Below are 144,179 nucleotides of genomic sequence, written 5' to 3'. Positions count from 1 at the left end.
AGAGTGAAAGGGAGAGCAGAATCAGATCCAGCATCTTGAACTTGGTTACAAATTCAGTTGATTAATCTAGAAAAGAAAAGAATCTAGCTCTCTCTGAGATGTATTGGCTCTGCAATAGTAACAGGTATGAAAAGCAGAAGAAAAACTGGAACTAAAATGACACTGAATACACACAACAGAATGGTTGAGCAACAGTGTCCTTTTTATATTACTTTTCTGACTGTACTCAGTCATTTTTTTCCCAGTCTGCCTCAGCTGAGCAAAATTGCCATTGTTCATGTTGAAGTATCATTGGCACAGTCACTTGCCAGTCAGTTTGACCTAGAAAGCAAGAGTCTCTTCCCTCATTTTATCTGCACACCCTTAAAGGGCCAATTACACCATTTCCTAGAAGACTAAGTAAAATTACTTGGGCAGTATCAAATCTATTTTATTTTTTTAATATATACATATCTTCTGCTCCCTTGGTATGTATCTCTAACTTCTTATAATTAAATTTTAAAGTGTTAATTATCTCCAGAATCTTTAAGTGCCTCCATTAGCATGGTGCTATGGCATCCAGTTTTTAATTTCTGTGGGTAACATTTTTATGGTCTTACTTATGGGGTTTTTCAGTCATTTTTATTAACTCTGCTAGATATTTATATTTACACCCATATTTATGGTGGTTCGTTGGTAAGCCTACTTTAGGAGATGGGAGGGGGTTTAACAATGGGACACGGTGACCTAAATTTTCTAGATTGATTTTGGAGGCCCAACTTGAAATCCCTTAAAGGGAACTAATTGCCAAAGTGCTGAGCACTTGGCCTCCTGAAAAATAGGGCTTCTTTAAAATGTCTCAGGTTGAGCGGCCCCCAAATGTGTAGTTTGTTTTGAAAAAGTGGCCCTCTCTGTACAAATTTCAAATTGCTAGCTATAACCCTACCATTAAGTTATAATGAGGAAACACAGGTTTATTAGCACAGGTGCATTTCATCTGTTAGAAGCCAGGCTAATAAGTATTTCCTCATTATAATTGGTGGTCCTTTCTGGCCTTAAACTCTGAGTGTAAATCTCAGAAAAGAAAAGCGATGCTTGACAATTCCAGGTCACAAAACCTGGTTTGCCAATGCAATTGCTTGCCTAATTTTTGCATGGAGTTACTGTGATTGCATGTGTCAAAGGGCAGGTAGACCCATAAAGGTTGAACTGTACATGCAAATATCTGATTTATGCATGTAGTTTGAGGAATTCACATTTTGTGTGCACAACTGTGCTTCTGATGGTTTGAGAAATCAGAGTTAAACTAAATCATGTGGAGAGTTCTTGGACTTGTACAGAAAACACAATCAACCATTTTACAGACCAGTTTTATTGGGATTACCTAGCAGTACAGAGATTTGAGGACCAACTAGTTGTATGATGGTTGTTTACAGTACCCTTCCAAGAAGGCCTGTGCAGATAGCCACAGAGAGTGCTATTTAACAAAGAAATACAGAGAGTATGTCAGAATTCTTGCTAGGGCCAAATTCAATTCACATAATTTTAATAGGGGATTAGTTTTTTCTTGAGGTGGAGCAATGCTGGTTTTATTACTCTTGTGTTAGAGTAGCGCCTAGAGGCTCTGATCATGACCTCGTTTGCTGGATACTCTATAGAGATGGAGTAAAAAGAGCATCTCAGCCTCAAGGAGCTTGTGCTAGAGAGTTAAGTCTCCAGTAAATCTAGCAATGCCACACTTCTTGTACACTGTAGATGCTGTCTTGTGTTTCCTGGGGCACACTTCCTCATGGAGCAGAAACACAGAAGCCCAGAACATGGCAGTTGTAGGCTGTAGCTATACAAATTAGTAGGTTCATTGTACATAGCTCTGTTCATAATAAAGGGTTTATCTTGCTACTGGTCTCTGGTCATCATAAAGATACTACATGGTACCAGGAGTGGGGGACACAGCGTGCTAAAAGACCCTGTGAGAGAAGGAGTATTGGAGTTGCACAGATTCTGCAGCAGCCACTACAAGTAACTCCCACAAACCCTGAGAGTCAAGGGAAATGCTAAATATGCCTGGAAAGATTTCAGACAGCGATTTGAGCTGTATGAGTGTCATGGAGGCAAATAAACTGGAAGAAGAGCAAAAGATTGCTCTTAAGTGGCAGAACAAATAAATAGCGTAGAAAAAGGCGCAGAGTGCACAGATGTGCTAAACGAACAAGGGAACATGCACCAAAATGAAATAGGCCAAGGACAGAAACCTAGGAAGTAAGAAACAATGCCAGCAATGTGGCAACCAACATGAGTATAGGAAATGCCTTGCATACAGGTCAATAAGTAGAAATGGTAATAAACCCAACCATTATGCTAGAGGAAGCAGGAAAGTGCATTAAGTGCAGAATGGAATTCCTCAGGTGAAGAAAAGCTCCTTCTTAACCACAATAATGAAAGAGGCTGAAAACTCAAGATTGGTTAATTAAAATGTGCACCAGTGGCACTTGTGTGACATGAGACAGGGGGGCAAGTGAACATAGTAACGTAAATTGAAAGAGATACAAGGAACACAATTGAAAGAGTGAAAAGTCTGTGAAAGACTATAATGGAGGAACAATTCTAGCGCTGAGAGTGCACATTGACACGCAAATACAAAGGGAAATGATAAAACAGGAGTTAATGGTGGTACAAAAAGGCAAACCACCAGACTTATCTCTACACATGTGAGGTGCTTGGACTTGTTAAGAAGATGTATACCAAAGAGACAACATGGAACTGGATATGAAGCATTAATAGCATCATATGAAGGTGTATTTACAGGAAATGGGTGCCTCCCACTAGCATACAAGATATGGTTAAGAGAATTTGGAGAACTTGTGGTACATCCTACATTTAAAAAAAAAACAAAACTTTTCAAGGCTTGTGGAAGATGCTAGAATAAGAGCTGCAAAACATCAAGTGGTATCATTCAGAGCAGGGGTGGCCAACCTGTGGCTCCGGAACCATATGCAGCTCTTCAGAAGTTTATATGCGGCTCCTTGTATAGGCACAGACTCAGAGGCCGGAGCTACAGGTGCCAAATTTCCAGTGTGCCGGGGGGGGGAGAGGCGGTGCTCACTGCTCAACTCCTGGTTCTGTCACAGGTCCTGCCCCCACTCCACCCTCACCCAAGCCTGCCATGCCCTTACTCCTCCCCCTCCTCCAGGCCACAAAACAGCTGATCGGGAGGTGTAGGGAGGGAGGTGCTGACCGGGGGGACTGCTGGGGTGTGCAGGAAGAGCTGATGTCGGGGCTGCTGACTTATTAATGTGGCTCTTTGGCAATTTACATTGGTAAATTCTGGCTCCTTCTCAGGCTCAGGTTGGCCACCCCTGATTTAGAGAATAGAAGAACCAACAGATTGGTTTCATTCCTGAGTAATTTTAGAAAGAAAAAAGGAGGGGGATTACAGCTGTTTATAGAGTTGGGCAAAAATATGAGAAGAGAAACTTCCACTTCATCCCAAGAAGTCTTGTATGGCAGGAGCCAGATACTTCAATAAATTAGATGCATCAGCTGGATAGTTGTGGGTTGCATTGGACAGTATCTTCACTTTGAACACACCATTTGACAGGTATCACTTCCCAAGTCTACTTTTCAGAATGTTTGGCTCCAGAAGCAGTCACCTGACAATGAGTCAGATGCTAGAGGCGTGAAAATGTACAGTGCTGACATAATTTTGGGCAGCATTGCCATTGAACATCAGGAATAACTGAGGAGAGTTCTGGAAACTGAGGGCTAATATTCTTAAACTGAATAAAGTCAAATGTCAATTTCAAATGACAGAAATAACATATTTGAGAGGGAGACTGACCTTCAAAGGAATCTTCCTCAATGAATGAAAGATTCAAGGAATACTGAACATGCTGAGACCTAAAGGGAGTTGACAGGCTGCTAGACATATTGAATTCTCAAATTCATACTGAACTCTCGCACAACTCATCTTAAGACATCACTACCACAGGTCACTGAATAGGCATGGATGCCAGAGAATGAAAAAGTTTTTAATATGTTAAAGCACATCCTGACATCAGCTACAGTGATAGTTTTTTGACCCATTGAAAGATATCAAACTCTCCACAGAGGACTGGGAACAGTGCTACACAGTGTCCTGGAACTGAATGGTTGCCAGTCTCCGATGCATTGAGGGCTACGGCAGCTACAGAGGTGATGTATGCACAAACTGAAAAATAGACACTAGGTCTAGACTACAGTTGTGTGGAATTTCATGTTTTTCTCTATGGCCATAGCTTCAGAGCAGAAACTGATCAGAAATGGAACTTAGAGAATCACCCTCCAATGGTACAGCAACTACTTTGGAAAATAGGGAAGTATGGGTTTACCCTTGAGTTCCTTCCTGGCTACCGCTTAGGAATACACATTCTGATAAATCTGAAATAAACCATAAGCATACTTTTGTTCACATGTATCTCCAGGCATATGAGGTAAATGGAAGACAAACAGCTAAAAATGAAATGCTGCAAGCAGGTACAAGTGATAATTAAAAGAGGAAAGAGCAACACTTCCTGCCTGTGTATTCTAATTATCAGAAGAGCTTTCAGTGATCTCAGGAGTGCTCTTGAAGGAAACACAGATTGTGGTTCCCACTATGATGAGAAGAAAAATACTGGAATGAATACATGAAGGGCATCTAGGAATGACCATACCAAAAAAAAAAAAAAAATACTGGGGAAGTTGCATTCTGGCCACAGATAAACAGTGACATCAAAGTAATGGTGAGCAAGTGTGGAACATGTCAGAAGTACAGTGATTCCCAGCAGAAAGAATCAGTGATACCACACAAACAACTCGCATTTCCATGGGACAAAGATGGAATTGACATGTTCAACTTGAAGACTTGAGGACCTAGTTAAAATGAAAAGGAGTACTTGTGGCACCTTAGAGACTAACCAATTTATTTGAGCATGAGCTTTCGTGAGCTAAAGCTCACTTCATCGGATGCATTCGATGAAGTGAGCTGTAGCTCACGAAAGCTCATGCTCAAATAAATTGGTTAGTCTCTAAGGTGCCACAAGTACTCCTTTTCTTTTTGCGAATACAGACTAACACGGCTGTTACTCTGAAACCTAGTTAAAATGGACTATTTTACCAATTTCCCAGAAATAGCCCTGCTTGAAGACAGCACAGCAGCAATAGTTGTTAGGCATATTAAATCTGTATTTGCACATCATGGAATTCCAAGCACAGTAATAACTAAGGCTACATTTTAGGTATTTTTAGTAAAAGTTATGGACAGGTCACGGGCAGTAAACAAAAATTAACAGCCTGTGACCTGTTCATAACATGTACTATATACCCCTGACTAAATCTTGGGGGTTGGAGGATTGGCGGCCTGGGGGCACCAGGGGAGGGGGGGTGGGGCTGGCCCAGGGGAGTGCCATGGATGCTGGGGGAGGAGGGTTGGCGGGGCTGGCAGGCTCCCCGGAAGTGGCAACATGTCCCTCCCTCAACTCCTAGCTCTGTGCACTGACCCTGCCCAAAGCGCTGGCTCCGCAGCTGTCATTGGCCAGGAACCGTGGTGCCTGTGGGCGGAGGCAGTACATGGAGCTAGGAGCTGAGAGGGAGGGACATGGCTCCCCGGAAGCGGTGACTCCCAAGATAAGCACCGCCCAGAACCCTCACCCACTCCCATGCTCCAACTCTCAGCCCTGAGCCCCCTCCCACATGCACCGAAACTCCTGCTGCTGCTGAGGGGGGTGGTGGCCCGTGCGGCTGGCCCAGCGGTGGCCTCCTGAGCAGAAATCCCAGAAAATCACAGAATCTGTGATCTCTGTGACAAACTCGCAGTCGTCGTAATAACTGACAGTGGACCACAGTTGAAGAAGAGGGAGTTCTGGGACTTTGCTAAAATGTACCATTTTCTTTGTGAGACCACTATATATCCTTAGGTCAATGGATTAGCTGAATGTAGAGTATATTTAGTGAAGAACTTGCTCAAAAAAGCAATGGATGGAAGAGAAGATACATATTTAGCACAGCTCAACTATAGAGCTATAATGCTGCAATGTGGAAAAATCACCTGCTGAGCTGCTCTACAACAGACTTATAAATATCCAGGTATGGGACAAAAACAAAAGATGCCTAAAGTCTGATTGTAATTTCCCAATAATTTCCTTACTATCAGACGTTATATTACAATAAGAGCAAGACCTATTCCACAGTTCAAAAAACTTAAGACTCAATGAGAATTTGGCAAGATTGGGCACTGGCCAGTCAAAGCTACAGTAATCAGAATTACCTCACTCACACTTGGTGACCATAGATGAAAGCAAAATCTCACAAAGGAATTGTAAGCATCTGCTCAAGATGCCCGACAATTTGGCATATACAAGTGAAGTGAGAGCAGACATGTAAGTTGAAAATAATTCACAAACTGACCCCAGTAATGACCGTGAGAGAGAGAAGTTGTTACAGTTAAGGATTTGCCTAAAGATGGTTTGGAGTATAGCAGATCGAGAAGATTGCTGAAATGTTCTATAAGCAACCTGAGGAGTTGTTGTTTGTTGTATTTGTAATAGTTTGATAGTGTGTTAGATCAGTCAGGAAATTTTACAAAGGAGTTCAAAAAGTGTAAGATGCACTATAGATTAAATCCTCCAGGAAGTATAGAGATGTCCTACTTCCTGTACACTGTAGATGCAATCTTTGGTTTTCTGGGACATGCTTTCTCCTTGGGTGGAAACAAAGAAGCCCAGGGCAGTCACAGGCTGCAGCTACACAGAATAGTAGAAAATGTTGTTACTTAGTCTCTATATCATTTCTTCAGGTTTCAGAGCAGCAGCCATGTTAGTCTGTATCCGCAAAAAGAACAGGAGTACTTGGGGCACCTTAGAGACTAACAAATTTATTTGAGCATAAGCATTTCTGTTCATAATAAAGGGTTTATCTTGAACCCGGTCTCTCCTCACTGGCATATTACTATAGAGCTAACAATTCTGGTTATTGCAAGATGTGACATGTGGATGAAACAATGATTGGTGCAGCAGTGAGACAACGTCCCACAGTAGGCAGTACTTACCTACAAAAATATGGCTAAGCAGATGGTGAGCTATTGTAGCAGAGGTGATCTTTAAAAAGGGATTTGAAGGACATAAAGTGGCCTTGCAGAATTGTGGAGGGAGCTTTCCTTCCACCTTTATGAAGGACAGCATAAGAGAAGGCACAAAAGTATCTGAGGGGAAAAGCTGATAGTTGGGTAATAAAGGCTGGGAACATTGGAGTGAAAGTGATGGTTGATGTTTCAATGGGTGGGTAGAATAACTAGTCATTGTTGGATTAGGTCATAGAGGGCTTTAAAGCTGAAGACCAAGAAGCTTGTGTTTGTGCTAGAGAAGATGGAAACTAGTGGAGTGACAGGGTGAAATGGTCAAAATGGTGAGCTAGAAAAATGATTGGAGCATTTTGAATGGACTTGATATTGAGGCAGAATTGCAAATGTCAAGACCAAAGAGGAAGAGGTAGCAGTTGTAGAGTCTGGCTTTCCTGCTTTTCAGCTACTAAATTTCATTAAGAAATCTTAAACTATACTACTACTATTCTTACAAGTATGCAACCCTTGTGGTCCACAGATGCTCTATTAAAGATTGTTCATGGTGTGAGAAAGTTTGAGAACCCCTGCAATGTAGAATAGACTTTTACACGAACCCACAGATTTGTATGCCTACCTGCACCTTACTTTAATATCTGATAATCTCTCCTACTAGAGTTAGCAATCTAGAAGGATAAGAGCTCTGTACTTATGTGAATTTTCCCTCACACATTTTTCAACTAGGCCAATTCTGATAGTGAAAAGAGATTTTTTTATCAGATACTTCAATTATTCAAGAGAATCTTTCAGAAAAATGTTCTGTTCACCAAATGTAGAGATTCCAGTTTCATAAGATTCCCCTTCTGAAAAAAATGATGTTGTGGGGTGAAGCAGAGAAAGTTAGGAAGGATTAGAATTCATAAAACTCTTCCTATTCAGTGTCATTAACTTTAATTTCAGAGTGTAAAAATATGTATCCAAAGCTCTTGGTGCTGAAAAGACACAAAACATCAAGCTTAAAGATACGACTTTTTAATCTATGAAGTATCTTCAGATTCAGTGTTGCATGGGGAATGAGGGTGACTCAGGTGGACAAGATCAAAACTGTTCAGGGATTTTTATGTCAAAACGTACTCTTAACCGTCACATGGAAAATTTAACTCTTTGCTAGTGTGGCTAGCAGGTGTAATGTTCTACGAGCAAAAACCCACACTTAATAAATGGGCAGCACTATTCCTCAGTAGCCACAATTTTCAAGATGTCCTCTACTAAAATTATTACAATGTACTTTCTACTCTGGTGAAGTGTGCTTCTGAAAGACAAAGTTCACAACCTTCTTGCTAAGTAGAAATGATTGTGTGCATAAAGACAGCTGCCACCCAGACATCCAGAAGCACATTAGTGTTCAAGATAAACCCAGTTTGTGAACCTGAGTAACAAATCCCAATGAAAACTGCCGTTATCACTGTGTTATGTCTTAGCTGAATGGGTCTCCTTAACTCATTTGTAGCCCTAATCTCTTCTAGCAGTGAAGTTTGTCACTGAACCACACCATACAAGCTGGGTAAGCTGGAAACAGCGTCAGCTATAAAGTGAAGTCCTCCTGATGGCACTGGTTACACAGTGAATAATAGTGAGGATGGAATATTGTAGAACCCTACAAGGTAGCTCCTTGGGGCAGATGAGCATTTTCCCAGTGTTACTGTGGTGGTTTCTTGGCAAGAAAAAAACTGGAGCCATTTAGGTAAGTATCTTCCACTTCTAGGGTCTGAAACCTATTATTGCCTCATGGCCAAGAATACAGAAGGCAACTGAACATAATCAAATAATCACATTAACTCTCTTATATGGACACTGTATCTATGTCTGTCCATTACCAGGTCAACCAGTTAAGTCTCAGTACCATAACAAAACCTAAAATAAAACGCAGTGAGGTCAGACTTTTTTTGAAGATTTCAGATTCTACTGGAGTTGGCTTACTGTAACTTTCTTTATGATCTCCTCTATCCTTTCACCAAAAAAGAAAGATCAGACAGACAGACAGATCAAGAGTGCAAGCTGTCCAACAGGGAGGAGGAGCTTCTGATGGCTGTTTAGCTTCAGGGGATATATATTTCCTTGAGGCAGTCTAGCCTTCACTTCATAAAGTTATCTGTGAAAGTGGTGTATTTCCATTATATGCCACTATGTTTTGGATTGGCATCATTTTGAGTCTTACAAATACTTTTCTCTAATGGCTCACGTCCACTGTCAAGCAGAGCATATTAAATCTTCTGATAATTCTAGGCTAGCCATAATACTAAAACATTAGTACAGTAAAATCTTGCACATGAGTAGAGTGACTTGCAATAAGTCCCTCAGCCTGTCCAGATGGATGATGTATCTGGGAGATCTGTTTGATGCATATAAAGAGTCAAGGACAGTGACGGGTAAAAGATTTAACTAGATAGAGCAGGTAGTGGGCCATCTGTGTTTACCATGGGTTGGGATGATAATAAACAGTGTGCTTTATGGTGTAACATGGATTTGATCCCCTGTTTTAAAGTTACAGATGTTCGTTGCAAAGAATGATACAGGCAGCATGAAATAAGTGACCATATGTCTGGCACCCACCAATATATTTATGCACAAAATAAATATTACACTGGCAATAACAGTGTGATGGGGAGAGCCATGAGATCGTTGTAGTAGCTAAATACGGTAGGCCTGACAAGTTGGGGATTTCGCTACGTAATACAATGGTGCAAAGCAAATGATATTTTTTCAGGACTGCGTCTGGAGACAATAGTAGTATACCTCCACTTATTACCTCTATGAAATCAACTGGAAGAGGCTTCTCATATCTGCTGTGATTCCTTGGCAGTTTTGTAAATAAACCACATGAGATTCAGTAAGGCTTTTTTGAAGAAATCCATACCAGGTGCTGTGCTAAGCTGAAAAGTACCTAAAAACTAGATACCATCCTACTTGGCGGTATGCTTAAACATTTAAAGCAGGAGTGACTCAGTTGTCTACCATCTATATCCAAGGCATAAAAAGCTCTTCGCAGAACACTTTGGTTGCAGAAGAGCACTGCCTCACTTACTCTGCTAGATTTGAGCCTGAATTCTTAGGTGAATGAACGGGTACGCTCTTCCTTGGACCTACATCTTGTCTTTCCTTCTGCTGCTATTCCATGATTATCATTTAGATATTATGGCCAGTCAGTGCCCTAGAAATATTTGTGGCATGGATTTCAAGAGTATTGTGGGTGGGGTGGGGGGGGAATGGTGCCACTTGATTTCACTCTAGGACTTTTAGTGCACTGTAGCAGTGACAACCTGGTGTGCTGTAGTAGATTCACGCCCTAGCTTGCCACACATTATCTTGCCATATAGACAAGCCCTAGTACTAAATTATATCCTAACTTTATAGTAGTCCTCAGGCTGTGTAACTTAAACTGTCTACCATTATCCTCAGTGGGTCAGTGTGCCTACTGAAGCACAGAAGAGTCAGCCATATCCCCTTTTCTCCACCCAGGCTCTATAAGCCAAGTTCAGGGACAAGTGAGGTGGTAGAGGAGGAATTGTGCTGTACATCACAGGAGGATCCTCCTCTACTGGAATGATGAAAAAATCCTTGTTGCAATAAGGAGGACACAATAACAGTTTTGGAGTTAAACTTAGAGTAAAACCACACTTAATAGACTCCCCCTTTTATTTTTATCCCCACCCTGTACCATACATGGTTACTACATTCTAGACAAACCTTAATTTTATTTACACAGGACAAAGTCTTTGAAAGCCTGAAACTTCTTGTGGTATTGCGGAGCTAAATAGGATCTTCCTGCCTCTAACTTTGCAATAGTTTAATTTCCTCTTGTGTTTGTGAACCCTAAGTTAAGAAATAAATTTTTAGTTGCTCAGGTTTGTGTTGTGACTCTTGGCTGCTTCCTGGACCTTGAAAGCAGAATTCAGGCTAAGAAATGGGTAAAGCAGTGGACTTGGAAAGAAGTCATTTCATTTACCCCTTATTATAAGGTAGAATGATGCCAGATTTGACCAAAAGAGACCTGCATGCTATAATTTCTTAGTTTTATCATAACTCAGTTTGGATTGCTTATTAGTTTTCAGTCCTAGCCTGGCATAAAGAATATTACAGATTATTTTTCTTTCTGCAGAATTGTATTCTTATGTTTCTTTGTATCAGCCTAGGAACCCACATTAATTTAGGATTTTTTGACTCTCTGACTGATCACGATCTCAATAAGTGGAGTGAGTAGCCACCAATGTCTGCCCATGGCATCAACTGATTTGTAGCCGAGAATGCATTGCTTGCATTAAATGTTTTTTTAAAGCAAATCTTTTCTTTACAATAGGCTTAGTGTTTAGATGGTGACTAACACTTAAACTTACTATTTAAAAATGGACAGGATGTCTGGACAAAGACTTAACAATTCTTTACATGGTTTTCCCTCCAAGATAATAGATTAAAACCTGTGAGGCCATTTATTTCAAGAAGACCTAGTGCCAGGAAGGTACAGCAGAGCTGCAAAGTGGCAGATCACATTTACCTTTGATGCATTTTGAAATAATTACTGTGGTTCATTACATGATTATCATACACAATTGTTTTGTAATCTGTTAAATAGTTCACATTTTATTATAAGATAAATTACTTATTACATTTCTTAATATGCTTTGTAAATATCGATATGACATACTTAAGTTGCAAGACAAATGTTAAGTTTATTGGTGCCAAGAACTTTTGCCCAACTCTGAAAAGTAAATAAAAACCTAAATGCCAGAAGCAATATAAGTAATCTCCCTACATGTAAGCAGCACAAATGAAGTTACCATTTTATTTCACACAAATAAAATGTGTGTTCTGATGAGTCCCATGAAAACTCAAGCTGGCTTTTCAGTTGTAACGTATGAGGTGTCTTTATCTTCTCAAAAATGAGTGTAGATATGTGGTTCCTGTACAAATGCTGACTGTAATCTGCCAGTATTTATGAAGAACACATGTACAGGAAAATAATTTTCAACTACAGAAGTCATAAATTGAAGTAACAGAATATATAGGGGAAAATATACCATGTGTGGTGGTATTAGACTGTAATTTCATCAACTGATTTCTCCGGCTTCATAAACTCTAAATGAAACAAGATTGTATTAGCCTTATATAGCAGATAAGGTAAATAACAAGTTCTGGCTTCCTCAAAATGGTCAGAATGCTATAGCCAGCAATAGGCATTTCAGGAGTGTTTAAATCTTTAAGAAACTGATAAGCTTCCTGTCCAGGATACTGAAAGAAATAATGATACTCTAATAGTAATCAAATGTTTAAAAACATGGAAAATTGAGAATTGTAAAATTCCTGAAAGCTGTTTTCAACAATTTGGTTTAGTTTTTGCTGTTCTTTTGTAGCTTAAATGTTCTATTATGTGTCCTCTCTATCTCTGATATTTTATAGGCTTCAGCATTTTGTCAATTATTTTTTAGTTCATGTTTAGGATGTGTTTCCTTCATAGGATAAACTTGAAACGCTCTTGCCTAACGTTTGTTTTGCATGCCAAAAAATGAATGAAGCAGCCATGCATTAACAGCCACAGCCCTGCGCAATCCCTCCAGCTTACTGTTGTGACCTCTACCCTTTTGTATCCTGTGACACTCAGCCTGTCTTTGTGCTCAAGTTTATTCATGATGGATACGTTTCCCTCCCAATCACATATGCTGTGCTCTTGCAGAGAGATTCAGCTGCAGCCCTTCCGAGCTTGGAAAAAAGAATTTTGGTAGTGTGCATAAGAGGAGCCTGTTTGAACAGAGGCCCCTCCATAACATGATCAGGACAGGGTGCAGTCTTAAACTTCTCCTAGAATATGAAAGGGGATGACTTTCAGCCTCTCAGATCCTTTTTAAATGCAAAAGAATGTAGGAAATTGCCAGATCAGTTAGTTAATCAGTGACAACTGCAGTAAGTATACAAAAAGCATGGCCCTTAACGAGAGTAATCAGTTGTGCTTGGTGTTTTTTCAGTGCCTCAGCATGTCGCCATTGGCCCCACCTCTTGAATCCTCCATTGGTTTAGTGTCAGCTTTATAGGAGAATGTAATTACTAGGAGATCTTTTGATAGCTGATGGCAACAATATAACACTTCCCTTCTGACTCTCTCCCTGCTCCCTCCCAATCTTACGCCATCTTTTTTGTGTACTGAAATTAGTGAAATGTACAGTTTATACTAGGGATTATTAATAAGAATTGTGCTGTCAAAGTTTTCTTGATTTAGTGGGTATATTTGGCCTTTAATTTATATAAGGCTCAAAAGTATGTATTACACAATTATATGCAAAAATTTCATTACTTCCCTTCAAAAAATTTTTCAAAATATTCCTATCAGATACTTTGAAAATAATTCCTGAAATATTTGAAAATTATCTTGTTTGTTTTCCCCTTATCTTGAAGTATTTTTAGACAAACCTTCTCCTTCACTTTTTGTTTTGAACTTCTGTAGGGGGTAAGGTGTGGTCATATGACCAAACAAGGCAATTTAAGATCAGACTAAATCACACTGAAACTGTAGTGTTTTTACCCTAAAATATGTAAGTATGTTGTGTTTAAATATAGTTAAATATACTTAAACTTAGAAATAGTGTTACGTTTTCAATGCTGCACCACTTAACATCCCAAATTTGTAGTGGCAATAGATGGCTAGAAATTCTAGTGGTTCTGGTTTCTTTCTAGATTGGGAAGAAAAGACCATGCCTGATTTCCTATTTTGTGTCATAACTGTCCATTTAAAACTGGCAGAGTCCCATGTTAGGACCATAGCTTGGACATTCTGTACTGGGAAGCCCTCAATGTATTTGCATCATAGCAGTATTCTGCATATGTTGCTACTATTGTAGCTTTGTATCAAAGCTTCCATGAATTTGAATGACGTAGGATATTGTTTCCAAATATGTGGCACTGACTGAACTACTAGCTGGTCATTCTCGCATCAGCTGCTTGACAGCAACAAGCTGCCAGATATTCTGAAAACTCTTGTGCCCTCAATTGCCTCTGTAAAAGCAAGTTCTGTGCCAAGGTACTTGATGATGTAATAAGGAAATAAAGAACAATCTGACTGCTGCCTAATATTACATGAAAACTAACTAACAAGTTATTTTTTATGCAAGAAATCTGAGAAATAGAGAGATGTATATAGCCTAGCCTTAGTATTTTGCAATGAACCGTTTCGTATAGATATTTTTACTTTTGCAAGGTGTCTGAGGGAAGGGAGATAGGATTCTTTCTCAGTGAAGATTAACATGAGATTTCAGTATTTTAAGACAATTGACTGATTTGCCACTAAGAGATCCTATTTAAAAATAAAAGAATGGCTCTTTTAGTGAAGAACTAACTAATTGCACTGAGATGTATACAAAATTAATTTTTGCTCTGAGTACTTAAACTGTAGACACTTAAGCTGTGTCTATACTGCCACTTTCAGCGCTAAAAGGTTAGTCGTTCAGGGGTGTGAAGAAACTCCCTCCGGAACGACACAAGTTTTAGCGCTGAAAAGCTTCCGGCGAGAAAGGTACCACCACTTGCTCAGGGTGTTTTTTAATCGCCGGGAGAGCTCTCCCGCAGTGATAAAGCGTGACTCTGCTGCCCATGTCACAGTGCTGCTCCAGTCGTGCTGTCGTGTGAGCAGTGTAGATATAGCCTTAGGGTATGTCTACACTATGGACCTTAAAGCGGCACAGCTACAACTGTGCCACTATGAGGTCTCCCATATAGCTGCTGCATGCCTACAGGAGAGCTCTCTCCTGTCGGCATAATTAACGCACTCCCAGTGAGCGGTGGTAGCTGTGTCGGCAGGAGAGCATCTCCTGCCAACATAGTGCTGTCCACACTGGCACATTTGGCGATCAGGGATATGTGTTTTTTCACACCCCTGACTGACACAAATTTTGCCAACAAAAGTGGTAGCGTAGACTTAGCCTAAGCCTCACTCCAGGATTTTCACTGCACTGTAGCACTGGCCACATAGTGAGTTTATTGTGTGGCATGCCAGTGCACCTCTACAAGTAAAGAAAAACCCGCAGCTGGCCCATGCCTGCTGACTCGGGTTTGCAGGACTCCAGCTGTGGGGCTGTTTCATTGCTGTGTAGGCTGGAGCCCAGGCTCTAGGACCGTGTGCGGTGGGTGGATGGGTCCTAGAGCCTGACCATCTCCGCAGCAATGAAACAGTCCTGTAGCCTGAGTCAGCTGGCACAGATCAGCTATGGGTTTTTCTGTGCATTGTAGACATACTCAGTTACACAAAGTGGAGGTGAACCTTAAGTTTCAGTGCAAGTCAATGAGACTCAGACTCCTAAGTGTCTAAGTCACTTTTGAAAAGGGGACTTCAGCTTCTAAGTCAGTTAGGCCTTAAAATACTGAGTGGAGCCTATTGAGGCATATGGGGTTGCTAAGCAATAAACTATTTTGAAGGTGGAGGAAATAACCAACAGTGATACCTCTAGGCAATGTTAACAAGCCTGCATGCATAGGCTCTTACAGACAGTGTTTTTCCCCAGGAATTGAAATTAGAGGGGGTGTTACAATTTATAGGGGGGGGATTGGAAAATGACTAAATTGGCAACACTGCACCATTCATGGGGGTTGTAGAGAAATCCCTGAGGACCAGAAGGATTGTAACAGTAATGCCAGGTTAAGTGGAATTATAGAAGACATTGGTCACCTGTGGCTTAGTGAAGACAACAAAATTTCTGTTAACACTACTTCCATTTTCCCATGCTTCTAAACCTGTGAAACATCTGCTTTTTGGGCAGAATTTTCTTATGCTTAGTCTCTTTTGGAAAGTCTCAAAAACAGCAGAAAGGATTTTGAGATTGTAGGAGAGAGAAGAGAACTTACTACTTTCTGAAATTATGTTTTTAAATACTTTTTTGTGGTACAAATGGCTGATGTTTGAAACAGGACATAGTCCTCATTAAGATTAGCACATTTGCTTTATGTGAGAATATCACTTCTGAGCATGTGCAGTGGATATCTGAATTTTATAAGATCCTAAAGAAATTCCACCCTCTTTGATGTTAAAAAGCATCTTCTTTCTGACTGGCTCAAGCAGAAACAAGTTGATGCTTGGACATTTTGTAACAGAAAGACTGCCTGTGCTAGAAAATTTTAGTTTGTTTGACGTAGAGTGTTTAAGTTTGTCCCTGCCTCTCCAGCCCCACAACTCCCCCAACTATTGCTAAAAACTGCTATCCTGTTGGTTTCAGAGTAATAGCCGTGTTAGTCTGTATTCGCAAAAAGAAAAGGAGTACTTGTGGCACCTTAGAGATTAACCAATTTATTTGAGCATAAGCTTTTGTGAGCTACAGCTCACTTCATCGGATGCATACTGTGGAAACTGCAGAAGACATTATATCCTGTTGGTGTAGACAGGTTCATTGTTCAACATCTGTTGTAAGTTCCTTGGTTGACCATTCTCTCTCAACGAGGGTGCTGAGCTATTTGGAATCTGTTCAGTGCAGTGTAGTCACCACTCCCGTCTATCCCTACCTGGACTAAAATTCAGGGATCTCTTTTATGGGAATACTAGGTAGCACAATCTGTGTCTAGGCTAGGAGTTAGCACGCCAGGAAGAATAATCTGTCTGTGTCCAGTGACCTAAATAAATAACCCCATTTTATATTACAGTGGAGTTCTTTTCTTCTCTATCATGAGGGGGATAGACGGGAGGGGCAAAGATTTTAAATACCCATTTGGGATTGAGAGAAGATGGAGAAAGCTGTTTGACACCAATTCAAATATGACAATTTTTAAAATTTTTGAACCCCTACTTGCCAGAGGGTAAAAGATGGAGCTCCGAGACAAAATCTAGAGACACCTTTGTGGTGGCTTGGGCTAGCCTTCTCATTATGTCATTGCCTTGGGAGAGTGACACTTCCAAATCAATCTCATTCATAGACCGAATAAATTATTTTTCAAACAGTTCATTAATACTGTGTACTGGCTGCACAGTTAAAACCCAATCGTGTATTGTTGACTTTGTTGCTCTTGGAAGCTTAAATTCTCATTGTCATCGGATATATTTTTTATGCTTGTGTTAATGCATATAGCGTACTACAGAGTTCTAAAATGTATACCCTGCAACATTTAGGATATACAGTTCAACCGATTTAAAGGATAATCTGCCACCAAAAAAAAATTCTTTTTATTCTCTAAGATGTATAAAGACTGGCTGAATGGTGTAATAATGATGGCTCTTTTCAATTAGAAATGCAGCTCTGGAGAACAAGATTCTGATGTCACAAATAACAGTTAAAATCTGAGAGGAGAGAATTTTGTAGTAGGACTGCATAAAGATTTTTGTTTGCAATGATTTAATTCAAATGCCAGACAAACAGTTAAGATGTTTGTGAATGTTCAGTCTGAGCCTTAACGGCTACACCATAATTTTACAGCTCTGCAAGCAGAGTCTCCTGACTCGGGTTGAACTTCAGTGTCCGCATACTGTCAGCAAATCTGTGTCTTTAACTGAGGGCTTCAAAAGCTCTCACCTCCATTTCCATGGTATTCCAGAAAAACAGGGAAGATGAGTATATATAGCTGATATTTCTGTAATGAGTGGGGGGCAAAAAACCTTTTCTCTCCCCCAGCACAAAAATAAGAGATCAGGCCTTATTTATATGTGAAAGCTTAAAAAAAATGCATAGATTGATCTTATTTTGCTTTGGATGCTACCTTAACATTGTTTTTGGATTTTTAATTTGCATTACTTTAGCTATGCAGTCTTAATATTGCATTAACATAATTGTTTTATTTCTTAAATGCAAACAACCCTGTTAGCCTGATCTTCAAAGGTGCTCGGAGCATCCCTTTATTGAAGACCATAGATCTCTCATGCCCAAACTTATTTATACCTTCTCAGGAGAAAGATGGGCTAGCCTGTTTGTCTGCTCTATGGAAACAGAACTCTCAATTTTAAGATATTTTGGAAATTATGGCAGTGATGAGGATGCAGTACACACAAACACTGAACTTTTTATAATGCCGAGAACTTTTCACACCACTTCCATAGTCCTTAAACCTACTACATAACTTTTTTTAATAGCCAAGTCGAATGCTTAAATGTTAATCTTCACCAACAAACTACTGTTTGAGTACATTTTGTACTGATCATTAGGCACTGTTAAAGGCATAACATTTAGTAGAGCAAGTTGTTTGCTCTACTGAGCTGAGCTGATGAACTTGCTCACTTAAGCTCTTTGCTCTACCAAATATGGGACCTTCAGAATCTTTCATATTTGAAACTGTTTTATTTGAAATTAAGACCTAAACACAACTAAGATTACATGCAATTTTTTTTTTTTTGGTAAGACACCCTACTTAGGAAATCTGGAAATGACAATTGCAGAGTTAATGTATGCATTTTGATTTGATTTTTCTCTAGCTGATCATCTTAATTATATATTCTAATAGCTTTTTTGGTAACTACACACTTTGTATATTGCTGCTTAAACTCCTGAGATACGAATATTTCATAGAAGATCTATCTTCCTGACAGAAGTACAGATATCTGGGATAACCACATTTCTTGATTGTGGTTTTCTAACAGTTATCCTTTTTTTTTTTTTTTTTTTTTTAAAGAGTGTAAGGACAGCTAAATTATTGCTTCCCATTTAAATGGCCACAATCAACTTATATTTGATACCAAATTTAAATATAAAACCCCCTTAAATAAGACTAGAAGAAATGTTCCTGAAATTGAAACTAATGCAAACATTTGTCTCTAAACAAATATTTTTTATTCATTCTTTGAATCCCAAGCATTGGAGCACTAACAACCTGAAAGAGAGAAACTCTTTTCATTGTGCAAGATGAGAAATGCAGAACATAAGCAAAAAGCATAAATAGTAACAATTAAATTGTATTTTCACTTCTAGTAATCAAAGATGTCAGTAATGTAGCCAAAGAAACAAGTTTCTGTACACTGCATCTTAAGTTTATGGCTTAGAAGTACTACATACCTGAAAATACACAGTGGTCCTGGCCTCTAGCTTCCATCAGAGAGCCTGTAGTCTAAGTGACTGTAACTTAGTTCAACTACAGCAGGGGTGGGCAAACTTTTTGGCCCGAAGGCCACATCTGGGTGGTGAAATCGCTTGTAGGGTTGGAGCAGGGGGTTGGGGTGCGGAAGGGAGTGCGGGGTGTGGAAGGGGGTGCGGTGTGCAAGAAGGGGCTCAGGGCAAGGGGTTGGGGCAGAGGAAGGGTGTGAGGTGTACAGGGGGGCTCAGGGAAGGGGGTTGGGGTGCAGGAGGGGATGCACAGTGCCGGAGGGGGATCAGTGCAGGAGGGGGCTCAGAGCAGGGGTTTGGGCTGCAGCAGGGATGTGGGGTGCAGCAAGGGGTTGTGGTGCAGGCAGGAGGCTTAGGGCAGGGAGTTGGGGGTACAGGAGGGGTGCAGCAGGGGGCTCAGAGCAGGGGTGCGTGGTGCAGCAGGGGGCTTAGGGAAGGGGGTTAGGGTGCAGGTGGGGTTCGGGCTCTGTCCCAGTGCTGCTTAGCTGGAGTGGCTCCGGGGTGGCAGCGGCGCACACTGGGGCCAGAGCAGGCTTCCTGCCTGCCTGCCCTGGCCCCGCTCCGCTCCGGGTAGTGGCCAGCACCATGTCCCTGCGGCCCCTGGGGAGGAGGGGCAGAGGGCTCCACGCGCTGCCCTTGCCTGTGGGTACCTCCCCCGAAGCTTCCCGGCCAATGGGTACTTGCAGGCAATGGCAATGCACAGAGCCCTCTTCCCCTCCTCCCCCAGGGGCGCAGGGACGTGGTGCCGGCCACTTCCGGGAGCGGCATGAGGCCCGCGTGGCCCCAGGGGTGGCAATCCTGAGGGCCGGATCCAAAGCTCGGGCTGTAGTTTGCCCACCCCTGAACTACAGACAACCAGCTCTAAAGTGCAGCCTTTCCAATCTACTTTCTGCAGAAATTGGGGTCAGATGGGCAGAAATAAAGTGAATTGTTAAACAAAACCTATTACCTTATTTTCACCAGTTTCCATGGAAATACTAGCAGGCACTGACCACCACCATCTGAAATTGACTCTGCTACTGGTGGCTCCCACTGCAGTTTTCTTGGAAGCCTGTCAGCTCATGGAAAATAAACTAAGCATTCAGATATAACAGTTTAATCTTTCATGCATTTGAACCTAATTTCTGGAGAAACTGGATTGGAAAGGCCATAACACTTAGCAGAGTGAGAATTGTTACTTGTAGATTTCAGTTACTGAATCCCAAAGCCTATGTAATTGGCAGCAAGGGACTTTTTTTTTATTTCTGTCCTAAACCCTTGTTTTTTTTTTCTCCCTAAGACACTGGAAGGATTCCTCTATGCCAGTGGTTCTCAACCTATTTACCGTTGTGGCCAACACCCACACAATAAATATACTACCTGTATGGCCCTGAGGATGTCACATGGGCTGCAGCTGTGTGCTGATTGGGCTGCAAGTGGGCCATGGGTTAAGAACCACTGCTCTATGCAAAGAAAGTTCACAGTAACAGTTTAGTCTAGATTATGGCAGCTTTGTGAAACAGGCCTTACCATTGATATGTTCGATTTTTCTGACTTGAAGTTTAGTGTTAATACTTAAATATTTAAGCACCTCTAAAATTACGTCCTTTGTAACTGATTTTTTTAATGAGTTTGTACTTCTAAGGATATTTGAGAATCAAGAAATTTACCTAAATGATCTAGATCTTATTGGATCAATCGTCACTTAAAGGTGGTGATCAATGGATATTTTTTAAAAACAGGAAGGGGAGCTTGTATTTCTTTTTGTATAGAGCTCTCTAAAAAGTGGTTAAATAAACGCACAGCCAAAAATCTATTGATATTTTCCCCTTTGAAATATCTCTCTTGGTTTTGCTGGAGGATACAGAATGTATCATGTTAGCTCACATCTCTAATTGAAGGAATGATGGTTGAAACTTCAAAAAGATGGCCTTTCTCCAAGATGTTGGCTAGTACATTACATAGGTATTAATAAAATTAATTAATAAAAATTCATAAGTTTTAAGCAATAACTCAGAAATAAGTGTTCTCAAACAGAATTGTACTGAAATAATAGTTTACAATGTGAGTTACAATGGAGTTAATTATTTTAGTTCCAATTGCCATGTGGACAAGCCCTTACTTACCATGTTGAGATGTCCTCCAGCCATAGATCACAGAATCTGATTTTCTAATATAAAAAAATAGTTTAGGTCCTCTTTTTAATAAACACAAAAGAACATAATCCCACTTGCAAATGACTTTTAAGACAATGTCATTCACTCCATCCTAAACTTAATTTAGTCTTGTGTGGAAAAAGCTAGAACTTTCTTGGAACCATTCTGTTTGGAAAGTAACCTGTCACTATAAATGTAAAGTTTTTAACGGAACATCATGTGCTGTAATACTTAACTGAGAGAGACAAGTTTTTGAACTACAGATTTCTTCGTTAGGTCTGGGCCTGAGGAAGAATTCTGTAGTTCAAAAGTTTCTCTTTCACTAAGGGAAGTTGGTTCAATAAAAGATATTATGATACGCACCTTGTGTTTCTCATATCCAGGGACCAGCACAGCTATAACAATACTGCAAACAGTAATAATTACCTGACATAAGTATTTAAATGAATAAAATACTACAGCTCTGACCAGTTCTTTGTAGTTGGAGTTTTGTTTTCAGGAGGAATACCACCTTTATACAAAGCAGATTGTGTGTCTTCCTCTGAAGCATTTTAGTATGTAGTCACAAATGGGTATTATGTCATTAGTAATGAGTTTGCCTGAAGGTGAATAGTGAACCTCAGTGATTGAACTTCCTCTATCTACAGACAAATTCTGGCATGGATTTGATCTGCAGTGGGTTTGGAGCCATGGGTATTAGTTTGAACACGGCATTTAGAAATCTGCCCTCTTGCAGAAAGAAAACTTTTCATTTTCATTTCAGTTTTGAAGCTAATAACTGCATAGTTTTGCTATGGGGGAAACAATATTGTATAGTTCCATTTTTAATTTAGCAAATGAGCCATGTGACCTATATCACTGTTGTGCATGTGTGCAAAATAACCTTACTTTTTATATAAATGTACAGTTGTAAAACCTTTAGTTTTTAAAAGGGTCACTACTGGTGTTTGCACAATCCTGTTGTCCATTTAACTAACTTTAGCTTATCATAGCCCTTGATGCTGCTGCCTGCTCATCTGATTACACTGCTCAGGGGAATAAGGTTAAGGACATGCTGTTGGTAACTAGAGCATTTTCAGGGCTTTAGTTCAGCAGATGGGCTGCTTGGCTATATTCATACATCTGCCTGCCTGCTGTGGCAGCTGCTGCTGCTGCATGTTGTGTTCTTTTGTTCTGTTCTATCCAAGAATGGAACACTAGGAAGTGTAGTGAATGGATTAATTTAAGGTTAAGGTTAGTGTTTTGCTTGCTCTCTGGCGCCCTATCATAATAAAGCTTCTGATAGAAGCTAATGAGTTTTTCTTAAAGTGAAATAGATTTAAAAAATACACTTCAGAGTCTGAAACAATCTAGTGTCATCTGACACAGTCAGGTGTGTTATGATATTGTATGACTATTTTATTATTTGTTTCCAATTTTGTTTTTCCTCTTTTTTTCTAGGATCGGTAACTAGACTTTGGCTGACACTACGTGGTCCGAAAGAATTAAGGAAATATGGAATGACATGAAGGAGATTAGTTGAGGATTAAAGGCTTTGAGGACAAACACCTCAGTGAGGTGAAGCACAGACTAGCTTTCTACTTGTAGCTCTGAGGAGCTGTGTGCTGAAAAAAGATGGCAGATCCAGGAATGATGAGTCTATTTGGAGAAGATGGGAATATTTTCAGTGAAGGGCTGGAAAGTCTTGGAGAATGTGGATATCCTGAAAATACAGTAAATCCTATGGGGCAGCAAATGCCCATTGATCAAGGATTCCCCTCCTTACAGTCTTCTCTTCATCATCCTCCCACCAATCAAAACCAAGCAAAGTTGACCCACTTTGATCACTATAATCAATATGAACAGCAAAAAATACATCTGATGGATCAGCCTAACAGAATGATGAGTAATGCTCCTGGGAATGGTATAGCATCTCCTCACTCACAGTATCACAACCCTCCAGTTCCTCAGGTTCCTCATGGTAGTGGCACTGGTGGTCAGATGGGAGTCTATCCTAGTATGCAGAATGAAAGGCACGGGCAACCCTTTGTAGACAGTGGCTCCATGTGGGGACCACGGGCTGTTCAGGTGCCCGACCAAATAAGAGCACCATACCAGCAGCAGCAGCAACCGACGCAGCCTCCACAGACACCGTCAGGACCCCCTGGGCAGGGCCATTCTCAGCACATGCAGCAGATGGGAAACTACATGGCTCGTGGTGATTTTTCAATGCAACAGCATGGTCAGCCACAACAGCAGAGGATGAACCAGTTTTCTCAAGGTCAAGAAGGCCTTAATCAGGGAAATCCTTTCATTGCCACCTCAGGACCTGGCCACTTGTCTCATGTGCCCCAACAGAATCCCAGTATGGCACCTTCTTTGCGACACTCAGTCCAACAATTTCACCACCATCCCCCCACTGCGCTCCATGGAGAATCAGTAGCCCACAGTCCCAGATTCTCCCCTAATCCTCCTCAGCAGGGTGCTGTTAGGCCACAAACACTTAATTTTAGTTCTCGGAGCCAGACAGTACCCTCACCTACTATAAACAACTCAGGGCAGTATTCTCGATATCCTTACAGTAACCTAAATCAGGGATTAGTTAACAATACAGGGATAAATCAGAATTTAGGCCTTACAAATAACACTCCAATGAATCAATCTGTACCAAGATACACAAATGCTGTAGGATTTCCATCAAACAGCAGTCAAGGACTAATGCACCAGCAGCCCATTCACCCTAGTGGCTCACTCAACCAAATGAACACACAAACTATGCACCCTTCACAGCCTCAGGGAACTTATGCCTCTCCACCTCCCATGTCACCTATGAAAGCAATGAGTAATCCAGCAGGTACCCCTCCTCCACAGGTTAGGCCTGGTAGTGCTGGAATACCAATGGAAGTTGGTAGTTATCCAAATATACCCCATCCTCAACCGTCACACCAGCCCCCTGGTGCCATGGGAATTGGACAGAGGAATATGGGCCCCCGAAACATGCAACAGAGTCGTCCATTTATGGGTATGTCTTCAACTCCACGGGAGATGGGTGGGCACATGAGACCAAATGGTTGTCCAGGTGTTGGCCTTTCAGATCCACAAGCAATACAAGAACGACTGATATCTGGCCAGCAGCATCCCAGCCAACAGCCGTCTTTTCAACAGCAAATGCCAACTTGTCCTCCCATGCCACCTCATCCAGGGATACATCATCAGTCTTCACCACCACCACATCCCCACCACCAGCCTTGGGCACAGCTTCACCAGTCACCACAGAATACACCACAAAAAGTGCCTGTCCTTCAGGTAAGTTACATCCAGCTGAAAGAGAATGTTTTTGAGTTATATACCTATTCAGACCCTGGGATACAGGTTTACTGCTCTGAAACCATTGTTCTGCCTTGACTATTATGTGTACTGGTGGTTGTGTCTTTCCTATTTTACTTAGTTTTACTGAGTAGCAAGCTATCAGAACTTCATTCTTTGTCTATGGTCTTGTGATGGTTTTTACAGGTTTACACTGTAGTATGTTTAAATGTGAAGCAACATCAAACTTATCCTGAATGCAACAATTTTATTATTGTGGTGAATCTTTTGAGAAAAAGCTGAAAGTTTGTGTCTAAATTTTCACAATATCACTAAACCAACACTTAAGCATTTGCAAACTTGCAGAGTGTTAATATAGATCTACATCTTGATTAAAGTAAATTTAGGCTTGGGATGCAGATTAGAAATGTTCTAATTTACGATAAAGTTGAAAGTTCTTCAAGGAAAAGTTCCACAATATTTTTTCATATGAAACTTTCCAGCACTAAATAATACACCTGATAATGAGAGGTGGGCAAAGTGGTTTAGATAAAATAAGAGCAGATGTGAATCTTAGCCTAAAACCAAATTTCTTGAGGCTTGAATGAGTCACACTTGTACACACAACTTTGGTTTTACTGAGTCTCTGAACTTCCTGCTTCCACTTAAAATAGTACTGCTGTGACAGTGTTTCCCACTCAGAAGCTGGAAGTACTGGAACTCTTGAGAGCTTTTTCAAGCCTAACTTAGCAGGTTTGACTAAGCATCTGTACTCTTTGTTCTTGATCAAATCAGATCTCTAGTTTTTTTCAAGTTTGCCATCACTATATCTTGATTGATATGCCCAATCAGGCACGAGCTTTTTGCTGTATGTATAGGTGGCAGACACACCACGGTAGTGTGTATTCCATTTTTCAATCCCTCATTATATCAGAAATCAATCCCAAGTAGCACTACCCATAAATATTTGGAGACAATTGTTGGAATGCAGTCATAAGGTCTGATACAATAAGTCTAATAAATCATATGAGCAGTTGTCCCAGCCCTGCATGGAAAGCAGCTGCTCAGCAGCCCCCTTGACTGCTGCCTGCCGGCTGCTTCTGTTAGCTGCTCAGCACAGCATGTGATGGATCTGGGAATCAGATGCATGGGTGGAGAGAGGCAGCTGGTGGGGGGTGGAGGAGAGATGGTGACTCAGCAGGTGGGAGAGGCTTCTGCGCTTGCTGGACAAAATAAAATCCTGGGGAAATATGGGTCAAGCCATAGGATAGGTGAAGCAATGGGTGGAAATCAAGAGATGGAAGCTATGTGGGGATAAGGGGAGAGGCTGTGTGGGAGCAGGGGTAGAGAAATGGGGTTGAGAGGGGTGAATATTTTCAGATTTTTTTTTCAAATCAGCTGGTGAGTTGAAGGAGCCTTGTGCAGGCTGTGTGCATTCTAGTGAATTTTGAATGTTTTATTTGCATTTTTTTCCTCCTCTCAGTTTTATAAGGAGACTTTAAATTAAAGTTTACCAGAATGCCCAGAGAATTATCCATCATTTGCTAGTTGGCAGAATTGTTCCTGGAAATACATTCATCTTGCCAACTGTATCCCAAGGAAAGGGGAAGACAGAAAGGAGAGCAAAATCAAGTGTTTGTGTTCGAATGGGTAGGGATCTAGAAAAAGAGGAAGACAGGCTGGAGAAAGCGATAGATACAAGGAGGAGAAGGGGTGCTGTAAGACAGAAAAGAGGCGAGAACATCATAACAAGGTGAAGACAGGGACACAGATGAAGAGAAAAGGATGAGAACGTCAGAGCAGCAGGGAGGAAAAATCAGGAATCAAAAATGGAAAGCAAAATTGCAAAAACATGTTGAGACAGATGCACGAAGAAATAAGAACTGACATAGGCTGGGGAAAAAACAGGTGAAATGAAGCTCAGGTGAAGATCTGTCACAAAATGGTAGTGGGGATGGGCCCTAATCCCCAGAAGGCTTTCATTATTTAAATTCCCCTAAATAAATATTACTTATTAAAAATATATATAGCATTGTAAATTTACACCAGGGTTTCACTCAGTGGTACATTTGGTAGAGCTTCAATAACATTTTCAGCAGTCACACATTTTGCAGTATTAGAGGGTTTGGAAAAAATATTGTCTTTAACGTAGAACGGGGTGGGCAAACTACGGCCTGTGGGCCGCATTCAGCCTGCCACCCGTTTTAATCTGGCCCTTGAACTCCCACTGGGGAGCAGGGTCTGGGACTTGTCCCCACTCCGGCACTCCAGCCAGGAAGCAGGGGCATGGCTCCCCTCCAGCTCCTGTGCATAGTAGCAGTTAGGGGGCTCCACTTTGCATGTTGCCCCCACACCCAGTGCTGCCCCTGCAGCTCCCATTGGCCGGGAACCGTGGCCAATGGGAGCTGCAGGGGTGGTGCCTGCAGACGTGGCAGTGTGAAGAGCTGCCTGGCCACACCTCCGCTTAGGAGCCGGAGAAGGGACATGCTGCTGCTTCCGGGAGCTGCTTGAAGTAAGTGCTGCCTGGAGCCTGCACCCCTAAGCCTCCCCCGGTGCCCCTGCCCCAGCCCTGATCTCCCCCCCCCCCAAACCCCTCAGTCCCAGCTCAGAGCACCCTCTTACACCCCAAACTCCTCATCCCAAGCCCCACCGCAGAGCCTGCACCCCCATCTGGAGCCCTCGCACTCCACCCTCAAGCCTGGAGTCCCCTCCTGCACCCTGAACTCATTTCTGGCCCCACCCCTGAACCCTCACTCCCAACCAAAGCCCTCACCCCCTCCTGGACCCTAAGCCCAATTTTGTTAGTATTCATGGCCCGCCATACAATTTCTATTCCCAGATGTGGCCCTTGCACCAAAATGTTTGCCCACCCCTGATGTAGAAAGTTCTGTCTACCATTTCAGTAAAAAATCTTTGCAAATATACTTCTAACACTTATTAATTTTTAAATGAGTATTGTGGTGAAATATAAAATAAAAACAATTTGTGGGCTAAATAAGTAAAAGCTTGGATAGCTCATTAGTGATCCTGAACTCATAGATATAAATGAAAAAAGGTGAATGGTGATAGAGTAATTGACTAAAATATTAGAATGAAACCAGTCTTGATCATAAAGTATAAATCAAGTGTTTTGTGGCTAGAGATGTTACTCCTTCAGTGGAAAATCTAGATTCCTCTTGTTTGACCAAATTAAAATAGAAAAAACCATTTCCTAATGGGCAATTATGTTAAATGGATTAAATCACACTAAGTAATGCTGCAAGGTTGTGTGATACAGTATGCAACTTGGCTTGCCGTGTCTCACCTGCCTAATACTTGATATAGACACTTTGGTATCTCTTCCCCATAAAAACTATATGACTTGAATATGAAGTGCCCATTTTAGTGAAAACTTGCCTTTTTTAAATGAAGGTTACAATAGTGTTGAAATCCTTGTTGCTGTGCTTTTGTAACCTGGAAACCAATGGTACAGAATTGGTTTGCATCATGTGCATCAGATGCTTTATGGTCTCTCTGCTTTCTTCATTTGAGTTGGTGAGAGATTGAAATTCATGAAAAGCATGGTTCTTTCAAGTCACTTTGTATTAAACGAGAAGTGTAAGTCCATAGGCCAAGTTATCACTTACTCGGGATCACAGGTTGGTAGGATAAATCTCATGACTAGAATATTGGTATAGAGGGGTATAGCGTGTTCAGTAAGCACAGGAAGGAGGTATTGCATCATACACGAAGAATATATACACTTGTTTTGAGGTCCAGAAGGAAATGAGGCAGACTAGTTGAAAGTCTCTAGGTAAATATAAAAGGGGTAAGAAACAAAAATAGGGGTGATGTCATGGCAGGAGTCTACAACAGGCCATCAAATCAGGAAAAGGAGGTGGGTGAGGCATTTCTAGAACAAGTTGCAGAAATATCCAGAACACAAGCATTGCTAGTAATATGGGGGACTTTAACTATCCAGACATCTGTTAGAAAAGTAATATGGCAAAACAAAATTTACAATAAGTTCGTGGAATGTATTGGCGACAACTTCTTGTTTCAGAAAGTGAAGGAAGTAACCAGGGGGACAGTCACTTTAGACTTGATTCTAACAGTCAGGGAGGAATTGGTAGCACGTTTGAAGGTGGAAAACATTTTGCATGAAAGATCTTGAAATGATAGATTTCATGGTTCTAAAGAAAGGAAGGAGCGAGAGCCGCAGAATAAGAACAATGAACTTCAAAAAAAAAAAAAAAAAAAAAACTAACCAACTTAGAGAACTGGTAGATAAGGTTCCATGGGAATAAAATCTAAGGGAAAAAAGAGTTAAGGAGAGCTGGTAGTTTCTCAAGGGGACAGTAGTAAAGCCACAACAGCAAACTATCCCAAAGCAAAGGACATCTAGGAAGAATAGTAAGAGGCCAGTGCTGCTCCATTAGGAGCGCTTTAATGACCAGATAATCAAAAAGGAATTCTACCGAAAGTGGAAACGTGGACAGATTGTTAAGAAGTACAAAAGCATGTAGTGCAAGCATGTAGGGACAAAATCAGAAAGATTAAGGCTATGTCTACACTAGTGTCTATGTCGGCAAAACTTCGTTGCTCAAGGGTGTGAATATTCAACCCCCTGAGTGACATAAGTTACACTGATGTAAGTGCTAGTGTGCACAGTGCTTAGTCAGCAGGAGAGCTTCTGCCCCTGACATAGCTTATGCCGCTCTTAGGGGTGGTTTTTTTTATGCCAACGGCATAGTGTCTTCACCAGACACATTGCAGCAGCACAGCTGTATTGGTGCAGCTGCACCCTGCAGTGCTGTATGTGTAGACTTGGCTTAAGGCACAAAATGAGTTACACCTAGCAAGGAACATAAAAGAATAAGACGAGGCTCTTTAAATATATTAAGAGAAAGACAAAAGAAAATGTAGCTCATTTACTTAGCGAGAAAGGAGTGCTGCTAAGTAATGACGTAAAGGAGGCTGAGGTACTTAATGCTTGTTTTGCGTCAGTCTTCACTAAAAGGGCTAAGGGTGATCAGATACTTAATGCAATTAATATTAATAAGGAGGAAGGAACATAAACCAAAACAGGGAAAGAACAGGATAAAGAATATTTAGATAAGTTAGATGTATTCAAGTCAGCAGGGCCTGATGAAATTCATCCTACGGTGCTTAAGGAACTCGCTGAAGCAATCTCGGAGCCTCTAGCAATTATCTTTGAGAGCTCCTGGAGGACAGATGATGTCCCAGAGGACGGGAGAAGGGCAGATATAGTACCTGCCTTAAAAAGGGGAACAAAGAAGACCTAAGAAACTACAGACCGGTCAGCCTAACTTAGATATCTGGAAAGATATTAGAACAAATTATTAATCAATTTGTAAGATCCTAGAGGATAATAGGATTATAAGGATAGCCAGCATAGATTTGTCAAGAAATGCCAAACCCACCTCATTTCCTTCTTTGATGGGGTTATTGGCCTAGTGGATGGGGGGAAGCAGTAGATATAATATATCTTGATTTTAGTAAGACTTTTGGCACAGTTCCATATGATGTTTTCATGAGCAAAGCAGGGAAATGCGATCTCAGTGAATTCACTATAAGGTGGGTGTACAACTGTTTGAAGGACCATACTTCAAAGGTTTGCTGTCAAACTGAGAGGGCATATCAGTGGGGTCCCATGAGGGTAAGTCTGGGGTCTGGTACTGGTCAATATTTTCATTAATGACTTTGGATAATGGAGTGAAGAGTATGCTTATAAAATTTGCAGATGATACCAAGCTGAGAGGGGTTACAAGCACTCTGGAGGATAGGATTAAATTTCAAAAGGGCCTTGACAAATTGGAGAATTGGTCTGAATTAAATAAGATGAAATTCAGTAAAGATAAGTGCATAATACTTCACTTGGGAAGGAAAAATGAAATGGCAACTACAAAATGGGGAATAACTGGCTAGGTGATAGTATTGCAGAAAAGGATCTGAGGGTTCTAGTGGATCACAAATTGAATATGTATCAATGTAATGCAATTGTAAAAAAGAGCTAATACCATTCTGGAGTGTGTTAATAGGAGTGTTGTATGTAAGGTGGGGGAGATAATTGTCCTCTTCTACTTGCCATGGAGAAGGTCTCAGCTGGAGTACTGTGCGCAATTCTGGGTGCCACATTTTAGGAGATGTGTGGACAAATTGGAGAGAGTCCAGAGGAGAACAACAAAAATGATAAAAGGTTTAGAAAATGTGACCCATGAGGAAAAGTTTTTTAAAAAAACCTGGGTATGGCTAGTCTTGAGAAAAGAAGTTTGAGGGGGAATCTGATAAGTCTGCAAATATGTTAAGGGCTGTTGTAAAGAGGACTGTGGTCAATTGTTCTCCATGTGAACTGAAGGCAGGATAAGAAATAAAAATGGGCTTAATCTGCAGCCAGGAAAATTTAGGTTAAATATTAGGAAGAACTTTCTAATTATAAGGGTAGCTAAACTCTAGAATTGGCTGTCAATGGAGGTTGTGAAATCCCCATCATTGGAGGTTTTTAAGAACTGATCAGACAAATACTATCAGGGACGGTCTAGGTTTACTTGTTCCTGCCTCAGCGTAGGGGGCTGGACTTGATGACTTCTCAGGGTCCCTTCCAGCCCTAAATTATGATTCTGTAATTTTTATATAAAACTAAAACACAAAAATAACTTACTCAGAAAAATGAAAACCACTGCATAACTTTTCACACCAGTGGAGGCCATTTAAGTAATTGTTTCTCAGTTGTTCCAAGCTAGTCCCACCTTGGGCTATAATCCCCTATAATGATCATGGTTAAATGAGTAATTGTTTTGTATGTACAGGCATCCTGGAAGGAAAGTAAACATTCTTTTCCCTATCTATAAATTGGGAACGAAGTTAAAATATACAAAATTCTGCACACCCTATTTCATTTTGCTTAAAAAATGCCAACAACATGTATATGCTGGCTGGGAGTCACACGGACTAGATGGCAGAGGATTAGTAATGGGATAAGGATCTTTACAATTCTAGGTCACCAGCTGATATCTAGACCAGATCAGTAGAAAGTGGCATCCTTTACTATTTGGCCTGTTAGGAGTGAGTTGCAGGTTTCAGTTTGGTTCCTTGCAGACTGATGTTCATATCACGAGGATCACCACTGTAATTAGCACCCCTGTTGGCAGACGTGGCAAAGATGCCAAAAATAGAATGGGCACAGAGACTCCTTCCAGTCAGGATTCAGACATACTGAGGGAGGCACAATACAGAAATTTTTCAGTTAGCTGTGCATAAGTTGAAGTCTTCAGTCTCAAGTGCTGTCTGTCTATCATATTTCGCAAGCACTAAGTAATCTGCACTACTGTAGTTAAATATAGGAATAATTAAATAATGGGACATGGAAGCTTTTTTCCAATAATGTCTGGAAAGTAAAATGAGGAGCACTGCAATAGGTGCACTGTAACATTGCTGTGGAAGGGGGATACCAAGTGAAGTTCTTGATTCCTTGCTGAAATGGAGTTTCTGAGAAGTGCTGAGCCAATGCTCCTCGTTTGTGTGTGGTACTGAACACATTCATGGTGCCCTATTGATTAAAATGCACCAGTTTACCAGTGGATGGAACATTGCAACTGGCAAAGTAGTGAGACATTGCCTGACCTACTGGATTGCGGGGTGTGAGAAAACAAAGGGAGGGACCTTTCAGTAGATCCTTACCAGGGTAACTCTTGTGACCAGGTCCATTCGTTTTTCAAGATTCTTGGGATTCAGTCATTTTCCACTGCATGCATTTGATGAATTGAGCTGTAGCTCACGAAAGCTTATGCTCAAATAAATTTGCTAGTCTCTAAGGTGCCACAAGTACTCCTTTTCTTTCTTTAGTTCTATTAGTTTGTCTCTGAAAATGTGTAAATTAAGAAGAATATTACCTTTTTAAAAATCCGAATAGCCTAGATTCTAATAGCCAAATTCAGAGGCAGCTTAAATGATGCAGTAAGCTACACATCAGAAAGTGTGAATAAATTGGTGTACTTTGCATGCTTAAAGGGTGAACATTTCACCCTCCAATTGGCTTAATTTGCATACAAAGTGGGTGGGGTTGTAGCAAGAAAAGTGACCAAATCATGTTTTCTTACTGATCTGTAACTTACACTGCCAGTTATCTTTGCATTTGGCTACCAAACCTACATTAATACTATATGGCTAAACAAAATACTGATACCCTGAAATTGGCAAGTCAGGCCTTTGAGAGAGACAAGGTAGGTGAGGTAATACCCTTTCTTGGTCCAATTTCTGTTGCTGGAGGGAACAAGCTTTTGAGAGAGGGCTGTGAAGCTCAAGAGCTTGTCACCTCCAGCAACATAAGCTGGTCCAATAAATTATCTCACCTGCCTTGTGTGTGTCATATCCTAGGACCACCGTGGCTACAACACTGCAAACAAGTCAGTCTTTTGTCACTATTAAATATTGAATTTTAAGCAAAGACTAATTTTTACTTTTCTCATTCAGCTTGTTTGGCTTCTTTTTCATTAAACTCTTTTTTTATAAAAAGGAATGTCTTAACTTTTTGTATTAGAAATAGAAGTAGTAATCTTTCTCATACGATGCTGCTGTTATTGACAGATCTTCTGGAAGTGTACTGCTCTGCCATCTCAGACAGCATAAAACAGTGGTTGCTGCTGAAAATCTTAAATCTGTTTGAGGCATCTTTTAGGCCTGGAGCCAACAGTGAGAGGGTGCAAATTCTGGCAGTCCAAAAAACTCTTAGCCAGTTTCTATGGAGAGGATGACCGTGGAAAAATTGGTGTTTTTCTCCATCCAAGACAGCTGCATATTTTGTTGGGAGCCAATGATGGCCAAAACATGCATACATACCATACCCTCTCTTTGGCTGGCTGCAGGGTTCTTCAGCATGCCAGAGTAAAATGAAAACTTTCAAGCACTGATTGCTGTGGCAGTATCACTTGCAAGAAACTACAAGCCATCCCAATATTAGCAGCACTGGATGAAGATTATTCTACCAAAACTGAAAAGTAAAGAAGAAAATCTGTAGGAGTTGGGAGGGAGGTTAGTACAGAAAAAAGTATGGGGTAGTGGTAATTTGTTTTGCCAAGCTTTTGTGTCCCTCATTTGTATGAGGGATAGAACATTATTAAAATGTATCTGTATTTTTCTTTCAAGAAGCTGAACAATTATGAGACTGTTTAAACTCTTTTCAGTTAAGGTCAAGGAAGATATTTCATATCTATTCTTAAGTTATACTGACTAGCTGTCTTCTATTTATTATTATGGAAATGCTCCAACAGTGAGCTTGTCTGCATTCCATCTCTCTCATTCAAAGGGTGTAACATTTTAGTGCCAACTATTTTCTTTTATATTTTGCAGAGGAAATTCAAAGTGCAAACTACAAAACTCTAACATGTTTATGAATAATTAATAAAAATGTATGGCCTCTAAGAGAATTGTTTGCATTTTTTACTGCTGAGAGCATCTTGGGATTTAACTCTGGATGTATAGATTACCCTCTTCTTCCTCCATTTCTCCTCCCCCTGGTTCCCAAGAAAACAAAGGGACTATATACATTCTTCTAAATAAGAGATTAGAGACTAGCTCTTGAGTGTATATGCCCTTGGGCAAAAAGGTCTTAGTTAAAAAAAAAAAAATGGAGTTAAGGAGATACAAATGACTTTGGTGAGAAACATTGTTAGGAGCATTTTGCCACATCAGGTGACATAAGTTAACTGGAGGAAAGTAATTTGTGCCATTAAATTATCTGTTCATGAGGCTGGCTGAAGCCAGTTTGCAGTATTAGCATAAAAATACAAGTCCACAACAGCTTGTTGATTTGGTAGACTGTAGAGTCACCTGACTTGTTCTTAGAGGTTAATGTGTTGAATGTGGGCAGTTGGAAAAGCTGACCTGGAATTTTTTTTCCCCTGGAATAGTTGGGCAAAGAGTTTTCAGATACAGTTTCCAGAACAGTGAATTAAAAAAGCGTTTTTTTTATTAATGGTTACGCAGACAACTACATTTAGGATTTTTAAATATAATTTATTTGGTATTTTGGTATTTAAGTTGTCATTTCAGATCAGATCTCTTGGCATATTCTAGTCATGGAAAAGTGGCAACTGTATCGTACTTTGGCATGTATTTAAATCTTTCTTTTTAAAGTGTCTTTTTTTACAATTTAAAAATGGTTTTCTAAAGATAAATCTGGTATTTCAATGCATATCTGAATATCTGCATGATCAGCAGATGAACTAAATGTAAAATAATGGAAAATTGGTGCAAGGGAAAAGAGAGAATTGATCTTTGACTTGAAATACTCTGAAAATCCTGGTAACGTGGGAGCTTCAGATTAAAATTCAGTAACTCTGTCAACCTTCCCTCAAAAAAGGGGAAAAAAGCACATAAAATTTGCAGTACATCACTTTGTGAAATGAATGTTGGCAAAGAGGGTGGAGGGATAGCTCAATGGTTTGAGCATTGGCCTGCTAAACCCAGGGTTGTGAGTTCAATCCTTGAGGGGGCCATTTAGGGATCTGGGGCAAAAAATGGGGATTGGCCCTGCTTTGAGCAGGGGGTAGGACTAGATGACCTCCTGAGGTCCCTTCCAAACCTGATATTCTATGAGTCTGTGAACCTCCAGGACAGAGGACAGTGCTGCTGCTTACTACTTCTTGGGTGTGAGGTGCTGTGAACTTAGCTACTCTTCCTTCATATAGCTCACGAAAGCTTATGCTCAAATACATTGGTTAGTCTCTAAGGTGCCACAAGTACTCCTTTTCTTTTTGCAGATACAGACTAACACAGCTGCTACTCTGAAACCTTCCTTCCTTTTCTGATCCCTGGAAGCTGAATATATCTAAGGACTTGTCTTCACTGTAGACTTATCTGAGGCTCAACAACGAGTTTTCCGGATAACATGCTCTACATTCACACATCATCACACCTCTATCAGTGCTACACCACAAGGTAGCTATTGTTCCCTTGAACTTCAGGGTGGATCCTGAAGTAGTTGTTAATGCATATTGCTACCCTGAGGTAACTGCAGTGAAGACATGCAGCTATAGGCAGTCACAACATTCAAGACATGTTGGTCCTCCAGTCCATGCTGATAAGACTCCTGACTGGAAATGGACAATCAGTCTGCCTCTACTCAGCTTCCTGCTTATAGTTTGTAGTTTCACTGGCTTCATGCATAGCTTAGGGTTGCTATGGGTCAGATCCCTGCCAAAAGTGAGGAAAGGGAGGCAGTTAAGGAAGCCTACATAATGCGAGTCCTCCCAGGGGTGGGAAAAGCCCAAAATATGTGTGCAGCAGTCATGAGGTCACTGCCTGTAGTAGAAGACCCTTTTCAGAGAGTGGCTGTGGATTGGAGGACATTGAGTCCTCACAGCCTGCACAGAGATGTGGCAGAGAGCAGAATCTGTCCCTGGGGAAGGAACTCAGGGTTATCCCAAAGGCAGGATATGGCTTTCTCTGGGACAGAGACAGAAGCCTGGAGAGGGTGTGCCAAAAAATGAATTTCATGGACCTAGACCATTTCTTCCCATGATCTCCACAGTGGCAGACGAGTCTCACAACACCCTGCAAATATGAACACAGTGTAGCACAGTGAGTTGTGGCACTGTGAATCTTAGGATATATGCCCAGATAGCTATTGCTTACCTCCGCCAGATGCAGTACCAGTGTAGGTGCGGAGCGTGACCAGACAGTAATGTGGTCATGCTATCATGGGTTAAACTACCATTGGTTAAGTTACCCTGTGATTCTTACCCCATGCTTAGCATGCAGTGAAAACATAGCCTTAGCTTCCACCATTCTGGGATATGAAGCCTGCTTTTAACATCAGTCTTCCTCTTGGGGAAGCAACATGCAGATACTGAATTCAGTGGGCCAATGCAATGCTTGACCTTTGATGTTTTTAAAGCAGTATTATGGCTTTTAAAACAACAATAAAAGGGATACTTTAAAATAACTGTAAACAGCCATATAACTACTACTATATTAAAAAGGAACCTCACACTTGAATTAACTTTCAGGAAGAAATACACCAAACACAATTCAAATTTACACTTTTCAGTGTCTATCATGCTGTTGAAGATTTATTTGAAGATTAGTCTCTTTTACAAATCCACAGTTTTCTCCTGCAGAGATGCCACAATGCTGGGTTTTTGACATCAGTCTGGAGAAATGGAGTCTCAAATTTAGCATAATGCCTTCACTGTAAGAGAAAACAGTATGAGAAGATTGGCTATTAGGGAGAGAGTTATTTAATAATCCTAGGTAACTGGCAAAAATTCTATGGAACTATATCTAACAGATGATGATGGTGGCTTAATGTTTGGCATGGGATGAAATAGCTGCCAACAGCAAGGTTTTAAGATACTATCTACAAAGGTTTAGCATCTTTTTGGCTACAGAGGCCTAAAATTTTGGAGCCAAATGCAAACCTTGGTTTCTACATTCTGAAACTAGCTAAAATATTTAAAAATCAAAGTTTTGCTCACTGTTGGCTGTTGATGATACCATTACCCAGACTGCTGTCTTAGATGCCTCAATTAGTAATATTTGTTACAACTAATTTGTTATTTCAACTACCTATTTTACCTATTGCATTTCTAAATATACAATAAAATAAAGTAAAACTTGCCTTCATGTCTTTAAATAAACAAACAAACCCACTGTTTGTGCAATTTACTTTACCCCCTCTGTAAGCTTCATCATCATGCATAACATTTAGTCACTTTCCCTTATCTAGTCGCTAGGTAGACACATATCATATTGCAGTCCTGTTGCTTGCTGTTACTTGGCACCAAACAAACCAAAAAACACTGTAACAGTACCACCAATCTGATGAGTTCAAAAGTCTTCAGCCAAAAACTCATGAGCTTTGTTTTAGATAATATACTTTGGGTTCTTCTAATTTGGCTTCTGGTTTGAGCCTCTACTGTGCACGTGCTTTACAATTTCTCTGTGGCCAAGAGGGCTAGAAACTCTTTAAAATGAAACTGGAAATTCTCGTGCAATCTTGTTTTGTGTGACTACACCCTGCTCAGCTCAGATTTTTTTACAACATTTTTAAGTTTGCAATAAAAATTCTCATTCACTTCTACATTTTTTTGACTCGAAGATGTATGAAGGTTTATGAATAGAGGTCATGGTAGAATGGATCAGTGGTCTGACCAGACAACTGAGTCAGTTCTAACTCCTCCTCTGTAGCTGACTGACCTTAATGTATCATTTCACAAATGTTAGTTATGATTCTCCACTTCCCTTGGAGGTAGGTAAATAGTATTGCCACCCTTTATCAACTGAAATAAGTTGAGGGGAAGAGAGGTTGTGATTTTGCTCAAGTAGAATCCAAGTTGTTAAAACCATGGTCTTCAGATTCACTCTTGTATCTAATATACTAAATCACAGTGTGCCTGTCCATCTACGGGTAATTCTCTTAACTTCTCTGCCTGTTTCTCAAAGTGACTTTCTCTGTGTGGAGGGCACTGTGGTCTTAGGGGTGGATCTAAGGAAAAATGAGGTTGGCATTTGCTTACAAGACTTGCACCTGCTGTGTAATCCAAGGGCTGGAAGTACTCCAAAAGTTCTGCAGTCCTCTGGTCTGCCAGTTTGCTGGGGAGAAGTTTCTTCCTGCTGGTTCTGCAGCTTCTCCTCTTTCCTCAAATCATTGCCAAATTCTATTCTCTCGGGTAGCAGATGCTGCAAGGGAAGAAGAAGCTGATGCATTGTTTCCTCCAGTCAGGGCCGGTGCAACCACTAGGCAAACCAGGCAGCTGCCTAGGGCACCAAGAGGTTGGGTGCGGCCAAAAGTGTGCTCCGGGGAGGCGGTGGAGCGGAGGTGAGCTGGGGCAGAGGGGCGCGGGGAGGGCAGCCTGCAGCAAGTAGCGGGGGGGGGGTGGTGGCGGGGCGGCGTGCAGGGGAACCGCTCTCAGCCTGAGTTCACCTCTGCTCCGCCACCTCCCCTGAGCATGCTGCTTCTCTCCCTCCCCAGCTTGCGGTGCCAAACAGCTGATTGGCACCGCAAGCCTGGGAGGTGGGAGAAGTGGAGCGGCACCCTCCCCTACCCCCGTTACTTGCTGCAGGTGGCCCTCCCTGCACCCCCCCCGCCCCAGTTGCCACACGGCTCCCTGGGCCGAGGTGGGGGGGGGCGGTGGGGAGCTGCCGCAGGGGGCACGCCTCAGGGCGGACAGGGGTGGGAGCTGCCGCAGGGCTCCCAGGGGAGAGGGGGACAGGCGGGCGCAAGGTGGAAGTTTCGCCTAGGGCGCAAAACATCTTTGCACTAGCCCTGCCTCCAGTCCTCAGGGAAAAGTGCAAAAGGCATTAAAGGCTAAATGCAGCTGCCTCTGTATGACCAACCTCAGCTTCCCTCCATTTCAGCTACCTCCAGAAGGAAAGAGGAAAGAGAATCTTACCTATGTATTGATTTTTTTTTTTTTTTTTTTTTTGGTGTACATTTGTATGAAGCCACTTTCTTTAGTGGAAACTGCATCTCAAGAAACTTCAATATTCTAGAGTTTTTAGACTTGCATAGAATTGCTGGTAACTTCCTTTTTTTGCAAACCACAATTATTTAGCTTCAGAAGTGCAACAGCTATTGCATTTCAGTAGTGTATAAGGCATACAATGACTTTGCTGCATTGGTATAAAAATACTGTAATGAAGACTGAAGACATGGTAAGATAAGAACAGAACTGATTTATTTAACTTAACTATACTGAGCCTATTTGTTTTCACTATGAAGTGCTCTTTTCTCTAAAGTTTTGTTGTTTTTTTTTCCATTTGAAATATGGAAGAGTTTCAGGGGGAATGTGTAATAGACACTTTTCAAAGCAAGGAATTTAGTCATATGGTTAAAACCTGTGTACTAATTTGAAAAATCTCAACCAGTAAACTTTAATTATGCCTAAATATAGCTAAATTATTTCTAAACTGTATGTCAGCTATTGTAATCAAAAACATATTGACCACCATTGCTGAGCAGTTAGTACTTCCTACTGGCTTTAAGTCTAAATCGTGTTCTTGTAGGTCAAGAAAGATAAAGGGAAAATAGAGCTTCATAAAGAACTTCCTGGGATTTAGATGACAATGTGAACTTTGTTTTTCCACTTTCCTTTCCATCTCTCTCTCCAGATCGCCCTGTATCCACTTACAGCTCTGGTATCCCATATCTTTTGGCCCTGTTAGACTATGATAACACTGTAATTTTCCCTATATGGGCGGGCTGATTGATATGAAGTGCTTAGTTTTATTTTTGGAAGAAATCTTTCATCTGTATTAGTCGGTTGTTCCTGAATACAATGTACAGTTTATAAACACGACATATGGTTCTGAATTTGTGATATTTTTGAGTAAAAGTTAAACATACACACAGGTGTATAATATATATTGACACTAACCAGTAAATATGTTTTTAGATCAGGGCAACATACATTTTTAAATCTTTGACTTCACAGCTGTTAGAGACATACCTTTCATAGTCATTTTCACAATGGGGTATTGCAAATATTTATCAGTGGTAGGGGCCACGAACTGGAAGAAATAATGTCAATGGAATAAATACATAAAAAAAGGTTAGAAATTGGGTTTCATTTTTAAGAAATAAGCCCTTCTCTCTACTATTCTCCTGAAAAAATGTTTGGAAAGATGGTTTTGTGGTCAAGACATTGGACTGGTATTCAAGAGATCCTGTTTTTATTCTTACTTCTGGCACAGATTTCTTGAGTGACTTTGACCAAGTTATTTTAATTCTCTCTGTCTCAGTTCCATATCTGTAAAATGGGGATATTTCTGTACTCCGTGTTTGAAGTGCTCAGTACCACACTGGTAAGTCCCATAGAAAAACCTACAAATGAATGAATAAAATAAAATGCCCAAAATGCATGCATGCATATAAGATGAAACATAAGTTCTTGACCTACTAAATAGCCACCATGCTTGGCCACACTTCCTGGTCAGTGGTCTGCCATCTGTACTTGAGCAGAGGAGAAACAGGCACTAGCAGCCACAGGGTATCGTCTACCTTCTGCGGTTTTCAAGCTGTGGGTCGCAACCCTGTTTCAATGGGGTCTCCAGGGCTGGCATTAGACTTGCTGGGGCCTGGGGCTGAAGCCAAAGCCCAAGCCCCGCCCCACAGGGTCGTGGGGGTCAGGCTTCAGTCTCCCACTCCTGGGGGTGTGTAATAATTTTTGTTATCAAAAGGGGGTCGCAGTGCAGTGAAGTCTGAGAACCGCTGGAAGTGTAGCTGCAATTAGTGCTTGGGTTAGGAATCATACGGGCTATCAATTTGGTCCTATTAAACAACAAAGGGACTGTGGGGTGGTGCAAAAATTATAATATTGGCATGCCTTTAATTTTTTTATTTAAAAAAATGTGTAAAAGTTTTTTCCAGTGAGCACTTGAGACTTGTACTTTGGTAGCCCCTTTAGCTGTTAAATAAATTTGTTCATTCCACCCAGTGAATCTGGAGGGTTTGTACTTATGGAGAGTTACTGCAAGGAGGGAAAAGCCTTGGGTGCACATGATATTGGTTTGCACCAATGATTCTTTCACACCCTTTTTAAAATCCCTAATACAAAAACACAACTTTAACCAGAATTCCTACATAATAAAACACATGTGCTCTTCAAGGATGAAAATAAGGTTTCAGTTTTTAGGTGCATTTTATCATTGTGTATGCTTCTTTCCAGACATTTACTATGGTGTTCTAGGTATCTTGGCTTCATACTCTGCATGATCATGCTGCCTTCCTAGCGTCAAGTTCAGGACTGAGCTAAAGCTGATGAGCAGGGTATTTGAAGCACCATAAAATTATTCTATTGTTTTGTAGATTATGTAGATGTTGAGTAATCATTTTAAACAGCTTTCCTTTTCCATTTTCTTCTACCTTATTAGACTAGAAACTTCATTGTGTGGGTATTTGAGATCTGCACACGCCAAAATATCTTATTGAAATCTTGGGTAACAAGATTGTGACAAGTATATGAGCAATTCACAAAGCTCACCATGATAGTGTGTGTACCAGCTAATTAAGTAATGGTTACAAGTTGTTTATGGCTGGGGATGGGTGGGTATCCTTCCTATTTTTGCTAATTGTATCTTCTCTCTCCGCCCCCATTCTCCACCATGTTCATATTTAATTAGGACTACAGCATCTCTCTCTCAGCTTCTGGGAGGACAGAAAGGCTCTCTTTATTGCTGGCTTCTATCTCCATCCTTGAAACAACTTCTTTATCAGCATCCTTGATCAGAGGGGCTTAATATAGCTTTAATGGAAAATGAATCTCTACCTCCATCCCTTTCCCACAAGAGCTGTTTTAGAATTTAGAATGTTTCTCTCTGCTCAAAGGGAATGAGGGTTCTAGACAACTTTATCCCTACTCTTATGACCTTTTCCATTGAAGTATTTCTAGCTCAGCGTTTAACCATGTTTGATGCAAAAGTTAGACATTATTTTATAAGCTTAAAATAGGCAGGTTTTTTCTGATAACAGCTCTGCCACAGGGTTATGGGTGACCTATTTTGCGTAAAGAAGCAAAGTTATGCAATTCTGATTTTTTTTCTAGGAGCAAACAGCTCTGTATTCCATGCAGGAATCACTGTTGTCCAATGACGCCAAACTGATTTCTACCCCCTCCCACTCCTCCCTGTCAGGCTGTGCAACATACAGCAGCCAAATAATGGTTGCACCCAATTAGGTACTCTTATTAGGTTTTATGTTAATATTTGAGACACATGTTAATCAAATGGCATTTATTGTTACCTGGCTTGATGGTACTACTAAATGGAGTATTGGGGCTCATAAGTTGGAATCTTGTTTTAAAGAATTCTTTTAAAGAATCTAATTGTGTTCTAAGTATCTGTTTAGAATGCATATAATTCATGGCCCATGGTTCAATGACTTCAGAAGCTAGAAAGAGACCTTGCTTTGATGCCACCTTGTAAAGTGATCAGACAACAAATATTCTAAGGATGGCATTATTATTTGATAGCTTGAGTAGTACTTTGATGCTCAGTTCTTTGCCAGCATATATAATGTAAAAGAACTGTAACAAGCTTACTATTTCAGGCCCACTTTGCTAATTTTCATGCTGAAGTTGATAAAATACTGGAAAAACCTTTTGGAAAGATAGTATCTTTCTTCCCCAATGGATATCTTCCTAGAATGGATCTTCAGCTGTGTTTATTTGACCAATTTTTTTAGTCTTGTATATCCATTGGGACCTCTTGTTCCTCTCAGCAGTGATGGAAGCTAGCGGAGTCTGTTCTAACTGTGGACTAAAAGAAGTTATTCGAAATGTGTCTAGTTGTACCTTGCTGTAAAATTAAATGTGCAGATGACTTGTTCAGGGACAAATCTCCCAGGTGACTGGCTGAACAAGTTAGTGTTCTATTGGTTACTCTTAAAGTAACATGCTATTTGTCACTTTCTAATTTATTTTTTATTTTTTGGCAGGCTCAGGAGCAACTTAATGGTAGAAATGCCTGCCTTATTTTAGGAAAGGAAACCATTAATGTACCTTTCCCTGAAGTTGCGAGATGAGCATGCTACACAAATTATGGAAGCTCAGATTTGTAGTCATTTGAATTACCAATGTTGGTTTTATCACATCAATAAGTTTACTGGGGAAAGACCATTTTAGTTTACTGAACACTGTATTTCTGTATCAGTTTCCATCATAGGATTCGAGTAGGTTACCCATCCAGTCTGGCAGAGATGGGAGCAGTCCTGTGCTTCAGCCACAAACCCATCCTTTCCCTCAGCGGCTGACTGCTTTATCTAGAGTTCCATTCAGGATCCATATCTTTTTCAGCAGGTCAAATTTCAGACTCTCTCTCTCCCTCTCCTTCTCCCTCAGCAGCAATCAGCTACTCTGTTGTCTTATAGTAAATTTCTCTAGTGCCATAAAATGATTTGTGCCATATATTTATGGGTACGCTACATTTTCAAATGTTATACTTTTGGTACAATGGGTTGAGCATTGCAATGTACTGAAAGCAGCCACTTTACCTTCAGACAGTAGTTCTGTCTAATCATTTAGAAGATTTTACAAACTTTTTTTCTGTCCCAGATATTTAGATATTTTCATGCAGCACTGTTGCATGGGCTTAAAAGGAATATCATCTGTGTATGTGGAAATGGCTATTTTAATCCTAGAAAAATGCCACTTAATTTCTGCAATACAAGAGTATTTGTGACTTTTGATGTATTATCTTGAAGATTATATTCCTTTAAGTGTACAAGCTCATTGTTTGAGTTACAACGACTGCCTAAATAAATTAAAAAAAGCTTGCATTATGCAGTTGTGTAAGGCAGCCACAAAATGTTTTGATTTTTCCCTCAAAAATGCTATTGATTAGACATCTGGACCCCAGAAAATACTTTTTACAAGATTGATTTACACTTTGCTATCTTCTCCTCGTGGTTAACTGTTTACAACTGAGATCCCTACTGGTAGGACTAACTGTGGAGAAGGGAAAACTTGTTCTCCTCTCTTAGTGGCCTTTATGTGATATCTCCGCATCAGTCTGGGCAAACTTACCTCACACCTGAGCAAATTGAGGTCATTGTTTAAAAGAAAGTGAGTTCTATGATGTTAGTGTTGTGAAAGAACATTGGTGGTAGGAATTACCTGGTGGTTTACAAGAAAGCTTCCTTGTGTCTTGTCCTTAGTTAAAAACAAAATAATAAAAGTTAAATCTTAAATCTTGACTGGTGTGGAGAACGTTCAAACTTCACAAGTGACTCTGAGGGAAGAAACTGAGTTTATCTAGCTCTGTTTGGGTAACTTGCATGGAATTGGTTTTCAGCATAACCTCGATTCTCCCCTTCCGCCTTTTAAAATGGACAATATAATCAAATACACTAACTTTTTTGAACTTTGGCGGTACTCAGTGATTCTCTCACCGTTTGTATTAATGACACTGGATGTGAACTCTTGGTAAGAGGCTAAATGGAAAATACACATTCTGTTGGGAACCCTTTTTTGTAGCTAGATTCGTCTTTGCCTTCTCTCATCCTGCTCAAAAACAGAAGTATTGAGGAAGATTCCCAAGAAAGCCAGTCTTTTTTTTTCTTTTGCAACTATACAAAGTTTAATTTTTATATTTGATATTTATAGTTTACAATTAAAAATCTAAAACTACAGCCCATGTGAAGATAAGGGGAAAATACTTTTTATTTGTTTTAAATGTAAAACAGTGGTTTGAATTTGAGAAGGAAACCAGAAGCTAGAAACTCATGAGTTTTAATCTAGGTTGTGTCTTTAATTAGCTGTAAAGCTTTGGTCAAGTCATTTACCTTTGTCTGTTTCCTCATATGTGGAAAAAAAGGAGTGATGATCCCTACCTTTATGAATGTTGTGAGGATTAATAGTATTGGTCAGTATTTTACATGCAAAGCAAGTTATAAATGCTTCTTATTAGTGATATTCTGTTTGAGGGTTAACTTTTTTGCATTGCTGAACCTATTTGTTATATAATTGCCAAGTAATCTGCAAGTCTTTAGCAATATTGTCAATTTAGTTTTGATTTTCAGAGATGTCACCTATCCTGTTTTCCAGAATGACTCTCATTTGTTAAAGAGCTTATTTTATAGTCATATATTAAAAACTGTCTGTTTTTGTATTTCTAAAGGTTAGTTTTTAAGAGGATTTTTTTAAAATGAATCTATTTGTTGATTGTAAAATTTTACAAATCTCCATGTACAGCTATTAGAAACATGCATCCTGGGCTCTAAATATTTACACAAAATCATTTCAAATATACCAGGGTAGCCTTTCCATATAGCTTTAATAATAATTAATCAATCAATACTTTAAAAAAAAAAATCCCTCAACTCTTCTGTACTCACAACCTATGTGGCCTTTTGCAATGTGTCTGGAAGGTTATCCAAACTGGGCTCAGGCAGACAATGGCAGGAAGAAATTTGTGGAGCTGAGGGTTCTTCAGTCAGAACACCTTGCCGGTAGCCCTTTCCATTTTAAACTGAGGGGACTACAGACGGTGTGCCTTTGTATATCCCAACTGTGGCATGAACCAACAGAATAACTGTAAATGTGCATGTTTGAAGCTACAAAGGTTTTCCTTCTAGTATTAAAGCCATAAATGGTGCATAGCATGCTGTAACTCAGTTCTAAATTTAAAAGTATAATAGTATTACAACTCAAGTTTATTTATTAAAATGAAAGTTCTGAAATCTACGGAAGAATCCTCTGATCCCTTTGCTGATTTCTTTGCTATTTAGTTCAGATTTTCATCACTAATACCTGTCTCAAAGTTCTTACAGGCAGATAAAGCTCTTTAGCTGAAGTGAAGAGTTTGTCTTCTGTTTTGTTTGACTATATGTGAGTACTAAAGTTTAAGGACAATAATGTAGCTATTGGAGGGCAGTTAGAGTTTGATAACTTCAAACTAAACACAGATGATGCATAAGAAATGATTGTTCAAATGGTGTTGGGTTTATATTGGCTTAATAGTTCATAGTGTTTGGAAAAATATTTTCAAGCTGTCAAGCTCTTTTTAAATCACTGTGCACCTTCTTAACTAATAGGATTCTGAACATCTAGCGAAATATCTACCAGTTAAGTCGCACTGCAATGTGAGCTGAAACTGCCCTGTGTGTAAAGGATACAACCTTATTTTACAACCACGTTTAAAAGTACTACTTCTCCTTCACCCACCTCCACTACTCCCAAATTGAGCTCAGGGCTATAATGGAACCCATTATGAGTGAAAGGTCTATGACTCAGCCACTGAGCCACTCAAACTCTTGGCTTTTTAAATTACCACCATTAAAGCTTTAGTAGTTTTATCTCATAAGATATCATTGATGTAAAATGCATCACTGTTGGAGATATATTGTATGTTTGTGCTTACATTTATATTAGTTAATATAACCATTTGAGTTTGAAAGGTGTTTAGGTATTCTGCACACTGAATAAAGTTTATTTTCCACAATTAGTCACTTGTCCTTTATATTTAAGAACTTGTTTAAAATCAAGGAAGATATGTGGTGACACCATCTCACAAGGAATTAATTTTCAGTTTGCGCTTTCATTACTGATTAATTGAAGAAAAGCTACTCTGCCCATCATATTTTGACCACCTTCTAAGGACTTGTATTTTACTCCAGGGAGCATATACCTTTGATGTGACTACGATAATTATTAAAAAGCCAGGAACTTAAAGGGAGAAATTATTTCTTGAACATCTTACCTGAGTAAGCATCCAAATGGTACAATTGATCTTGTTTCTGTATTCTTTGCTTGAGATTCTTTGCTTTGCTAGAAAAGGTGGACATTGAAACTATTGCAATAAAAAAAAAGAAAAATCAAAGTGGAGAGGAAATTCCAAGAACACAGTGAAGGTTAAATGTTCGAATGTTGAAAGCTACTTTGTTCTTGTTTTTTCAATACACCAGGGTGTCAAACTCCTTAATTATTCATATTGCTGTGAACAAACAAGATAAAATGTCTCTAGAAGAGATGTGTAATGAGGACATCTCAGGAAAGTATAACTGTGCTTAACCACAAGCAATGTATCTTATTTGTATGTATTGTAAAAATATATTAACAGATTGTTACCTGTTTCATTTATTATGATCATATATACTTCACCTCAAAAAACGAGAATCTTGGATGTCCACATGGCCACTAAAAATGTAGTTAAATGAATAACCCCTCCCCCTAAAAAAAATTCCCAAACAAACAAAAACTATAGAACAAGCAATATTAGTCCAACACCTCTAAAATCAATCCACACAAGGCTTTTATGAATACACACTCACTCAGATATATAACCACGTCTAAAGCATGTTATTAAGGTTGCAAAGCTAAGCATTCAGAGGTTAGGAAATGCAAAAGCAACCTTAATTCTGGCAACTTTTGTTAATGGGCATTATGATTCAATCTTCATTTACATGATCATGTGCTATTTTTCCGTAGGACCCCATCTCAGTCAGTGGACAGTTACTATTTAAATAGCTATTTAATGTCACTTTATTTTCATTGTTCCTTGTGTGGCCCTATGATTTATTTACCTTATTCTGTCCAAATCCTACACTGAATAAGGAATTAATTGCCTCCTGAGCTTTTCTGTGGCACTCATCACAGTGGTATATGAGACCCTTAAAACATTAATGAATTTATCTTTGGAACTCTGCAAGGTAAGAGTATTGTTATCCTCACTTTATGGATGGGGGAACAGGGACGGAAAGTCAGTGACTTGCTGAAAAGCACACAGTGAATCAGAGACAGAGCTAGGACTCTGGAGTACCAGATGCTCACCTTTGTGTACATTCTTTCAGACTGCACTGCCTGAATGTCAGAGATGCTGAGCTCCCATTGACTTCAGCTGCATTTGTGAGTGCTTGGCGCTTCTCAAAATCTTACTGCAGATAAGTTATGTACCCAGAAAATGAGTAATGGACACTTAGTGGTCATCTGCAAAATGTTTGATTTAAATGACTAGAAAAAAATCACATTAAGAGCCTGTGGCAGAGGCAAGATGGGTGACATTTACCTGCCTTAACCACACGATCATCTTCTGATGCAATCGCCTGTCTCTTTTTATGTACTCCTTCCAACTTCCAGAGCAAGTAAAGTAGGGGACCTATAGATTACAGCCTCTTTGATTCTCTGAGTGCTATCCATCCTGTGAACTGAATGAGGCAGGGGTCCAGTGGCTGGTGGAGAGAGTGTATATGATCATATAAATCAAGACTATATCTTAATGCATATACACAAAAGTAGAATTAGTTTGAAAGGTGACCTTAATTCTGGAACTTAACTTTCAAATGCTTGATATTAAAACCTAAATAACTTAGTTTTTTTCCTGTATGTTACTTTTGAGATTTGCTTTAAAAAGTCAAACAAGTTCTGTGCAATTGTAACAATCACCCATCTTCTATCATCAGGTTTTGAGCCCTCATTTTCCAGTGTACATTATTGACCTCAACTGCTTGAGCTACAAGGCTGACTCCATTAGCTGGTGGCTGGAGTGGGCTGTTATCATATGTGAACCTGCCACTAGAGGAGGATGAGAGAAAGCACTGAAAGGAGTGAATTCTTTTTTTTAGTCCTGTGTGTATTGCACTGTGGGTACGCATGCACTTCATGCACCTGAGACCGGAAGAATTAATGCTCAGGAAACATCTTGCAGAGTTAGGCGATGAGACTGCAGCCTGACCCAGGCCAGGCAGACCCATCTGTACATTGGACAGTGGCATTAAGTGCATCCCCTACTATGTAACTTCCAATATGGGGTGAGAAGGAATAGAACTAAGGACTCTTTTATTCAAGGGAGGCACTCTCCACGTTTCAGAGAAAAGTCCCCTTTCATATCCTCTAAGAGGAAGACCTTCTCCCCAATTTTGTCTATTGGCTGAATCGCTGCATGCTGGTCCTACAAAGACCCATGGCACTAACACTTAAGCTCAGAAGATTAAGAACATGGTGGTGGTGGTACCAGCTATTACTGCCTCAGTGGCAGTACTGTGAAAAGAGAAGTGCCATGAGCCCAGATGTCCACTAGCAAAGATAACCAGCTAAGAAGTCTCACAATGAGCCACAAACACAGGTACAGTATGCTCCCATTCAGAACCTAAAACTTGCTCCATCTGTACAGGGAGACACAAACCTTCATCCTTTGTCTGGGGAGGGATATACCACAACTGAGGATATCACTTTCCAGTCTGATCCACATTCTTTCAGAACTGCTCTTTGCCAGATACACTTTGGTGCAGGATTAATACAAGGAGAGACCCACTTCTCCACTGCCACTCATCAGTAAGACATCAGTGCCATCAGCGCTGCCATTAGAGACCGACCCTACCTTTCGATCAGAAGCATCTGACATTGAGGAAAGAGAATCTAGAATCTCTTATATTCTTTCACCGCACCCTCCTTAGGACTGCTGGGTACCATGTGCTTGGGGACCACCACAACCCATGAAGGATCCTTCTTACTGGCCATACTGGTATGGTCCCATAGAGTGGCACATCCCTCTCCTTTTCAGAGACCAGCTAGAACTCCCTCTGGAACCTGTGGAAGGGTGGGGGGAAAGAACCAGATCCAGCAGCATTTCCAGTTCAGTTGTGTATAACATCTTCCTGCCCTGAAGCGGATGCTCCGGTATCATCTACGCATATGACTGCAAACTGTTCCAGGAGCTATTAAGAAGTGTTGCTGAGGAGCTCCAGATCCCTCTAGAGGAAGTCCAGAAGTCATCCCATGAATACCTGGATATTCTGCAAAGTGCAGGTCTGAGTACAGTGGTTCTCACAGTAAACAAAGTGATCCTGGAGCTGGCTAAAGTGATGAGGCGTACTCCAGCAACATGTGCACCTACATCTAAAAGGACAGAGAAAAGATACTTTGTCCCAGCCAAGGGAGCTGAGTTCCTGTTTGTTCATCCCATGCCAAATTCCATGGTGGTGCAAGCCACATTGGAAAGGAGTAGTCAACAGCAAAGCAGACTGGCTTCTTTGGATAGGGAAACAAAATGCCTGAGCCTTCTGGGGAGGAAGATATTTGATAAACAAGCTTGCAATTCCGAATAGCTAACTATCAAACCCCACTTGACATGTATGACTTTAAATTTTGCAAACTTGGAATATTTGACAGAGACAAACTCCCCCAAGAGGACAGAGGGTAATCCCAGACCCTTATTCAAGAAGATAAGCTTGCAGCTAGATCATCCCTCCGCAGTGACAGGGTCCAATTAGTGAGCATTCTGATCAATCAGCTCCAAAAGAGTCCACAAACATTGGTTTGGACATGCCTCATGCTCCTGAGTCATATGGTGTCTTTCACATATGTAAGCCCATTTGCAAGACTCCTGACTTTGCTGCCTTCAAGCCTGGCTTCATAGTTTACGTACCAGACATGCATAGTTTGGACAGGTTAGTTAGGATCCCTCACAGAGTATGAGACTCTAGCTTGGTTACAGGAGAAACCGGAGTGTTTGGGAATTTGTTCAGTCTGCTACCTTCTCAGATATTTAATCACAGATGTGTCGCTGATAGAGTGGGAAGCGCATGTAAATGAACACATAGCCCAGACTATATGGAGCCCCATGTGAGTCAAGGATGCATATAAATTTCCTGGAACCGAGAGCAGAATATCAAACCACTTATCCACTCAGTGTATTCAGGTGATGTTGGACAATATGATAGTATTCTGCATCAACAAGCAAGGGTAAAGCAAGATGTATACTGATTTGCGTAAAGGTACCCTGTGTTAAATTGATCTATTGTCAGATTATACTATCAGCCGTACACCTCCCTGGAATCCACACCACACTGGCAGACCCTCAGCCATCTCTTCTTGACAGCAAGTATAAGAGGGGTAGCCGTATTAGTCTGTATCCACAAAAACAAGGAGTCTGGTGGCCCCTTAAAGACTAGCAGATTTATTTGGCCATAAGCTTTCGTGGGTAAACCCACTTCTTCAGATGCATGGAGTTAAAATTACAGATACAGGCATAAATATATATTGGCACATGAAGAGAGGGGAGTAACCTTACAAGTGGAGAACCAGTGTTGAAGGCCAATTTAGGCAAGGTGAATGTGGTCCACTCCCAATAATTGATGAGGAGGTGTCAATGCCCAGAGAGGGAAAATTGCTTTTGAAGTGAGCCAGCCACTTCTAGTCCCTATTCAAGCCCAAATTGATGGTGTTAAGTTTGCAAATGAATTGTAGTTCTGCAGTTTATCTTTGAAGTTTTTGGGTTGAAGAATGATTACTTTTAAATCTGTTGCGTGTCCAGGGAGATTGAAGTGTTCTCCTACGGGCTTTTGTATGTTACCATTCCTGATTTGTGTCCATTTATCCTTTTACATAGAGACTGTCCGGTTTGGCCAGCGTGCATGACAGAGGGGCATTGCTGGCATATTATGACACATATCACATTAATAGATGTGCAGGTGAATGAGCCCCTGATAGTGTGGTTGGGTCCTATGATGGTGTCGCTAGAATAGATATGGGGACAGAGAAGACAACGGGGTTTGTTACAGGGATTGGTTCCTGGGTTAGTGTTTCTGTGGTGTGGTGTGTAGTTGCTGGTGAGTATTTGCTTCAGGTTGGGGAGCTGTCTGTAAGCGAGGACTGCCTCCCAAGGCCTGTGAGAGCGGGGGATTGTTTTCCAGGATAGGTTGTAGATTGTTGTTGATGCGCTGGAGAGGTCTTAGCTGTGGGCTATACGTGATGGCCAGTGGTGTTCTGTTTTCCTTGTTAGGCCTGTCCAGTAGTAGGTGACTTCTGGGTACCCATCTCGCTCTGTCAGTCTGTTTCCTCACTTCCCCAGCTGGGTATTATAGTTTTAAGACAGACAGAAATGGGAGATTCAGAACCTCAGTGGTGAGACACATTCCAATGATGGGGATCCCTGTGTCTGGACCTGTTTGCATTGCAGGACAACAAGAAATGCACAAGGTATTGTTCCAGGGAGGCACAGGACCAGAACTCCAGAGAAGTTGCCCTTCTAATCCCATGGTCTGAAAATCTGGTGTATGCTTTCTGCGCATCCCAGTCTTACCTTGAGTTCTCAGAGATACACAATAGGCCATTGTTACTCCTGTGGGAATTCTGTGCCACTACGCAAAATGCAGAATTTTGTAGAAAGTAACATGTACGCAGAATTTCCTTTCCTGCACTGAAGTGGGCTGCGGTGCTGCTAGCTTGTATATAGAAGACACTGCTGAGGGTGGGAGAGGGAGCTAGAGGGTTCCTGGCAGCTGTAGTTACCAGAGGAGAGGGTGGGGCACAGGAAACTCTGTGCAAGCTTGGGACCTCCCTCTGGTTCCCTGGGCTCTAGGAGGAGAGGGGGTTAGATGGTCTGGGCAAGGGGGGGCCCCCACAGCTAGGCTCATAGGGGAGTGGGTGTGGGCATCTGGACTGGAGGGGCCACTGTGGTTTTGCTCTAGGGCATGGAGGGGGTTCAGATGTTTTGGGTGGGAGGGATCTGCAGGTTGGTTTGGGGAGGTGGTAGGGGTTATGGGTGTCTGCCCCACAGGCTAGGGCAAAGAAACAGGAACTACGTTGTCATAGGGGTTTCTTTAACTCTACTCCTGAGGGAAATTTTGTGTCTGTATTGTTAGACTTACTTGCTGACAGGTATTTTGAAATAAATTACCAAAATAATTGAAACTGGTGTGATTATGTAGTGTTATTTTGACAGATTTTGCAGAATTTTCAATTTTTGGCACAAAATGCCCAGGAGTACACTGTGGTGGATCATCCTCTTTGTTCTCAGATGTCTGCAACAATTTTGGTTCCCCATTCTTCTTTGACTGTCGTCCTGTCTGCCAATTAGCATTCAATCCTTCCCAGACCTCCTGGCACAGGTCAAGGGCAGGATCAGGTGTCTGAATTCAGTCACTTCACCTTGCAGTATGGCATTTGGAAGTGTTGAACCTGGATCAGAAATGTTCAGTAGCTGTTAAAACCATCCTTAGCAATAGTAGAAAAGAATTCACAAGAAAGTGTTTCTTAGCTAAATGAAAAAGATTCTATACTTGAACTCTACTTTACCATATGTCCCTAGAGGAAATGAACATCTCTACCATTTTGGACTTCCTACTTGCCTTGAAATCGCCAGGTCTTTCTCCTTGGCTCTCTTCAGTTTCATCTAGCAGCCATCAGCACCTGCTGCCCTCTGATTGACAGCAATTCCTTCTTCACACATTCAGTGACTATGGGGCTTCTGGATGGTTTACTCTAACCTACCCCCATCTTGGGATCTTACCTTGATGCTTGAGTACTCCTTCCTAGGAAGGCAGTCATTTCCCATTTTGTATGTGTGCAATTGATTGTTCCTTCCTAAGTGGAGTACTTTGCATTTGTCCTTATTGAATTTCATCCTATTTACTTCAGACCATTTCTCCAGTTTGTCCAGATGATTGGGAATTTTAATCCTATCCTCCAAAGCATTTTCAATCCCTTTCAGGTTGGTGGTATCTGCAAACTTTATAAGTGCACTTTCTATGTGATTATCTAAATAACTGATGAAGGTATTGAACTGAACTGGACCCAGAACTGATCCCTGCAGGACTCCACTTGATATGCCCTTCCAACTTGACTGTGAACCACTGATAATTACTCTCTGGAAACTGTTTTCCAAGCAGTTCTGCACCCACCTTTATAGTAGCTCCATCTAGGTTGTATTTCCCTAGTTTGTTTGTGAGAAGGTCATGCAAGACTGTATCAAAAGCCTTACTAAAGTAAAGATATACCACATCTACCACTCCTCCCCTCCCCCCAATCGACAAGGTTTGTTACCCCTTTAAAGAAAGCTGTTAGGTTGGTTTGACACAATTTGTTCTTAACAAATCCTTGCTGACTGTTACTTATCACCTTATTATCTTCTAGGTGTCTGCAAATTGATTATTTAATTATTTGCTCCATTATCTTTCTGGATACTTGAAGTTAAACTGACTGGTCTGTAATTCCTCATGTTGTCCTTGGTCTTCCTCTAGCTTCTAATGTATTTGCAGAATGTTTTCTTGTTACCTTTTATGTCTCTAGCTAGTTTAATCTCATTTTGTGCCTTGGCCTTTCTAATTTTATCCCATCATACCTCCTTGTTTATATGCATCATTTGTAATTTGAGCTAGTTTCCACTTATTGTAGGATTCTTCACTGAGTTTCAGATTATTGAAGATCTCGTGGTTAAGCCAGGGTGGTCTTTTGCCATATTTCCTATCTTTCCTGTGCAGGGGGATAGCTTGGTCTTGTGCCTTTAATGTCTGTCTGAAAAACTGCCAATTGTCTTCAATTGTTTTTTTTTCCCCCCTTAGACTTGTTTCCCAAGGGATCTTACTTACCATCTCTGTGCATTTGTTAAAGTCTGCCTTCTTGAAATACATCTTCTTTATTGTGCTGTTTTCCCTCCAATCATTCATTCGAATCATGAACTCATCATTTCATGATCACTGTCACCCAAGCTTCCTTCCACTTCCAAATTTTCAACCAATTCTTCCCTATTTGTCAAAATGAAATCATAAGTAGTGCGTGTCAGTCACTCACAATGGAATGCACCTGAAGAAGAAAGAGGGAGGTTACTTTGATGCAATCTAGTAAGGGGTCACTATCTGCCCTGGAATTTTTGGTGCCTTAAATGCTATGTTGCTGTGGTTCACAATCCTGACACCAACAGCCAGTATACAAGTATGTAGGTCACATCCTGGTTTCTACCACCCAGTAATACCCGCCCAATCCCAAGTTTCCCTGTAGTATCCAGCCCTCTCACTGAACACTTAAAAACTGTTGCCTGCTTCCTTAAAGAGACAGTAACCAGGCAGCAGGTTAACAAACACTATTTTAATAAAAGCACTGAACTGGCTTATAGTAAAAGTAAAACAAGTTTATTAAACAGTCTTAGGTTTAAGTGAAACAGAGTATAAGGAATAAAGATGATAAAGGGTTACAAGCAAACAAAGTAAAATATGCTTTTAAGGCTAAAAGCAGATTTAACAAACTGGACTCTCTTGTTCAAAGAAGTGTTTCTCAACAAGTCTCTTTTCCAGAATCGCTGACTAGACTCTTTGGCCAAGTCCCTTCATAGAGCTCAAAGTGTTTTTGGTTCCTTTGTCTCCTCTGAAGAAGGATGCCAAAATGGCTTTTTCTCTCTGCCTTTATCTTTCCAGAGTTCAATGACCTTGTTTCAAGAGGCAGGAAGGCTTCCTGAGGATGCAATCTCCATCCCTCACAGAAATTATAAGTGGTCAGCTTCCCCCACTTACTTTTCTCTGGCTTTGTTTACCTTTCATGTAAATGTGCATTTCTTTCTTTGGTCACCCCTTGTTTAATTTACATTGGAGACACATCCACACAGAGGAATGTCGTTCCACCTGTTTGAAACAGGTGTGGCTTAAGCACTGTTTGCCAGATACTTTTTAAGAACATATTTCCAGCACATGTCTGTAAAGATCTTTGTAGGTTTACTATACATAAATCATGAGTATTAATGATCAGTGAGTTATTAGTTTTCAAGTAATATATTTCATGTCACCTTTGGTAATATATCATGGCAGGTGTACTAACTGGCACCGGGGGTGTTCTGAGGGTCGCAGTCACTTACTTTCTTTAACCTTAGTTCTTTGAGATGTGTTGTCCCTATCCATATTCTGTTACCTACTTTGCTTTGTCTCTGCTTTGGCTCTTAACTGTGATTTGCAGCAGAGAAGGAACTGGAGAAGCCCACCCTTTATGCCCCTGGTTCAGAGCACAAGGGGAGAGTGTGCGCAGGCACATGCCAACAGACCTTACTAGCAAGAATCTTCCAGTCTTAGGTGCATGGAGCATATACGTATCTACAGTGGATTACAGATAGGGACCACAAATCTTGAAGAATTCCATTTATGGCAGGTAGGTAAACTCTCCATCTATGCATGAGTAACCTGAATTTATGGATGTCATAGCCCTGGACAAAGATATGGCATATTTATTCTTTTCAGAGGCTGTGGGCGAAGTTGATTGTATTGGGTAGTTTTGTGTTCAAGCTGTGAGTTCTCTTCCCAGTTTGTGCACTCCTTATAGGGTATAAAGGCCTTGAAGAGAATAATAATAATAATCGGTTAGGAAGGGTACAGTTACTAGCACCAGTCGAAAGAGCATGTTTAGAACTTGCGGTCTCCTGGTTTCTGCTGTGCTACAACTTCTCCTAAATCAGTGGTTCCCAAACTTTAACAACCTGTGAACCCCTTTCAATAAAATGTCAAGTCTCGCAAACCCCCTCCTAAAAATGAATATTTCCAGGTATTTTCTCCTTTACTGGAATATAAATTATATAAGTAGTGATCTTAAAAATATAAAATTTGTTTTTATGACATGCTTATTACACATTATTATTAATTATTTATAATTACAGTATTTTTATTACATTATGAACACAGCAACACTCTTCCAAGATCTCACTTTTGTAGCTTGTATCACTTTAAATAAGCCTGTTATAAGACAAGTCTGTTTCATCAAGGAGTATCAGATGTGAAACAGCATGAAGATATTAAGAAGCCAGCTCAGAGTTCCTCCTACATAAGCATTCAGGTCTTGAGTGGACCAGGCAAACAACGCATGTTACAACAAAGCTTAAACTTGTGCTTCATAATTTTAAAAACAATACTAGCTGCCTATTTAATTTTAAAAACAGGAAAAAATATCCACCTCCCTTTCCATTTCTTATAAGGAGTCTTGAAGTTTAAATCTCCTCAGTGTAATAGATCTGCTTAGCTCTTGGAAGTCCAGGGGCTCCAGGCTGCTGGGCCCATGCTGCCCGGGGTCCCTGGGGACAGCTCTGTCTGCCATTTGGGAATTTTCTCCCGAGAACCCCCTGTAACATTTCATGAACCCCAGTTTGGGAACCCCTGTCCTAAATCAATGAGAATTTTGAGGGAATAAAAGAGAAAGTGAAGAATATGTAAATATATTTTGTGTGTGTCACATCCAGGTTTGAGCTCCTTGTATGGAATTCTAAAGTTGAAAAACCAAGGTGGTACACATACAGTGTTCTAGAACGTTGCTGGGTTTTGGCCAAACCAAAAACAAACTAGGTTCTGTTAAATGGGTGGGAAATGGTGTTTTATTTTAGGAAAAAAACAAATGGTTTATAACTCAATCTCATCTGAATTGATTTTCATGAAGACAGCAAAAGGCACTTTCCTGACTGCGGAACTAGCCCTTTGTCAAATTTCAAAATCTTGCTGAAAACCATGAAAATATTAGAGCTGTTCAAAAAAAAACTATAAGAATTTGATGTAATGGAAGTGGTAGGCAACCTTAAATAGGGGTCACTCCTGTTCCTTCTATAAAAATTTATGTGTGCGCACATGAATAAAAACTAGAGGTTCTAAAACAGTGCCCTATCTGTAAAGAGTGTCATGTCAATTATCTCTTCAGCTACATAACACTGGCATTACTATATTTTTAGTTGGTAAACGACCCTCCCTTTTTTTTTTGACCCTTTCAGTGTTGGTAAAATGTTTAATTGCTTTAATAGCTTCAGTTTCATGTGTAGCTCCTACTGGAATGAGTCTTAAGGACATAATTATCCTCTTTAAATCTTAAACTGTCTTTGCCTAACCTCTAATAAAGTTTCATGAGTTGAGGGTAATTAAACTCTGCTGTCAGTAAAGTTAAGTATTTGATTCATTTTGGGAGAAAGGGGAAATTAATAGGCTGTTTCCCTGTTTCTTGGCTACTGTAACAGTGCTGCTATATGCTTACACCTCTGGGGGGGAAGGGTTTTGCTCTTTGTTCATGCAGTGGTTGGTAGGTATGCTTAGTGACAAACTTCATGAAACCTTCTTTGTAGACTGAGCACATTCTATTTTCCTTGGCCCAGTAAACCGGATCCCCATTTGTTACTGCACCAGTAGGTTAATGTATTATTCCTGTGCAGACTTTCTCAAAACCAATCAATTTAGTCGGTCAAAGAACTTAACTCTTAGGATGAAAAGCTAGCAGTGCCCTCCATAGCATGTGATGGCGTGTTCATCTCCCTTGATTCTTACTGGTATTGGGAGCCTCTTCTATAACACTAAAATGTAAAATCAGATAAGCTGAATCTTAACTCAAAATCCTAGAATAAATGATGATTCATTCCATAATATCATTAATACAAATTTTACAATATTCTAAAAATGAATTTTTTGAAACCATTTTATAGACATCCCCTTTATTCTATTGTCTCAACGTGTTGAGCTTCTAAAGTATCTTTTATCTAAGAGGTTCATTTTGTAAACAGTGCATTAATCTTCACAATGCACTGGTCAGGTTGGTGGTATTCCTGTTTTACAGGTGGGGAAACAGCTGTTCAAAAAGGATGACTTCCCCAAAGTGTCAGTCTATGGCAGAATTGGCAATAGAACCCAAATCTCCTGGCCTACCAGTTCTGAGCTTTAACCATTAGATGATGATGCTTTCATTAATGAGCTAGGCCCAAGTGTATACTGTTCTTTCTGAATTATAAGTTCACTAAACAAGCAGCAGTGGCATATCTTCTGACTTTATAATTTCATATGTAGGTATTAATTAAGCAGTTTGTCCCTAACTGTTTGTATGGGGTTGGGAGAAAAGACAGAACATTAGTATATTAAGGGATTTCTAATTTTCAGTGTGTATTAAGTTAATTTCGTTTCCCAATTTCATCCTGAAGTGGGAAGATAAATGGACCTTACTAGTTTATCTTTTTGGACCAACGTTAGTGGCTTGTCTGCTCTGTGTATTGGCATTTGGAGTACTGCTCTGCACTAAGCCTGGTGAAGTTTACAACATGCCACTTAAGATGTGAGTAGGAGAAGTGAACTTTACTGCTAGAGGAGAACCTAAATGAGCAAGGGCAATTCTAAAACACTTTTATAAGTGATCTGAAGCCTTGCTTGATTAAAAAAAATAATTCTTGGGGTATTTATTACTAAATTACCATAACCTGGCTATAAGAGGGTTGAACAAGTCAAGACTGCTAGTTCTTAAGAAGAAAACTAACCGAGGCCTGACTGTGTGGCTACAATGTCATGTCAAGATTATGAATGTGATGCTGAAACTGCCTGCTTCCAACTTAGGCTATACCTTACAGACTGGAACTTCAGTACCTAGCTTGAAAGAACATATTTTTAAGTTGGGGGGAGAAGTAGGAAGGTAGCAAGAAGAATATAATTCTCATCCTTCCAAAAGAGCTTTCTTGTTTCTAGACATAGCTGCAAAAGGGTTCTGATTTTGCTACAGCTACTGGGTTCAGTTTTATACTGAGAGAAATCTTTTGCAACTAAGAGAGAAGCACATGACTTAAGAATTCATCTTTTGTTTATAATATACCATTATTTACAGGAATTATATAGCAAAACAACTTACAGTAGTTCTCAAAACTTGCTTTAAGGTGAATGGGGGCGGGGGGGGGGGGCGGGTTGGGTTTTTTTCTTGTAGCAGCAGCCTAACTCTTGTGTTGAATTTCCCACAAAACTGTCTACTTCAACTCTGCAGTTTTATGTAACATTCCTTCAAAATATTTGTCTGGAGTAATCTCAGTTTGTTATGAGAATTCACCCAGGCAACTTGCATTAGGTTAGCAAAAGTTGCATAGCCAGCACCTGTTGTAAATAAAGTTGAGAGTAAACCTTGTGTTTATGGGTACTCTTGGAATAACCAGAGGATTTTTCTAGTGTTAGGCTCCTTTTTGATCTTGTGTTGGAGCAACTGAAAAGTCCAGCTTACACTATAAGAAAACGGATAACCAAAATCATTTAAAATCAGACCATTGGCTCAGGTCATACTTCAAAGACATGAGATCAAAAGTAATGGTGAGTTAGTTGAGTGTACGTCAGGCTTCCTTTAGTGTGCCCATCCTGTCCCCCGCCTTTTGCTTAATGTGTTTGAGTTCTTTGGGCACAAGTATTGAAAGTGCAGGGTGGAAATTTCATTAGTATGTTTCTTGCCTCTTGGACCATAGATAACTGAAGTACAACCTTTACCATTCTGCTGTAAATTGGTGTCAGGGACTTTCATAGAGGTGACTCTGGGTTAGCTAAGTGGAATCCATTTGAAATAGTACTCTGCTAGCAGGGTGGTGAAGATGTTGAGCTGGGGTCGTTACTGTGATGAATTCTATGCCCAGTTTGTCCCATCATGTGTGGATGGCAGTACAACTAGAGCTGGTAAAATCTGTTAACTTGAGAGGTTTTGACTACTCTGTTCATAGGAAAAACATGTCAAGTTAGTTAGGATGTGCGCATTGCTAGGTTTGTCATGTGTAGAATTCACCCTAAATTCTTTAGCAGTGATCTTACACTGCTATCTTAAGCCAGGAGTCCTCAACACTTTCATACTGTGGATCAGTTCATAATAGAGCTGTTGTTTTGTGGACCATCCCGCATCCCATTTGCAGCTGTATAAAATAGCTGTGGCAACTATAGCAATTGCTTATGTGAAAAAGCAGCTTGGAAAGTAGGTATGTATTCAGCTGTCTTTCGTGTCTGTTTTTGCTGTTCATGTCAATTTCCCCTCCTATCATTCTAATTCTTTCAGTGGCAAGCAAGGAGAGTCAATACAATGTGAGTCAGCTCTCAATCGCCACCACCAAATGCTCAGTGCTTCACAGACCACAATTTAGGAATTATAAAGCCCAGGGGAAAATGACTAATAACTGTTGTCATATGCTGCGGTGTTTAGCCATGTTGGTTCCAGGATATGAGACACAAAAAGTGGGGTGAGGTAATATCTTTTATTGGACGAACTCTGTTGGTGAGAGACACAAACTTTCAAGCTACACAGAGCTCTTCTTCAGGTCTGGGAAAGGTACTCAGTGTCACAGCTAAATACAAGATCGAATAGATAGTTTAGGGGACCATTCAAGGTGAAGTGGCCTGTTAACACTATTTCTTGTTCGAAAGGTGTTAATGAGACATGGCAATGTGTTTCCAGAGTTACAAAATTACAAGATTAATTATTACCCTATCCATTTGTAAAATAGTTTATAATACTATAGCCTTTTCTACAGTGTTTAAAGAAAACGTGGCAACTCTTCAGAATTGTTCTTAAAAAGTTTAACTGTTTTGGCTTTCCCTATATTGCAAAAGGGACCTCCTGAAAAAATTAGTTGAAGCAGATCAAATCAGCTGTCATCCTAGATCCTGAAATATTAACTGTGACAAGTATTTGAGGTCTTATTACTATTGTATCTTGAAAGTGAATGGCAGTGAATGATGCTGTTTTGCCTGAACACTTATATACTATCAAATCTACCCCTGCCCCCAAAAGATCTTGCAGTTAAATTTCGGATGGTGGTTTAGGAGCAGAAGAGCATGGGATGAGAATGAGGAAGGATTATTTGAAGAGATGGGGTGCACAGAGGGATTTAGAGAGGAGAGAATAGTCTTGATGGATGACAGTGAGGCTGTACCCATATTCCAGCACTGGTGCATCTGTACTAGTAGTTGATTAAGACTTTGACTATGGGTGTGTCTGTACTGAAATCAAAGGTGTGATTGCAGCTCATGTAAGCATTCCCATAGTAGGTTTAATCTAACTAGTGCAGATAAAATATGCATGGCATGGCATGCATGACATGGCAACACTGATCCCAGTGTGGGCTCTAGTAATGAGAGTACGTATCGAGGGTTCTGCTCGGGCTTGCGCAGCCTATACTGCTGGATCTACACCACTAATTTTAGCCTCGTTCACTGGATTATAGCTAACATGGGTATGCCTATACCAGCTCCAAGCACACCTTCAATTGCAGGGTTGACAAACATATTGTGGTGAGCCCTGTCTTCTGATTCTTCCAACTTTGCAGCTGGACTACTGCTGTTACTATTTTTCCTAGTGTCGACTAGGCCTGAGCATGTTCCAGATGCAGGGGGCAGCATGAAAGAGAGCCCGAAACCAAGAATGGTATAAGGCAAAGGAATCAGGAGGGTGAAAGTTTTAGGGAGAGCATATGGAGTGAGAGGGGAAGTAAAAGGAAAATGAGGGGATAGATATTTAGGGGAAAAGTCCTATGCGGCCTAGTACAGGTAGGTAAAGATTAGGAGCATGAATTTAATTCAGTAAAAGAGGAGACGCTAATGAAGGGATTCAAAGTGATAGGAATGGGGCATATATTGCATGTGTAGACTTCATCTCCCTGATGACCTTGTCATCGAGCTTGAACCTACTAATAACTAACCTCCATGGCTAGGGCCCTACCAGATTCACAGTCCATTTGGGTTAATTTCTTTAAAATAGTCAATGTCATGATTTCAGATATTTAAATCTGAAATTTCACAATGTTGTAACTGTAGGAGTCCTGATCCAAAAGAGGTTGGGGGAGCTGCAAAGCTATTGTCTTTGTGTGTGGGGGGGGGGGGGCGGGGCGGGGCGGGGGGTGTCATGGAATTGCCATCTTTGCTTCTATGCTGCCTTCAGAGCTGTGTGGATGGAGAGTGGCCGCTGCTGGCTGGGCGCCCAGCTGTTAAGGTAGTGCTGCCATCAGGAGCAGCGCAGAAGTAAGGTATGATATTCCCACCCATATTTCTGTGCTGCTGCCTTCAGAGTTGGGCCTTTTTACCACTCTTGCTTCTGCGCTGCTGCTGCTGGTGGGGCGCTGCCTTCAGATCTGAACACCTGGCACCGATGCTCTCCATCCACCCAGCTCTGAAGGCAGCACAGAAGTAAGGGTGCCAATGCCGCAACCCCCTTTTGGGTCGGGACCCCCAGTTTGAGAAACACTGGTCTACCCCGTGAATTTGTATAGTATAGGGTAAAAGTATACCAAAGACCAGATTTCACAGAGGAGACCAGATTTCACAGTCCGTGATGCATTTTTCACGGCCAAGAATTGGGTAGGGCCCTGGCATTACACAGCTCTATTTTCCAGATGTGTTGCTGCTGTCTCCTGTTGTCTAACCTCTTGCCCCTATCGCCACCTCTTTAAAAAGAGGTCTGAATTCAGTCACTGGATGCTGTCTGCACCTTTCTGAAGAGAATCAGCATATCTGTTTAGATCGGGGTTCTCAAACTGGGGTGTTGCAAGCTGTCAGCCTCCACCCCAAACCCTGCTTTGCTTGCAGCATTTATAATGGTGTTAAGTATATAAAAATGTGTTTTTAATTTATAAGTAGGGGTCACACCCAGAGGCTTGTTATATGAAAGGGGTCACCGGTACAAAAGTTTGAGAACCATGGTTTAGATGGAAGAGATAAAACTTACCAGAATTATACTTGTTATCGAGGAAAAGTTTGCTTAAACTGAAAAGTTTGGATCTGTATCCTATTGTCCCATAAGTTGGGGATGGTGTTGGGAGCAGTTCAGATTTTGGAGTCAGGAAACTAATTGGACATTTCTTCTCATGTTATATGCCATGATTAGCAGATGAGATTCCAAAAGCGTAAATAAAATGTGGTTATCCTAGATGTGCTTCATAGGGTCTGAACGGGTTCCTGGAGTCTAGAAGAGTGCCTGATGCAAATTCAAATGGCGTTTCTCAGCTGTCAAAGTAAATAGGGATTTTTTTAATGCTGGTGTTTATATCTGACAAAGTTAGCTGAGTCACGTCACATACTCTGTTGCTCTTACTGTAGAGCTGAAAATCTCAATATCTCAAGAGGCTCCTCTGCCAGGGAACTGACACCCATCTGCTATCACTTCTTAAGTATAGTTCACGTTGTTTCAATCCTTGTTCAAGCAACAGAAAGATAGTCTCCTTCTTAATTCCTCACCATTTCCTCCCCCTTTTCCCTCACACTAACCCTCATTGGATTAATTCTGCATCCTGTCCATCCTGCCACTTTACATAACAGGCCTCATTTGAGCCATCCATCTTTTCTGAGCAGTGGAAAATGAGTTTGGATTTAAATATGTAAACATCCTTATGCACAAGCTTCTTTACTTTTAATTTATTAAATCTTTTGAGCTTCTAATGTTTGTTTGCAAATTAAAAAATAAATGTGAAATCGGGTGAGATTGTACATATCTGAAGAATTTTCTCAAATGCCATATTTGTATGAAATTTATTCAAATATGGCTGGGCTTTAATTTTATGAAAACATTTTGTTATCAAAGGTAATTTGTTGAGCGTCAAGTTATTTTTTTTAAAAGTTGCATTTTTAAAATCTTTGGGAATCTCCACGTTTGCTCTAATAACAAGATTTTAGCAACGTCCTGCATGGTCATATTGCATGTTAATGACATTGATTAACTGTCAGGCAGTGGAAATTGATGAGAAAATGTCCATAGTAAAATTAAATGGCATTACTGAAGACAGTACTGCTGGTTAGGGAGGTGACTAGACCCAGTAGTCTGTTGTAGGAGTATTAATGTGAGCTCCAGGTTTTTTTCACATGATTAAAACGGGCCATCTGTTCTTTGTTAAATGTTTACAAAAACAGCTTTTCTCTAAAAGATTTAAGGAGATGTGGGTCTAGTAAACACTGCAATATTTCTGAGCACCTTTTTCACCTTATTTCAAAGAGCACCAAAAATAATTTTGCCTGCATATCAAACAGGATTAATACCTATTTGTATTTAATCTTTACTGGTTTCTTTCCTGTGGAAGATTAAATTCTGTACCAAGATGCTAAATTATGGCCTCATTTATTACTAAAAGCAGTTGGGGGGAAATGATTTGTGTTCTGAAGTGTGCAGGTAAGTTTTCAATCTTTTTGTAAATGTATGTAGTACATATCGTTTTGTAATTTTTTATAAACGGAAAACAGGATTCTGTCATTAGAAATTGTGACCCTGTAACTGTAGTTAATCCAATGTAGATTTAAAGATGAAGAACTATTTGAAATAAGTCCCTATGATAGGTTTAAGCCAATATTCACTGGTAATAACCTGTCCTACCTTCCTTCCCTTCTCAACCCTGTTTAAAAAAAAACAAACAATTCAGACAACTGTTCTAGGGTGGAGAAATGCCTCCTTCAAGCTGCCTCTGATCTCTCAGCCTCCTCCCAGATTTGTGCTGCTCCTACACAGCTTCACACTAGGGAGCAATGTGGGGCTGTCAGTCAGGGATATACAGTTTGGTGCAAAAATGTTAACACACAGTGCACAGAAAATTGGACTTAATCACACCCACTTTTGAAAAGTATAATGCTAAAAATTAAAGATCATATTGATATAAAATTTTAAACGAAAACATTTGCAAAGTAAAATGAGACAAAAGTAATACCAAATGAAAACTAATTAGAGCAGACAGGCTGTTTCACTAATGATGCTTTTGAGGTATGTGAATGAAAATTTCTAGCAATATAGAAATATTTGAATGTATAAGGTATTTATTTGGTTGAACTGGGATGCCTATTTTTAATTCTCAATAACCTAGTATTGTGAATAGGAGTTGGTATAACTTTTTTAGATTTTTGGCTTTCCAATTTCATACATAATTTGTGCATGTAATATATAAATTTAAATATTTTAAAGCACCACTTGAGTGAATGTTACATATACGCTTTTTTGAGGTAGTGAGTGGGACTGAAAGAATGTGAAAGTCTACAGGTTAACATTTTACAAAACTTAATTCACTAGTTTTGAGAAGCTCTTAAATGAATGAGATGGGGAACAGTATTTTAAACATTTTAATGTAAAGTCTTGACATGAGGCAGAGAAGTTAAAATTGTGACAGCAATATCCATCAATTTTACATCATAGTACATGGGGAAAGTTGGAGAGAATGTGAGCCTTAACTTCAAATATCCTGGTTTTTACTGGTCTGTTCTAAATAGTTTTTTAATCTTTTGAAAAAAGTCATTCAGGAGATGGAGAGGCAAGGTAAGGCACGGATATTTTTGGATTGCATTAAAAAATGTCATCAAAGCTTGTGTGCGTGCACATTCATTTTGAAATCAGTGGATCAATCCTGTGAACTTTGCTTCACAGGCACACTTCGAAAAGTGGCTAAAATTTAAACATCCTCAGTCTTGTAGTTCATTGAGCAGATACATTGAGAAGACTTTATTGAAACTGTTAATGTTAGTGGCTTGTCTGGCTGCTGGGCATTTTTTTTTTAAATCCTCGTGAATCATTTTTAAAAGAAAAACTTAACTTTGGCTCAAAAGTTAGATCTTTTAAATAAGCTTTTGCAAAACTTAAGATCAATAGAAATGTCTGTTTTTAAAATTCCAACACAGATAGCATTTTTAAACAAGTATTTCCCCTCAGCATTGGAACCAAAACCTGAAGATCTGAATATCTACCAACGAAACTGATTGAATAGAGTTTAATTGTCCAGACTAAGAGCCGTGCTAAAAGCAATCAAGTGGCTTAAACCTAAGCAAGGATATCCAGAAATCTACTATCTAAAGTGTGATTTAAAAGTCTTTGTGACGATATCCGAAGGCAGCAACCTGGAGGAAAGCCTAGGAGGAGTGTTCACCACCCCAGTCTCCTGGGAAAATGGAAAGTAATGGGATTCCTAGCAGATTGCAAAGTAAATGAACAATGGAGGGAAACATTTGAACTACTCATATACCTTACAGGGTTCTAAATTCACTGTATCATTCAGGAAAAGGATCTGAGTGCCATTGTGGGCAGCTGAGTGAAAACCTTGGCTCAAAGTGCAGTTGCAGTTAAACAAGATTTTAGGATGGGTATATAATGGAGAATAATATGGGGACTATTGTAATGCTTTTATGTAAGTTGATGGGGTGTAGCCTAACCTCGAATGCTGTGTGCAGAAATGGTCGCTTATCTTCCCTGCCCAACCCCCCCCCCCTTTGGTAAAATTAGAAGGTTCAAAGATTGATAAGTGAGATTATTCCTTCGTAAAACACTTTGAGAGCTATGGATGAAAAGCACTATATAAGACCTTGGTATTTTTATTATTTTTCAGAAAGGAGATGAATAAGATGAAATGATAAAAGTATATAAAATAATGAATGGTATAGGAAAGGTAGATCAAGGGCTTCTGCTTTTTGTCTCATAACACAAGTACAAGGGGACATTAAATTAAATTAAAAGGTGACAAATTCAAAACTAATAAAAGGAAATATTTTTCACATATGTAATTAAACTGTGGAAATCATTGCTACGTGGTGATACTGAGGCCAGAAATTTTGCAAAGTTTAAAAAAGAGAGATTGGACACTTGTATGGGTAATAACTTATAATAACTATTTGTATGGATAATAGTTATCACTAATGTGAACAGATTTTGGAAGAGATATTTAACCTCATGCTTCAGAGTGGAAGCCAATTTCTTATAGGGATTTAGGAGGAGACTAATGTGCAGGCACATCTGCCTAACTTCAGGTTGTTTGCACCTTCTTCTGAAGTATCTGTTTGTACTGTCAGATACAGGACTATATGGACCACATGAATGATCTGATTTGGTAATTTCCACGTGTCATCCTGGACTATGCTTAGGGAAGCCATGTTTTATATTGGCCTCTATCAGTAAGGTGTCTGATAAATTTGAAACAATCTCACTACTTACCTTCCCATGGCTCAGTGATCCCTGTCTTCCAAAAGGCTGGACCTCAGGAAAAGCCTGGTGTAGGGCTATCTTCCGTCTGGAATCAGGCCTGTCATCTCATTCCCTCATCTTGAGAGTGAACAAAATAAGAAAACAATTCAATGAAACAAAACTCAAAAAGAAATAAGAAAGGAAAACTACACAACGAAATATACAGTTGTAAAAGTAATACAAGGAAAAGCAGTAATATTGCTCCTTACATCCTCAATAGTGTCATAGCAAACTCTGGATCATCGGACTCTGAGCTGATCTAGTAGGAGATCCCATGGGTGTGGAGGGAAGCTAGTTGCATCTGCATTGATAGTGTGAAGGCATAGCAGGACATAACTCCTTGTCTTCACAGCATTTGTGTGGGTAGTTGTGTAGGGCAGAACTATCTAAAGCACTGAGTGGAACAAAGCAAAAACAAGAATAGGTGCAAACAGACATTCTATACTTGCTCCAGAGTTTTGTGCCAGGAACTGTGGGACACATACAGAGGTGGGCAAACTATGGCCCAGGGAACGCATCAGACCCTCCAGACACTTTAATCTGGCCCTTGAGCTCCCGCTGGGGAGTGGGGTCCGGGGCTTGCCCTGCTCTGGCACTCCAGCCGGGGAGCAGGGTCAGGGGCTTGTCCCACTCCACATGGTTTCCAGAAGCAGCAGCATGCCTCCCCTTCAGCTCCTATGTGTGGGGCAGACAGGAGGCTCTGCACACTGCCCCTGCCCCAAGCGCTGCCCCCACAGCTCCCATTGGCCAGGGACCGCAGCCAATGGGAGCTGCGGGGCAGCACCTGCGGACAGGGCAGCACCTAGAGCCGCCTGGCCGCACCTCTGCATAGGAGCCGGAGTGGGGACGTGCTGCTGCTTCTGGAAGCTACTTGAGGTAAGTGCTACCTGTAGCCTGCACCCCGATCCCCTCTCATGCCCCAACCCCCCTACCCCAGCCCTGATCCCCCTCCCACCCACCAAACCCCTCAGTCCTAGCCCGGAGCAGCCTCCTGCGCTCCCAACCCGTCATCCCCAGCCCCACCCCAGAGCCTGCACCCCCAGCCAGATCCCTTGCCTTCACCCCCCCACACACACATCCCAACCCCCTGCGCCAGCAGGAGCCCTCACCCCATCCTGCACCAACCCTCAATTTCATGAGCATTCATGTCCCGCCATACAATTTCCAAACCCAGATGTGACCCTTGGGCCAAAAAGTTTGCCCACCCCGGACATGTACAACACATAGGCAATGCTTTCAAGGAGTGCTGTGTGCGAGCATGGTACACTCAAAACACTGGTACACCCATGGAACATGGTACACTCAGAACAGCATGGATGTTTTTGTATTAGTCCTCCTTTTTGCCCGATCTGCAGAGGATAAGAGTCCATTACTACCCCACCTAGAGAACCATGGCTCTTCAGCGTACACTGTAAAAGATCATGCTCTTAGCTCTGGAGGTCCTCAGTTCAATCCTTGGGATGTTGGTCAAAATGTTGATGTCATGCATGCACTAGTGTGAATGGCACTGATGCAGTTCTCTTGTGTAAATGCACCCTATGATTGTGTCCTATTAATTTTCTAGCTGTATATATAGAAGCCAAAGTTAATACTTATTTTCAGATGACAAAAGTTCCATGTAAGTAACTTACTTTTCCCAGATTACTCATACAAAATAGCTGTTACCAGAATATAGGAAAGTCTTATATAAACAACTTTTTATTTCAGAGATGGACAACTTTAGGATAGCAGAGGGCCATAAAATCCACTAAAAACCCCTTTGGTGGGCGATAAAGAAAACAGCCTCCCTCCCCCAAAAATTAAATATTGAGCCAGGTTGCTGTGGTGCACAGTCTTTTAGTAAAATTGTTACTGCCTCATCAGCACAGTTTATCTGTCCCATGCCTCCCAGCTCGTTACTGCCTACCCATTAATGATTTGGGAGCTGAAAGCCAATGAGGTTTCAGCCAGGGTCTTCACTCTCCACCAAGCATAGGAAGTAACCAGAGCTTAGATGTCATGGGACGGAGTTGGAGCCTGTGTTGAAGGGGAGCAGAGTGGAGGCAGAGATTGGGGTCAGCAGGACCTCATGTTTCAAGTCGTAATGGCACTCAAATTTGGCCTAGCTGGCCCTCCATCATGCCACCATGGAAGGGGCTCTGCTGTTACGCCACCCAGCTTATGCCACTGCCAGCTCCCCTGCCCCCCTCAACTCCCAGCCCCCCAAAATACATTCACCAGCTTCATATGGTCAGGCTAAATAAAACAAGCTGGTTGGCTGGATGAGACCAATGTCTGCCTTATTTTTTCATTTTTAAGTATAAGTGAATTTTATTTGGTTTATGAAATTTTGTTTGTGGATTTATACCTTTTTATATGGCGTTTTTAAGAATAATTTTATACTTGCAATATTCAGTACTTTATAGCTGATCTGCAACAACCTTACCCTCAGCATAGCAATGCTTACAATTATTGTACAATATTTGTTTGAAATGTTACCAATTAACTTCACCTTCTGTTTTCTCTTGTCTCCCTCCTTGACCTCTCAGCCCTAAAATAGAGAGCTTTAAGTAAACAATTTTATGGACAACAAATGTGTGTTTTTATTATGCTATACTAATTTAATGCCTATTTGTATTTCTTAGCATTCTCCATCGGAGCCCTTTGTAGAGAAACCAGTGCCGGATATGACTCAGGTTAGTGGACTGAATACCCAGCTAGTGAAAAATGATGATTACCTGCCACCGATTGAACAGCAGCCTCAGCAAAAGAAGAAGAAAAAGAAAAACAATCACATTCTTGCAGAGGGTCCTAGTAAAGGTTTTGGTAAGGAAGATTTTCCTGGTGGTCTTGACAGCCAGGATCAAACCAGAAACTCATTGGATTGCTCCCAAGAAGAGAAAAAGAAAAAGAAAAAGCCCAAGTCAAAAAAGGAGCTGAAGGATCCTAAAGAACCCAAGGAAAAGAAGGAGCCTAAGGAACCCAAGCCTCCCAAAACCCCCAAGCCTCCCAAAGAGCCAAAGGAAAAGAAAGCAAAAAATACCACACCAAAACCCAAGACCAGCAAAAAGACAAGGTAGGTCAGGAAATACCTCTTTGGGTATTTGTACTGTATGTATTTGTGGGATTTAAAAAAAAAAAAATACAAAAAGAATGGCGGAAATCATGTTGGCTAGGGATTGTACCAATTTTAATTATTTTTCCCTTTTTTAAAAAAAAAAATGGGAGGGGCAAAAAACCCACACAGCCCTAAGTGAAATAGTTATGCTGATACAAAAATTGTAGCCTCTCTAACCCTGTTTCCTCGTAGTTGGAACAGGAGAATTATCTCCACTTGGCTTCGTGATCCCTTTTAGGATCAGGGTTAAAATCCTAGTAGGCCATATAAGAGAGATCAAATCGCAGTACTGTACAGTCATTCCAAAGCAAACCCTCCTTCCCTCCCCAAAAAAAAATCACGAGTACAAATGTTCACTGAGAAAACTGAGGGGAAAAATATTAAAACTGATTTTTTCATTTGTATCTAAAATTTCTTACAACTGTTCTGAACCTGTTCCAAACATCTGAATCTGTTTTTCAAGATGTGGCTAATGTTAGAAAATATATAACTTCCAGATGGAAGCACAGCCAGACCTGGTTAATCCAAATCAGTTTGCAGAATCCATTTGTATTAAGATTAAAAACAATTTTGATTAACAAATCTGATTTGCATGTATTCTGCAAGGTTGGTTACTGTTTAATTCTTTCTAATACAGATATATGGATAAATGAAGCTCAGATAGTATGGACTTCTAGTAAGAATGAAAGGTTAGTCGGGTAGATAGCAAAACTAGTGTTTATTGAAGAATCTGTGTAAATAGGCAGGGTGAAGTGTTTTGTAAAAGCTTTCGCAAAAAGAAAAGGAGGACTTGTGGCACCTTAGAGACTAACAAATTTATTTGAGCATAAGCTTTCGTGAGCTACAGCTCACTTCATCGGCATCCGAAAGCTCATGCTCAAATAAATTTGTTAGTCTCTAAGGTGCCACATGTCGTCCTTTTCTTTTTGTGAATACAGACTAACACGGTTGCTACTCTGAAACCTGTAAAAGCTTTATTAGCTTTTCAGTACAGTTGAACCTACTTATAATTTACAAAAAAAATTTATTACTGTAGTTTAATGTTCAGGTACATGTTACTGAATCTAGGTAGTGGACTGAACAGCTTTCCCACTGTAGTCTTTTGAAACTAGAGTACTGTATCAGCTAAATGAAAAGATTAGTTTGCCTGGGGACAGGATATTCATATTTTTGGGGTTTTGCGAAGTTTTTTTGCCTTTTTTTAAAGGCCACAAAGGGAAGGGACTATTTTATGATTATCTAATTCAGCCTCTCACCATAACACAGGTCTCACCCAGCCATTTCTACATCAAGAACTGAAAAACTTGAGATTTATTAAAAAAAAACAAAAAAAAAACAACTTCTCATTGCAAACCTTTTCAGCTAGGTTCTATGAATATAGTTTCTACAGACAGTCTTTCAGAATTTAATAATGTTTAACAAACCAAGGTTAGAAAGAACTTGGTTCCAAAATATATGTAGTTTCCTATGAATTGGGATTGACATCAGGCCTCAACATTTGAGATGCCACATAACCCAGGGTGATAAGTCTGTGCAGGGTCACACCAAGTGAAGTCATGGGACCACACTTTGCGGGCAGGGGAGTGGACTCTCCTTTCAGGAAACAGAGCTGCTCTCTTGCATGCCTGGGGGGGGGGGGGGGGGGGGAAGGAAAGGCTTTATTCTTTTTCCTCCTACCTTTGCAGTATCCCTTGCAATTGGATGGGTGAATTTTGTAATACTTCTCATAGTTGCAAAGTTATGTTCTTACCACTCTTTGGGAAACATGTACATGGGATCATGAACAACACTTGCAGCCTCTTACCCCAATAGGCAAGACTGTTTAAGAAAAGTGTACTTGCCCAGTCAGTCACAGCCTTGATTCATTATTGCCAAATGTACTTTTCAAGTCCAGATTCACTTCAGTCTATCTGCTTTGATAGCTTCAGTATCTGGGAGGTAAACATTGTCAAAGAACCTGCTGACTTAGGAAGGGTAACAGATTGCTAAGGAATATGACTTCTGTGAAAGATATTTGCCTGCTTTTGCCACGCAATGCCACCGACTGGGAAATCTGTCCAGTAACATTTGTAATTGAATCAAAGTTTTAAGTAAATCAACAGGCTAAACCAATAATCTGTTGAGCCACAGTGCTTCAGCTGGTCAGAGGAATCTTAAGTGATGCATCTTGATCTTGCTATAGTGCTTCCTCACTAGGAAGGCTATAACATCACAATAGCAGAGATGACTAAAATGGATGCACCTAGATGTAAATTGAGTGGCAAAGGATAATTACGTAAATCGAATATGTGGTGCTGAAGGTGATGGGGTGTTTTGGCTATGTTAGTGCTCGTTATATTATCATAGTAGCTTGCTTCTAGGCATTGGATTACAGTAGTGGCAATTTTGCGTTTGGAAAGTTCTGTGATACTGGTTACTTTCAATCTCTAATAAACTAACTTGAGTTTATGTAAAAAGCCATTTTCTTAGCGGATGGGATAAGTGTTTGAAATGAGAGAGAATTCAGAGACCATCAGAGGTGTCTCTCTACATACAACATATGAGGCATTTCCATTATTCAAATTCGGTTGGAAAAGGGTAACCCCTTTTACTGGATCGTTCAAAAAGTATTGCTACATAGATAGTACACAGACAGAGGCAGAAACTGCCACTGAAGTGAAAGGATGAAAAAATAAATTGAATTCAATTATAAAATGGGCAATATATACTAAAGTAGCAGATTATTCTAATCAATATGCATACTTTTATTAAAACAGCACATCAGAATTAACTAGCCATGTAATCCTCTTATCGACCATGAAAGTATAGAAAAATCTTGGAATCGTCCCTCCTCCTTTCTTTGGAGTAAACCTTGAAGAAATGTGTAAACTGCCGGGTAGAGATACACCTTAATCACATGGTGAACAAAACAGATGAATAACAGAAGAAGTTGACTTTTGTAGTGCTCATGTGAAATACATTTCCAGTGACATCCCAGAAATCTAGGAAACTTCAAAATACTTCAAAAGTGAATTTCATTGTACAGTTGGTACTTTTGGAAAGCAAATCCATGGACTAGGATGGCATGGTTTAACTTCCTGTGGCTGTTAGCGTGACCCTACAAGCAATAGTAAAAGGAGGCTGGAAGAAATGAAGGGAAAAAAAATCTTTCTCTCTATAAATCAGTTCAAGATCACTGTAGCCATATAATATTTTTGAGAGATTTCAAAATTTTGGGCCCTGAGTACAGATAAGATAGTATCCAAAAACATTCTTTCAGTATATTAACTACATGTGTGCCAAGGATTATGTGGGTCACTAAAGTCTGCCAATTTTCCTTTTAGTAACCTGGGCTACCAGACTGAAAGAAATTTGTTCTTCCCTGCTGCCATTGTTTCTATTAGTTATTTCAACTGAATATAAAACATCTAAAAAGCTTTTGGTTTTTCTAAAAGCTTTTAGAAAATGTTTCACTATATCCCTGGTTGTACAGAAATTTTGTCAGTGCCAGCATTTGGGGGAGAGGGAGTAGTAAGTTTTGTCTGTCTCTGTGTCTTCAGGAAAACGTCCATTAGTTTTGAGGAAGATGGGGAAATGTACACTTCTGAAATGCCCAGAATCTACTCCTAACGTCCATGCAGCTCTCCTTAAAGCTGTCACTTAAGGTGCAGTCTACATTATGTATGAGAGTCAGATTACTTGGTTATTACATGGTTGTTTGTGACCTAGTTACAATGTGGTTAACACTTCTAGTGTGGGGACTTTAACCTAAATGCAAGGTTTTAGTCCAGTTATGGGACACAGGCCCATTCATAACCAATATCTTGAGCCGGGCACAGGATAACCATGTTGTAACAAAGCCCCCGGCTCTTTATATTTGTATTGCAAAACAGCCCTCTGCAAGGGACACAATTAAGTTTGGCAAAAAGAAAAGGAGGACTTGTGGCACCTTAGAGACCAACAAATTTATTTGAGCATAAGCTTTCGTGAGCTACAGCTCACTTCATCGGATGCATTCAGTATGCATCCGATGAAGTGAGCTGTAGCTCACGAAAGCTTATGCTCAAATAAATTTGTTGGTCTCTAAGGTGCCACAAGTCCTCCTTTTCTTTTTGCGGATACAGACTAACACGGCTGCTACCTGAAACCTGTAATTAAGTTTGGGAGGATTTGTGTGTTAAAGCCTTCTCTCTACCTGTTATCAAGAGGACTAAACCTAAGCAAAACGCTATAACAAAGATGGAGTCTAGGGCAGCATCTCGCTTGGTGAATAAAAGGAACCATTGGCTTTTTTTCACCCTCAGAGCTCTTGGACCCTGCTGGGGGAACTCTTGTCTTTTGTATCACCTTGACTAGTGAGTGTTTACTAAATTCTGAATTACTGTGTATATCCAAGTAATTACCTTCTGGAATGAAGCTCCTCTCTCCTTCCTGCAGTCCAAAGCTACTGGAATGGGGTGGTGGTAATGCAACATTCTCGTCTACAGAGGATGGAAGCAGACTTCCATCTCCACCAGAAATGGGAGAGAGGATCATTCATCCCTGCAGGGCATTCTGATGTGTCTTCTGCTTGCAGCACATAAGCAGAGCACTAGTCGCGAGACTCATCCACTTTCCTTGAGTGCATGCCTGCAGTGCTCTGGGTTGGCATGGCGCTCCCCTACTCTGTTGTCAGGTGGACTGGGGAGCAGAACTCAACTGGGGAGCAGGGTTGTTTGCTGAATTCATTTTTGCAGGGCAAGTGCTTGCATATTAATTTTTTCAGGTTTTCCCTTTATTGCAGGGTTCATTTTAGAAATTTGTCTGTGGGCTAGTGTCCCACAAATGAAAAAAGAAAGATCTGAATCTTAACCATAGGATTTATTTATTTGGATTTTTGGACAACAATAAGAGTACCCATCCAATATTTTGGTCAACCTTGACACTCTTTTAAATTACACTAATGAATAAACAGACCAGTTAGTAATCCCTGAGTAGATTAAATAACCCAGCAACAGTACGTTTATAACAGAACTAGTTGACCTCCCTGCTCAATCCTTTGGAGCCTGCCACGCTGTTTTTTTGATACTTTCAAGTCGCATGATTCAGCAATCCCAGTTTGTGATGCATTGACCTGGCTCTTCTGGTGATGGTTTATTGTCTGACTTACAAAAAGCACTATTTTGTTGGGATACATATTGTCTCCAACTTCAGTTCTTTCTTCCTGTTGTCATGCTTTTCTTCTCTTGCTGTCATTCTTTTATTATTGTTGTCCCCCATTGCCATTCTGATGACTGTGCTGCTAGTGATTTTATTTGGGACAGTATGGTATGCTGCCTTAAGGAATAAGAACATTCAACACAAAGTTAGTATTGGATACTGGATTCCGAATCATGTAATCTGAAATGATGCCTGGTGGTATATAGGCTTTAAATAAAAAGGCTATTTTTAAGAGCAAATTCTGATGATTTATTTATTATTATTTTTTAAACTGTGCCAGGTTGATGCATTCTGTTTGGTGTCTGGAACCACTTGGCCTGTGAGGCCTTGTGCCTATGACCTAAATACTGTATGTACAAGTAGCCTATCTCATTATCTTGAATTTATTCCAAAAATTTAGGAAATACCATCCTGTACATACTGATATTTAATACAGGCACCTAAGGTATCAAAGTCAGTTTTTAGATGTCTAACATAGGTTTTAGATACCTAAATTTGTATTTAGGCACCTAACTTTATGTACCTACATCTAAAAATTGAGCCCTAAATACCTGAACTATCTAAACTCTGAATGGGGTGTTTTTTATTAGCAGGTGGATTTAACTAGTTAGGTAGAAAAGCAGGTTGTAAGGGATCCACTTAGCAGTTATGAACATTAGAGCTGATTTGTTAAACATGGAGAGGAAAGCAAGATTGTTGACAGCTTCAGGAAGTGTTTGTTTCAACCCACCAGGTGAAGTCACATCCCAGTGGGCCTACAGCATGACTATAGTATGGATGCAAATCCTCACCCAGTTTAGAGATTGAGCCTTGTTGCTTTTGTAGTTTCCTTCACCCTTTCTCTTCTAAATGATGTAGTGGATAAATAGATTTTAAAAAATAATTGTAATTATTGAACAATGGAATCTGCAATTTACTTGTTCATTAAAGCCAAATATAGGACTTGTAGAAAAATTGCTGTCATGAAGCAATTTAGATTTTTCCCCCCACGTGAATAGTACTTTTATATGTACCTGCTTTGCAGCAGACCTGGCATGAGGATGATTTGAAATCCTGTCCAAATTACTTAGTACGTATCTCCTGTTACTAAGAGAGACTTGGGGGAGTTGAAGCACAGCTTGTATATATAGGTCATAAAAGGCACATATGAAGGTGTTTAGCTCACACCCTCTACTGTTACTAAGAGGGGAAGGTCTAATAGAGTTCAGAAAGAAATCTTTGTGTAGTTAAATCTGCTACAAGTACCTCACTTGGATGCATATTCTTTGTCTGAATCTTCCTGTGTGATAAGCATTTGGAGATGCTGTATGACTTGAACAAATTTGTGAACATTCCATAGAGCATTCTTAGGAAGGGCAGACAGAGGATCATTAGCACTTTCTTGCCTTTCAGCAAATTGATATTTTACCAAACCTGGGCTATGCTGTTCTTCAGGACATTAAGGCTGTTATTCATATGTGATAGTGCACCCAGGGCACAGTAACTACTACTAAATTAAATTGTATGTTTTGCTCTGATTTATAGAGGTCACCAGTGAAAAGTACTAGCCTGTCAACTTACTTTACCTGGCAATGGTTCAACTCCCTGACAAGCTTACCTTTGATTTAAACAAATTTGAGAAATATGTAAAGTTTTGGAAGCAGTTTTGCACTGATTTGATAAAAGAAACCACAAAACGCTGCAGCGCAGGTGTTGAGAATGTTTGAAAGCTGATTGAGAGAAGCAGATGGCTTTAGTCAGTGGCATCCAGCCAAAAGAGCAGGTGCTGGTCATGTGACCACTGGTTACCAGGGTAATCTGATTGCTCTTGGCGTGCAGATGAAAGGAAAGGGGCCCAGTGTTCAGCTGTAGTATTGTATAATTTGTGGCAGTTAGAGCGGAAATAAATGCTGGAAATGGAGCCTCATAGTAGGGGAGACTTCTGTCCATGTGTAGCATGCACACTAGGACGATTGGAAGGGGAACTGTTTTATAGATTATTTATTTTTTTAATGATTTGTCTTATGTGGTTCTTTCAGTGGTACCAAACTCTTTAGAACGTTGTCAGAATTTGAGATTTTTTTTGAAAGCTAAACTGTATTACTGTGCCCTAGAACTTTGCTCTAATTAAGTTTTATTTTTTAATTTCCCAATATATTAATGTGTAAACATACAAATCTCTTGTGAACATTGTTTTTAAATATATAGCCTTGTTACAAAGCAGGAAAAATACATCCTAGAAATTCTTAAAACCAAGTATAACTGTATTTGTATGATTTGTTTTACAAACCTTAATAATATAAATATGCTCTCATTTGATAAATGCTTAAATCAATTGAAGTTTTAGTTTCTTATTAGATGTTACAGAATTGAACATTACCACTTTTTTTCCAACTAGCATCCCTGATATGCAATTATGAATGTAAATAAATGGAAGCTGTTTAAAAGTTCTTGAGATGTCTGCCTATTTCAGTTTTTCACTTGACAAATTTGAGTATGATTCTACATAAAATGTTTTTTTTTAAATGTTTCAGCACGAATGTTAGCCACTCTTTGTTGCAGGTTTGACAGATGATTGCTTTTAGACATGGAGGGGAAAAGAGCACATATATAGAACACACAAATCTACTTAAAACTTCAAAAATTGAGCACATTTTAAATTGCTCATAAATTTCCCCCCCTCAATCTTACATTTTTTGGTGTCATTTTAAGAATTTGACCTATATAATGTTCAAAATCCCCTAGTATTTAATTGGAAGATGGAGATTTTGAGGTATGTCTTCTCAGGTATGTAGTTTCTTTAGATTAAGTTTATATGCACAGACAGCGTTAAATACAGTGAGAAGATTATACAAAATACCCAACTCCTTGGAAGCTTGAATCTATTTAAAAAACAACCAAAAACCCCACAATTCCCCCTGCCCCCCAATCACATTAGTGTGGTGGTGATGTAGCCTTTCTCGTGAATCTTCAGCTATTGGTGTTTCTCACACACACAGAGAGAGAGAGAGAGAGAGTTAAAAAGCACTTGAGAACTTGGGCAGAGGCAGGTTAGGAAAGAAATCATTTTGGCTACCATGGACAATTACAGACCTGGTCAGGTGAAGTGAAATGTAATTAATCCCTGCTGCACAAACTGACCACACCTACAAATTATGGTTGCACTAATTGTCTGGGTATGTCTGATCTGAGACTTGAAATAAAAACTGTCCTGCCTCAGTTTCCTTGTAAACACCATGAAACTAAAGAATAAAAAGGATGATTTGCTCATTACGTTCACTATTTTGATAAATTTCTCCTATGACTCTGCTCAGCCTATTCTTCTCCATACTTGCATTTTAAGAAAAATGCACGTAGTGATCATACATTCTACTTTTCCTCAGATTTATCATGGAGCTCAACGATTTGGAATTCGCAAAGATATTGAAGTGGAAGTCCAGTTTTCATTTTAGCCGCTCATTTTACTCTTATCAAATATTCTAGTGAATCCATCCAACATTAAGTGCAGGCCACATCAGCAGCTTGACCTTGGCAAAGGGAAGTAAGGTGTCATGCTAAAAAGGTCAAAGGGAAGTATATAAAATAGCAGAGGTCAATGATATTTTAAAGATTTGTTTAGCTCCTGAAAATAAGGCAAAGTGATTAGAGTAGCAAAATGACTAGGGATAAATATGCCTTCATAGTTCAACATAGTATAATAGTACATTATTATTTATATTTTTCTCACTCAATTACTAATCAAAGATATTTGTTTTAGTAACAAGAAACCAGACTCAGAAACTAGTGCAGTGAAGAAAAAGGTCAACAAGGGAAAGGAAGGTTCTGAAAACTCGGATTTAGAGAAAACACCACCACCATCTCCTCATGAAGAAGAAGATGACCCAGGTGTTCAGGTAATGCCATTATTTTGATGTTCAAAACCTAATTATTTAGCAATGGGTAACTATATATATATGTGTATATATATATATATGTATAAAACATAAACCGTGACTCCATTAGCGAGATGCTTTTAAGATATTTTCTTTGTTGGCTGAAACAGTATATCAAGAAAGGAAAGAATCAGAGATCGCAGTGGAGAATAGTGTGTTAAAAGAACTCTCTTGTTTGTAATTTGGCTTTATTGGTTTGCCATCTGTGAATATATACAAATGAGTTTCACTTTCTTTCCCCTCTGTCACTATACTGTATTCTGATGGTGGCCTTTCTAGTGTAAATGTATTACTAGAAGTCTTTATGTGGTCTGGTCTAGCCTAGCTGGCATTTGTTTTTTTGCATTTAAACTTTTTGGTGGTCCCTTTTAGGTCAAGCATAAAGCATGACAGAGCAGGGAAGGGAAACTTTTATTGCTACTGCTTGTACTATACCTGTCCTGTGGATAAATAAAGGACTTCCATCTGTAGGTCTGTCAGTTGTAAACTTCAGGAGTGCTGAATTCCCCTAGGAATTTGCTGATGTATTCTGCTCATGTTATCCTAGCACTCTTATTTAAATAAATCTGGAAATGAAAACATTCATTTTGTTTAGTGGAGATATTCAGATATTGCTCAGGTAACCACACAGAGAGGTATTCAGCACACAGGTCACAAATGTACTGTTTTTTCCTCTCTTGTGAGCCTGTTAAAGATGTTACATTCTGTGGTATTGCTGTTCAATGGATCATTTCTAGATGTTGTGAAGGAGGTTGGCAAGAGGTGGCATTTTAGTGCATGGCACAATTAGTCTTTCCTTTTACCATGTTTTTCAATAAAGGTTATAGAATTTATTATAATAAAACTCAGAAACGTATGCACTATACTGGTTCAAAAAGCAAACACATAGAAACAACCCAAAGCACTATTTGTCTGTTTCCCACAGTCTATTCCCTTCTTTTTTCTTCTTCTTCTTTTCTTTTCTTCACTCCTTAGTAGCTATGACATATCAGAATAATGCGTTCTGGAACAGAAGAGCAGATACAAGCAGCATGACATTAAGAATATCTAAAGGATGCATTTTTAGTTATGTGCTCAGTGTTTCTCTTAGCCTGGTTAATGGGTGAATTCAAGATGTTGCTGATGTAAATGAAGCATGTTTGACTAGAGGGTTCCGTTTTTTGCAAATCAACTTAAACAACATTCTGTTGGTATTGTTAGTTTGAGTGTTGGACAAAAACTTCCTTCTAATCCAATCTGAGACAGACATAAGAACTTTAATAGTTTAATATAAATCTGTCTCTCTCTCTCAATGAAAAACAATTAGTTTTTTCATCATTTGGTAATAAGATATCACTTAAATATTTGATTTTTCATTTGTGCTCTTAGTTTTATACTTTTGAAATGCTTGGTTTTTGTATTTATATGTGATTAAGGAAGGATATAGTCAAACACATTAGGACATTCAGAATTAATGTTCCTGAAGAAACTTTACTTTTTTCCTTCACACACAGCTTGTTAATAAGAACTTTCATTACCTTATCACCAATCTATAGAGACTAATACAAATAGTTACATATGCATACAGGGATGCTGAAACAATTTGTATAGTGCGGGTGCTGAGAGCTATTTAACCAAACTGTAAACCCTGTATATAATGAAATCCACTCGAAGCCAGGGGATGCGGAAGCACCCCTAGCCTGCCTAGTGCCAGCCCCTATGAATGCATATTTAGTTTATAGACAATATGAAGCTAAAATCTAAAACTAGAAATATTTTCCTCTTCTTAGCACTGAATCCTCAGTAAGACTTAGATACAAATGTGTAGCTTTTCCTATTGTTACATAATGCTCCTTAATTAGAGGGAAAATGTATAGTCTTAATATTTTTGCTGTGCTGTCACACTGTAGTGTGTTGTGATGTCATATCTGTAAGTATTACCACAATGAAAAATTAAATATAGATCTGTAGTTTTTATTCAAAGTCTAAGAGCAGCTCTATCCGTCTTGCTACCTATAAACCAGCAATGAGTAAAATGTTAAATTGAAAGCACACAAATGCACACATGGATTCAGGCAAGAATACATAAAAATTGAAAAGGCTGATGTGGACATTACAGGAAACAGGAAGCGAACCATGTAAATAAACATAAAATGCAGGATTATCCTTAGTTGTTCAGCATTCTTTCATTAAGGAAATGCAAGAAGAGTAGTAGCAAATATTTTCAAATATCCAACTATTGCCTTTATATTGCAGTTTAAGGGGAACTCCCTTAACTTATTTCTTCCAAGATGTAATTATATAGTTGCAATATCTTGCCTAAAGAAATTCTGTAAACTCAGACTTGACCCAAAATTTAGATTTTTTGTAAGAAAACCTAGCAGAGGGTAGTATTTTTTTACATAAATATTTGTAGAGCTATCCAAATATAAATATCTTTAGCTCCAGATCAAAAGATGTATACATTTCTATCCATATTTATAAATCTACTGAGCCAGTCGTACACATTTGTATTTAGCACTGTAGGTGTGCATGGTGCTTTTCAAAGTAAAAGCACAGTCTATACCCCAAAGAGCTTATAATGTGAACTGGTTTCATGAGATGACACAAAGGAAAGAGACAGGTGGGAGGGAGGGAGCATACATAGAAGGCTATGTGGCTTGTTAGGTGGTACAGTCATAATTTTAGTCTAATTTTTTATCATTTCACTTCGTATTTATTGTGTGAGGGCATTGTGCTTGAGGGATTGTGAAAAGGTAGATTTCTATTAGTTTTCTTATATTCCAGTAGAGACTATTATTTTTATAAATACACCCTTTCAGTGTTTGCATACTGAACGTTATAGCACTACGAACCATAAAATGAAAATTACTACAAACAAAATTATAATTAATTTATATGATTTTTCAATCACCAAGCTGAAAAATAAAAAAACTAACTAATATAAATATTGAAGAGTAAATTGAAAAGTTCAGGTTGTCATTACTAAGAATCTAAGGTGTTAACAATTCAGGTACTGTGACCTCTTTATTTAAAACTACTGCAAAAATATCATATTAGCTTTAGAAATGTATAATTTGCCAGACTAGTGATTAGTTGAAAAAGTTGAGAAGGATTGTTGCAGAAAATGGGGGTTAACTAGTGATTGTTTAAAAATAAATAATTTTTTTTTAAAATTCTGCAGTAGATATACATTTATAGGATACTTCCTGTAGTCTCGATCTCTTTTTCTCCTCAAACATATATTCGAATTAACTTGTCTTAATGTAAGCATATTATTTAGGTTGCAAAGTCAAACACTCAAAACTTAAATCTCAGATCTACGGTTGTCTACATGGGCAGCACATATAAGAGCCTGGGGAAGTTTAAGCCTCCCCAAAATAAGAGGCTGGCCATGTGGGGGGCAGATGCCGGATGCAGCTCACCTTCCTTTGGAGACCAGCCCCCTTTGCACCTTGGGAGCAGGAGTACCAAAGCTCCCTAAAAGTGTGGAGGGGAGGCACTAGTGCCCAGACGGTGGCCCTGGCCTCAGCTCCACCCCTCCCTTCCTCCTGCTCCACCCTTATGGCAGAAAAAAAGTGGGAGGGCTGAGGGCCAGAGAGGAGTGAGCAGCGGATGGGGCCTTGGAAGAGGTGGAGCGTGAGCGGAAGAGGCAGCAAGGATGGCCACAGGGGAGTGTGGGCAGGGCCTCAGGAGGAGGGGTGGGGCAGGGGCCTGGCAACAGTCTGGACACTGAGGGGCCCCCCACTTCTAGGGAGCTACCGGCACTCCTGGGCTTAGCCTCCCCAAATGAGAGACACTCACACCACCTATGGTTGTCCTTGCAATCTTAATTCTGCCCTCTTGTATGTCCATCATGCGTGCTAAATGAGGCAGGAGTCCCCTGGCAAACGCAGTATCTGACCATGTAACTGAATGTTCTCTCATAATGCACATGTCCAAGAGAACAACTAAGATTGCACTGAAAACTGTAAAACTATTTTCTATCTTGTGTGTCCTAGACTTTGTGATTGAAATGTTTCGACCACATTCTAAATATTTTCATTTGTTTTTGAGATACATGTAATTCCTTAATCTTTTAAAGAAAAAGAGGTGGGGGGGGAGGAATTTTTGTACAACTGTAACAACTCATCATGCATTCGCCATAGGGTATGAACCCTGAACTTTCAGTACTACAGCATAGAGTAGTGACACAGGACTAACTACATTACCTGGCAGAAGTGAAGTGGGTTATCCTGAAGAAGGGAATGGGCCGGGGTGGGCAAACTTTTTGGCCTGAGGGCCACATCAGGTTTCCGAAATTGTATGGAAGGCCGGTTAGGGGAGGCTGCGCCTCCTCAAACAGCCAGGCGTGGCCCAGCCCCTGCCCCCTATCTCTCTCTCTCTCACTCACACACTCTCTCTCTCTCACTCACACACTCTCTCTCTCTCTCTCTCACTCACACACTCTCTCTCTCTCTCTCTCACTCACACACTCTCTCTCTCTCTCTCTCACTCACACACTCTTTCTCTCTCTCTCTCTCACTCACACACTCTTTCTCTCTCTCTCTCTCTCTCACACACTCTTTCTCTCTCTCTCTCTCTCTCACACACTCTCTCTCTCTCTCACTCACACACTCACACACACCACCCCCCGCTTTTTGCCCCCTGACAGCACAGGCAAGTGCACCTCCCCGCTCCCTCAGGACTCCTGTCCCATCCAACCTCCTCACCCCCGTTCCCTGTCTCCTGACCCCCCAGCCCCTGACTGCCCCTCGCCGCCCCATCCAACCCCTCCTTTCATTCCTGACTGCCCCTCGCCGCCCCATCCAACCCCTCCTTTCATTCCTGACCACCCCCAGAACCCCTGCCCCTGACTGCCCCCTGCTCCCCCATCCAACCCTGCCATGACTGGCCCCCCCAGGACTCCTGCCCCCATTCAACCCCGATGTTCCCCTTCTTCTGACTGCCCTCGACCCCATACCACACCCTCTCCCCCTAACCGCCACCCCTAACTCCCCAGCCCGATGTCTAACACTCCCTGCCCCCTTACCGCACTGCCTGGAGCAATGGTGGTGGGTGGTGCTACAGCCATGCTGCCCAGAGCACCAGACCAGGCAGCTGTGCCGCCCGGTTGGAGCCAGCCACGCCACCGTGCCACACAGAGCACCAGGCCAGGCTGCATCTCTGCAAGACCTGGCAAGAGGGTCCTGTGGGCCGTAGCTTGCCCACCTCTGGAATAGGCTGTTGACAGTATTTGCTGAGTCAGGGGAGTGGTTTGAGGGAGGCTGGGCCAACTCTGTCTCCATGGGGGGGGGGGGGTGTATGTGTGTGGTGCCCCCTTACCCTATCTTGTGCCAGAGGGTGCTGTTGTGGCGATGTGCCAGGTCAGTGGAGGGACTTTATTTGGCATTCCCCTTCTATTCCACTGTGGCTACCGTAGCAGCTCCTCTGTGTTCCCAGTACAGGAAGGGGGTTGCAGGGAGAGCTGCTACTGCTTCTTTGGCAGCAGTGTGGTCTACCTTATAATGTTCATATTCAGTTGTTATTTGGCATCTACCAGCAATTCTCCTGAGGGATGAAAGTGAGAAAAGGGAAATAGTGAATTTTTCCTCAAAGTCTGTGTATCAGCAAAACTGGAATAGAATTTCATGGGACAAGCAGAAAACATATCTAGCCCCAGGGCTTTGTCCGGCTTTAACAGTGGAGATGTTGGAGATTCTCAAGAATCTTTTATAAAAGAAGGTGTGAAGCAACCTAAATATATGGGTCTTTACCAGCTCTACCTGGAATTACTAAAAGCATGATTGACTAGAGTAAAACTTCAATACATTATCTGGAGTTAAGTTAAATATTGTACTATACTTTCGCTAGCCTCTATTTTCAAATTTGGAGCTTTAAAAAAAAACCAAAACTTTAAACAAAGGGCTTAATTCTGCAAAGTGTATAGGCCCTCAGTTGACAATGAAATAATGAAGATGAGGTCCTCAGTGAGTGCAACTGTCTTCATTCATAACTACATATATACCAAGTCTGAAACTACGAAAACAAAACTAAGGAAAATTCACCTTTTTGCATATGAGTTCTATAAATGGCTAAATATTAAAATAGAAACAAAATAAAACATTCTTCCAATTCAGAAACAAGCATGAGGAATTCTAGTCTAAACTTTTTTGCAAAAATTGCAAACAACTAAAAAAGTTTACAGTGAAAATGCCACTTTAATTTTAGTGTCACTACCAGAATGCTGTTAATTGCTTTTTAAAAAGTAGTACAGTGTATGAAAACTGTAAAGATGATTTTTTCTTATTTATTCTGTACCCCACCTTTTTGTTTCTTACAAAGAATATCAATGATCTCTTTTTAGAAAAGGCGATCCAGCAGGCAGGTTAAGAGAAAACGTTACACAGAAGACCTGGAGTTCAAGATTTCCGATGAGGAGGCTGATGATGCGGATGCTGCAGGAAGAGACTCTCCTTCAAATACGTCTCAGTCAGAGCTACAGGTCAGTTCATATTCCAAACATAGATGGACTGGAAATGTTGTAACAGCATCCTAGGTATTTAAAATTTTAAGCGTTTGCCTCTTTACTAAGGGATTTTCATCTTAGGTTAGCAAAAAGAAATTAGTTGTTTAGGTTCTTAAAGGCTATATTCATTCATGATCTGGGTTTTTTTGGTTTTTTGCAAGCCTACAATATGTAATTTGATTCAATTCAGTGAAATATAACGGTCTTTGCTAAGGAGAAGCCTAAAACTAGACTGCAAGAAGACTGAATTTACCTCTGTGAATTCAGTGGTCTGGCTTCTATGACTTTAATAAACCACTCAAGCTTGTCTCCTGCTGCTAGGCACCATAAGAACCCCTTTATGAAATTACTGCCTTGTAGTACCCAGCAGGGTACACTTTATTCTCTGTGCAATGTAAATGATGGATAAAATAGTTTGAATAAAATGAGGGGTAATAATGCACGAATGACTATAACAATCTTATTGTTTTGTAGTGCTCCTTTCATATCACTACTTCACTTAACTAACCGACATGCCATTGGTGAATGCATACATGCTTTTTGGTACTTCATTTGGCAATTTGTGCTATGTTAAGCTCTGTGAAATGTCATTTGTGATCTCCTATAAATACCCCTAACAGAAGAGGCATGGGTATGTTTACCTGCAGCTTTGATAGTGGGGACAAACGTATCTTTGACAGCTATCATGTGGACACTGTTACTGTGCATTGCCAACTGGGGTTTTTCAAGGTCCTTTGGCTTTGGGAATCTAGGTAGCAGAGCAGGTGTTCAGCTTTATGGGAGAAGTAACTGGCCACGTAATTACATAAGAAGAAAACACACACACGTCTCTGGCACATGCAGTGTGTCACTGATTAGCCTTTCTGCTGGAGTGATTCCCACCAATGAATGTCAACAAAGAATTTAGTCAGCATCCTATTGTATTAAAAATATTTCTGATGGAAATTACATTTTAAAGGCATTAAATGCAATTGAGTTCTACAGTCCATGTATCAGAATTTTTTTTCCCTGCAACTATGATTATGATCTGATTATGATAAACTATTAAAGGATGCCTTCCTGAAGAAAGTTTCTAAAGACCAAAAATACTCCGCTTGCTTCTGTAACTATTGGTGCAACCTTCGTTTTGCAGGAATCGGCTGATGCTGAAGGTCCAGTAGTAGAAAAAATAATGAGTAGTCGTTCAGTCAAGAAACAGGTAATTATTGGTTTTAATAAACAAAAGATGCCCACACCCAATTTAGTTTTTTTCATGTTCAAAGTTTAAATATTTCCAGTTCAACAGGTGCTTTAGTGAAGGGACAGGGCTCCTTAAAAGTGCCATTATATAGGCTGTTTAAGTGTGTGTGTGTCACGCACAAGCAAGAAAATCTTTATGTAATCGACCTTCCAATTTTTTTTCTGTGCATGTACAAATGAGAATTTTTACTTTTTGTAAATGCATTCACTTTATCAGAACTTACACTGGAGTACCACTTACTGCTTTGGAGGTGTAATAGGAGATTTCCTTCTCTGGAATCTTAAGTCTTTAATATTTTGTATTTGTGGTAAAATCATGGGCAAGCTTTTTTTCATTTCAAATCCTCTCACAGTGGACATCCCCAGGCCATTAACAGAACCAACATGTGATCAAGAGGATCACATCTGGCCATCTGCAGAAATATGTTGAATACTGCAGTTTGAGGCAGGGGAAGGGTTAACATGGTTCTCCTCCAATCCCCTAGCCATAGTATGTCTGTTGCGCAATCGTATTGCTGAACGCAGAAGCAGGAGTTCCTCAATAGAGCTTGGCTGACCTGTACAGCAAAATAACATGCTAATTCCAAAATACTGGATTTTCTTACTCTGTGGGAAGTGCAAAGAGGACCGTCATTTACCAAAGGTCTAAACATTTTTGAATTCTACAAGACATTCTTTCTAGCTTACTCGTTGTTTATGCTGTAGCTTTTATGTGAAATTCAACTTACATGAATCACCTAAATATATTCAGGTTCATCATGATTAAATTAAGACTTTCACATGTCCTAGGAGAGTGTATTCCAAAAGGAGAGGAAAAGACTTTGCCTCAATTCTTGTGGGGGTTTCATAGGGTTTTTTAACTTTTGAACCTTACTCCTGGCTGTACTAGTACTTTCAAGTGTTTTATAAATCTAAATTCATGTCATGTCATGAGTGTTTTTGATTGAATTTCACTGATGGCTTGGCCTTCCAGGTGTCACAGCACAATAATTCTAACTTTATCATGGTTCAGAACTATGTTTTGTATTTCAACCCACAGGCTTATTTTTTCAGGTAAATTTATTGTAATCTTAAATTCAGTAATTAGTTGTCCTGATGGTCCTCTAGACAACAGTGGAGAATCTGGTCTCTTCATAAATGTCTTTACATTGGAGGCAGTTTGTCACCAATTATTCTTCTCTTCTTCCTCTTCTCTGCAAGGAAAGGTGTGATTACCCATGGGCAGTGTGTATTTTGCTGCAGTTTGTGGGAAGTGGTTGGTCGGCTGCCTGCATGTCTTTGATTACAAGCTCTGCTGGAGGCAAGCTCTGTTTTGAGCTCTTCCTTTAATGTTTTTTATGGATTGCATTCACAGGTTTGAGGGGTATCTATCCTCTCTCCCTTTTCTACTCCATCTCAACCCTACTCCCTACACCAAAAATGGATTTGAGGATGTTAAATGTTAACATCTAAAATACCCAACTGTGCATTTATTAAATCTTTTGCACTCTTACTGATATAATCAAAACCATGGTTGCTAGATTAGTAATCAAAGTAAAATAGCTGTGATCAGGATCCGTACACAAAATAAACTCTAGAAAAGGCTTCACTGGGAAACCTCTCAGCAAATTGGAATGCAACAAAAGATTTTGTCCTACCAAAGGACAATATTAGATAATCAGACTGCTTTTGAACAGCTTTATTGTCATTGAATTATACTGGTTTCCACCAAAATATCCTGGGTATGGTTTTGGAATTGCTCGATGCAAAATATTTCTGTGTAAAGAGCCTAAAACATTGGGCTTAAAACTCATTTTATTTAAATGTAGAGAAAACAAAATGTAAACCATTTCATTATATAAAACATTTAAGTAGATAAAATATTTTCAGTTTTAAATTTTCTGTCATTTAGTTTTATTGAATGTTCCCTTGCCTTTATTATAAGGGGGTAAATAGTGCCAATTTAGCTGTACAGCCAATTTACTGTTTTAATACCTCTGTCATGTCCCCCCTCTGTACTTACAGTCCCAGTCACTTCAGTTTATTTTCACATGGAAGCTGTTCCATGTCTGTAATCATTTTGTCACCCATTCTGGGACCACTGCCCCCTATTTCTGCTATATCTTCTTTGAGATGGGTTGACTAGAACCAAATATATTCAAAATGAAGGCATACAACTGATTTATAGAAAGAATATACCGAAAATATGCCTAATAATGCATGCTGAGTAGATGTTTTCACCCAGCTGCCAATGCCCAAATCTTTTCTGAACTGGATAGTTTAGAATCCTGTGATGTGTATCAATAGTTGAAATTATTCTTTCTAGTGTATATTACTTTGCATTTGTCAATAGTGAATTTCATCGTCCCTTGTTCTAACCATTCATCTAACTTTCAACTGTTTCTGAATTTACTCTAGTCTTACTAGTCTTCTCTAGTCCTCAGTAGTCTCAATAACTATCTGCAAATATTGCCACAGAGTGGGTAAAGTACAGGCAGTTGCAATGCAAGCTTATCCCAGTAATGTATGCTATAACATTCTCCTGGAGGAAGTGGTGATCTGGATCGCCACTGGACTGTGAGTGTAGTTCAGTCCAGATGATCATTCAATCCTCTGTTAAGATTATAAACAGAGTTGCCAGTTAGTTCTAGAGATCAGTGCTAGAGCTGACTGGAGGATGACACCTCTGCTTCACAGCAGTTTTTGAGAAGAATTTTTTTATCCCTTAGTACTGCAGAGCAGGGACTTGAACCTGGTTCTACCACATCCCAGGCACGTACCCTTGTCAGTCAGCTATAGTCTCTGTCCTCTCCTTTCCCTTGCCTCCTTCCTGCAACGGACCTAAAAACCATCCTGACAAAAGTTTCATGGAAACAGATACATCTCAGTGAAATGTTTCAGCTTCAGTGAAACAGAATATTTCCTCAAAAATGTTTCAGCCAGCTCTAATCAGGCCTACTTAGCGTATCCATGGCTGCCCAAACAGGATGGATACCATCTTCAGACTCCATCAGTATCTGAGAAACACACAAACATTCTACTTAGTCTGACATCAGTCCATTTTTATTGAGTCACAACAAAGTTCATGGTTGAATATTTTAGGCTACAGTTATACAATATGCTTAAGCTGCTTTCCATAATTTGTGCTGCATCAATGTATTGTCAACCTTGGGATTTTTAGATGTACAGAGAACAAGTAGATTAGTTCTTGGACTTTGTAAAAGATTATTCCTTTTTGGTTACTGTAAATGTGTTAGCCAAAACTTACTTCTAAATGTTTTTCAACGTGAGTTTTGTTTCCAAAGTATTTGCTTTAAAGAGTGACTTAGACACATACAGTTTGACGAAAAGAAGTGTATTTATTGCACACAAAATAAGTTTAATTCTCTATTAGGAAATATAGTAACACATTCTGGTACTGCAACAGTACAGAGTCAGTCTGTCAGCATTTTCAGTGTAAATCATTATGGTGTTAATCGAGTGGAGACATTTTCATAAGGCTAAACCCTAGCAGAAGTATGCTAAATTAATAAAAACAAAAACCCGTTTGCTAACTTTAAAATTATATAGATGTTATACACATCAATCAGTTTTCAGATGGTATTGGCATTTAAATTTTTCAATGTAAAAATAAAAATAGAGAGATTAGGCCATAGTGTAAATAAAGTACAAGTTCTAAAATGATCACCAAGATATTTAAATCTGTATGTATGTATGTATTTATTTTTACTAGGAGCTACTTTCCTAAACGGTTGGTATCAGAGAGAGATGCTGACAAGATTCAGATTACTAAAATACTCCTAGTTGGAGTTTGTACTTCTATTATGTTAGGACCTCCAAATACAAATATCCAATTCAGAAATCTCCACATACCATTAGTTGTCTTGAGTGGGAAAGCCTTGGTGGTGTTCAAACTCCCTCTTTTGGAGGTGTCTTCATGGAGTGGCTGTGCAACCTATTCCTGCAGAATTAAGACTGGGAATTGTTCATCCCTTCCTACATAGGAGCTAGGAGAAACTGGAGATATCAAGCTGGAGGAAAGACAGCTTTCCTTCTCTCCCCTGATGTAACTCAGCATGGAAATCTCTATGGAGGGTGGTGTTACTTCCTTTCCTGAGAAGGGGGCAAAGGGAGCATGGAGTAGGATGGTATCAATTTCTCCCTGATATATTAAGAGAGGGAGTACTTGGTGAAGCAAAGCATAGAAACACAAGTATGTTAGAACAGAGCTGAGAGCAGCTATTGTTGCTACTGCAAAGAGTAGAAACATGAGGGTGCTGGAACAGAGTTTGAGAGCAGCTATTGCTACTGTCAATAGCAGTGGAATGAATGAACAGAATAGCTAGGAAGCAGAATATTTTTAATACTGGCAGATAAGTAGTCTCATCTTTGTCTCAGAGCATCACATCCTTTCTCCCTCTGTAATGAGGGGTTTAACGGTAGGGGTGGAATATGTGGAGGTGAGGATTCAAGGCATAGGGAGGGAATGTAGGTATATGTAGCCCTGAACATAATACTTTTCACAGAACCCCAAGAACTGACCCTGCTTATGTGTGCTGCGTCAGTTTTGAAAATTCTGTTATATAATAGACAGTAACAGTTCCAAAGCATATTAACACAACAAAAACTGTTTAACTTAATGTTGTGAAATAAACAAAAGCCTAAATTTGAGGCAGTCCTCAAATTTGTCCTTAATTTGCCCTATAGGAGGGTTCAGCAATAAGACTTTGATGTTGAATTACATGCCATATGTTTCCCCCATACTCTGGCACCAGGGATGAGTTAAGCACAGTCTCAACCCTTAACACTGAATGCCCTTGGCTTTGCTGGTTTGTTTCACAAATTCAACCTTGCTTAAATGTAGTATTTTGGTGTTAATTTAATTTGGCTGCTCTGTATGTGAGACATCTTGCCTGAGTGAATTTAATTGCACCATTGAGTAAAACTAAATCCATGAACAGTGATACACTAAAATTATAGCAGAAGTACAAGGCTTAGTTTTATATGGCTTCTTGTTTAGTGTTATTAACTATATGGAGGCATAAACCCCCTTTAAAAGTCTATTTTAAAACATTACAAAACCCACAATGTAAAGTCGCCATGATCCGGCCAAAAATAATACATATGGTATTCAGGAGTGCAGTTGCTAATTGGCTGCTGCCTGAGAAAATGGTACGCTTGGCTTCTATTTAACACTGTGGGTTTGGCAGAAAGCCAGATTTGGGGTGAGGTTGTTGTGAATGAAGCTGCATGTGGTTAGGGAGGAGTTAAAATGATTCATGTCTTGGAAGTTGTAGTAAGCAGTGTAATATGTGCTTGAGTAAGCTGATGGAGGAAACTTCTTACCCATATCCTTTTCTCCATTTCCCTTCATAATCTCCCCCATATAAACACACATGTACAAGTGTGCGCTCTTTTCTGAAACTTTAATCAGTAATACCTTTGGACAATATACTGTACTTTAGTTGGAGGGAATGGTTAAAACTATTGGGATATTTAGTAGCTCAACACACAGTTGAAATCTTATTTTGTTACAGATGGAGAATGAAGAGGAAGTGGAAACAGAGGAATTCTATGTAAAGTATAAAAACTTGTAAGTAAGCTGTAACTTTTGTTACTTTTTTCCTTAAAAATATCAGCAGGTTCCAAATATTTTGTTCAAAATTGTATTTAGAAAGTGACACACTATTAACATCTCACCTTAAACAATTAATAATAATAGGCATTTTGGCATTGACATGGTGCTAGATTTGGTGACTGAATACATTCTTATCTGTATGACTTTAAGTCTTCTATCTAAAATGAAGCCATTATAAGAGCAAGGTCAAACTGGCTTTGATTTTTCTTAATGAGGCCCTGATTCTGCAGTTAGGTCCATGCAGACAGGCACCTAGGCCTCCATAGATCTGACTGCAGCATTGGAGCCTTAATTTCTTAATTTACTAGAAAGGTCATAAGAATAATTAACCTTTACATTCCTTCCCTCTCTGCTCTCTCCCTCACCCCCCCTCCCCCCAGCCAAAAAAAGTCAGTGTTCAACAAAATGTCTGACCTTTTATTAGACTGCTAAATAGAATTTTATTTCCAACAGTTTCATGATGGCAGCTAAATTTTCCTGAAATGTCCAGTATTAGCAATGGAAGCATATTGTATCACTTTTGACTCTGAGCTATAGTGTATTTTCCTTTTTAGAGAAGGGAGAAAGAGAAGGGCCTAATTGAGAAACTTAACCTATTAAAATGGTAAAATAAATTTCAACATCTGATAGAAATTCACTTGCATTTCCAGTTAATTGCAGGTTGACTTCCTTTTAACTATACTGATTATAAAATATAAGCAGCTAAACTACCCAGTTTTATTGTCCTTTGTTTCATATTGATCTGACATGATTAATAGCTTAAATCCTGTTTGTTTTGTTTCATTCTATTTGTAATTCTTATTGTAGTGTTAACCACATGTGACCGATGCTTATGATGTGTGATTTGATAGTAATTGTATAACTTGATAATTGAACTTTTTATTACTTAAAAATAAAATTTTAAAATAAAACCAATTTTAATTGCAGGTTTATGATAATGGAACATTTCATCTTTAAGAAAATGTGTTAAGGCTTAAGCTATTGATTATTGAATATTCCCAAAAGTATGATTAAAATTGTCTTATAGTGCTAATTGGCTTGCACAGGGCCTCTAATTACAGCTCTACATTAGAGATATGCACAGTGTAACACAATGGATTTAAAGGTATTTTTAGACTGTTTTAATCCCACTATACTTTTGAATGTAACGATAAGTAGTGAAGTTTATAGTGTGTACATTTTTGTCTTGTTACATATTCTGAATGCTCCCGATAAAATTTATCTTGAGCACTCTTAAGCCAAAGGCCAGAAGTGTGAGGTATGTATATATGAGCCATACTGATGTTTCTGACCAATACCTTTATTAGATAGTAAGTACAGTTGCTGCCAATAAAGGTGATTATTTTAATGAAAGATAGTATCTGCTATTCCAGATAACATGGTGCTACCCTGTTCAGTTGCCAGTAAAAGTTTGGGGGAAAATTAGAGAGAGAAATAGATGCAGGGAAGCAAATAGGAGTATGCAGTGGAAACATTTGGGCTGGGATTGCTTTGAAGAAGTTTTTCTTTATTCCATCTTCTAGCTCTTACCTTCATTGTCAGTGGGCATCTGTAGAACAGTTGGACAAAGACAAGAGAATTCAGCAAAAGGTTAAGCGGTTTAAGGCAAAGCAGGGTCAGAACAAGTTCCTCTCAGAGGTATGGCTGTTTTCATAACTATTTGAGTTCAATTTTTTTTAAGGGATATGCTGATAAATGCTTAAATCCCTTATATGTGCATAAGATTTTGAACATCTGGTTGATATAAAATTAGCTTTCATCACAATGTAAAAATATTAAGCTAAATTCAGAGGCTTTCGAATTCAGTTACATAAAGTTATCCAGCTTCTGTTTATAGTTGCTGCTTCTTACGAGTAAATGGTTAATTGCTCACTTTTATAAACAGGAAGTTACTTGGTCTTCCCATTGCTTATTTGTTCTAAGATAACTTGATCCCATCACAATTTAATGTGGAAATGATTGTGATATCATCCTGATTTGTAGCATCTCTATCCTGAAGAAAAGAATTGGAGACAAAGGTCTGTTTAGAATTTAAGATGACATGCAGGTGCGGAAGCATTCTCTTAAATTTAAACATGTTTTTTAAGTAAGCCATATGGGTTGTAAGTAAATAGACTTTAGCAAATTGTTGATCTTACATTATTTCAAAGTTCTGAATTCCAAGCCCTACTCAGCTATACATAGTGACTGAAAAGACTGAGTTTCCTGCAGAATCGGTACCAGAGCTCTCCCCTGAGCAGCCAATTATGCCAGAAAAATGCATGGAAATTTTCTGTGATTTGGACTACTGCCCACTAGGGACTCTGAGCTTTTGATCACCAATTTAATTTCACTTAGCACCACAAGCAGTACTATAGCAGAGGTCTTGCTAATAAAAGGCCAGCTTTGCTGGTTTGCCTTGTGAAACCTTACCTTTCAGCAAAATTTAGTAATTTGAAATAAAGGGTTTAGTACCTGATCTTTTTTTTTTTCTGTTTTATGAGTTTTTATTTAATACAGTACTTCGTTTGTTGTTGGTTTCTGACCAAATATAGTTAGGAGAGAGATTTGTGTAAATTTTACCAGAATTCTCCCATTTTCCACATTCTGTGCTTTTACAAATAGGTACAAAATGTCTGAGTCATGGGTCAAAGCATCTAAAAGATGCTTTTGAATTAATTGGAAAGTGGGAGGACAGCTGTATCAGGTAATTCTAATGACTAAGAAACATTCAGATTAAATGGGTATCTCAGAAGAACCCCGATACTTGAAATATTTGCCAAACTTTGTCTTAGATGCATTCTAGAAAAATTGGCTAATGACACAACATTGTTAAAGCAATATGTGAAATGTATGTAACGTTATTCTTCAGTGACCAGGCCATGTATTTCACTTTACTATTTATATTTTTGAGTATACCATTTCTGTTTAACAAGTGCTTGTAGGTATTTTTTATTTGAGTAAGCTGTCAAAATATTAAACTGTATACATTCTTACAACTCTTCCTTACCTTTCTCCCCACCACACACAGCCATTAAAGTAGTTGAGTACAAAGCAAAAGAATGAAAGAGCATTTCTGTGCATATAGCACTGAGTAAAGAACTTGGGGTGGAAGAGAGAGGTAACAAATTACAAACTTCGGGGAGGGGATTGTTTTTTGTTTGCTTTTCATTTTTTGGAATAATATTCTCTGAAGCTTGCTTATGAAGCAGTCTGACAACTCCTGTAGTTATGGTAATCTAATGGCACTTAGTGTACACAGCTCTAATTTCTTTATTGCAAGCTGTAGTTTTCAAGAATGCTAAATGCATTGCATGCCATAAGCCTTTTCGATTGCTCATTAGTGAATTGTAATTTCACACTTCATTTAAAATATTCTTAAACATTCTCTCACAGTAAAAGGTTTCACACAGTAATTAAGAGGCCCAGTTAACAAAGTCTGAGAAGTCTGATTTCCTCACGGGGAATGATCTTGCTGAATTGTGGCATTTCAATTAACATGATGAAGGTTGCCAAATATAAATTTGATGTTGCCGTAACCCAAAATATTGTTACCTGGTGAAAAGTATAATTTTTGGTCCAAGGACAGGCTAACAAAGTTGTTTTTTTTTTTTTTTCCCCTCCCCACTCCCCTCACCCCCTCCCCCCCCCACCTGCTGTCTTTCAACAGATTGATGACGAGCTTTTTAATCCAGACTATGTGGAAGTTGATAGAATAATGGATTTTTCACATAGCACAGATGATAATGGAGAGGTAAAGAAAACTGTTGGTACATCTTCAGTCATTTGTACAACTGCCTATCTAAATATTAGAAACTTCAGTAGGTTTTGATGACTTATTTCATCCTGTAGAAGTGAGGATGGAGAGCATTATGACAGGGATATGTATATGCATGCACGTGCTGCTGCAGTAAAGTTCATAGACCTAATAGTCTACCACTCTTTAGTGAATTGTTTTTGGATATCCAACAATACATTTCAAATTTTAAAAAGCCTGGTTTCCATTAGACCTGATCAGAACATGACAAGATGTCTAGTTGTTAGCATTTTGCTCTTTAGTAATAGTTCAAAACGCATATGTTTCCTAAACTATTTCCCTCTGGATATGTCTGTAAAGTAGAAAAAGCATGTAGGTTAATAATGTACCTATTTTTGTAAAATAAAGCGCTCATGATAATTGCTATCTTTTTAAAAGAAAGTATACTGGTCATTTATAGAAGTTAAACATACAGCTAAGTAGTTATTAAACCATATCGAATCTGAATTTCTAATTCACAATCACCAAAGGAGCTAGGCACTTTGTTAATCCTCTCTAATCATCATTACACAAGAACCTAAATTGTCAGCTCCTCACTTACGACCCCGTCCCCTGAGCAGGATCACTTGCGTGGTTGACTTCCAGGAGAACTGCAGTGGACCATTCTGTTCTTGAGAGCAGAAAAGGCTTTAGTAATACTGATTTCTGTTTTGTTATCACTGCATCAGTGAATAGTGATGTCTCCCATTGACAGTTGCTGTTTCAATGATTCTGTATTTCCTGCTGCGAAGTTTGTGATGTTACGTTGGCAGGACGAATACAGCTCACCATCTGAATGTGTGGCAAAGGCAGGGGACCTTCGTAATTGTAAAGCAAAGTTTTCATTTATTCTAAAATTTTGTTTAATTTTAGGGGTTTAAAATTACAAAATTTAGCTTTGCCACTCATCTTGGTGGTGAACTGCATTCCCTTCATTTTTATCTTAAATCATCAGGTTCACAACAGGTCAGCCTGCTGTTAAATTATCCTTTTGGATGTTTTAAAGTCATTTTTAAAAATATCTTAATTCTTTTTCATTGTATATAGTGTCTAGAGTATCTTTCATGTTACACTGCAGCTTTCCTTTAATTAGTTACACGTCATGTAGAAAAGTTTGAATTGTTTTACATTGAATCTAATTTTATCCTTTCTTTAACTATTGATCAAAAACAAAGCCTGTTACTCATTATCTGGTGAAGTGGTGTTCACTTCCTTATGAAGACAGCACATGGGAGCTGAAGCAAGACATAGACCAAGCTAAGATTGAAGAATTTGAGAAACTGATGTCTAGGGAGCCACAAATGGAGCGTGTGGTAAGGATTGGCTCTGTATAGAGGATTTTATTTGAAAATAGCTAAGTAATGTGGTCTTTCAGAAACCACTAATGGGATTTGCTGTATTTGAAACAGGAGCGACCTCCTGCTGATGACTGGAAGAAATCGGAGAGTTCCAGAGAGTACAAAAACAATAACAAACTCAGGGAATACCAGTTGGAGGGAGTAAACTGGCTTCTTTTCAACTGGTACAACACGTGCGTAAAGTAACTTTTTATTGTAGAACTGCTGTTTTAGAGCAGATTTGATAGTTTAAATTTAATGTTAATATTTTTAATGTTTTATAGTCTTTTAAAAGTGAGACTTCAAAATGATGTTAACTATTTTTATTACTTGGATTACATAAAATTAATAGCTATTATAAAGTTTTATTTTATATATATAAAACATGTTACATAATGTTTATGTATACATATGTCTTTATTATGTGACAAACATATATATTTATATATATACACACACACCTATACTTGAGAACTATATAATGAGAAATATAATGATCCTGTTGCAACATCTGCTAATATACTAGTTATTTAAAACTTTTTGAGAGTATTTTTCCTGTTTAAATCCATACTAATCTATTTATATATCTGTCTTGCAGATTTTAGCTTTATAGTTGTTTTGTTTTGTAAATGCCATATTCAGAATAGAGCAGTAATAGAGCCATTTGTATTATTTTTCAGACGAAACTGCATTTTAGCAGATGAAATGGGGTTGGGAAAAACTATCCAGTCTATTACATTTCTCTATGAGATCTATTTGAAAGGAATCCACGGTCCTTTCTTGGTTATTGCTCCACTGTCCACAATTCCTAACTGGGAAAGGGAGTTCCGCACCTGGACAGAGTTGAATGTTGTTGTGTATCATGGGAGTCAAGCCAGCCGGCGGACCATTCAGTTATATGAAATGTACTTCAAAGATCCACAGGTACTTTTTGGAATTGTGTAAAACTGTAATTTTAAAAAATGAAGTAATGAGGCTGTAGTGGGTTGAGTTTTATGTGCTATGAACATCAATTTCTAATAGTGCTAAGGTAGAATCCAGCTTAATGGAAATTTCTATATTTTCAGCTGCCATAAATTGCACAAATATTTCTTGAGATCACCACAATCTTGATGACAAGCCATTGTGCATGAAAGAGAATATGGGAAAGTGAATAGTTAAGGTTTCTAATTTTAGGTTTTAACTAATAAACACCAATAAAACAACCCCAGTACAAAAAAAAAAGCAGTGTTTATGCAATTAACACTGGAAATGGTTACTTGTATCTAAAGCCTTGTTTAAGCAGAGTAATATTACAGGGGCGTGATTTCTAATGTGCACTATTGTGCTGTGCATTAATTGGTCTGTGTAGACCTTGCTGGTGCTCACTAAAGGTCCCCCATGTGCACTTGGATATATTTCTGTTTAAAACATTTTTTCATTAAAGTGCACAGTACTATATTAAAGTAATATAATATACTTTTCTCACAACAGCATATATAAAGAGCCCCAAAATCTCTGATTTTGGATACCTGCATAAAACTCCAAAATAGCTAAAAATCCAGAAAAATAAAATAAACCCCAAAAAGCACTTTGAATAGAACATGCGAGAAATAGAAAATTAGTTGGGATGATAGGTGTTGGGGCTATAGGGAGAACCAAACAACATTTTAAAAACATATGATTGGATTAAGAAAATCTGATCCTAAAATCCACCTTTTTATATGTTGCTGCATAATGGAGAAAACATAGTTCAGTAATTATTGTCCTCTAACTTTTAATAAATTTAGTGCAGGTTGTTTACTATTAAAATGAGTGAGATGCCATGACCTCTGGCAGATAGCTGGTTTCTTTACTAGTCAATGTTTGGGAAGTGAGCTAGCATGTCTAAAACACTTTGCATCTATGGAGGGAGGTTGTTGGTGCTGGCAAAATAGTACTGGGAAAGTAGAAGGATTTTAAAAACTGCAGCTTCAGTGTACTTATCTTCTGAATAATAGGGCTTCAGTTTATAATTAATGCCAACGAACATGGGTTTATGAAAAATAGATCCTGTCAAATTAACTTGATATCTTTTTGGATGAGATTACAAGCTTAATTGATAAAGAAGAATAATGTTGATGTGAAATACATAGAGTTCTGTAAGGCATTTGATTTTGTTTCACACAGTTATTTTTATTAAAATAACGAGAATGGTATAAATTTGGCATTAAATGGATTAAAAATTAGCTAAAGGATAAGTTTCAGAATGTAATTGTAACCAGGTAATCCTAATCATTGAGCCAGTGTGTTTCTGCTGGGGTCCTTTAAGGATCGGTTTTTGTTCCTAAGCAATTTAATATTTTTATAAATGAACTAGAAGAAAATATAAAATAATAATCAATAAAGTCCACAGATGGCAGAAAGATTGCGGGAGTGATAACTAATGAAGAAGACAGGTAACTGATGAAATGTAATCTAGATCACATATCCAGCTGGGCACAACCAAGCAACGTGTGTTTCAGTATGGCCAAAAGTGAAGTTATATATCTAAGAACAAAATCCATGTTTACAGAATGAGAGACTCTCTCCTGGGAAACAGTGACTCTAAAAAAGATGAGTTCCCAGTGCAATGCAGTGGCCAAAAGAGCTAATGTGATCCTTGGATGTATTAACGGAAGTACAAGTAGGAATAAAGAGGTGATTTTACCTCTGTATTTGGCACTGGTGTGACTGAAGCGCAAATATTGTGGCTACATTTCAAGAAGAGTGTTGAAAAATTGGAGGGGGTTCAGAGAAGAGCCATGAGGAAAGATTAAAGGATTAGATAACATGCCTTTATAGAGCGAGACGTGGAGCTTAATCTGTTTAGTTTGTCAGAGAAAGTTAAGGGGTGACTTGATCATGGTCTAAAATACCTACATGGGGAACAGAAATTTGATGATAGAGAGCTCTTCAATCTAGTAGATAAAAGTATAACAAGATCCTCTGGCTGGAATCTGAAGCTAGACAAATTCAGAGCAGACACAAGGCACGTATTTTTAACAGTCAAGGGTTGTGAATTTTGTCACTGGAAATCCATTAAATCAAGATTAGATCTTTCTGAAAGGCATGCGCTAGATCAGGGGTCTTAAACTTGCAGCCCGTGGGCCATCTGTGGCCTGCAAACCTTCCCAAAGTTGCCCGCGGAGCTCCAGCAGTTTTGGGGCCGGGTCTCTCCCTTGGTCCCATCTGCCGCCCCTGGGCGCTCGCCCTCCCCCAGGCGATTTACAGTGGACTGGGGCCCCGGCATCAGAGCTGAGCAGCATCTGCCTGCTCGCTCCACCTGTCTGCCGGCCCCTCCCTGGGGCGGGGCCGGGCTGTGCCTCCATGTGCTGCCCCCCACCCCAAGTGCCCCTGAGGGCAATGGGAAGCTGCGGGGGTGGTGCCTGGGGGCAGCAGTGCTCGGAGACCTCCCAGCCCACCCCGCCTCAGAGCCCCAGGTAAGCACCGCACCTCCAACCCTCTCCCAGAGCCTGCACCCCCTCCCCACGCCCCCCAGCTTCCAAACTGCCTCCCAGAGCCTCCAACGCCACCCCCTCCCAACGCCCCCCAGCTTCCAAACTGCCTCCCAGAGCCTCCAACCCCACCCCCTCCTCCTGCACCCCCTGCCCCAGCCCAGAGCCTGCACCCAGCACCCAAACTCCCTCCCAGAGCCTGCACCCCAATCCCCTACCCCCAGACCTTCTCCCCCACCAAAACTCCCTACCAGAGCCTTAGGCGGGGTCGGGGGTGGGAGAAGAAGTTTGGGGGGGCGGGTTCTGGGTGGCATGAGTGACATTATTGGCCTGCTGGGAGGATTTGAGGACTGGCCCTGGCCCTGGCCCTAAGGTAAATTGAGTTTGAGACCCCTGCTCTAGATCAAACAGAATTAATTCACTATGCAGTGTAGCTATAGCCATGTTGGTCACAGGATATTAGAGAGGCAAGGTGGGTATGGGTAATATCTTTTATTGGATCAACTTCTGTTAGTCATCTTCTGAAGAATAGCTCTTTGTGGTTCAGAAGCTTCAATTTCTCACCAACAGAAGTTAACTCCTCCACCTTGTCTCTCTAGAATTAATTCAGGGAACTCCTATGGCTGTGCTATGTAGGAGGCCAGACTAGATAATCATAATGGTCCCTTCCGGCCTTGTAATAGATTTCACTCCTATGTGAATTTACTGACTTGATTTTATTGGCTTTCAGAACTCAAACACCTAAAATACTCTGTACTAGTCAAGTATAATCATGGTTTTTTAAGTGTGTCTGTGAATCCCACTTTAGATGCGCATGTGTGAGAGACTGGATTTTTGTTTTTAATAGCAGTATCCGTTGGTAGCTGTGCATACTCCCTCTGCCACCTAATCCTCCCTTCAGAGGGCATAGATGGCCAGCCCCAACTTTCCCTCAGTTTCCTCTTACTGCCTATGGTAGTAATATAGAACCTGGAGAGTGGCCTTCCCATTTGTTCTTAGTTAAACTTCTTGAAGCTCTTCATAACACCTTCAGAGATCTTCTGATTTTCTGTTATACATTGACTATAAATGACCTTAACCCATCTGGACTGAACAGTTACAGGCAGACACCCCCACCCATCCCCAGTGGAGGGGTTTTCAACATGGTGCATTTGCAACCCATGGGCTTGAAACTCTACCTATCCTGTGATGGGCACATTCCAAGTCCCACATGCTGTGCATCTGCCTTTCAATCTCGGCAAAACTACATAAATTGCAAGATGCGTGGTTGCAACTTCATCTCCTGGAGCAATCTGTGAAGGTCTCTTCAGATGCTGTGAAGACATAGAAGCCAGTTTCATCCAGCACATCATCTAGCAGGCAAGTGACTCCAAAGACCAGCATGGAGAAGATGGCACCGAAGACAGACCTGCCATTGGCACTTATTCCCCTGACACCACAGGTGCTGATGCTTCTGATGCTCTGATTGCAGAGGCTCTAGGTGGAGCTTAGTGTCCTCCCATAAGGACAGACCACCTAAAACCTCACAGGATGAAGCCACCAAGCCCCACATAATGTTGATGACTGGTGATAAGAAGCAGCCTGTGGCACAGAGGGAGGGCTTTCTCTAGCACTGATCCCAGCTCCTGCAGCACCAGATGTGAGCTGCTAGGAAAGCCAGGACAGTTACTGGTACTGATGTACACCCTGGTTCCAAGAGCAAGGTATACCTCAGCCCCACCCATAGAGTAAGTCTGTTCCTCATCCCTGTCACCAAGTCTCATATTTTTGCTATCTTCAAGCAAGAAATTTCTCCCCTGAGATTTGTGGTCAGTGTCCCCTGAAAGGCCTTCCAGTTCTCCTAGTCAGATTCAACTGCCCTCATGAAAGGAATGGCACTGATCTATCCGCTACCAAACAAGCCAGCCATACCCCTGATAGGCCCGCTAGGATCTGTCCTCACAGATCTCGAGGAGATGGTCTCTCCACGTCATTTGAGGAACAGCTCACTTTCCTATCTACTTCTCTGCCCACATCACCTATATTAGATGACCAGGAAGAGCCAGAGTCATGTCAACAGCAATGTCCTGTTTTAGCATGAAAGGGCCTGTCGTCGTCGTCATCATCATCATCCGACAAGGCGGTATCCTTGGAACCGATACTGGTGCGGGATGATTTCAGGTCATTCCAAGATCTCCTTATAAGAATTGCTGAGACTCTGGACATAGAATTTGGTCATATAAGAGAAATCTCACAAGTTGTTTGACATTCTGACTGGACTGGTTGTCAGAATCACCCTCCCCATAAGTGAGGGTCTAAAAGCCTGGGGCATACACCAACCATAATAACTTGACTGCAAAATGGATGCAGAAACAGTACTAGGTTCTTCAGTCTGGGTTTAAGTACTGTTATGCCCACCCCAAGCCAGGCTCCTAGTCATTTCAGGAACAACTGAAATTAAACAAGGCACTACAGGAACGATTGGAATCAAAGGAGTACTGCTAATGACAAGGACCCAAAAAGCCTCTGCTTGGAGAAACATCTTACTCTTGTGCCTTGTCAGATGCCTCAAACTGGTTGGGATGCCCTCCTGGACCACCTGCAGATGAAGGGCATCTGGTGCCAGGGTGATTTGTGCTGCATATGAACATTCTGGAGTTCAGGGCCATCTGGCTGGCTTGCGTGGCATTCCTGCAGAGCTCTGCGTTGCAGATCTTTTATGGGTAGCCTATCTGGAATGCACTATATCAGCAATCAAGAATGTGCTTCATCATCCCCTCACTACCAAGAAGTTGTCAGGCTGTGGACATGGTGTCATCCAAACAGGGTGACCCCATTGGTTCTGCACCTTAAAAGTGTAACTTTACACCCTAATGGCCAAGATGGAGTCTGCTCTACAGGCAGCTCTGGCCAAGAGAGCACGCATGCAGGAATGCAGCAGGAAAAAAATCCCTTCCACCCCCCAGGGCACCTGTTCCAAACCCCTCACAGTGAATGAACACACAAACACACAATGGATATAACACAGGGAAATATTTATTTACAGAGGGATGGGAGGAGAGAAAAACAACAAGGGGAAGTATAGGGGGAGCAGTAAAACAGGGATGCATCCAAACCAATGCCCCACAGGCCCCGTGGTAGCACTGTCTAAAAGGGCAGACACTGAGCAATGTGTCTGCACACACAGTCCAGGAGGAACTGAGCAAAGTTCCAGGCAAGTGCTGAGCCTTGAGTGCTCCTGGTTGTCTTTGATGCCAGTAAACTTTCCCCAACAAATCCCTCCAGTGCCCTCTTCTGCCGCTTTCTGCAAAGCCACACAGAGCGATCACCTCCCCACTTAACTAGCTAGCAGCCTCCCTCCTTATTCCCAGTGCAGAGTTACAAGCCCCAGTACTTACAGCCCCAGGCAGCTCTGGGCAGCAGTGATACTGGGTCCAGCTCCAGCCTGTCCTTCTCAGGCGATTTCTCCCTGGCACAGTGCTTCTCCTGGCTCCTGTCCTGGGATGTCCCCGATCCGCTGCCCTGTCCTTCCCAGGCTTCAGGTTCTCCGCTGCTTCACTTTGTGAGGGCCTGCTTACTGCCGCCCTTCTCTCTCTCTCTTGAGCTCCAGAGCCCCACCTCAAGTTTCCCTTCTTTTTCTCACTGCTCCCCCTCCCTCCTTAGGAAAAAGATTTAAAGGGGCCATGCTCTTTAAATCCCAAGAGGTTACACAGGTACCAGCAATGACATGGTAAATTTCTTAAGCAGGCAGATGGTAACCAGCCAAGCGTAGCTGCTGCAGAAATCTATCACAGAGCTGATATTTTGCCATTGGAGGACTCACATAATTGATCTTGTCACCATGGAGGACAATGCAAAATGCCTGAACTTCTGCCCAGAGAAGACATGAACCTGGGCTTCTAATGAGACATCTTTCTGCTACAGTGGACTGCTGGTTTCAAACATGCCTTTTCCCTGGTTCCCTTGATGCCTGTGATGATATCCAAAGTCAGACAGGACAAGGTCATGCTGACCTTGATAGCTCTATTGAACAAAGCAGTTGTGATGGTCAGATCTCTTGCACATATCCATTCAGACCTCCCATCCTCTTCTTGATCTTCCCGGATATGGTATCCTAGACCTGCAGTTGTGGCACTTGATGGCCTAGATGTTGGCTGATTGTGCACCACTGAGAGACTGTTCTCAACAGGTTCAAAAACTCCCCATACAGAGCAGGAAGCATTCTGCTTGGAAAACCTACTTCTCCAAATGGAAACGGTTGGACAGCCCAATATAACATGGACCCAGTTGAGGCTCTGATACCACAGATCTTCAACTATATTCTGAACCAGAAACAAACTGGATTTTCATTTAGTTCTCCCAAAGTCCATCTTGCAGCAGTATCATCATGTCCTGCTTCCATTCAGTCGTACTCAGGCTTCTCACATGTGACAGAATCAAAATTCTTTTAAGGACCCTCCTGCATACTTAAGTACCTATTGAAGACCTGATTTCTACATGGGATTGCAATATCCTCTCCTTTCAAGCTGCTTTCCAATTTTTGGATAGAACACTTTACCTTTAACATGGTCTTTCTAGTGGCCATCAGGTCAGCATGGCGGGTCAGTGAGCTCCCAAGTTCTCACGGCCAGATCTCCCTACACATCTTTTTACAGAAGCAAGTCAGTGCTGAGACTTCATTCTACATTCATCCCAAATGTGATCTCAGTCTCAAAGTTTCACCTGAATCAGTCATTTTGCAGACCAGCCTTCTTTTCAAAACCAGACTTGATACCATAAGAGAAGAATATGTAGTTCTGCTGTCCTGAAAGTGGCATCAAACCTAGCCACCACATCAAGGGCATAATGTTTGACAAAAGTCAGTGGGTTTACATACATCACATTCTGGCATGTTCCTGAAGCAGGCAGAAGATACAACATCTGCACTGATGTTTGGTGGGAGTGACTCAGCAGCTAACCAACAGGAGGAGATACAATATGTGATACATGTTGAAATTCTCTGTGATGAGATTGAGTGGCTTTTTAATGAGCCAGATATAGCCACAAAAAGAGATTAGGAGACAGTTAAAAGGGTTTGGTCCAGTCAGGTAATAGAGAGAGGCTATGGAAATATTGAAGGAATGTAGGTTTGACTCCTTGGCAGGCATTTTTCATTTCCACAGTTCAGAAGGGACAGTGCTTGCTAGTTACCCACATTGGGATCCATACTGACACTCAAAGAAGAAAGAACGGTTACTTACCCTACAATAACTGGTTTCAGAATGTGGGAGGAGGGAAAAGTTGGGCAAATGACAACAGTGTCAAATGTCAATTTGTAGCCACTGACTTTGGAACTAAAACATGTGGGAAGCTAGTTTACATTTTTTATTGTCTGAAGAAGATTGGGAAGAAATATATCAGAATTACATCCAGTCCATTATCTTAGAATAAAATATTTAATAGGTTTTATTGGACACTGGTACTGAAAAATGCAGGATTAACTAATCATAGTAAATGATGGAGATGCTCCCAATAATCATCGAAACTGTCCTGGAGAACTTTTACCTCAAATTACGGAAATACTGGGGAAGTATATGCAAAGGTCTTTCCACAGTTGTGAATCTGTTCCTCTCCAAAACTCCACTTATTAGAATTAGATAAATTATATATGTAGTGAACACCAAGACATGAGTACTGACATGTCAATTAACAAAATATGTAATACTCAGAAAAATGGAACTCACACCTCCAGTTTATTCAGAATGCTTGAAAGAACTGTCAAATACAGCTTTGACGGAGAAGATAAATTTCTCAGTAAAATAAGGGAAAAAATTGCACTAACACTTGGTGTTGCATTGATATGTTAATATTTTGGTGGTGTAACATGATAATGTGTCACTGCAAAAATTGTATCTTTGTGTCTAGTATGCACTGAGAAAGCACCGGTCCTTTCTTGTGCAAAATAAAAAAAAACACAACAGCAAAAAGCAGCAGACTTATTTGTTTGCATTCCTTTGTTCTGATGTCACTGGTAATGATTGTATTTAAATATTTTGCTCATTGCACTTTTTTTGTATTTTCTTTATATGTAATGTAAAGTTTAAAAAAATTAGTCTTTTAATCTCCTTTATTCATTAATAAGGGTTTCTACTTACAATCATTGCTGTTCTTTCAGGGTCGGGTAATAAAGGGGTCCTATAAGTTTCATGCTATCATCACTACTTTTGAAATGATTTTGACTGACTGCCCTGAGCTGCGTAACATTCCATGGCGTTGTGTAGTAATTGATGAAGCCCACAGGCTGAAGAACAGGAATTGCAAGCTTTTGGAAGGACTGAAGATGATGGACCTGGTAAGTGCTTCCTTGGATCTTATGTACTTACAGTAGTCCTGGTTGGTAATTTCTTAAGATGATGATTTGTAAGCCTTTTTCTGTGTTGTTCACTAAATCAAGTCAATTTTGAGAGAGAATTGTATGAGAAACTTTTCTTAAAGACTTTCTAGCTAGCCAGATGGACCTATCTACAAACTTTTAGTTTAAACTAAAAGTGCTGAAGAGCCCACCAATCTCCTCATTATATTAAACCTGGAAGCTGGTCTTTTCCCTTAAAAAAAGGAAGACAAAGAGAAATCCTTTCTATCCTACCTTTCCTCCCATATCATACCATTTTTAAACTCCCTTTTTGTCGTCCTTTATCCCCATCTACACCTTTCCCTGCCTCCCATCTTTAAAAATTGGCCACTTATCTATTTTAAATGCGTACTTAGTGAAAACGTGGTGAAGTAAAATGAACTCCGGTGTAGAAGATAGGAACTGCTTGGTTCCAATTCTACCTCTGCCAGAGATTGAGCGAGTTCCTTAAAACTGACTTTCATGGGGAGGTAGTTAAAAGGTGCCCCATTTTCTTTATTGTATACCAAAAAAAGAGTTGAAAGATGCTTTGAAAAGTTTTTTTTTTTATTATTATTATTATTATTTATTATTATTTTGCCTTAAGATGTGATATTTTTGATATTTTTGTCTTGTGCTTTTGCTGGAAGATTCCTTGCAACATCAAAGGAATGAAATAAAGTGGTCAACAGACCTACAGTAGGTTCTCCAACAAAAGTAAGGAAGTCAAACCCTGATACCGCAGATGTGTTTTTTTGTTTTTGTTTTAAGAAGCAAAAAAATAAGCTTTTTTTTTTTAAAGTTGCCTTTAGCCTTTGTCTATCTGTAAAATAATATTATTTACCTTCCTCACAGGGGTCTTAAGGGTTAATTAATGAAGGTTTGTAAAGTTCTCTGTAAAGGCATTTATTATGATGTCTGAGAGGAAGATGGACGTATAGTTAAGGTGGTATACTGGGACTCGAGATCTGCTTTTGATTCCTGTTTTACTAGACACCTTACGATGTAATGTTGAGCAAGTCACTTAACCTTTGTGCTTCCTTTCCTAATGTGTAATATGCAGATAATGATACTTCATTTCTCCCACTCTCTGTCTTGTCTATTTACATTGTAAAATCTTTGGGGCAGGGACTCTGCATTTGTTTAGTGCCTAGCATGATGTAGTCCCAGTCTTGGATCAGCTTCTAGGAGCTACTCTGATATAAGTAAATAGCATTATTCTTTGTTTTTCAGCTGCCAATCCACAAAAACTAAACAACTTATTTAAAAATTTGTTTGCCTTTTTTATATTACTTAAGCAATATAAAACTTTATATTTTGCTCCCCTGCCATACTGCAACAATTGTCCTTCCCCATTGACTCTGGGGCCAAATCTTAATTTCTCCTACACTCTCTGCCTTATGCCTCAGCGGCTCACTTGCCACATCTGTTTCCTTCATCCTCATCTGCACCTTGATAATTCTACTTCCCAACTCAAGAAAAAAAAGGGTCTGCTTTGAACAAACATAGGGCACTGTGTACAAATAAATGTTTACTCAGCTGGTTTTGAGATGCTTGAAAAGCTAGGACAGATAGCTAACTGCCCTTTTCTAATGCTACCTGAGTAGTGTAGAATTTTTACTATTGAAGTGGGGAGTATAGTCATGCTACAGGACTGGTTTGTGGCAGTAACTGGCTTCTGTTCCTGGAGAAGAGGTAGCTAGTTCTAGCTATATTGTTAATGTACTGTAGTATGCTGAAGGATTTCCATTGTCTTAGTGATGAGAGACAGTGAGGAAAGCGGAGTTGTTAGAACCTGTAGTATATACGTAGTCTAAAAGTCCATAATATTTGTGGAGGGGATGGGGTCATGCAGCGTAGATAAGCGAGAAAGGACACCGGCTGGTTGGCTAAAGGACCTATCTTTGGCAAGAAACTTAGTGGAGTGCCTGGACTGATTTGGAGTTAATGCCCTAGAGTGCCCTTGGAGGAAGGCCAGAGTGTTTGGTGTCTCAAAAGATTTACGAAGAGCCAGAAGAGTTGAATGATAAGGACAAAAACATAATGAGAAAACGTCTGCATAGATGGTTTCTAGTCAACTGCTTCTTTTTCTTGCAGGAACACAAGGTGTTGCTCACTGGTACCCCATTACAGAACACTGTAGAAGAGCTGTTCAGCTTGCTTCATTTCTTGGAGCCAGGTCGCTTCCCGTCAGAAACCACATTCATGCAAGAGTTTGGTGATCTGAAAACTGAAGAACAGGTAATTTTACTCATGCACTTTTTCTTTCCCTGTTTAAAGAGACTGTTTTAATCCTGCTACAGTAATTTTAATTACCTAATGATTATTATTTATTATTACAAACAACACCGTAGATCTTCAGAAAGGGAAGAGTAAAGGAGAAAAATATTTTTCTAGTTTATTTACTTTGTGCATTAGACAGTATACTTTGTGTAATAAATTTACCTGTTTCCACTGTTCAGTCAGTCCCAAAAATGGCTAGGGGATCTGGGGACAGGTGTAGTAGCAGGAACAGCTTTCACTCTTTTTTGTTTTTTTAGACTGACTAGATTTTCAGTTGACGTTGTCCCTTTAACATGGCAACAGAATAAGGGGCTGCTCCTTTTTCCCTTGAAACAAATGGAAATATTGCCGTTAATTTCAGTGGGAGCAGGATTAGGTCTGATCCCAGATTAGTAAATGACATAACCCAATATAGACATTATTGTGCTTGTTATCTTTATTCAGAAATAGACTATTCCAGTGCTCCCCATTTAAAGAAATGGAAATATTTCTAAAAATGCATGCAGCATAATATAACAGGTGCTAAATTAAAGTCATTGATAAATATCAAGATAAACTAATTTATTATTACATACAAAAACTACATTAAAAGGAGGTTAGGGTTGCAAAGTTGAGCACTCAAAAGTTAGGAAATGCTAGGATAAAGATTATCCATGCAACTTTAATTTATCTGCCTTCTGTTTTATAATACAGTCTTTAATTACATGCTGACCTACTACTTTTTCAGCAGGATCCTGTCTGGTTCAGCTTCAGTCACCTTAATTCTGGTGGTATTAACTTCTGTTTGCTTGACATGTGTCCATAATTTTCTTTTAAGACTGTTTTTTTGTATTTAATTGTTTACATTTTTAATAAAGCAAATTGAAAAAAACAGCAGTTACATCATGTGGATCATAATGACCCTCTACATATGACATCAACAGGGTTGGAACCTTTTGATTCACAGCACAGTCCCGTACCACTTGAACTAACAAAGTTGCAGACAGAAATATCCCCTGGATGGACTAGCCACAAGACAGAGATGAGGCACATCACTCTGACAGTGGATTTCATAGTTGTTTGCTGGACCTCAGAGGAGTATTGGGACATTGGAATCATAGAATTGTGGGAATGGAAGTGACCTCGAGAGGTCCTCTAGTCCAGTCCCCTGCATTCATGGCAGGACTAAGTATTATCTAGACCATCCTTGACATATGTTTGTCTAACCTGCTCTTAAAAATCTCCAATGGTGGAGATTCCAAAAACTCCCTATCCAATTTATTCCAGTGCTTAACTAATCTGACAGGAAGTTTTTCCTAATGTCCAACCTAAACTGCCTTGGCTGCAATTTAAGCCTATTGCTTCTTGTCCTATCCTCAGAGGGTAAGAAAAACAAAAGGTTGTTCCAAGGAGGAGGGTGAAAAATTATGTACTTGAAACTGTCACCTCTCACTCCTCTCTTCTACAGAATCCTGGGTTCCATTTCAGATTCTGGAAGGTAGGGTGCTCTAGTGATTTACGTTCTTCCTCCCGTGCCCCTTTGTTTACTATTTCCCTCTAATCCTCAGCCCTCCACATTAGTCTACCCCCTTGCTTTCCACACTGCCTGATCAACAGCAGGGGGAGCATTGAGAGCACAGGAGAAACAGTCTTACTGCTCTCAGTTCTGGTGCCCAGCACCACAGTGGCCACTGGTAGATGAGGAACAATTGTAGGGTAATTCTTGCTCAGGCCTGCCACCAAGGGTGACTGTGTGCTGGGGGCGGGCAATGCAGATAGAATCGTTAGAGAATTTAGCTGCCAGCCTCGCACAAACCTCTGAATATGTAGTAACCGGGATTTTCAGAACCTTTATAGTTTGGTCAAATTTTGGTAGGTTTTCACTGAGACAGCAAAAGCATCTCTCCGGGGCTACTCTACTAAATTACAAATACCTGCTCCAAAGCATGCAGGTGCAAGTCATCTTAAATAAACAGACACATTTTTCCCTTAACTACTTCTCACAAAAGGCATTTCCTTGGAACTTTATATAATAAATTAATATTATGCCTCTGGCAGAAATCAGCATGGAAAATTTCAGCCTAAACAGTTAGTTTTATAAACAACTGAAAACAGAGTCTTAAAATGAAAAGTGTTAGGCAACCTGTAATAGGCATTACTGCCAGCTCTATCTAAAACAAAACAAAAATCCTGAAGTGTTGTACATATCAGTTTGTCTTAGGCACACTCTTTTACTTCACTCAGTTGCCATGATTGGTGTGAAATGATGATTCTTGCCTTGGGAAATTTTTATTCAAATGAGATATATTTGATAGCATCAAATACATGAGGAAAAGTTTACCAGCCAGAAGTAATACAGTAACATCACATTTTTTTAACTGTAGTCTTTGTATCCCTAGAGTAACCAAAGCAAAATTCAGTCAGTGGGTTTTATGAAAATCTTCCTTTTTTTTTAAACCCTTCTGTATCTGAGTTGTGGTAGAAAATGGAGAGAAGGAAATTTTAGAGGTTCTTGGAGTTCTACGATTAGGGTGATGCATATGGTGCAGATAACCAGAGCATCTCCTTAAAACTGAAGGTGGTATAATATCATTTGAAAATAAAAACTTAGTATTTAGTATTTAAGACTTTTGTTACACAATTATTTACTAAAGCTGTCTCTCATAGGTGCAAAAGCTCCAAGCCATTTTGAAGCCGATGATGTTGAGACGCCTTAAAGAGGATGTAGAAAAGAACCTGGCCCCCAAAGAAGAAACCATCATTGAAGTTGAGCTGACAAACATTCAGAAGAAATACTATCGTGCTATTCTTGAAAAGAATTTCACATTTCTCTCCAAGGGCGGTGGTCAAGCTAATGTACCTAATCTTTTAAACACTATGATGGAACTAAGAAAATGCTGCAATCATCCATATCTTATTAATGGTAGGCCTGCATATTGATCCCCTCTTTCTCATAATAGCTATGGGGAGTTCAAGATGATATAACTTGATATAACTGTTCCAGTATGTACACTGAGATAGTAGATTCTCTCCCTTTCCGTCGAAAATTCACATGATAAAATCACTACAGATGGATGGATGTACTACATGTCTTGACAAAAACCTGAAAAATACGAGCATCCTATTAATTTCCCCCAGCAGAGTGACAAAACATTTCACTTTAGAGATCATCATAGGCCCAGGTCCAAGTCTGGGACCACTCCTTAGAAACCCTCTAACGTTTCTTATCCCCTCCACCACCACACTACCGCTTGAATTCCAACATGACTTTAGTTGGACAATATGTCAAACCACTCAAGTTAGAGATTATTGCTTTATGTCTCTTCGAAGCTGCATTTGGGTACATCACATCTTCTAGCTCTAGTGAATCTTGATATAGCAGTTAAAATAATCTCTGAATTGAACTTGTTGGGTAAGAAGTGGTGATCAGACATGATATTAAAGCAGATATTTCATGGCCTGGTAGAATTAGGAACAAGTTCTGGAAACAATATTTACATCTGTAAGATATCAGACTTTAATTGTCATTGGTCTTTCAGTGTAACACTGCTGTTTTTAGATCCAGACTGAATATAGCAAGTACGCAATGATGGACCAGTATAACTTCATTACTAGCTAGTATAATGTAGCTAATTAAAGTATGCTAATTTACACGTGTTAGGTGATCAAACCCATTATCTGCTTTTTGGGGACAAAGCATTCACATACCTCTGTAAATGTGACTTCCCGCCTGCTGTGTTTTTGCCCACCAGCTTCTCTTCTTTTCTACAATAATCTATCATATGTGTTTGATCTGATGCTGATTGTAAGATCCCTGATTTGAGGGCCTTCTCTCTACAGCTGCATGCATGACCACGGTGCTAAAGAAATTAATTTTAGTTTTGAGTACTGTGAGGCTTCCAGATTGTTGCTTAACTAAATTTTCATGGAATACTTTTTAATAGAGGGAAAAGAAGTAATTATACTGATGTCATTTGATGAATCTAAGATATGATTTAGTATTTTGGAGTATCTTGCATTTTGCCATGCTAGATGACTGTCTTCAAGCTCAGCTGATCCTGGACTAGAGTAGTTTAAAAAAAAAAACTTTGATCCAATAAGTAAACTGAAGGCTTTTTGTTTGAGGGTGGGGTGTGTGTGTGAGGTGACTCACAGTTTTTGAAAACTTAAGTTTAGCAGTACAGTGCTGTCAGTTTCATGGCACTAAATGTTTAAAAAAAAACCTCAGATTTAGCTAGAAAAATCATGGCTATCATAATGAGATGAAGTTTACCAAAATAAGTCCTTTAATTCTAGAGAAGAAATGCTTCTAATTCTTGCCTTCTGTAACTATCTGAGCCTCAGGTTTTATCCTGTTGATCAATAATTAACATCTTTGCACTTATAACAATGACACAAGTTAATTGTAATTCTGTCTCAAGATCTTACAATGGATATACAGCAGCTTTGCATCGCTATTCTGTGGAAAAACTTATAGTTTATAGCAGTTGCAAGATCTCAAGAGTGACTGTCACCACTGTTGTGCAGGCTATTCTTTTGATATTTTGCAGTGTACACAATTATGCAAATATTGTGACTCCTTAGGTCACCAGGTCATGTTTGGTACAGTAGGTATTGACTAGAGTGATGTGTAATATTTAAGGGGAAATTAAGAACACTGTATTTTTAGAGTTCATGAAAGCTTCTGCGAACATGTTCCGTTGCATATGAAGGTTTTGGTTTGTGTGTGTGATTTTTTGTTTATTTTTTCACATACCCCTCTTCCCCCCCCCCCCACCGGGTCAAACCAGGGCATTAACCATCTTGCATTACGTGAGGTGTCCCATGTAAATTTTGAGGCAGCTTTTCACAGTATTTTTAAATTGTGTTTAATAGTGGAAATTTTATTGTTGAAGTCACATGGTATTTCTTATGGTTCCTTAGTTGGGTGAGCATATTCCATGTGGAGTCAGCAGAAACTATTTTGATTCCCCTAATCTCAGGGAATGGCTGCATTTTGTATGTGTTCTGAGACAGACAAAGCAGTGTCTGTTTTTCTAGAATCAAGAGCAATGGGTTTTCCCTAACAACCACGCTCAAGGACTTATAGATCATACCTCTTCCCCAGATCCTGGAGAGCCAGTAGCAGAATGTGACTCTATGCTGATCCTTGCTGCGGTGTTGTGGGGCATGGTGAGAGGGCTTAAGCATTCTCTTGCCCTCACAACATCATGTGCACCTGGAAGTCATTTTTGATCGGCGAGTGTGAGAGCACTGGCCTACCCGATGATCCACAAATCCCCCTTCTCTCACCCACCACCCAAAAATTAACAACCTGAGGCTGAGTGGGGGGAAAGAAAGTTGGTGTTACTGGCTTACAGTCAGCCAAAGATACCAGATACTTCTCCCCAAAAGAAATTACCAAGTAGGGATAATGAAGACTATTGGAGGGTGAGAAAGATTGTTTGAGGGGCAAGGTGGGTGCATTCTTTGATCCAGTTTGTTGGAGATGGGTTGTGGAAAGGGTAAATTGTGTGTTTGCAGAGGTCTGTTATGGAAGTGGTGTGATCTAAACCAAACTCTGGCTCTTTTGAGGTTCCTCAATCACTAGATTTGTTCGTAGGTTTGCTATGGTGTGGCTAGCGTAGTATGTCCTTTTGTATGTAGCTTGGTTACATATTTATATGTAGAGGTTTGCATGATTTTGTGCATTTCATAGTAGTACAACTTGAGTGTGATCAGAGGAAAACTGTGGGTGAGACTAAATAATGTGATTGAAGTAATACTCTACATAAGCTGGCTGATAGTCTACAGTAGGCTTGGGGCATGAGTTCAGTAAAGTATTTGACTCTCGTAGCATATAGGTCAGGATGGCTGCACATTTTACAACACTGAGAAGGGATTCTAGATGGAGACCAGGCTGGAGGATATGTCTAATTCTACTGTTCTTGCCTACGTTTATTATACTTTTTTAATGAGACGTCATTCTTGTGCAGTATTTAGGCCATAAGGATCAATGATTAGTTAGTCTGGTGGGCAATAGTCCAGCTGTGTGCTTCAGCTGAAGATGCTTATGTTTGTGACAAATTTCGCATACACTTTCTCATGTGAACTCTGTTCTGTCAATCCTAGTTGTCCAGGTTGTTTGCTGAGCAATGCAGATCTCTGTCCAGGTAACCTGGCCTAAATTCTATCATATGTACTCTATCCTTCTTGTTTAATATAGAGCTGTCAGACGTACGGGAAATTTAGTCACTTCAGTTCCTGTTTCTTGACTTGGGCTCATATATAGGTGAGAGAGTTCACATTACAACAGATGTGGATGGACTGCTGTGGTTCAGTACACCGACTACATGTATGTGAGTGCCCTAGAATCTAGGAAGGGAACTCAAACAAACAAAACCAAATATAACATGTTTTGTCTCTGTTACCCTCGCTCACGTTGTGCAAGACAAATGTCCAAGATGGTCCATATACAACTCTGAAATATATAATTTAAAAAACAGCTTTTGCTCAAAATTTCAAAGAGGAAAAATGTCCATTGTCCAGAAGCGTCACAGAAATACTATTTCTCAGGCATGGAATTACCTGAAAGCAAATTGTGAAAAATGCCCTTTGTGAAGCTTCTTGTGCACCTGAAAATAACTATCTGATATGCTTTTAGTGGTCTGTTCTGTTCTTAATGGGCAGGTGTCCACATAATAAGCCCCCTATTTAAAATGGCATTCTTGTTGGCAGCCTCACAAGAGAGGTCAAAGAGAGAATGGGAATGAAACTTGAAATACCTTTTGTCCCTTGCAGTCTTTCTTAACCATAGCAGTCTGAGATGGAAAAGAGTGACTAGAAAGTGAGTGAATGAGTGTGTGGCCGGGGTGCAGCGGGGGGGAGCTTCTGCAAACTAAGCAAACACGAAGGAATACGTATAGTGAGAGGAAAGCTAAATAGAAGGTAAAACAAAATAATTTCAGAGCTCTTCGCTTTTCCAATTAAATATTTTGTTGTCTGAACTTGGGCTCTGTGAATGCACTGTGGCAGTAGCAGGCCTACAGCTTTTACTCTTTGATGTTTGATTATAAATATTTGTAAAAAGCTAAATATAATTTCTTAATACTGTAATGTCTGAATACTCATCTTTCACACTTACATTTATCTGTTAAATTTCTTTTTTCTGTCCCTTAAATATCTATTTTAAAATGGTTCAATCAGTGTCTGGTCTGCTGCTTTTTTTATACAATTTCTGGCTTGACAGTTTCTTGTTGAAATTCATGTATTACTCATAGTCAATATTCATTTACTTGGAAGGTGTTTTCTCCTCATCTTTTTCTGTTGAAAGCTAAGATCCCTTTTTTCCGTGTGCGCGTGCATGTGTGTATATATTTAGTTTTAACTAAGCTAATGTATTTGTGTAAATGTTTATGCACATAATACTTAAAACATTCCTGGGGCTTATACACAGGGTATTGAAGGAAAGCTCATGGTTTTGTTTTTTTTTTTTTAATAAAACCTTTACGGTATTCGTGTATTGCTGTCCAATCTTTGCAGGTGCTGAAGAGAAAATTTTGGAAGAGTTTAAAGAAACACACAATGCCGACTCTCCAGATTTTCAGCTCCAGGCAATGATCCAGGCTGCTGGCAAGCTAGTACTGATTGACAAGCTGCTGCCAAAATTGAAGGCTGGTGGCCACAGGGTGCTTATCTTTTCCCAGATGGTGCGCTGCTTGGACATACTGGAAGACTACCTCATTCAAAGACGGTGAGAGCAACAATACAATACAGTTCTAAATAAATTGTATTTTCCTCACTGGCCAAAGTATTTAACCTGTGAGTGATCTATATGGTAAAAGGATGGAACTCAGACACTTAATAATGTTACACATTTAGCCAGATCATTAAGGAAAAAAGCATACCTGTAATTGCAAAGGAGTATGGTATTTCTTAATGGGCAAGTGCAAGTGATCTCTCAGAACCTTAATGGACCACCTTTCAGTTGACTGTTCAGGTAAATTGTCCATCTGAAGTTTAGAGTAAGAATGTCGTCTGCCTCTAGCTAGACAGTCTCTTTTGGGTGAGAGCTGTTTCTGCTGTGGAAGTTGCTCAGAGGAAGAGAATAGAGTATGTGTTTCACTTTTGCACACAGTTAATTCAAGACTCGCTCTCTACTTTGCTGAGACAGTGGGCATGGAAATATCTTTTATTGGACCAACTTCCTTTGGTGAGAGAGACAAGCTTTCAAGCTACATAGAGCTCTTTTTCAGGTCTCTACTTTGTTGGAATTCTGCTGACCTGGTAGTCATGCTAAGATTTTTCTTAAAAAAAAAAAATAATAATAATAATAATAATAATAATAATGTTGGAAGATATGATGAGAAAGCTAGTGATGAGAAAGTGATGGTAAAAGTCTGCTTATAACACAACTTTATTTCAGGTACCCATACGAGCGAATTGATGGTCGAGTAAGAGGCAACCTTCGTCAGGCAGCTATTGACAGGTTTTCCAGGCCTGATTCTGATAGATTTGTTTTCCTGCTGTGTACAAGGGCAGGAGGTTTAGGCATTAATCTTACTGCTGCTGATACCTGCATCATTTTTGATTCAGACTGGAACCCCCAAAATGACCTCCAGGTAATATTGCAAGAGGCAATTCTTGTTAAACATTTTCTTTAGTTTTCTGCAGTGTATTTTTCTACCCAGTTAGGAGAAAGTCTGTTGTCTCTCAAATTTCAAGCTTAATATGTTTTTATATTTAAAAAAATTTAATTTGAGTGCTTAAAAGAAACATACTAAGTTCTAGGCATTGACTTTTAATTTCTGTGTAACTTGTAACTGAATATTTCTTTTTATACTTCTCTAGGCTCAAGCTCGATGTCACCGAATTGGACAGAGCAAATCAGTGAAAATCTACAGGTTGATCACAAGGAATTCTTATGAAAGAGAAATGTTTGACAAAGCTAGTTTAAAGCTTGGCCTTGATAAAGCTGTACTGCAGTCAATGAGTGGAAGAGAAAATGCTACAAATGGGGTGAGAATATGTTCAGATGCAGACTTCCAAAGGCATAAATGTATCCTATTTCTTGCTTACTGTAGCTTTAGTTAAAGGAAATTGGGATTTTTTTGACTGTCAATTAGCTTTAGAATAGATTTACCTTTGTTTTTACTGTTCTTCACAGAAGATAAGTGCAACAAGTGTGAAAGTTTTTTTTATTGATGAACAAAACATTTTAGAAGTTTACAATTTTTAAGGAGTAAGTAAAAGGCAAATTGTCTGGCTGTGCTATGAGATGTAAACAATGACATATCCAAGGAGATTGTTTCTCTCCTCCGAAATTATAGGTACAGCAGCTTTCTAAGAAAGAAATAGAAGATCTTCTACGAAAGGGGGCTTATGGTGCTCTTATGGATGAGGAGGATGAAGGGTCCAAATTTTGTGAAGAAGACATTGATCAGATTCTCCTAAGGCGAACACACACAATTACTATTGAGTCTGAAGGGAAAGGCTCAACATTTGCTAAGGTGTGCTTTGAAATTTGAAGAAAAAGTTGATAAAATATTACCAAAATAGATGAAAATAGTAATAAATGTGTTTTATGCATTAATTTAGCTTTTAGATTTACACTGTCCAACTTACTGTTGGCTGTTGATTGGACAGTGAGTAAATCTCCATATAAATATATATTGGTGTTTCAGTATGTCCAGTTACTATGTTTTGATATCTCCATAATGTTAGCTTTAAGGAGCACCTCCTTTTGCTTTTATAATATATATATATTTTTAAATAGTTGCATTTACAACTGAAAATGGAACATTTTTCCTGGTGATATACAGTAAAGAACTCAATGTGGTGTTTTTCGTATTGTCTAGGCTAGTTTTGTTGCATCTGGGAACAGGACAGACATTTCCTTGGATGACCCCAATTTCTGGCAGAAGTGGGCTAAGAAGGCTGAGTTGGATATTGATGCCTTAAATGGAAGGGTGAGACCTTTTATACAAGTTCATAATTCATTTAAAAGAGGATTTTTCTGAGTTTTCACGTTCTTTTCACTTTTGTTTTAGAACAACCTAGTTATTGATACACCAAGAGTAAGAAAGCAAACCAGGCTGTATAGTGCAGTCAAAGAAGATGAATTAATGGAGTTTTCAGACCTGGAAAGTGATTCTGAAGAAAAGCCCTGTACAAAGCCCCGTAGACTTCAGGACAAATCCCAGGGTTATGCAAGGAGTGAATGTTTTAGAGTGGAGAAGAACCTTTTGGTCTATGGGTAAGTAGAAGGCATCTGAATGGCTATGTGAAAAATACTTGTCTTTTTTTACATCAGCCCGAAGAGAGCTGTGGATAAATATTCTGAAGTGTGGAAGTCTTATAATTTATAGTCAATAACTAAACCATCATCTAGTATTGTACTGAAATCCTGTTTTGCCAGTTGATAAATTGAATGCAGAACTTCTTATCTCATGGTGGATAGCCCAGTTTGAATTCTTGTGTCTTCACAGGCAGGCAGCTATACGTGGCTACCATCATGGTGGGCTTCATAGTCACTTTGTCTCTTTTTCTAGAAATATTGCATGTGATTACTATGATTGATGTATTTCAGGATCAAACTAAAATTGACTCCAAATCATTCTGGGGTTCAAATCCCTCTTCATACCTTATTGGAAACATCATTGTTAGACATATGTACTTTATTATCAGTATAATTTAATTTCAGCGTTTACGAGCAGTGAACTTATTGCCTGCTCTGTAAAATAAGCATTCTTAACTTTCCAGTGCTGGAAGTTGGATTTCCTGACATGATGTGCAAATGCAAAATACATTAATGCATATACAACCCATACAACACCTAACCCACCTGGCACCCAGGGGTTAAAATGAAAATCTCAAATGGAAATTCCAGTGCCAGAACTGTGTTCTTGAGCATATTTTTCTCGTAGTTGGGGTCGGTGGACAGACATCCTCTCACATGGGCGCTATAAACGTCCGCTAATGGAACAAGATGTGGAAACCATCTGCCGGACAATCCTGGTATATTGTCTTAATCACTACAAAGGAGATGAAAATATCAAAAGTTTCATCTGGGATCTGATCACTCCAACTGCAGATGGACAAACACGGGCCTTGGTTAACCACTCTGGTATGTCTACCACCATACCAGTGACAGTGCTATTGTAGGTGGGGGAACCCTCCTGCAGTTGTACTACGTACTACTTTTAAACTGTAGCTCACACTACACCTTATGTGCGGGGGGGGGGAGTGGCGGTGGTTCAGTGGGTAGTACTCTTCCTCTGAGTCGGAAATGAACAAATACTCCAGCGTGGTGCTAGAGGGCATTGGGCTGCAGGAGGTGCTGTCTGTCAAATGAGACATGAACCATAGATCCTGACCACCTGTGGTCATTCGTTCCCATGGCAATTTTCACAAAAGCAGGGAATTTAACCCCATTATCCTGGCCAGATTTCACTTTGAGTAATTGCACTCTTCATAGCTAAATTCTTACCGTAGTTTCAACTGACTTTGGTATTCAAAATCTAATGTACTAAATTCTTGTGTTGCTATTCATTGCTAGTTGTCATGTTTCACGTCAGGGGGGCCTGTGGTGGTGGTTAGTTTTTATATCAGTTTGTCAGTAATGCACTTTGGGATTCTTGGGATCAAACTACTGCAATTCAGACTGTGAGAAGTGTTGCGGGATGTTTTGTAGGCCTATCTGCGCCAGTGCCCAGGGGAAGGAAAGGCAAAAAAGTGAAAGCCCAGAGTTCACAGCCAGTGCTGCAAGATGCTGATTGGCTGGCAAGCTGTAATCCAGATGTCTTGTTTCAAGAGGACAGCTATAAGAAACACCTCAAACATCACTGTAATAAGTAAGTGTGTTTAATTTATAGTGAACTTATAGTTCTTAATATGTGCGAGAACATTCATTTGGGTATCTTTAATACAACCACAGGACCACATAGTGGGGCTGTAAATTGTTGTATGTTGCTGTTAACTTTTGATGAAGCATCACATCAGTTCAGATCAGGCCTGGGTGACTGGATATAATCTTTTAGGTGGATGATTGGCTCTAACAAGGACATTTCAGGAAGAAAGTTTGTTTTGTTCACTAAGCAAGAGAGATTCTTCATTATTCCCAACATGGCAAAAGGAGGAGTGGATCCTGGCTTTAAGACAGCCTCTCCAACAATGTCTGGAATCTCAGGGCTATCCAAAACTGTCCTGATGCTAATAGTTCTCCACAATTCTTTTTTCTTTCTCCTCCCCGTCTCCCAGACTCATAATCACATCACCTTTTCTTTGAATCCCTTTATGTGGGTTCTTGGCCCTTACCACACCAAACTCCTAGTCCCCAGTTTTACATCTCACCCGCCTCTCACTTTCTCCTACTCTCCCTCTTGCACCTTCTGTTGTACCCAAACATCTCTTCTCTGTAGTACCCAAATATCTGTTCCTTTTGGCCCCTTCTCAGTTTTGCTGCTCTCTTTGCTTGGAACAAAGTTCAACTTCTTGCCTCCCAGGCCTCCGCTTCCTTGTTAATCCTTCTTTAAAATTCAGCCCTCTGGTAGTTGTTCCAATCTTACTTTTCCCATCAAAATCACAACGTCCCATTCCTTCCTGAATCATTCTTCCAAGTCTAGTCTTTCCAAATCTGCAGGGGTAGAGGCTGTCCTATTGGGTTTTTTTTGTTTTTTTAAAATCTCTGTATATTTTGGTACTATGTAAATGTATAATAGGAAGGGACCACCTGAATTCTTTTTGCTTTGCTTTTGTAGCATCTTAGACTACATCTACACTTACGGCATCATGCAGAGTACAGATACTACATGCAGCTACACGCCAGAGTGAAAGGCAGGCTGCATCCAGACTTGTCACTGCAGAGTGTAGCTACGTGCTGCAGCGAAAGGCTTCTTTCCCTGCTGCCAGAGCCTTTTGGGCTGTAAGTGTAGCTGTAGCTTTAATAGTTGGGTATTTTGTCACTATTCTTTTTTATCGTATGCTGGTTCTCGTCCACATCTCAGCTATACCTGTTCTGTCCCAGACTTACAACAGGGTTCCCAAACTTTGATCAAAGACCTTGGACCTAATTCTCCTCACCTAAATAAATCTTCTTGTTTTTGTACTGTTACTTTAGCACATGGATATCCATGAATGTTATATACCCGCATTGAAGTTCCACTCAGAGCTTTGTATGACATATGTTGCATGTCGTCTTACTACTGTCATGCTATTTAAAATAAATAATCAGTACTGAAAAGATATTCTTTGGGCATGTCCTTGGAAGATATTCCTTGGACATGCCCAAAGAATATCTTTTCAGTACTGATTATTTATTTTAAATAGCATGACAGTAGTTTCTTGGACATATTAGGTGTGGAGTGGAGGAGAAGGGGAAAGGCACTTAAGTTAGTTATCAGTTATTTTCAAGATGTTTGCCATGCTAAGATGCCGTTTCTACCTACTGATGAAAATGAATAACAGTATGCAAGTCTGTGGCCTCTGATTCTTCTAAACTGTCACTCAAATCCACTTCGTACCTTCATTTGCCCTTCAAATAACTATTTAATTCCTGGTTTCAGAGTAGCAGCCATGTTAGTCTGTATTCACAAAAAGAAAAGGAGTACTTGTGGCACCTTAGAGACTAACCAATTTATTTGAGCATAAGCTTTTGTGAGCTACAGCTCACTTCAGCGGATGCATGTGGCTCACGAAAGCTTATGCTCAAATAAATTTCTTAGTCTCTAAGGTCCCACAAGTGCTCCTTTTCTTTTTAATTCCTGCATCACAACCGTCCATTTCAGCCCCCAAATAGATGTCCTGGCCCCTTTCTACATCAATCTATACATCAGAATCCTAGGCTTCAGTAAATTGGTATCGTAACACATTTAATAATATCAGGAAAGCTGATGGCAGCACTGGAACTAGGGGAGCTGCCGCGCCCCCCCCGGGTTTGAAGTCATATCCAGAGCTCACAGCACCCCAACTAAATACATTGTTCCAACTCCAGAATGGCAGGTCATTATGCAGGATCATTTTCAGTCCCAGTCTTATCCCTTCCCAGATTTGCAGGGGCTGTAGAGGCAACATGTTTAGCTCTGGGTGAAGTGGAGGAAGCTTGTTGCTGACTTGAATGACAAGGATGCTGGGGTGGGAAGCAACCAGAACGGGCTCTATAAGGATCAACATTCTGTCTTTCTCTGTGACAATTGCATGCCAGTTTGGTGCATAGGACTTTTGAAAGGGGCAGTGGCATTGCCTGATGAAACCCATGTTTTTCTCTACTGTCCTCCCTCTTTTCCCCTCTTCCCTTCGTACTTGGCTTGATACAACAACAGCTATTACCATTTTGTCAATATTATGGCACTCAAGATGATGCAGTGCCTATGCAGTCATATGTACATTTCCATGCATGAGCCTGGGAGTGGTCCTTTACAGTGCAAGGATGATGTGAATGCAAGGGTAAGTGGGTGGGAACAGTCTGACACCTGTGTACAATTTTTTAAGTTTTTGACACAAGACTCCAACTACAAAATTCCAACTACAACGTACCCCTTGCTACCGTCACAGGACTTCTTTAAATCACATACCCAAAACTGGGTGTTTGCTGCTGCTCCTAATTGCTGGTGAGGTGCTCTCAAAATTGGTGGTGGTTTGAAGTTTTCACATGCAACCTGGTAATCAGATTTCTGCCTCTCTGATCACCCTCACTACTCCAGGAGCAGCAGCAGTTCAACAGTTGGTGTGATGACTAGATTCAGCTTGAGAGGGTGGGCTGAGCAATCCATTGTAGTCAGCATTGATGTTACTTCATTAATTGGGCAGCAGGGGGTGTCTTTATTGGGTAAATGTAGTTGAGCACATTTTCCAGGTAGATTTTTGCTGTAAGGAATGCTTTCCTAGCCATCTTGAAAATCCAGTCCCTGCCATTTCCAGTTGTCTAAACTTTGACTGTGAATACTTGATAATGGTTCAAAAATTATCTGTAGCATTTCAGAGATGAGACAGAGGAAACCTGAATAACTAAAGTTCCATGTTCTACAAGCAGTTATGTAGATGCACAGGTAAAATAAAATAGCAGTCTGAATACGAAAGTGTAAAAATAGCTAATATCTCCTAAGGGAAATGGGTGGGATTTTGGTTTTTTCATTCTCTGAAGCAAAAAGTTGTATAATCTGAAAAACCTGACATTCCATATTGAGGGTTTATGGTAAGGTAGTAAAACCAGATTTTATATCTCGTTTATTCCTACAACTTCTGATGTGCTTCCAAAAATGGTATTAAGGCAGCAGCTGAGGAAATTTTATGAGATAATGAAGCAGAACAGTTACTGAAAGCCATCTGCTCAGTTGTTTACAAACTTGCTTCAATACTTCAGAGGCAGTGGTAGAGTACGTGTTTAAACTTCACAAGCTGCACTAGGTAGAACTAAATGAAATGCGCCTGGACTGGGTTGAGCTCGATCCCTCTCTGTGCAGTGTAAGCGGTTGCCAGGCAGGCCTGTTGGAAGCCAGCAGAAAGCACCACACAGAGGTGATTATGTGCCACCATCTGTCACGCTTCAAGCCTACCATACAGCATGGCTAATCAGCCTTGGCAGGATGATGGATGAACAGCAGCAGCTGCCAAAAGCCACTGTTGGCAAACAGTCCTGAAGTTAAGAACTTTTTTCCCCTCTGCCTTCCTCTCCAGGGTCCTGCTGCGTGTCCGCATGCTGTACTATCTAAGACAAGAAGTTATAGGGGACCAAGCAGACAAGATCTTAGAGGGTGCTGACTCAAGGTTAGTGCAAGTGCAGGCTTATTCTTTGCTTTGTAACACGGAATAATATAATCTGAAAATACTGTAATGTGATATTTAAAGACCTTCATAATCCATCAATTTACACCTCCATTTTCAAGCAACTTGATAAATCATTAAGTACTGGATATTTGGGGGCAAAGGGTGACAAATGGGATTTTGAACTTTCTTTATATTGGAGGATTATTCATTCACTGCTTAAACAATGAATATATTTTTAAAGTTAACATTAAAAAGCTTAAATGAATTACATTTGGACAGTCTTTGAGCATTACACCCCAAAATTCCTACAATTGGACCATTTTTTAAATTATTTTCAGAAATCTTGATTTTAGATTTGTTCCAAGAAATGTATGTTTGCAGAATAGTTTTAAACACGTCACTTTAATGCATATGGGTGTGTGGTGCCTTGTCCTCCAATAGTCATTTTTTAAAAAATGTATACCTGTCTTTACAGTGAAGTAGATGTGTGGATACCTGAACCATTCCATGCTGAGGTTCCTACAGACTGGTGGGATAAAGAAGCAGATAAATCCCTCTTAATTGGAGTATTCAAACATGGTAAGTGATGTCTCACTCTGAGCAAAATGTAGTTGTAAGGCTTTCTGTGTGTAAAACTATTCAGTCATAATATTAACAAGTATAGTTCCAAAGAACTGTTGGCTTCTATCTCCTTTTTTCCCCCTTGTATTAAAAAATCTAATATGAGTTGTAAATATCAGATGCTGTTTTTAAATGTTTGCAGAACATTTGAGAAGAAAACATTACTTTCTTGGCTGTAAATAAAACAAAACCATATTTGTTTTAATAATAGCCGAGCAATACTATAGATCGCCATAAACTTTGCTTCCAGCACTGCTTCACTTGCTAACTCTGCCAGCCAGTGTCAAAGTGGACGGTGGGCTTAACCTCTGCTATTAATCTGTACAAGTGCCTCCTGGGCTTTGTTCCAAGCAATATTTCACAAATGTCAGTGCTGAGAACTCCCGGCTCCCTTGAGTGGGATGCAGCCTTGTTAACTTTGAAAGGCTGGGGATGCAGAGCTGGCATGATATATACAGTGAGCGATTCCTGATTATAATCCCAATTCTCTGGAGGTCGCAGAGGTATTCTCAGCAGCCCAGCCTGACTAAAGGGGAGAATGATGGCTTATAAAACCTTTCATGATTACAGTTTGGCTTGAGGCTCTACAGCAGTTAGGAGCAGTGTGTTGTAGTACAAATCCTAATTGAATTGTGCTGTTCTGCCTATGTACAGCAGCTCAGTTTTGTGGGCTCAGCTGAGGCAAGTCTCGTCTAAAAATCATTTTCCTGCAGTGCACTGTTGGGATCTGCCATTTTCCATCTAGTCAACTTGGGCAGTAAAAAAAGCAAACAGCAGTTTGAAAACTATAGAGGGAACAGTGTCATCTTACTGACATGCATCATCCTAAACCTAATAAGACAGGTTCGCTGGCCTTGCGTACAACCCATGTATGCAGCATTTTTTCAGCTATAATGCGGGTTCCAGCAGGGCCAGAGCTACAGAAAGAGCGGGAGGTGGGGGGTGAAGGAGAAGGGGGTTGAATGTGGAGAACTGCTGCAGAGGTCATAAAGTAACCAGTAAGATGCTTTATAAAATTGGATATTGAAGAAAAGCCTTGAATATCTTCCTGTTTAGTGTTTACTATTGGTTTAAAATGTTTTCACATTAGTACTTTTTATATTGGCCAAGTTACCCATACGAGAATATTTTGTTACATGAGTAGAAAGAAAATAATTTCTAGGATCCTGAGTTTCTTTATGAAACAGTTTGATTCAAGTCATGGTGATGATGAGGAAGAGATTTGTTTGTTTTATGAAAATAAATCATGTGCCATTTGTCCTTATGACATAAATCATTCTGTTCAGTTGTGGTGTGATTTTTCTTTTCTTTTTTTTTCTCTTCCCTTCCCTTCCTTTCCCTTCCCTTCCCTTCCCCGCCTTCTACTGCACCCGATACAGGCTATGAGAAGTACAATTCTATGAGAGCTGACCCTTCGCTGTGCTTTCTGGAACGGGTTGGTATGCCTGATGCCAAGGCCATAGCTGCTGAACAGAGAGGGACAGATATGTTAGCAGATGGTGGTGATGGGTAAGAAGGATATTTATAAATAAATAATAAACTGATTTTAATAAAATAAATGCTGTATATATTGGCGTGAGTTCACTTATTGTGTTTACATCTAACTTGAGGATACTAAGTGATAATGTATTAATTAATATAGTGTAAAAAATACTTCAAACTAATATTTTCAGAGAAGCAGATAAATTGAGACAGGTGAACTTGAAACATATTTGTGTATTAATACATCATCACAAATGGATGCTTGGTTGTTTTTTCATACTTGTTCGGTTTTTGTCACTTCTTTTTTGAGACCAATAGCATCAGTAATATGTGTTGTTTTGGGAAAAATACTTGAGTTCTGTTCTGATAACTATTCTTATTTTAAATTTTGTGTAGAGGAGAGTTTGACAGAGAGGATGAAGATCCAGAATATAAACCAACCAGAACTCCTTTCAAGGATGAAATTGATGTAAGAACCTCAATGTAGTAATTCACATGTGTAATGTTGACATTCAGTGCCTATGTTAAAATGTTCTTAGAATGATGTTTAATTATAAAAGTTCACAAGCTACCAGATAAAACACATTTGCGACAATCATACTTTGCTGCTAGTTTTTTGTTTGTTTGTTTTGAAAGATGGCCCTTTTTCCTCTAAAAGATAAAGCACAACTGAAACCTAAAACTAAAATAACTCTTGTCTTTCTCAAAGGAATTTGCAAACTCACCTCCAGAAGATAAAGAAGAATCCATAGAGAGCCACACGACAAGTAAGGGTCTTGTGAAAGTGAAAAGGGAAGGGCTAATGCAAACTACGTGTTTGTTTGCTATCTGTATTAATGCCAATACTTTGTACTAGCTTGGTCCTTTTGGACAAATCTGTGTTAAAACTTTTTAGTGCTTAGAAAAGCCAAATCTTTCGGAGTCTTAGATCAGGGGTTCCCAAATTTTCATTGCACCACGACCCCTTCTAACAACAAAAATTACTTTACAACCCCAGGAGCGGGGACTGAAGCCTGAGCCCACCTGAGCCTCACTGCCCAGGTTGGGGGACCAAAGCCCGAGCCTCACCACTCTGGGCAGGGAGGTGAAAGCTGAAGCTCAAGGGCTTCAGTCCCAGGCACGGGCCCTGCAACCTGAGCCCCGCTGTCCAAGGCTGAAGCCCTTGGGCTTTGGCTATGGGCAGTGGGGCTCAGGCTTCAGCCCTGGGCCCCCCAAGTCTAAATCAGCCTTGGTGACCCCATTCAAAGGGGGTTGCGACCCCCTTTGGGATCCTGATGCACAGTTTGAGAACCGCTGTCTTAGATCTTTCCATTAATTCTTAGCTACTTGTGAACCATCCCACTTTATTATGTGTCTTGTTCAGTTTCTGATTACACAGTGGGGTTTATGGGATGATCAAAAAAAAACCCTGTATATTTCAGATATGAAAGTCTAGCCATTGATATTTTTCTAGTGGATAATATTGAAATCATTTAAGATGTTTTTCTCTGTAGTGAGGAAGCTTGCCAAGTGTAAGAGAGTGAAAAATAATAAGATAGGAAATCGTAAACTTAAGTGTTTCCTCATAAGGGACTGAATAACTTTAGTACATATGTTTAGAGATCTGTCGCATTAACTTTACTCTCTAATGTAAATCTCTTGATGTCACAAAGTCAATAAGGAAGGTGCATGTGATAGAAATATTAGGAATCAGAGGAAGGCAGTTGGCTATACATAAATCTGACAAATGCTTGTGTAACTTTCTGAGGTAGGTTTTTTACTAATCCTATCTATTCCTCCCTTTCAAACAAAAATAGTTATTCCCAATTTTTATTTATTTCACTTCTAGAGTAATGAAGTATACTTTCACCTTACAAAATTAGAATCCTGTTTAGTAATAAAGACTTTTGACATGCCTAATGTTATCCTTACAATACACAAATACTTTTCTGTTCTCTAGGCAAGCACAGTGAAAGCAATGCTGAGTTAGGCCAACTCTACTGGCCCACCACTTCAACCCTGACTACCCGTCTGCGTCGCCTCATTACTGCCTATCAGCGCAGCTATAAAAGGCAACAAATGAGGCAAGAGGCACTAATGAAGACGGACCGACGGAGACGTCGGCCTAGGGAGGAAGTGAGAGCACTAGAAGCAGAAAGAGAAGCTATAATAACTGAAAAACGTCAAAAGTGAGTTTAAGATTTCTTCCCCCAAATGCCAGAGGAGGATATCTATGAAAATGTATGTTGCCATCACTTCAGTTTTGCTTTGGATGAATAGTTGATCTTTGGGGTCTTCAGGTGCATCTAAACTGTTGTCAGGCCTTGTTCTAACTATTCTTAATTTTTTGCACTCTAGATGGACAAGAAGAGAAGAAGCGGATTTTTATCGTGTAGTTTCCACTTTTGGGATTATTTTTGACCCTATGAAACAGCAGTTTGACTGGAACCAGTTCAGAGCTTTTGCTAGGCTCGATAAGAAGTCCGATGAAAGTTTGGAGAAGTACTTCAATTGTTTTGTGACTATGTGCAGGCGGGTATGCCGAATGCCAGCCAAACCAGATGAAGGTAAGTTTATAATAATAAAAATCCACATGAATAACTTACTCTCTTAAAATCAAGAGACCAATCCTGTTGAAACAGGATTAGATAATAAAACGTAGTAATTGGAAAAATTACAAACTTTGTAATTTTTAAAAACCAACTCATATATTCAATCAGGTTAAACAATGAAAATCCAATTTTGTTACAGAACCACCTGATCTTTCCACCATGATTGAGCCAATCACAGAGGAGCGTGCGTCTAGAACTTTATATCGCATAGAACTGTTACGGAAAATCCGTGAGCAGGTTCTCCATCACCCTCAGTTGGGGGAGAGGCTAAAATTGTGCCAGCCAAGCTTGGATCTGCCAGAGTGGTGGGAGTGTGGTAAACATGACAAAGACTTACTGATTGGTGCTGCTAAACATGGAGTCAGTAGAACAGATTATCACATCCTGAATGACCCTGAACTCTCTTTTCTTGATGCCCACAGAAATTTTGCTCAAAACAGAGGGGCAGGTAATGCAAGTAGTGTGTCTTCACTAAACCCACTGGGTGCTGGCTGCAGTCAAACGCCCCCTATTGTTCCATCCACACCAGTACAAGACGACAAGGCTACAGAACAAGCTGAGTCTAAAATTGAGGGGTCTGAAAATTCAGCAGCCAAAGAAAAGTCTGATATTAAAGAGGAGACAGATATTACAGAAAAAGGCATTAAGCAGGAATGTGATGCTGAGGCTGAGCCTGGACCTGTTAAATGTGAAAGGAAAGCTATAGAAATGAGTACAGATGTAGATCCAAAATCTATTTCTGAAAAAGGTTCAGAAGAGGACGAAGAGGAGAAACTTGATGATGATGACAAATCAGAAGAGTCCTCCCAACCTGAAGGTAATGCACACAGAAATGATTTGACAAACATAGAACAGTCATGAAGCTAATGTTAAAAGTTGTGCCAGCTGATAGTTGGCATCCAAGGAGCCGTTATGGCAGCTGAGGATTGGACAGATGCATCTGCTCCCCAGCCACTCTCCCTAGGCCAATGGTCCAAATAGGGTGGTGTAAGAGCAGCTACAACAGCCCTGTTTCACCTGGGGATTCCCCCACAGCAGGTCAATATCAAGATAGCTAATTGAGCCAATAATATAGGCCCTTCGCACCATCAGAGCACAGAGAGGCTGTAGAAGGGCAAAGGATATGCCCCAACAATTATTCAATAAGTGTCTAAATTACAAGCATTACTGTGCCTCAAGATTATCAATCTTACTTTTTAGTTACTGTTTTAAAATCTTTCAGTAGAAACCTGAAATCCTTCTCTGAAAGGGTTAACAAAATGTTATATTAAATTCCACTTTTTTCACCCTGAAATGCCAATAGTTTGACCTCTGCAAGGTTTTGGTCAGCATTTTATAGTAGAAGAATTTAAGTTAGTGGTTTTCTTCAGTAGGGTATGGAAAGCTCCTCTGGAAAAAGAATAGTGTTTATGCCAAATGTTACTCAACTCTGAAGCTGCAACATGACTAATCCGTATGACAAAAAGACCAAAAATTTTTTGTCGAATTTTGTTCTTTTAAAAAAAAAAAGTGTACCTTTCTCCTCTACATTCCACATTTCAACCAAAGATTTTGAGTTAGGATTGGTTTGTTTGTAGCTAATACTTGGTGATTGTTATTCCTCAGCAGGAACAGTTTCTCAGGGTAAGAATTTTGATGAAGAAAGCAATGCATCTATGAGCACTGCAAGGGATGAAACCCGTGATGGATTCTATTTGGAAGATGGAGATCCTTCAGTCGCTCAGCTGCTTCATGAGAGAACGTTTGCCTTTTCTTTCTGGCCTAAGGTTGGTTCATGATTGAGTGGTACCTTCCTCAGTATGAATAGAATATGGAAAACTTCCTGCTTTATTTCATGAATAGTCTTTCACTTTTGCAGTATGTATGTTTCTCTAACATTCACAACATATTTTATTAGTGGTCTAAGAGAGACCTAGGAAGTTTATGAAATAAGGTTGTAAATTTCAGTTTCTTTGAGAGTAGGCAGAGAAAAAGTAGGAGTTACATTAAGTTCTTTGGTACATACAGGCTGGTAAAATACATTATTTTTCTCGCAAACTATATATTCTTATGTCAACAGAGTCACACTTTCGTTGATAGAAGCAAATGTATGACCTTGATTTATAGGTTTCATCTGCAGAGGCTCCTATAGTGTTAAGAGCAGAGGTTTGGAAGATCACCATTTATGTTGGGGGTGAGGAGATTGTAGAGAGAGCATACGAATGACCTACTTGTTCCATTATATAATGGAACCATTATATAATGTTGACAGATGTAATTGTATTAAGGTTTCCTGTAAACGTAAGCAGCAACTGTAGATGAAGTTTTATCTTGTATTTTATTTTTGTCACAATGCAGAAAATTATTTAATAGGAAACCTCTATAAAACTGATTTTGTGACAAATCCTTATAAATTTGTTTCCCGGTTTTGCAAAGAGGGTAGGGAGAGAAATAAAGTAGTAATAGTCTTAAGCTTACTAATCACCATAACAGGGCCATCTGGTTTAGAAACAAAACTTGCTCTAATAGGCTTATTCCTGGGGAAAGCAGGCAGTCTGCTGCAGCTGCTGAGACTTGCTAGTGGTTTTTGCAGTGTTCTGCTGTTCAGGAAGCTAAAGGACGATCCTATTCCCCCTAATCGGCAGTATTTTTCATATAGTGTTTTTCAGTATATTTCAAGCAAGCTAGAATACAAAATCATTGAATACTGAAACGGAAAAATCAAGTGATCCTTCTTTTTCATTTCATAAAATAATTTTAGAAAACATTAAAAATGCTAAAATCAGCTATTGCTAGATTCAGAAAGTTTCACCAAAGGAGTTTAAAGGTTCATAGTAACACATGCTTTTAATCTGTGTAAATTCTAAGTAAACTAAACTGTACTTAGAATTTTTTTTAATGTACACGCTTCAATGAAATTTGAAGTGATGATGGGTGTGGAATGAAAATTGACATTCATTAGATGTCCCTAGGTTGGTGCCCGTTTCATAATGTTGAACTTTATTACTAGTGACGCTAATGAGGAACCAATTCCTGGGACAGAATTGCAGAATCCAGCCTGCTGGATTTGAAATACCATCGCTTTAAGATACTGATTGCAAATATTTTAATTCTCCTGTCCTAACTGATGATTTTGCTGAACAACTGAAGTTTAGCATTATGTAAACAATAGTGAGTGCTTTGTAAACGTGTCAACTAGTGTAATATTTCTTTATAGAAAACGAGTTTCCCCCAACACACGCTTTAGTTTTAAACTATGAAAAGTAACTTCATCTCTCTCCACCATAATTCTCAACATGTGAACTGTTTTATTTAGAACTGTTTTATTTAGAACATGTAAACTGTTTTATTTAGACAACTAGTTTATTTTCTGGTCGGTAAGAGTTCTGTTAAATATTTTTGCTTGTGTTTCTCAAGTATTCCAGGCTATTAAACTGTGCAGTTGTGCTTAGTCTGACTGAGTTTAAATGACTACTTTCACACCAAATGTTCATTATATACTCTCCTTTATGCAGGACCGAGTAATGATCAACCGATTAGACAACATCTGTGAAGCAGTGCTAAAAGGGAAGTGGCCAGTAAATAGGCGCCAGATGTTTGATTTCCAGGGGCTTATACCTGGGTATACTCCTACAGCTGTGGACAGCCCTCTACAGAAAAGGAGCTTTGCAGAGCTCTCCATGGTTGGTCAAGCCAGCATCAGTGGTAGTGAAGATATCTCTGCTTCTCCTCAGTTATCAAAGGCAAGTTGGATCTTTCTGGTTACATTATAGAAAAAGGAACCTCATTTTGCATGTTAAGTAACTGGGGGGTGGGAAGATTAAAAGAAAAATAGGCTGCTTTAAACTGCTTTATTGAATAAAATGAGGTCTTTCTGTCTTTTAAAATGTTTGTGCAATCTGTCTCTCCTATGGTCAAGTGGGCCATCAGATTTTTTCTAACATTCTAACAGCTTTATTGGTAATTAGAAATGCTCATTTTTTATTAGGAAGATGCACTCAATTTATCAGTCCCACGTCAGCGGAGGAGGAGACGGAGAAAGATTGAAATTGAGGCTGAGAGAGCGGCCAAGAGGAGAAATCTTATGGAAATGGTTGCCCAGTTACGAGAGTCTCAGGTGGTCTCAGAAAATGGACAAGAAAAAGTTGTAGATTTATCAAAGGCCTCACGAGAGGCAACAAGTTCTACCTCAAATTTTTCATCTGTTACTTCTAAGTTTATCTTGCCTAATGTGTCCACACCAGTGTCTGATGCCTTTAAAACTCAAATGGAGTTGCTGCAAGCAGGTCTTTCACGCACACCCACAAGGCATCTACTAAATGGTTCTTTAATGGATGGAGAACCGCCCATGAAGAGGAGGAGAGGAAGGAGGAAAAATGTAGAAGGGCTTGATCTATTGTTTATGAGCAACAAACGGACATCGCTGACTGTTGTAAGAGAGCAGTATTTTTTTCTGTTTGTTCCTCTGTATCTATTACTCTAGGTATCTGAGTGCTATTGTAGTCAAAATTACTGTGTAGAAATTTCCTCTTTTTACTAAGTCCATCAGCTCCTCGTTCATATTCGGAGCTATATTTTCTTCAGTTAAAGACCAAAATGTTATGAATTTCAAATTAAGCACTTTTAACTGTGACAAATGACAACTTTGTTATGTGTAGTAATCACCTCTTAAATAGTAACTACAAATTTCACTCTTCACAAAAACCTTACAGGTGCACTGAGAAAATGGAATTCCAGTTTGAGGTTTTACTGAATACTAATTATGGTGAAAAGAGGAAAGATCAGGGACTCTGCACTGGGAACAGCTAGAAAGTAGTCTCAAAACTGGGCTTTTGGGCTATAATGTGCACTTGTAAAATAATCGCTAAACTTCGCAAATGTCCTTAATGTTACAATATTGCTTTCTATGGTAAGATTTATTCAAACACCTTTAATAGTCTAGGGAGATTCTCTGATGGGTAAGCTCTGATTTTAGCTAGTCATTCTGGGAAATCACTTATCCCAGGTAATATTCCTTAGACGAGAAAATTCATACCCGCATCAATTTTATGCAGGAGGATGCAGAAGTGACCAAAGTATTTGAAGACGATATGGAGACCCCACCAGCAAGAAACATTCCATCTCCTGGACAACTGGACCCAGACACTCGGATCCCTGTAATTAACTTAGAGGATGGGACCAGGCTGGTGGGAGAGGATGCTCCTAAAAACAAGGATTTAATTGAATGGCTTAAATCACATCCTACCTATACTGTTGATATGCCAAGTTATGTACCAGTAAGTAGATGTTACATATAAAACTATAGCTTATATCAAATTAGTGTGGCTTTAAGGCTTGAGAAATTGAAGCAAGTTTCTTGAAAGAGATTGTGAAGACCAGGCATACTTATATAGTGTCTGATGCTACGTCCTGTTGAAGTCAGTCCTAGTTTTCTCCTAGACTTCATTGAAAATGGGACCCATAGGTTGTTATTTTAACTTCATTTTTATATTTACATTTAACAGCGATGTGTGTATTGGAAAATATACATCAAATTGTGCAGAATGTTTGTTTCCCTCTGGCAAAAAAGGGATAAGATTTTTGAGAAAATCTTAAAGAAAGGAAATTGGCTATATAGAGTCCTAAAAAATTTTGTTGCAATGAGTTGGTTGAAGGGTTATTTCTTTTGACCGGAAAATGGAAAAACCTAAAGCAATACATTTTGTTTTCTCCTTTTAGAAGAGTGCAGATGTGCTGTTTTCCCCATTTCAGAAGCCGAAGCAAAAACGACACAGATGTCGAAACCCTAATAAATTGGATATAAACACGTTGACAGGAGAAGAGAGGGTACCCGTTGTAAATAAACGAAATGGAAAGAAGGTAATACTTTGACTAGTCCTCTACTCTGCTAGAGCCGTTTCACAGCATCTCTAGCACCCAGGAAGCAAGTCTTTCATGCCAAGATGATTTAGGGGGCCTGCAGCCCCCCTCCCCCCCCAATTTACATCTCTTTTAGCTAGTGGGTGAATAATTTGCTGAACAATTTGTTTGACTTCTTTGTGAAATTTTTAAAATGAAATATTTAACTAACTTTTTAAATTATTGACTCTGCTTGAGTTACAAATATTAATTCAAAAATAATCAGACTTCCAACTAGTATTTAAGGGTTTGTCTATACAGACAGTTAGTACACACCATGCTAGAACACTATAGATTTACACCCAAGCTGGCCCCACATGAAGTTTCAGCAAAGACATGACCTAAGATGGACAGTATCCCTTAATCACCTCTGAATTGCACCACTAAAAGTCATTATAACCTCCTTTTAGAAAATAAAATTAATCTACTGCATATGAAATGTGTGCATTGTTTCATTCTTTAAAAGAGTCATTAATGTTTGTAATTAGATGGGTGGAGCTATGGCCCCTCCAATGAAGGACCTGCCAAGGTGGTTGGAAGAAAATCCTGAATTTGCTGTTGCTCCAGACTGGACTGATATTGTTAAGCAGTCTGTAAGTATAAGACTCAGTTGTGTTCCATTTAAAGTTTATTTGCAAAAAGAAATAAACACTGTATACATTTTCCCCACATAGGCATTGACTGTTAAGCCTTTAGCCTGTAGCTTGTTTTGAACTAAGGAAATATTAGTGGCAGGATGGGGTTATCCGGCATTTGGGAGAGGATGATAGAAACATGCGTGGGATTGCAGTAGATCGTGCACTAGTGGCTACCTTGAACATTTATTATACATTAAGGTTTTTTCATAATCATATAAATATGAGTGACTGCTAAATACAAATACTCATTCACTAATTGAATATGAATCAAATAATGGTCACATCCATATAAGAAATGGATTCTTCAATTGACTCATATTGGTATCAACCAGCATCCAGAGGTTAACTTTTCCGGCTGTTCATTTTAAAAGATTGGTCTGAAGCAGAAGCAAGCAACGCTGCAAATACTCATTTATTCTGTTAAAGTGTAGGGTAATGCCCAGCTGATAAACAGTAGTTCAGTAGAAACAGAAAAACCGTGACCAGCGTGTAATTGCAGTGTTTTCATCGTATTTTAATTGAATTTGGTGAGCAGTCTGTGAAATGTGTGTTTCACAGGTCTGATTCTATTCAGCATGTTTTGTCCTATCATTGTGATGATATGTATAAAATTAGCATTTTTTGCTGTTCACTTTGTTCCGTTTCCTATGCTTTCTGCCAGCTCCCAGCATTCATGTTAGTCGGTCTCCATTAGTCATTTGCCAAATTTGAGGTTTTTTTGTTATAACCAACATGGAAGAATTCAAAATATTGTATAACAATTCTTCTCTCTCTCTCATGACACATTAAACATATATGCTGAATATTGAACACTGACAGTGCATAATCAACCATTCCTATTTAAAGTATATTGATAACGAATCTTTTTTTCACCTCTTTGTTCAGGGTTTTGTTCCAGAGTCCATGTTTGACCGTCTTCTCACAGGACCAGTTGTGAGAGAGGAAGGAGCAAGCAGAAGAGGAAGAAGGCCAAAAAGTGAAATTGCCAAAGCAGCTGCAGCAGCTGCCGCTGTAGCTTCAACTTCGGGAATCAACCCACTGCTAATGAACAGTCTATTTGCTGGAATGGACCTCACAAGCCTTCAGAATCTACAGAATCTACAGTCTCTCCAGCTTGCCGGTCTCATGGGCTTCCCTCCAGGACTAGCAACAGCTGCGGCTGCTGGAGGTGATTCTAAAAATCCAGCTGCCATGCTGCCTCTGATGTTGCCAGGGATGGCAGGATTGCCCAACATGTTTGGACTGGGTGGATTGTTGAATAACCCCATAACAGCTGCTCCTGGAAACACCACTCCTGCCTCCAGTCAAGGAGAAACTGAAGATGGCACTTCAAAAGCAGAAGAGAAGAAAAATGAGAACGAAGAGGAGAACAAAGACTCTGAGAAAAGCACAGACGTTGTTTCTGCTACTGACTCTGCAAATGGATCTGTCAGTGCTCCCACTGCTGCCACCGCCACCAGCAACAACACTGGATTGCCCACAAACCCTCTGGCCTTCAATCCTTTCCTGCTGTCCACCATGGCTCCTGGCCTGTTCTACCCATCTATGTTTCTACCTCCAGGACTGGGAGGATTGACACTGCCTGGTTTCCCAGGATTAGCCGGACTTCAGAATGCAGTGGGCTCCAATGAAGAAAAGGCTACTGACAAAACTGAAGGGGCTGCATTTAAAGAAGAGGAGAATTTAGAAGGCAGTGATGCAGAGGAGAGCCTTGATAAAACTGCAGATTCCTCCGTTTTAGAAGATGAAATAGCACAGGGTGAAGAATTAGACTCGCTTGACGGGGGGGATGAAATAGAAAACAATGAAAATGATGAATAACCAGTACCAATTACAGTTAAAGTGTTTTAAACTTTTGACAAGTGGTAGTCCTACTGTTTACACTCACAGTTAATGTCCATACTTAGTTTTTATAAGCTGTTCTGTAACATAGTGTAGCAAAAAAAAAAAGTTTCAAGTCATGTTATACAGATGTGTCAAAAGGTATCTTGGTCATTAAGTATTGTGCAGTGCATTATTTATTATCCCTAGGAGAGATGAAATTTGAGAGGTGATCATGTCTTTTTAAGGAAATTGACATAATGCTCTGCTTTTTTTTTCTTTTGGTACCATTGGTATTATTATAAAAGCAGCAATTTGTAATCAAGTGGCACTAATAGAAGGAAGTGCTGCTTAAAGGAAGTATGAAGTTATATATTTAATTTTTTTTATTTTTAATTTTTGCTGTGAAGGTCAAGATGAAATTTACCATACATATCATACTTGCGCATCATTTTGACTGTATGGGAGTTCATACACTCGCGCGTGCACACACCCACACACACACACTCTTTCTGACAATCTCCATGATAGTGTGAATGTCTCTGTCTTGAGACACAGCAATAATAAGGCAGCTGTTGAATGTGAAGAGTACCTTTTGGAAATTAACCCACTGAGAAGGTTCTTACAGGATAAAACTACAGTTTAATCGTCTCGTGATCTTGTAATGCACTGGTATAAACAAAAAAAAAAGAAAGAGAAAAAAAAAAAGAAAATCAGGTACCTTTTTTAAATTAAAGGACTTTGTTACTTTAGCCACAAAGCTAAACAGCATTACCTCAACTCTAAACTAGCCTTGAAGTTTACAGACATGACTTTGTAAATGTATTGTTTCCTTTGTTGTGATGTCTTTTCATTTTTTTCTTTGGGAACTGCTATCATGTAAGATAAGATGTAAATTGCTGCCAACTGTAGTAATGATGCTTTTAATAAAAGTGGCCCATGATATGCAGAGCTGTGATTACAGAATGTAGCGTTTAGAGACATGACCAATGGTGTTCTCTCTCTCTCTAGGTGTGGGGTTTTTGGTTTTTTGAGGGGTTGGGGTTGTATTTGCAGTAGAAGCAAAATACATCATTGTGGCTTTTTGTACAGTTTCTTGTTATATCCTCTTTTACTAGATTAACTGTTAGTAATATGTTGAACTGATTCGTCTTCAGGAGCCTAAGCGGGATGAAAAATCTTGAATTACCTTTGCATTATTCCACTCTAACTCACTACAGAAAAACACACAAAAACCTTGCATTACTCCCTCGAAAGGGCATGTGGGACTGAGAATACTTTAAAATGCGTTCAGCATGTGATAATGTGGTACACTAAAGAACAAAAGGGCAAAAGAAAAATGAGGCTTTAATAGGCACAATATCTAGGTCATTTATCCTTGGTTAATGGGTAGAAAAACACAATGCTGTAGTGTCAGCAAGGGACACAAAGGCTCTGTGGTATCCTGTAGACCAGAGCTTGTGATGCCAGAAACCACCATGTCAAACAACCTACATGAAACTAAAAATGACCCACTTTTCTAAAACCAAAGCCTTTTCTGGAGAGCTACTGATTTGTACCCTTATGTGACCTTGGATATTTGAGATAATATATCGTTTGAGAACTACTGTTTTCACTTTGTTGTATCACCGGGGTATACACACAACTCTCCTGACATGAAGTTAAAGGGGTAGACTTCCACTACTGTGCATGAAAAACTAGATTTTTAACTTCTGTGGGTACGCAAGTCCAGTGACAAATAAACCCATGCACGGTGCTGAAAATGTTTCCCAGAATGTCTGAAGTGGGTAAATCCTAATGCTCATTGGGAGAACGTTATACTGTCTGCCTTAAGAATTGTAGCTGGCTGAGAACTTTAAGCTGATCTGCAGTAGAGATTGACGCAAGGTCTCAAATAGGCCAATGTTCCAAGGGCCAAATTCAGTGAGATGTAGGTGTGTATGAGAGAACAGAACTTGGCCTAAAAAGAGCATTTCATGAGCAATGAAAATACAAGATTAGAAATGAAAAGCTAGAAAGTGAATATTGTATGAATGAATCACATGCATGCACCCTAAATGAGGAGAAATCAAAATGGCTTGTACTTCCCCTTTAATAGATCATTCAGAGTTAATGAAGGTCAGGGAGGATTTTTTCCCTGTATGCTTCACTGCACAGCTGACTAGGTGCATTATTCTGGCCTTTCTGTAAAACATCACACATAGGATACCATAAAAAAGCTAGATACCAAACTTGAAAGGCCACGAGTCTGGTCAGGTGTGGCAAATTCTGTCTGATGCATTGAAGTTATTTGAATTCTTTTTGTTGAACTGATTTTTTGGAACCAGTTATGCAATTCTCAAAAGTGTCTGCTGTGAATGATTTGTAACTATATCATTTTTACCAATATATAGTATCCAGTTTTATTCAATTTCACAATTCCAATTCCCAGCAAGGAATTTACACTGGCTAATGCTATCCTTGGGGAAGCCTTTATTAAATGAGAAGAGTAGGAATGAGTTTTAAAACCATGGTTTTGATACACCTACTGATGACAAACGGACATCAGCACAGGAAAATCTGAATCCTAGCATGGGATGTCCATTAGACCACACCACTATTTCTGCCTTATAAAATGTTCCTCTGAATTTTTCTATAGCAATAGTTAGCACCCGCATATCTTACTCAAAGAAAAATTGAAATTGTATACAACTTCCTGATATGTGACAAATTAATACTAAATAAGTTAAGAAAGCAAAACAACCTGCATTTTCAACACCTTATCTTTTTACATTTCGAATATAAGGCATCTACTATCCTTTCTAAAAGAAGGTGACGCTTGATTTTTGGAATGGATAACAGCCTTCCTATAAAAAAAATGAAGCAAGGGGGATTGCCATCTAATGTCCAAGATCTGTATTACATGAAAATATAAAGTGTTTGCTTTTGTGGGAGAAATGTTTTTACTCATTAGCCACCAAAAAGACTGTTAAGTTTTAAAATTTTATTTGTGTAGGAAAAACCTGCACGGGAGGTTGCACCATATCTGGTAAGAGACTGCTCCAGACTTAGGAGTAAATGTAGAGTATAGGTAGTCTTCTGCTCCTTTACGAGAAGTCCATCTCTGTTAAACAGCCATTTTCTGTTGGTCTCTGGAGTGGTTACATGAAACCTACTGGCAATATCAGGGAACAAAAGTAAGAAAACTATTGCAAATGGAAACTTTCTGTATCATAGTACAGAAATGGTATGCCTTGTAATTTAGTATTCAACTAAGCCTTTTTCGGTGTATTTAATATTCATGCCTGCCCACTTAGAGTACGAAACTGCTCAAGGTATCAGATTAAAGATGATGTGCATTTAAAAAAAACATTTTTTTAAAGTTTATATTCTTGTTCTATGAACTGAGGCTGTATATAAAACTGCTACAAAGTACAAGTGGTGGAAAATGCTCAGCGATTAAATTAGGTAACTCTCTAAACTAGTCCGTAGGGTCTCCCAGTAGCTTTGGTCTCTACAGTTTCAGAACAATGTCCAATACTAAGCCTGTGTACTTGCAGAAATTACTATAGGTTTTGTGTTTTACTTTCCGGAATAATGTTCAAATAAGGACTCCTCCATGAATAACCTTATCATTGACTGCAGTGGGCTAAGCATCTCAAAAAAAAGGCCTTTTGGGGAATTAGAGGATAGCAGGCTTTTCAACCTATTTTCCATTATTAGGTTTCCCATCACATTTTGTATGGCATACGAAATCGCTTTGACATTTAGAGCTCTATTAATCTGGCACCATGCATTTCAGTGACCTTCAGAACTTATTGTATGGGTCTGGGGTCTAGTGACATCGGACATCTGATGACTCTGGCCCCTCTGACTTGTAACTCTCTTCCCTGTGAGGTCTGAAAGGCATAGGCTAAAGGATACTTTCTGATTCATCCAATTAAATAGGAAAGGGGTGCTGCTTGGACTTTGTGTTGTAAATTTCCTTGGGCTTGATTATGTGGAAGTTGCTATAAGTAGTCTGTATTTTTTTTTCTCTCTCTTTGGCTGAGAGGATACCTTGGGAGGAACCAGTGGTTTGTCTTTTTAAATGTTGAATAAAGATTTTACATGTGGATGCCTAAGGTTGGCTTGAGCCAACTGTTTGGCCCAAAACAAGTCAAGAGAAATTCAAATCCAAGAATGACAGTTGCCATTGTATAAGTCTCTCGGGTGAGAGTTCCCTTCAGCCAGCACTACACCAGTCTTTTTTCATTTGTCTACATGAATGTATTGAGTGCTCTTGCTAAATCTAAAATCTTCACTCCAAAATTAAGGTATACAAGTAAATGTTAAAACCTTCCCTGCATTTAACTTTAGGTCATAACTGTGTGAATATAAAATAGTATCCGTTTCTGGTAAACAATGTGACCTAATTCTAAACTAAAAATAACTCAGATGTTCAAAATGTGCTGAGATGTAGTATGTAGATTTGTTTTTGTTATACCCTTCATGGCTTCACTTTAGCACTGGTAACAGGACAAGCCTGAACTTTTAACATTGCCAGGGTTCTAGATATTGCTGTGGCTTAATGAATTAGCTGAACTTCTCTAGAGATCTGGGTACAAATCTCAGAGTCACGAATGAGTGTTTAGTGATGATATTAAAATTCTAGTAACATATGTTCTGGCTTTTAAAAAGCCAGCACAGGAGTGTCAGATTTTGCTCAAATGACATAGTCACAGACAGGCTGATTTATTGAAAGTATCATTAAATTGGAGGAGTTCCCACCATTATGAATGGGAATTGCCACCCAGAATGGTACGTTGGAACTAAAAAAAGACTCTCTTACATACATGCCTTATTAATGTATAGCGCCGTATTTTAACACTCAATCCTGACAGCATCGTGCAGCCCTTGAACTTTGGATTTATTAATAATAAAATGCATGTTATGGCCCTGTAGTACATCTATTAACCAGTATAGATGACAAATTAAGTGAAAGCTGTAAAATGTCCAGTAATAATTACAAGTGTGTATCAAATGCTGATTTAAGGTGGATGTTGTCAGCAACTCAGGATCTGGTGGCTTTTATAGCTCTGTTCCTCTTGGATGATGCTTTTACCTTTCAGATGCAGATTTACGTAACTCTGAAACCTGTCATTTTTGTACGTGTAGGAGTCCACTCCAGCTCTGGTATTTGTGCTATCAGTCTCCTCCCACAGGGTTTTTCTGCTATTGTTGGTCTCATAAAGGATTTGCATATCTGTGGCTGCAGAGCTAATGTTCCCTCACTCAGCTCAGAGGCCCT

At 39.7% G+C, this 144,179-nt stretch overlaps 1 protein-coding gene across 1 annotated transcript; it reads left to right on the top strand.

Annotated features, from left to right (window-relative positions):
- The first annotated feature begins 22,735 nt into the window (after window positions 1-22,735).
- CHD7 (chromodomain helicase DNA binding protein 7) lies at window positions 22,736-139,941 on the top strand. Its single transcript, XM_077810226.1, has 37 exons — window positions 22,736-24,524; window positions 70,057-70,487; window positions 79,444-79,579; window positions 85,944-86,081; window positions 87,238-87,303; window positions 92,861-92,916; window positions 94,485-94,599; window positions 96,611-96,694; window positions 97,912-98,049; window positions 98,146-98,267; window positions 98,754-98,997; window positions 107,662-107,838; window positions 109,975-110,118; window positions 112,807-113,062; window positions 117,661-117,871; window positions 118,544-118,739; window positions 118,969-119,136; window positions 119,448-119,627; window positions 119,976-120,086; window positions 120,168-120,373; window positions 121,044-121,243; window positions 121,811-121,970; window positions 125,791-125,880; window positions 126,356-126,459; window positions 127,881-128,010; window positions 128,380-128,452; window positions 128,693-128,750; window positions 129,923-130,151; window positions 130,321-130,529; window positions 130,714-131,391; window positions 132,180-132,340; window positions 134,069-134,296; window positions 134,542-134,985; window positions 135,608-135,829; window positions 136,272-136,412; window positions 136,940-137,044; window positions 137,975-139,941. The coding sequence occupies exons 1-37, from the start codon at window positions 22,854-22,856 to the stop codon at window positions 138,908-138,910; spliced, it is 9,018 nt and encodes a 3,005-aa protein (XP_077666352.1). The 5' UTR covers window positions 22,736-22,853; the 3' UTR covers window positions 138,911-139,941.
- The last annotated feature ends 4,238 nt before the right edge of the window (window positions 139,942-144,179 follow it).

Source organism: Eretmochelys imbricata, chromosome 2, assembly GCF_965152235.1.
Source record: "Eretmochelys imbricata isolate rEreImb1 chromosome 2, rEreImb1.hap1, whole genome shotgun sequence".
NCBI classification, from domain to species: Eukaryota; Metazoa; Chordata; order Testudines; family Cheloniidae; genus Eretmochelys; species Eretmochelys imbricata.
The sequence above is the reverse complement of the archived record's forward strand: the minus strand, read 5'-3'. Positions and strand labels throughout refer to the sequence as shown.

What these genes read in the sequence shown, in the direction of transcription:
- CHD7 (XM_077810226.1), top strand. Translation starts at nt 22,854, where the DNA reads ATGGCAGATCCAGGAATGATGAGTCTATTTGGAGAAGATGGGAATATT. An exon ending in AGAACAAGTTCCTCTCAGAG is followed by an intron (nt 94,600 to 96,610) that starts GTATGGCTGTTT and finishes GTCTTTCAACAG; the next exon opens with ATTGATGACGAGCTTTTTAA. An exon ending in AGAGTCCTCCCAACCTGAAG is followed by an intron (nt 131,392 to 132,179) that starts GTAATGCACACA and finishes GTTATTCCTCAG; the next exon opens with CAGGAACAGTTTCTCAGGGT.